A 144,179-nucleotide genomic window follows, 5' to 3' on the forward strand; every position below is an offset into this window, starting at 1 on the left:
TCACTGCCTCACTCTCCTTGTTCTGGGAGCTGTCGGGAAACCACTGACTCTTCAAAGTCCTGGATGGAAATCATCTCATTTTAGGAAGGCTTTCATATTTGTCTGCTCAGGCTTCTACAATGGAACATTAGACTGAGAAGCTTCAGTGTGTAGTTCAAAGTTCTGGAGGTTAGAAGTCTGAAACCTGGACACTGTTATGATACAGTTTTTAATAATAGTCTTTTCCATGGTTTTCATATGGCCATCTTGTGTCTCCCAGGGCAGAAAGAGAGGAGGGGGGAAGGTGGATGGGAAAGGGGTGGGGGGAAGAAGAGGAAGGAAGGAAGGAAGGAAGGAAGGAAGGAAGGAAGGAAGGAAGGAAGGAAGGAAGAAGGAAGGAAAGAAGGAAGGAGGAAGGAGGGAGGGATTATCTATAGTGGCACTACTTGCTATATTGAGGGCCCTACCCTGATGACTCTATTAGCCCCAGAGGCTCAATCTCCTGTACTGCCACCTTTTCAATATGATTTGAATCCATGAATCTTAGAAGATTGTGAACACATACATACATGCGCATACACACGAATATATATATGAAAGTATACACACATGTACATACATATGAAAGTATAGATTCATATATATAAAGTAAAAGTGACTTCAGGAATGAGGGGGAATAGTGGGAGGAGAGAAGGGTTAAATATGGTTAAAGCACATGATACGCTTGCATGAAAGTGACTCTATGAAATCTGTCATTATATATAACAAGATAAGCCAATAAAATTATATAGAAAGCTCCCTCCTGGAAAATTTCCTAACACTAGGCCAGAGTCAGGGTATGATGCAAGGGTAAAGAGAGGGCCAGAAGAGTTTCCTCTGTACACCATGAGTAGTTCATCTGTCTCCGTCTACTTTTTGTTGCTACAGCTGAATCCTACGACCTGGCCAACTTAGAAAACAGAGAGGTTTAGAAACTGGAAAGTCCCAGAGTTCCGGGCTGACACTGTTACAGGTAGTCCACCAGAGATGAGCACTCAGACACCACGTACAGCCAACTGAAAGTCTTTATGCTAGTTGGTTGGAACCACACCCAGGTATTCGGGGACCTAGCTGTGGCCCCGAGTTCAGTGCACAGGGTTTTTGAAGAAAAAGAAAACATGTCCTGGTAACTCACTTGACAGCTTGGGGGGGAAGGAGGGCTTCATAGAGTAAGAAGCTTACCAGAAGCCAAGATGAGAAGTTAGTTGTAGGGGATTCCACACAAGCAGGCAGTTTAACAGAAGCTAAGATAAATTAGCTAGGACATCCTGACCTCGGGTTCCTAGAATGGAGTTGAGTAATTTTCCATGGGATTCTCCATGAAAGAGATCAAATTCTAGTTATACCTGAAATTGCCTCAGTAAGAATACAAGTCAGAGGAACCTCTGCACTATCTTGCCCTGTCATAATGTCTACTCAGCATCTGGTAGGGACTTCATGGTACGTCCTAACAGAGCAGAGGGTCTTACAAGGCAAGCTAGGGCAAGGGAACCAGCTAAGGTCTCTACTTACAACGTTGGGAATACAGTCATGGGGAACTACATTCATGACATCATCTAATCCTAATTACATCCTCAAATGTCCTCCTCCAAATTTGACTGTGATTTGGGGATTACTTTTCCAAAATATACACTTTTGAAGGACACATTCAAGCAATAGGATTTTTTTTGTTTGTTTGTTTGTTTTTCGAGATGGGTTTTCCGTGTATTTTTGATGCCTGTCCTGGAATTCACTCTGTAGACCAGACTGACCTCAGATTCACAGAGATCCACACCTGCCTCTGCCTCCCAAGTACTGAAATTAAAGGCATGCGCCACCACCGCCCAGCCAGGACCATCTTTCTAATGATGTAAAGTCGATGGTCCAAATCTCTGCCTGTGATGAGATCAACACAAAGGTAAGGGAGGGGACAGATGGATCTTAAGACGAATTGCTAAGACCGCATCTTTACAAGCTTCTGGGCCTGTTTGTGAGTATATATCATGTTCACTGCCATCCCAGAGTTTAGGCAGCTGACAGACAATGTACAAGACTCAGACTCAGGTTCAATGTGAAATGAGATTTCACCTCAGCCTCCACCTGTAGTTGCTCTAGCCCAAGTCACCGGACCCAAAACAACCTCAGGTTCACGTGCTCAGCTTCTTTTCCACCAATTTCTGACCAGCCCAAGTAAGCAATTCCAGCCATAGGCTCCAGGAAGTGCTTTACTTAAAAGCTTGAAGATGTCAGTAATAACACGCTGATGAAATCCACAGATGAGCTGAAACTCAACGGTTCATAGTCAACTAACACTGAGACGGAGTCTCTAGAGAGCCCAGGAGACTAGAAGGATGGTGAAAAAAAATAGCCACATAAAATTCAGCCTGGAGGAAGGCCAGCAAACCTCATGTGTGTGTTGCCAAATCTTCCCCACAGTTAACAGAAGGCGGGAAAGCTGTGGACAGCAACAGGGCTTAGGGAGACAGTAGGGCGGGATGTGGTAAGGCTTTGGGTTCATAGCCCCAACCCAGTCATTTGGGGGGTGAGTCTATAGAGATGGCACATAGACTAGGAAACTGGCTCTGGTCTAAATGGGCCCAGAGAAATTTCACGGTATAGGGTGGGGGCAGCAAGAGCCAAGAAATGCAAAGTGGAGCAAATTTTCAGGCACACTGGAGAGAGAGGAAGAGTATTCTGGATGAGTCATGTTTGACAGTTTGGTATCAGGGATTCAAAAAAATCTATAGCACCTATCTGTCCCCCAGGGAGTTCCATAGCAGGCCCTAACCCCAGGAAAAATTAGTCAGCAAAAACTGACAATGCGTACTCAGAGATGGCTCAGAGATTAAGAGTGCTTATGGCATTTGCAGAGGGTCTGAGTTCAGTTCCCAGAACCAAACATGGACAGCCCACAACCTCTTAACTCTAGCTTCAAGGGGATCCAATGCCTCTAGCCAATGTGGACATCTGCACACACACACACACACACACACACACACACACACACACACACACCATTAAAAATTAAATTATTAAAATTTTAAATTATTAAAACTCTCTGGAATCCTATCCTGTTCTGAATCATTGGAGCAAATCAGCTTCCCTTGCCTCATCTGAAGATGGTATGTTAGATCTTCCCCAGAGGATGTCCTGAAGACAATACCTGGGCCACAAGAAGCATAGTTCTGTAGGCATGGTGATGCAAGTCTTTAATCCCAGCACACGGAAGGAAGAGAAACACAGATCTTTGCGAGTTTGAGGGCAGTCTGGTCTACAAAGTGAGTTTCAGGAAAGCTAGGGGTGTTACACAGAGAAACTTTGTCTCCAAAAAAGACAATAATCAAAACAAACAAACAAACAAACAAACAAAAAGCACAGTTCTTTTCTTTTCTTTTTCCGAGACAGGGTTTCTCTGTGTAACAGCTCTAACTGTCCTGGAACTAGCTCCTGTAGACCAGGCTAACCTTGAACTCATATAGATTCACGTGCCTCTGCCTCCCGAGTGCTAGGATTAAAGGCATGCGCCACCACCGCCTGGCAAAATGCACAGTTCTTACGTAGTAGCAGCAACCAAGGTTGGAGGAAGGGCATTGAGCCCACGGCTGGAGCCCTCATCTTGTGTCTAGCTTCCACATCCTTTCCCTGAGAGTCCACCTTCCATTTACACAGCAAGTTCTCTCCTCCACTAGAAAAGGCAGGACCCCCCCCAAACTCTGCTCTCAGCCAAGTCTCAACCTCAAAGAACTGCCACTTTCTGGTGGCTCAAGCTGAGTTATGTCATTGCTGCGGGAATACCTTCTGCTGCTTCAACCCAATAGTCGCTGAAGCACGAGCCCACAGTGCTGTGGGAGCGCCTTCTGCTCCGTCAGCCAATAGCCGCTGAAATACCACGTCACCATTACGTCATTCCTGAATAAATGGGAACTGCCACATCTCTAGCTAGAATGAACGTTCTTAATTCTGAGTTTTTCTTCAAAGTCGTGTAAAACAAGTCTTGGTGGATCAATTTTTACACCCTAGCTCAAAGTCTTGTCTGGTTAACTTAGGTGGCTACAGCCTGGCGAAGATGGTAACTGTGAATTCCATCTGGATGTGAACTACTATCCTTCAGTCTTGCTCTGGCCAAAGCTTAAACCCTGGTGAATCTGAACCCTACCTATAGCCTAAGTCTCCAACCTAATCGGTTTGCTTGGATGAGATGTGAAGGATGCCAGCTAAATTCATCTCGATAGCTTCCTGACATCCATGGGAGCCACACCGATTCATTGATATTTTCCCCTCTCCCTTTTGAGGTCTTGCTGAGTTTCAAGTCACACAGAATCATCTCCCCAGGGAAGGCAAGCTCTTGGAGTTTGTCCTCTGGGCATTTGCTGTCTCCATGTGGTGGTGAGTCGCTAGGATCCAATGGTAATCCATGTCAGTATGTTTCCTCTGCTTGCACTTGATCTTAGCCCCAAGGCAAGCAGTGATTATTTTCCTGGAAGGAGCAGATGCCAAGGTGTGGATGTGCATATCAGAGGTGGCCATGCTGAGCTGGGCTGCTATCAGGTGTTCTCTCTCTTAGGTCCAACGCGCTAAGGAGAGCAAGCCTTCTCCTTCCTTGGAGCACATGGGTTGGGGCAACCTCCATCCAGCACAAAGATGGTCCACTGGTAACCACTGCCCCAGAACTTGGCTCCAACACCAGAAGAAAGACTGGCCTCCATCTGGATAGTCTTCATGGTGAGCAGTTCCAGCCTGAGACCAGGAAATATCCTGTCAGCTTTCGCGGGCCAGTCCCACTTTCTCACATTTAGTCCCTGGTGTCTGGAATTTGGGTTCGGAACATGTGTTTCTCTATAAATAGAGAGCTTAGAAAGGAAACATTCAGACAGTTCTTGTCACCTCCATTATTCATGTGTCCTCCACAACACCAAGGCCTTTCCCAACCATCTGCGGCCAGCTCTGTTCTTGTTCACAGATTCCTTTTAAGTGGGCCCTTATGTGTCTAGCTCCTTCGCAGGGTCAGTCTTGTCCTGTATCTGTTGCCTAAGGAGCTGAGCTGCTCCATCAAACTTGAAGCTCTCATGAGCCAGAGACTGCTTGTGTCCGAACAGGACTTTTGCATCCAACGGACACTTCTTTCATTGATATAACACATTTTTCCTGAGCACATACGATCTACCAGACTTTGAGCTAGGACACTACAATAAAATTACTTTGTTACGAGGGACATGCCTGTGTACACCTCAAATCCTAGCACTGAAGAGACTCTGCCAGGAGAAGAACTGCAAATTCAAGGCCAGCCCTAGTGATATTGTGAGTAACAGATGTGGTTACATAGAAAGAATCTACTTTAAAAAAAAAAAGCAAAGGAAAGAAAGAGGGAAAGGAAGGGAGGAAAGGAGGAAGAGAAGAAGGAAATAAGGAAGGAAGGGAGAGAGGGAGGGAGGGAGGGAGGGAGAGAGGGAGGAAGGAAGGAAGGAAGGAAGGAAGGAAGGAAGGAAGGAAGGAAGAAAGGAAGGAAGGAAGGAAGGAAATGTTCCTGGCTCCACACCTCTTGATTCTGTCATTTTAGTGGAGGTCAAAGGGAAGTTACAGGAGATTCACCCATCAGGAATCGGTCATCTGCTTCCTTCAACACTTTAGACTAGGTTCTGTATTTGGCCAGGGTCCTGAATTGTATTGTCACCATCGTTCCAAAGGAAATGTTTCATCTAAGGATCCTACCTGAAGGCAGTTCCATTGTGCCTTGTCACCTACCAACCACCTTCCTACCGCAGGCAGGACAGGTTGGATGAGCACTCACAGAGGGCCATTCATCCTCCACACAACTACAGGGAACTCACTGAGTTTCCTTGAAAGGAAGGGAAAGGAGGGAGTTTCCAGAGCAGTCTCAGAGCAGAAGAGGCCGACCCGGAAAAGCGGTGACAACATCCTTCCTCTGGGGACTGCTAGCAGGCCTGTCACCTGTGCTGATCAACTGACCAGTGCTGAAATCCAAGCCCACACCCCCTTCCTGACTGCCTGCACACTCTATCTACTCCAAGGGGGGATTCCAGCAAGGCAGGTCACTAGTTGCTAGGGCCAGGTTATGGAGCCTAAGGAGGCGGGCCTGGGAACATCATCTGCCCCAGAGTTTATTTAGCATGGGAGAAATGTCTGACTTGAAGAAAAAATAGAGACCAAGGTAGCAAGGTAAAACACCAGGAAGCTATAGGGATGGGAAGGATGATGGGAAGGGCACAGAGACACACTGCTCAGACTTCCCTTCCACAGAGCTTCCCATTGGAAGCAGAGTTACTGACAGCCCCAGGCGCTACTCTTTGAATTTATGGTGGTTTTCACACCAAGCCTATGCTTCCTCTAGGCTGTCCTTGGCATATTCAGAAGTCTGGCAGGAATACTAGATCTAGCCTGTTCCTGCTCAACATGGGACTCCTCCAACAAACTTTGTTCTGGAATCTCCCATTAATCTGACCAAGATTTTCTCAGAACTTCACTGGGATTTTGAACATTTTCTACCCAAGTCACTTTTCCTTTAACCTTGTCCTTTCTCAAGCGAGTTCAGCGCCACAGTCTAAAGACTCTCTGTTCTAATTTGAACTGGAAATATTCCCTAAAAGCCTCATGTGGTAGAGGCTTGGTCCTCAGCTGGCCGATCCCATCAGTGAGAGGTGATAGGATCTCCAGAGTTCTGACCCAATCAATGGATTGATTCTCAATGGATTTGTAATTTAATGACATCATTGAGAAGCGACAGAAACTTTCAGAGGTGCAGCCTAGTTGGAGGAAGTAGTCACAGAGGGCATGGTCTTAGAGTCTACGTCTTGTTCCAGGTCTTTCTCTTCTTTGCACGCATCAAGAGATGAGCAAGTCTGCTCCACTGTGCTCACTCTGCCATGATACAGTGCCTCAACACAGGTCCATCGGAATAGGACCGAGCAAGCCTGGACTGAAACTTAGGAAATTGTGAGCCAATATTCATTTTCCTTTATTGTGGAACCCAGCCTATGGGATGGTATCACCTACAGTCATAGTGAATCTTCTCACTTCAGTCAAACTAGTCTGGAAACACCTTCACAGACACACCCCAATGTATGGCAAATCTAAATCCATTCAAATTGATAATTTGATTAAACAGCCCACCATTCGACTTTTTTCTCCATCTACTGTTTTCATCTAGGAACTCTGGAAGTCTTGTAATCATCCTCAAAATATACAACTGTCTGTTCATTTCAATTAGAGATCAAAAAGGAATTCCAGTGTGCCTCATTCCACAGCACAAGAGCTGTGTGCTGAAGAACTTGAATATAAATTGAACTGGAGAAAAGTCAACCCTGTTCCATGTGTCCCAAGAGGGCTCACAATTAAAGAGAACTCTTCAGAACCCCTGAAAGCCAGCATGCCATGTATCTGAACTAAAAGCAATGTTGACCATAAAACAACTGACTGCAGATATATAGTAGAGAAGTCAAGCACACAACAGTTGTAGTGAATTCCTGGCCTGAGAGGAACTCCCTACCAATTGGAAAGAGGCAGGACTCACTTGGAGAATAATAAGCCATAGAGGATTTGAGTGGTGATATCCTAGGTAACCCATTGAGAAAACAGGAGAGAGTTTAAAGGAGAGAGAACACTGAGAATGGATACCTAGGCCTGGTCTCTGGGCCTTCTTATCCCTGCTACATGATGTTACCTTCTTCCTGTCTTTCCCTGACTGTCTTAGTTGTGCCAGGGGCCTCCTACTCTGCTCCTTAGGCCCGGGCACATGCTTGGCTGCCTGAGGAAGACCTGGCATGGGTCCCAAAGCCAGAGGTGGGATACCAAAGCTGTTTGGAATGTGGCCAGCCCTCAGGGCCAGCTGCAAGGCACAAGGCCAAGTTGACAATACCAACCACTGGAGACAGGGTGGCAACTTCTGCTCTAGCTTCCAAAACGCCGGTTGAGGTTTTCTTCTACTTGGTATTTGGAAACTATTTCTATTGTGCTCCTGTTTTGTCCTGTTTTGTCCTTTTCTTTTTAATAGTGTCAGTGGTTGTGCCTGTAGGTGCCACAGGGAGGGGCAAGACAAACAAGCTCAGCAAGGCAGTAAGTCAGCCAAGCGTGTCCTGGCTTCGCCTGCCAGCTTCTCCACTAGCCTTGTCCTCTGCCGTTCTTGGGCCTTATGCCTTCTGGGGCTTGTTCTCCAAAGACAAAGACCAGCAAGGCTCCTGTTCGATCCCATTTTCTCCGTCGTCACAAATCGTCTATGCACTCTGCCGTTCCGGGGCTGCCCTTTTCTCTCTGCACCCTTTCTCTGGAGGCCCATCAAACCTCAAAGCCTCTTTTTAAGAGTACAAACCCCACATTAGTTTCTTAGCCCCCAGCTCTCCTCTGAGCTCCACACCTACATATCAGACAGCCTTAACCATTGGGATGGCTCATGGATATATCAAAGGCTACATGTCCTCAAGGGACCCCATCGTTTTCAATTTACCTGGGCGCCAAATAGCATACGTCTTCAAGAACAGGCCAATATCTTCTACTCCATTCTTCTCTATCTTAGTGAATGGCACCACCACTCTCTTAGCTGTTTAAACTAGAAAAACGCAGGCCCTGTGAACTCTGCCCTCTGTGTCACACACCACACACATCCAACCTGTCAACAAGTCTTGCCACTACCCCCTCAGACAGACCTCAAGTATGTCCACGTCTCTCTAGTACTACACTGCTACTTTAATGACAGTTAACATCAGATCACTCAAAGATATTTAAACAATTTCCTAATTTGTCTTTATACCTCTTTTATTCCCTCTTATCCATCTAGGAAACTATTAGTTTCCCCTTAAAATCAAATGTGATTGTGCCTTTCACCTCTACTGTAACTTCATGCAATCATACTGGAGTAAATTATGTTAGAACTTCCTTCTGTCATTAGAAAACCAAGCGCACGCGCGCGCGCGCGCACACACACACACACACACACACACAACATTTGCTTTCAGATGTTGTAAAGCAGCTAGAACAGAACTGTTTCCCTGATGAGAGAAGGGGAATGAACGAGGTATGGTCTATGGGGATCTTTGGCTTCTTCCTGGGAAAAGGCCATAGAGTCTTCCTGAGTTAATGAGAAAGATGAGAGACTGAAGTGGTTGGAAATTGGAAGGGCGTGTTTTGAAAAGGAGAGAGCAATACCGAAAAGGAGCTCTAGGTATCTGCATAGGGATCCTTTTGATTACATAGCGGAGTACTAAACTGTGCATGCAACTCAGTGAAACCAGGAGGAGCACTACCAAGAAGCTACAACCCCAAATTCCCAGAACATTCTTAGCCATCAAAAACAGTACGCCACCACTTTAAGAGGTTCAGGATGATGTGTGATTACCATAATTGCCTTCCAGAACAAGGCTCAACCCCTTAAAAAAAACCCCAAACTGCAAGCAACAGTGAAACATTTGCAATATAGTATCCAATAATCACCAAACAAAACATAGCCAGGTAAAAATATCAGTCAATAGAAACAGAACCAGAAGCTCGGTGTTCAAGGCCAACCTGGTACAGAGTGCGTTCCAGGACAGCCAGAGTTATACAGAGAAACCCTGTTTTGAAAAAAAGAAACCCAATCCCCAAACCAACCAACCAACCAAACAAACAAACAAACAAACAAAAATATCTGTAGAGCTAGAGAGATGGCTTAGTGGTTAAGAGTGTTTGCTGCTCTTACAGAGGACATAAGTTCAGTTCCCAGCACCACAGTTAGGGGGCTCACAGTCACCCATAACTCCAACATCTAGAACAGGGATTTTCAACTTTCCTAATGCAGTCACCCTTTAATAAGTTCCTCATGGTGTGATGATCCCAACCATAAAATTATTTAAAAATAAGAGAGACAGAACCAGAATGAGCAAGATGGAAGAATTTAAAAGCAAGGACTTCTAAGAGTTATTGTACGGATGCTCAAGTATGTAAAGAAAAACATGCTAGTGAGGAAAGTCGTTTGAAATATAAAATGACCAAATAAATATTTGTGTCAAGGTCTTACTATGTAGCCCAGCCTAACCTCAAATTTATGGTGTTTTCTACCAGATACTCCTGCGATCATATCCAGAGAATTTTTGAAGATGAAATATATAAGAAAAACTCCACTAGAAAGGCATAACAATGGATCAGATATTAAAGAAAAATAATTGGCTAGAGGAAATAAGAATATAAATTGAAGTATGGGGCTGGAGAGATGGATCAGCAGTTAAAGCACATACTCCTCTTCCAGAGGCACCTTGTTCTGTTCCCAACACTCAGTTCAGATGGCTCACAACCACCTGTAACACCAGCTCGAGAGGATGTCATGCCCCTTTCTGGACTCTGTGGGCAATACACACAGACACACAGACACACACACACACACACACACACACACACACACACACACACCTTATACACAGAGGGATGTGTGCACATACATATAAATAAAAATAAATCTTTTTTAAAAAGATAATGAAGTGAAACAAAGTACAGTGTTTCTTAAAGGCTGGTGAACATGCCCTAAAACTGACTGTAGCAAGGATTGCACAGACCTCTGAATATGCTTAAAGCCATGAAATGATCCACTTTCAATGGGCAAACTTGTGGCATATGAATTGTATACCAGTAACGTTATTGTTTCAGAAATATTAACAGGGACAGTGATATATGCATCCATGTCATAGTTTAACGTGTAATTAGAGTTTCGTGAGGAGCTATAGACAAAAATTCCAATAAGCAATCATTGAAATTTTGGAAAACTTGATGAGAATTATAAACTACAGATCTAAGAGGCTCAGCAAACACCAACAAAGTATACAAATAAAGAAACTAAAACTAAGGCATCACATCGGTATATTCCTGAAAATCACAGAAAAAGGTGATCAAAATGGCCCTAGAAAAAAAAGGCATTATATACAGGACAACTAAGCTCAAGATCCCCCAAAATATTCTCGAGCAGGATGTAGCAAACCAGAAGGCAATGGAGTGACATTTTAAAGTACTTAACTATCTATGCTACTACAGATATTAATGGAAATTCTTTAGGCTTCAGGAAAATGATGTCAGAGAGAAATATACTTACAATAAGCAGTGTCAGAGTAAGTACACGGGCAAATATTTTCTATGGAGGATAGTTGGTCTATTGAAAGTTTACGCTTTTTGCTTACTGTTTGTTTTTCAAGACAGGGTTTCTCTGTGTTGCCCTAACTGTCCTGGAACTCACTCTGTAGAGCAGGCTGGCCTCAAGCTCACAGAGATCCCTCTGCCTCCCAAGTGCTGGGATGAAAGGAGTGTGATATCACCACCTGGCTGAAATTTCACTTTATTCCATAAAAATATGAGTAATTACAATGTGTCAAGTAAAAAAAAAATATTGTTGTTGTCTTTAACCAGACATGTGGTACACACCTACAGTCACAGTACTTGTTGAAAGGTAAGAGAAAGAGGATCAGGAGTTCAAGGCCATTCTTGATTGCATTGATAGTTCAAAGACAGCCTAGGTTACATGGGACTCTGTCTCAAAAAAAAATCCAAGTATAAGCCAGGCATGGTGGCACACACTTTTATTCCCAGCACTCAGGAGATAGAGGCAAGCAGATCTCTGAGTTTGAGGCCAGTCTGGTCTACAGAACCAGTTCCAGAACAGCCAGTGCTACATAGTGAAACTCTGTATCAACAAACAAAACAATTTTTTTTGTTATGGTACAGTTATGGAGACATGGTACAGTGACTAAGAGCACCAGCTGCTCTTCCAGAGGACCCATGTTCAATTCCCAGCACCCACAAGGCAGCTCACAACTGTCTATAACTCCAGTTACAGGGGATCTGACACCTTCACATAGATATACATGCAGGCAAAACATCAATGAACACAAAATAAAAACAATAAAATATTTTTAAAAAATAAAAAATTGAAGTATAAGACTTGTGATAGATGGCTTAGCAGGTAAATGTACTTGCTACATAAACCTGATGGTTGTGATGTGTACCTAATAACAGGCTTCAAAACACATGAAGTCAGCTTGGACAGAGTTGAAATGAGCAATAACAAACTTGCAATTAGAGTAGGGAAGTCTGACATTTCTCTCCCCGATAACTGATAAAACAGGCAGAGAGAATAGGTAAGAACATATAGAGGAGTTTAACAACATCATCAATCAACTTGACCTAATTGACTTGAATAGAACAGTACAGCCGACATCTGCAAAATACACACTCTTCCCAAGCACACATAGAACTGCCCCTAAAACAGACCATATGCTAAAATAGACCATAGATTTATTTACTTATTATGTATACAGTTCTGCCTGTATGTCTGCAGGCCAGAAGAATGAACCAGATCTCACGACAGATGGTTGTGAGCTACCATGTGGTTGAACTCAGGCCCTCTGGAAGAGCAGCCAGTGCTCTTAAATGCTGAGTCATCTCTCCAGTCCCCAAAACAAATCTTAATAAATTTAAAAGGTCCAAAATCATGCATAGTGTGCTTTCTAACTTTAACAGAATTAATTATTCAAGAAAAATAAGAACAAATGACCACAAGTAACCCTCTACAAAAGTGCCCATAATAACTTTATGAAGGTCCCAACCTAGAAACAGCCCAGGTGTCCCCCAACTGTTTAAATGTCTAGATGAATATATAAACAAAATGTGGTAGTATGCCAATACAATGTTATATCAGCATACATTACAATCTTTATCAGAATGCAGCATACAATATGGCATATATATATACAAAACATATTTGGCAATAACAAGGGACAAACACATGGAGAGTCTAAAAGACAGTATGCTAACTGAAAGAAACCAAATACAAAAGTTAAATACAGTTTGGGTCCCATTTATTGAAGATTCTAGACTAGGTAGCACTAGCCTGTAGTGAAAGAAAGTGGAATGATGGTATCCAGAAATAGGAAACAGGCCTCAGACTGGCTGCAAAGCTCTTTGAGCAAACTTTTTGCTATCATGATAATAGTGTGAACGTTATGGTTTTCCACACTAGGACAGTTCTAAGTAAATACATTAGTAAATACATAGTAAATACATTTTGTGTAGCTCCCTGTCCAGACACACAATTTATATCACCCAAAGTCAGCATGGCAACACTATTTTGGCCACCCAATTTCATGTAATTCTGTCAAAGAAATATTGTTCTAGTTGGTGAAACAACCCCTTGCCATACTGACATCCTGAAATCAAATGTTCTACTGAAAGTTCAGTAAATGGTCTGATGTGTGAGAATCCTTAGGTTTCTTGGGATATTTACTGGGCGCCAAGCACAGGGTGGAAGATGGTCTAGAACCTCAAAGAGTGACAGGGAGATATGTGCACGCAGGCTACAGTTATATGAAAGGAAGGAACCTCCACTGAGAAAATGTCTTTATAAAATCCAGCAAGCAGCACCTCTCCAGGGCCTCTGCATCAGCTCCTGCCTCCTGGCTCCTGACCTGCTTAAGTTCCTGCCACTATTGCTTTGAATGACAAGCTGTTATACGGAACTGTGAGTGAAGTAAACCCTTTCCTCCCTAAGTTGCTTTTGGCCATATGTTTCATCACAGCAACAGAAACACTGACTAAGATGCACCTCTTGGTGAACAGTAACAGCAAGAACACCGATGGGAGCAAGTGGCTGCGCGGTCAAAGACAAAGTCAAGGATAGCTGGGTGTGCTAGGCTCAGACTTTAATCAAACCCTCTACAGAACCATCAAGACTTCCAGGAACATCCACATTCATCCCTGTGGAGGTCATGTTTCCAACTGATATGAGCATCTCCTATTTAGGCCCCCACCATGTACCCACACTGTGAACCACTCTCCCAACGCATGAACCTTTAGGGATATACATGTAAGTCATATTCAAGCCATAATACATGGATATACACGTTTACCAAAATTCATTAAGGGCTGAGATGATAGCTCATGGGAGAACACTTGCCTAGCATGTAAGAGGCCTTCGGTTAAGAGGCAGCTTGAGCCTATAATTGTAGTAAGGGCTCGGGCAGGCCTGCTTTTCGCCTCACCCGGCTCCCACACAGCTAGCTTAGTCCCAGAAATAACAACACACAAATTATATTCATTTAAGCACTGCCTGGCCCATTATCTCTAGAGAGTTAGTTACTGACTAACTCTCATATCTTGATATTAACCCATTTCTAATAATCTGTAGCACCACGAGGTGGTGGCTTACCGGAAAAGATTCAGCATGTCTGACCTGGTGGCTGGCTCCATGGCATCTGGCTCATAGCCCTCTTCCCAGCATTTTGTTTTGTTTACTCCGCCTACCTAATTTTCTGTCCTATCAAGGGGCCAAGGCAGTCTCTTTATTGACCAATGAAAATAACACAATAGACAAATAACCCTCCTCCATCATATAATCCCAGCACTCAAGCTGATGCAGGAGGAATGCTCTGAGTTTGAGGCTAGCCTGAGCTGTACTGTGAGCTCCAAGCCAACCTGGGTTCTATGGGAAGAGAGCATTTCTAAAATAAAACAAAACATTGACCTGTACATATTTCAAATGGCCATATTTTGTTGAATATATAATTGCACCCCAATAAGGCAGCAAATAATTGCTAACAATAAAAACCCCTCTCTCAGATTCACAGAACCCAGTCTAAACTAAATCAACTTGTGTTTTTTCTGACATTCTGACAATTGAAAACCTAAATTTTCTGGTTTTCAATTGCCTAGAGAATCACTTCCAGGACCTTCAGCCTCAGTTCAAGGACACCATCCTTTGACCTGTGTTCGAGACACACTGAACTTAGGAGCAATCTCTAACAGTGCACAGATTCCTTTTGCAATACTGCCCCTCTGCATGTTAGGCTTCCCCTTCTTGGATCAGCACAGTCTCTGTGCAGAAAATTCTTAGCCATTCTTTACAATCCATCTGAAATGCCATGTTTTCTGTGTAGCCTTTCACAGCCATCAAACAGAACTGGAATAGAGGGATGCTTCCTCATAGTAAACTACAAATCTGGGGACACATGATGTGGGACTGGGGAGAGCGTCCAGTTGGGTAAGGACTTGCTTCACAAGCATGGGGATGTGGGTTTGATGCTCAGAACACATACAAAAATACCTGGTGGCACAGGCTTGCGATCCCAGAGCCAGGAAAGTAGAGCCAGAAGGATGCCTGGAACTCACTGACCAGACAATCTAGCCTAAGCATTGAGCTCCAGATCAGTGAGAGACCTGGCCTCAGAGGAGATAAACACTGTTTCTGAGGGTAACATCCAAGGCTGTCATCTAGCCTGAACCCATGTGCACATGTCCACACACGTACATATATGCCCACATGCACCCACATGTATTAAATGTAGACTGAGCCCAGTCTGGTGGTTTGTGCCTTTAATCCCGGGAATCAGAGTCAGGCAAATTTCTCTGAGTTCGAGGCCAGTCTGGTCTACAAATGGAATTCTAGGTCATTAAAGGGCCTACATAGTGAGATCACCTCTCTCTCTTTCTCTCTCTCTCTCTCTCTCTCTCTCTCTCTCTCTCTCTCCACACACACACACACAAACACACACACACACACACACACAAACACACACACACACGCACACACGCACACACACACAATGGACTGGTGGGGGGGGTCTCTCATATTGAATTGTAAACTCCTCCAGGGCAGATCTTAGGCTCTTAATACAAACTGTTAACTAATGTATAATGAATCAATAAATGAAACTATTCTCCCTTTGGGACATTTTAATGGGCGCTTGGGTCAGGAATGGTTTCACCACAAATAGTAACCCGTAAGCAAACCATCCGAAGGATGAGGCAGTTCACAGAGGAAGAATGTGTGCTTGATCCATTTTAACTCCATAGATTAGGCAGTAGGTGGATTTTAGCCAGCCTAGGACTTGCCTTGTGAGATGGCCAGAGTCAGAGCTCAGTTTGTGACTGGCATTACGTGTCATATGCAGGTAGCACTGTCACCATCACTGTTCTTTACTGGGCAGTCAGTGGCTTGGGTGAACAATCTGTCATCTCATTGACCCTCCACAATAACCCTAGGGACAAAGTACTTTGGGACTGAATCATAGAAAGCTGGCAATATTCAATCTGTTTGTTTTGTTTTCCTGATACGGGGGTCTCACACTTGCCTGAGACAGCCTGGAACTCATTATGATGTATCCCAGGCTGGCCTTAAACTTGCAGCAATTCTCCTACCTTGGCCTCTTTGAATTACAGGCGTCTGCCACCATTACTCTTCGTAACCTGTTCGGACCGACAAAATATCATTCTCATGGTTTAGCCTACTATTACCTCGTTTTAGAGCCAGGGAAAGTGAAGTTTTAGATGAGCCCATTGCCCACATTTGAACTTTCATCCACCTAACCCCAGAACTCTTTTGTTAGTTCTTCCGCATCTTCCACAGCTGAGAAATCCCTGCTAAAAGGCAGGCCACAGAAGCTAAAAGATAGGCCAGCTGGACCTCACTAGGGTTTCAAATGTTCATTTGCTGATGGATCTGGCTTGCCCTGCAAATGTTATTAGTCATTTAGAGATCATGTTTCCAATTCTTTTCAATCTCTTACTTCTCCAAAATCCACTTTCCTCAACACACACACACACACACACGATGGGGGAGGGGACAGCAGACTCGTACACCACACTTGCTTCTTTTTTTCTTTACTAGGCTCAGTGACTGGCGACATGTACCCTAGCCTCAGCGGTGTCCACAGCTGGCATCCACAAGAGGCACCATACTCTACCCTCACTCATGGCAAGGGTAAGTGCTTTTGACCTAGAAGATGAAAAGCAGCAGAAGCTGGAAGATGCTCAAATGTAAAGCTAAAGATGATTTCTGACATTAGAAAGAGCACAAGCAGCAATGAGGAAGTCTGGTCATCTGGGTGTTCAAGCCTTGACAGAACCAACCGCAAGTGGGGTGGACCATAATTCTACAATCCCTAGCCTGCTTACCAGGTCCTGTGAACTGCCTGCTGGGGCAATAAACCTAGCAGTGTTAGAGGCTGGAAAGAAAGACACAACGCGTGGCACAGTGACCCTCAAGAGAAACCCCCTAGAGCTACACATCAGAGTGTGGAAGCAATGAGAGAATTGCCTAGAAGAGGGGTGTCTGTGGAATGGAAACCAGGAAAACCTGATGGGCCTGAGGCGCCTTATTGAGGAGTAGAAAGAGGGTTGGAGTTCAGGCAGATGCCTCCTGAGATTCTCCCTTAAGATGAGTGCTGGAGGGAGGGGTCAGGATGGCTGGCAACAAAGCCCTGGGTCAAGGACACAAGAGGAACCGGAAGGGCTTCCTGCAAGAACCCAGGAAGCCTCTGGCCTTTCCTGGCATAACAAGAAAGAGAAGCCACAGGATCCTAATAAAGGACAGCTCAAAGGCTTGTCATTCTGTTTCCTCTCATGAAGGAACAGCCTCAGATGCTTCAAGACATTGAGCTTGTACTTAGGAGGTTGGCATTCCTGCCTCCAGGAGCCTTACCCTCTGTGGGCCCAGTGCCCCTCATCTGTACAAATAATGAGTCAAGACAGGTACAGCAGAGAAGGTGATCCACTAGAGTAGTCATGGTTTTTAAGATTTTTCTGTTTGGAAAATGTATTTTGGGGGGAACAGGGTCTCACTATACACCCCCTGACTGACCTGGGACTCCCCATGTAGACCAAGGTGACCTTGAACTCATAGAGATCCACCTGCATTTGCCTCCCAGCTATCTGGCTTTCTTATTTTATAAATGTGTGATTTTATTTTTATTCACATGTATGCATGTATATTTCCCAAGTGAGTTTGGGTGCCAGCAGAGGCCAGAATAGGCTGTTGGGTCCTCTGGAGCTGAGTTATAAGTGATTATGAGCAACCTGATGTGGGTGCTGGGAAATGAACTCAGATCCTCTGGAAAAGTAGTATGTGTTCTTAGCTATTGAGCCACCTTTCTGGTGTGCGTGTGTGCATGTGTGTGTGTGTGTGTGTGTGTGTGTGTGTGTGTGTGTGTGCGCATGTGTGTGTGTGTGCATGCGTGTGTGTGTGTGATATGACAATTCAACATGTAAGACAAATGAAAACTTACAGTTTAAATAATTAATGCTCCCCCTACTCACGTATTGAAGGTTCGTCCTCAGCGCGGCCATGCTCAGAGGTGAGCCTTGAGTGGTAATTGGAATGTCCACTCTCTTCATCAAGGGGTTACTATACTGATGAATTCAAAACTGAATGGAATAGTAGGAGGTAGGATCTAGTTGAGAGAAGTAAGTCTTTAGAGTTTGTCTTAGGAGGCTCTATTAGGTCCCTGGGTTCTGTTCATACTCTCTACCTCCTGGTTGCTATGAAGTGGTCAGCCTCCTTCACTGCCTGCTCCTGCAGCCGCCATATTCCGTCTTAGCTCAGGGCCAAAGCAACGGAGTCACCCACCAATGAGGTGCAACTGTGAAACTGTAGTGAATTCAAGGAGACCTTCCCTCTCTAAGTGGCATCCTCGGGGGTTTTGTCCCAACAATGGAAAGCTACCACAGAACTGCTATCATCCCCCTCCCTTCCCAGAGGGTCCCCAGCCCAGCAACCCACAGCCTGTGTTAAAGATCACCGAGAAAGCCAGGCATGAGGGTGCACACCTATAATCCCAAGGCTCAGAAACAGAGGCAGGAGAATCATTGCAAATTTGAGGCTGCTTAGTCTATGTAAGGAGTTCTGGGCCAGTCTCGGGTATGTGTTGCAGTAGTTCGCAAACTCAAGCATGTATCAGCATCATCCGGAGGGCTGTGCAGATGGAAGGCTGGACCTATCCTCTGTGATTCTGACAGTATACAAAGGAGGGGCACGAGGATGCGCATTTTTCCCCACAAGTTCTCAGGTGGAGTTGATGCTGCGGATTCAAAGGTTATGTTGTCACTGCAGCTCTTTCTATATTCATTGCCCAATCATTCTAAATCTACCCCACATAGATTTGGTATGATATTAAAAACATGGAAGAGTACCTGGTCAAAGCTGGTATGATGGAACTGTAAAAGCTTTACATGTAAGTCTCTTGCCATGTATAAAGTTACTGGTCCAGAGACTGGTGGAGGCAGAAATGTTTCCTATAATGACTTTACAGTCTGCCCTAGCCTCACCACCCCCCAGGAAACAACACCCCCGCTAATTCCACCATCAGAGGTTATTTCATGTTAAGCAGTATCTTTTCCAGACATTCTCATTTGCCAGATTAACCCCTTGGAAAGAGGGCAGTTGTCCAGTCCCTGACCCCACAGTGGTTCTCAGACATTTTTCCAGTTTGTAGGGAACAAGGCCTTGATCCTCTGTGAGTCCTTCTAGGGCACCTTACCTGTATCCCTTGTCCCAGGAACCTTCATGGCTCCTAGCACAGTGCCTAGAGTAACCATTGACTACAAGTCTGTAGGATAAAAGAAACACAGGAGGCCGAATTTGACCAAGCCCATGTAGGTCATTAGCCACCACCATCACAGGTAAGACTGCTTACTTGGGAAGTTTGGGAGGGCATGGGGGAAGCAGGGCTCCAGCCTCATTCACCTGGGTCTGCAGCCCAGTAGGTCTTGCAAGCCGGCTCCATATCCTCCTTTTCAGCCCCACCACTTTCTTAAGCGAATTGGCACTGACTCTAGTGACAGACTTGATCATTTCTCTTTGCTTTGTGATTGTGTTAAGTGACTGCCAAAGTCCTGTTCCTGAATAGTCAGCACATTCCTCGGACCGCAAGCAGGACTCCATCTGCTCCCTGAGCGCTTCCTTTCCTTTATTGTGCTATTTTAGCTCCCATTTCCCATTTGGACCGGAGCATCTTCCAGGCGGCCCGTCGGAAAGGGGAGAGGGTGGAGAGGATTGCTGCTGCCTTCCTTCATTTCTCAGTCATCTCCTGGGTTTCTCTGGGGGAATAATATCAACAAATATGAATGACGCTACCTGCCAGACACTGCTTTTAACTCTCTATGGATGTCCGTGAAGTTAATTCTCACAAAACGCCTGTAAGAAAGGTGTGTATATGATTCCCATTTCCAGTGGTGAAACTGAGGCAGAGAGCGATGAAAGGAGATGCCCAAAGACACACGATGTGTGATAGAGTTGAGAGTTATAACCAGGCACACCTAGTTATTCTTACCCACTGGCTATGCCATCTTAAAGGCCTTGAATTATTGAGGCTGTAGAACCCAGTGGCATCCAAGGCCATAGCCCTTTACCTTGTTACTGTCTGCTGAACCAAAGGCTACTTACATCAAAAGCATAATTCTTTGCAGAACAAAAAGTCTTCTCCAAGTGCTAGGGATGTAGCTCAGCTGGCAGAGTATTTACTAAGATGCACGAAGCCCTGGGTTTGATTCCAGTTCCTGCAGAAACGGAGTGTAATGGTGGATCTGCGCTAAGGGAGGTGGTAGAAGAGCCCAGGTTCAAGTGCTCCAAACCAGCCACAGACACAGCTGTTGTACTCTGCATTTGATGTCAAGACAGTGGGGAGCCTTCTCTAGGTATCTCTGGACATTGCCCAATTCCAGTCCTATATTGACTCAATCCCATAATAACCCCTGAAGTAGCTACGACTAAAGGAGCTGAGGTGTAATGCGACAAATAACTTGTCCAAGATAACACAGCCAGGAAACAGCAGACCTGGGATTAGGATCCAGGTTCCTGGCTTAGACCATGTGAGACTCAGTATAAGCTTATTAAAGGCATGTGCCACCTCTATCTCCAGTATATACCCTTAACCATTACACTGTACTACCCCTTAGCATCCAGACCGTTTCAGGGTACTTAAGTAGTCCTGCTACCACTACCCCCTCCACTACGTCTCCTTGACTTTCTACTGCTCCAGACAAGCTTGGTCTTCACAATAACCGTAACTCTTCAAGGCACTGAAGTGTTAAGTCACAGCTCAGCAGCTCACGAGTGGGGTGCGCTCTCCATTTCTCACTGTTCACTTTTCTGATTTCCAAAGGGAAGATAATAATTGTAATGAGCTCATAGAGTCCTTGGGAGTATTTAGGTCAAGTAGGGTGGGTTTCCCCATCCCCACCACCACCTCCTGCTGCATCTTCTCCAGCCCAGCCCAGCCCCAGCATCCTGCAGGGGGAAATGGTGTTTCACGCCCTTTCACTTATCAGTCTCACCCTTCGTGGCTGTCTCTTCCTGTCCCAGATGAGAAGCAGCCCCCAGTTACATGTTCCCTGGGCTTTTCAAAACTTGGTAATTGCAATTCCTCCCAAGAGATCAGAGAAATCATTTCCCTCATTTGAAGAAGGAATTCTATTGTCAGTTCACAACTCGTGTATGGCCAAAGGTGGCCCAGCCCATCACCTTTCTGCTCTGCCCTCAGTAGCAGTGGAGGAAATAGACAACTTGTCTTGAACATATCCCAGGGGCACCCCATGGCTAGAGTCTCTGAGATAAAAATCCGTAGCCAAAAAGGGCACGAAATTCAAATTCATTCTTTGCCTTACCAATGGCTGAACAAATGAGCCTTTTCCTCATCCAGTCTCTCCTACTTGTTGCAGAGAACTTGGGTTTTAAACTCAGCGGGGTAAACTATAGAGCTACCTGTAAGCAGGCAATCAAGACTAGAAAAGGTCCCTCTGCTTAGTTTTTCATCTACAGGGCTGTACCCTAGCTTCTAACTGAGCCCTACCATTAACTCAAAATAGCTTTTGTCTGTCTCTGCCTCCTTTTTCTTGTTGAAAAAAGTTTTAATTTTGTTTTTTCTTCTTTTTTAATTTAATCTTATTTTTTAAAATAATTTTTCATTTATTTTACATACCAACCAGTTTTTCCTCCCTCCTCTCCTCCCATCCCCTCCTCTTTCCCATCTACCCCCCTCCCCATTCACTCCTCCTTCATCTCCATTCAGAAAGGAGCAGGCCTCCTGCAGGCTTCCACAAAGCATGGCACCTGAAGTTGAGGCAGAAAAAAAAGAGAAAAGCTTTAATTTTATTACCATACAGTCATTGTACAAAATAATGGGTTTCTTAGTGATATTTTCATGCAGGTGTGTTCTGTATTTTTATGATATGCACTCCCTTATCACTCTTTTCAAAAACATTTGAAGTGGTTTTTACAGTGAGGACGACAATATTAGACTATTTATTTTACTGTCTGTATGTGTATTCTACCTGCATGTACATCTGTGTATGCAGTGCCACTAGAAGCCAGAAGAGGCCACCAGATCCCCCAGGACTGGAGCTATAGACCCTTGTGAACCACCACATCAGTGCTGGGGGTGCAACCTGGGACCTCTAGAAGAGCAGTCAGTACTCTTATAACCTCTGCACCCTCACTCCAGCCCTAATAGACTCTTCAAGTTTTCATTTACTTAATTTTCATATGTGTTTGTATGTGAGTCTACGTGTGTGGGTTTGTACATGTAAGTGCAGGTGCTCTCAGAGGCCAGAAGAGTTGGATTCCCCTGAAGCTGAAGTAACAGGCAGTCGTGAGCTGCTTATCATAGGTGCTAAGAGTTCATCTCTAGTCCTCTGGCAAAAGCAATATGCACTCAACTACCGAGCCATCTTTCCAGCACTCTTAGTAGACACTTTTGAAAAAGTGTCCTTGAGCTGCCAGAGAGAGGGCTCAGCAGCTAAGAGGACTTGCTGCTCTTACAGAGGATCCAGGTTCAGTTCCCAGAACCCCTCTGGTGGCTCACAACCATCTGAAATTTCAGTTCCAGGGCCTAACACCATCTTCCAACCTATGTAGGCATTAACCACACACATGGCATACAGACATATGTACAGATAAAAGACCCATACATAAATAAATTAAAATATAAAAAAGAGAGTCTCTGAAAAATCAAATTAAAAATTTATTTTAGGTGGTGGTGGTGGTGGTGGTGTGTGTGTGTGTGAGTGTGTCTGTGTCTGTGTCTGTGTACACATGGGTGTTCTAATACATGCATCCTATGTGTACATGGAGATCAGAAGAGAAAGTTGGATCTCTCAGTGCTATAGCTATAGGTGTCTGAAGGACACATGGCTTGTTTCATGGATCCTCGGATGTAAACTCAGGCCCTCATGATAGTGCAGCAAGTGCTCTTAACCACTAAGCCATCTTTCCATTCTCTACATTCCAGTCACCCTGTCTTACGCCCCTTTTACTGGCCCTCTATCTCTTCCCAAATTGCAAATGATCTCTCTTCTTCTTTCATTGTGTGTGTGTACGTGTAAAATCTACATTCCACACATGAGAGAGAACATGTGATATTTGTCTTTTACATTCTGGGTTTTTTTTTTCACTTGGCATAATGTCGTCCAGTTCCATCTTTTCTCCTACAAATGACAGGATTTATTTTTTCTTTATGGTTGAACAAAGAAAAGACTTTAGCTATCCCACAGTCTTTCCCCATTCATCTGTTGATGGGGACCTAGGCTGGTCCATGTCTTGGCTGTTGTAAATAGTGCGAGTGTGAAAGTAAGTATTATCCCAGAATGCTCCTTAACCTAGCTCACAGAATGAACCCTGGCAACTGGCTGCCCTTCATTGCATTTAAAGACTCAGTACACTGTCACCAAATAAGGGGACCCAAACCAAGAGGCAAAGCAATTTAGTCAGCACCACACACAACCAATTCCTCCTCCTAGCCATGTATTGGATCTCAGCTTCAGTCCATAGTTTTAGCCACAAACAGCAAAGCCACAAAAATGTGATTACATCAGTGGGATGGGACACCTGCTGCCAAAGTGCCAACTCAGACAGGAGAGTACACTACTTCTGTGTCTCTGATGACAGCCCGCTAATCTGGTCTTTCTGGAGTACAGGGGCAATTCAAAGGAATTCTCACCTAGGAAGAGAGATTTGTCTGATGAAAGAAATCAATAAATTGTTATTGAATGTAGTCCAACTTCATTTATTCAAACTAATTGGACGTAGCCTTTCAAATTAGTGACCCATCAGTGTTGTAAGTTATTTATAAAGAACTGAAGCTTGGCCAGCAAAATAGCTCAGCAGGTAAAGGTGCTTGCTGCCAAGCCTGATGATCTGAGTTCAATGCCCAGGACCCACAAAGTGGAAGACTAGACCTGACTCCTGTAAATTGACCTCTGAGCTCAATCTGTGGGCAGCGACACATGCATATCACTCCTCGTAAATAAATGAGCATCATAGAAAAGGAAATGAAGCTTCCCTGCTTCAAGTCATTCACAGTAGCTCTAAGAAGGCTAACAAATTGTGGCCTATTGGAAGTCCTGAGAGACTTGCCATAATGAAATGAAAAGAATCTCCACCATCAATCACTTGAATGGAAATGGTCATGCCCAAGCAATGACATTTGTTTCCTGGAAGTTTGGAGGCTAGAGGCTCAGAGCTCATTTATTCAATCCATTTATTTGCTGCTAGCAGACAAAGTAAGGCCTGGCAGAGCCCAAGCCATTCCCAGTCGGTACCCATGGAGTTTCTTTTAATGAGGTTTTACTGTAAAAGGAAATGATTGGAGGGTGGCCTTAGAAGTAACAGGTGCAATCCAGCCAGTAATGGAATAAAAGATGGTTTGGGAATACTGTCACTTCCTTTCGTTTTTTTTTTTTTTTTTCCTGAGGAGATATGGGAGGAAAAACGCTACTAACACAAGTCATGTACCTCAGTGCTTTGTCAAAACCCGGAACAAACAAGAAGCAGAAAAAAATCTGAAGGTCGAGGAAAGGAAATAAACAAGAAACATAAGTAAAGCATGAATCATTCCTTACCACCTGACGGCTCCTGAAAAAATACAAATTAAAGCCATGGAAGGAAACAGAGTCCATGCCATGGTTTGGTATTTTGATAGAGAACCCAGTGTAGACTCTGTGCCCTTTTATTTAGAAAAAGGAACTGGCCTCTGGCTTCTGGTTTGTATTGCCTTTTCCTCAAGGCCTTACGCAGCATGAGGCTGACAAGGCTTACCCAGCCTGAGCATCCACTTCCCTGCTGAGCGCTGAGGGTGGTGACGGGTGAAGCATATTTTATTTGCTTAGGCTTAATAGCTCTTACCTTGTCCCCCTAAGATTTTTGAAGTGGTTTATACGGATTCAGAACCAGAGTAAATAGCAATACATCAAGAAAACCAGTTGTTAAAGAGCCTAAAGGCCATGAGGAGTTGTACCCAAATGGTCTAGGCTGCTGGAAAAAGGCAAAGTTGGTATAATGGTCTACCTCTGGGATAATAGACTACCTCTTGAGGGAACACAAGTTTCCCAGGCAGGCCTCTCTGGGATTTCGATCTTATGCCAAATACCCAACTTTCCCAAGAATCATGGGCCTACTACAAACAGATTTACTTCAGAGAGCATTATGGTGTTGTAGTGCATGATGTCTTGTTACACGCTGGGACACATTCTCTGGTAGAGAACACATGCCTCTGAAAACGGCAGCTATAAGGATAGATGTGACGAAAGACTCTCATTGTGCAATACAAAGCATTTGCCAAAGTTGGTCCTCACATCAGATCAGAGATCAAAGGAGAGAGGAATCCTGCTAGAGGTAGTACGGAGCTTCTCGGAGCCAGGCCAGATTTGGGGGAGGGCTGGAACTAAAAGTGAGAAAAAGGTTGGTATGGTGGCACATGCTGTCTTCTCAGAATGCAAGAAGACGGCAAGCTGGAGGCCAGCCCAGGCTATATAGCAAGACTCTGTCAGACAGACAGATGATTGACACTAGATAGATAGATAGATAGATAGATAGATAGATAGATAGATAGATAGATAGATAGATAGATGATAAATACACACACACACACACACACACACACACATATATATATATATATATATACACATATATACACATAGGCAGAATGTTCTGGCAGTATGATGACAGTAAGTAGACTTCCTGCGTACTGGAGCAGAGGGACGTGTAGAATCTAGGTACACAGCAGGCAGGGCAGAATCAGCTCGTATAGTTCCTTGAATTTGATCAGGTGGCGAAGGCATGTGGAGCCAATCTGACAGGAAGTGGGGAGTCATTGAAGAATTCTGAGCCGGTTGAGCAGGGGAAGGATGTGACATGCTGAAAGGGATGTTTTCAAAGGCAGACCCTGTCTGCTGCCTTCTGCTAAGTGCAGGCTAGAGTGGGGGATGGGAGAAGGAAGCGGGCAGGCCAGCTGCAGCTCTCCAAGTCAGAGGCAAATGATGAGGGCTCAAGCTAAGGCAGTGGTGATGGGGAAGATGGGCGATGCCCAGTTCTACCCGAGGGGTAGGAATTTAAGAGGCAAAATGTCCTCAGGGCATAGAGCACGCATGCCTGGTTCATTTCTGTACCTCTAGAACCTAGCATCATGTATGACACATGGCAGGCGCTCTGGAGTTTATGAATGACTGAATGGATCCCTCCAGGAAGACTGGCACTGAGTCCGAATACCTGCTTAATCAACAAGAAGCAACAGTATCGTGAAAAACAATTGAATAGAGGATTATCAATGACTGGGAATACGTTAACTTTCTTTCACTGTCCCTGGACCTACACTGGCAATGTGGCATAGGAAGGCAGCCCAGGAGAGGCAGGGCTGGCTGGGAAAGAAGCCCCCTAAAGTAGAACACATGTCCGCAGTAATTCCCCACAGGAAGCATACTAGCTGTAGTTCATACATGTAGGCATGTCACACAGCAGGTAAGTTATAGATGGGAGAAGAAAAATTATAGCATTTACCTCACAAAAGGATCAATTGAAAATCCACTTACAGTAGCAAACTGTCGATTTTACCCACTTAGAGAACGGAATTTGAGTCCCTAAACTTGAGTCCCCTTCAAGACAATGGAGAAGAATAGGGGAAAACATTCTTGAGATTCTAGAATCCTAACCCTTGGCCTAAACCTCAGCTTTGTTTTGTTGTTTCTGATTTTTTAAACATTCATTTATACACAAGTATGTAAGTGTGCGCTAGAGCATGCCAGTGGGCACCAGAGGACAGCTTGTCCTTTAAACCGTGAGGCTTCTGGAGATGAAACTCAGGTCGTCGGGTTTACACAGCAAGCAGCTTTAGCCCCTGAGTCATTTCAGGGGTCCACTTTCATCTGTAACAAATGGACAAGATAAGTACAGCCAGGCAGTGGTGGCACACTTCTAATTCCAGTGCTCAGGAGGCAGAGGCAGGCAGATCTCTGAGTTTGAGGCCAGCTTGGTCTACAGAGCAAGTTTCAGGACTACAAGGCTACACAGAGAAACCCTGTCTCAAAAAATCATATACATACATATGTGTGTGTGTGAATTGTTTTAAAATAAATTTCTTTGTGATTTATTATTAGTAACTATTTGATTTTGATTTGTAAAATATTTTTAAGTCAGGGTCTTAGTATGCTGAACGCTCTACGTAGATCAGCCTGGCCTTGAACTCGCAGAGATCTACCTGATTCCTGGGATTAAAGGTATGTGCTACTATGCCCAAGCCTCTTTTTATATATCTATATAGTCAGTCAGAGTATATCATATAGTTTTCTCAGGTAGAAAAGGCTCATGGCTAGAAAACGAGGACCAGAATTGGGTGGTTAAGAGTTCAGGGCCAAGAATCAGACTGTCCAGGATTGACATCTGGATGCAACACCAATTAACTATGTGACCTTGGCAAATGACTTAGCGTTGGGTTTTGACCTCTTCATCTGTTAAGTGGACAGCATCTAGTTGTGCCTCACTTGATTACTGTGAGGGTATGTGTTTAGTGACATCTGTTTCTCAATTCAAGTTACTGTTTACACTTAATTCTAGATATATGCCCTTAAGCAAGCCATTCCCTCTCCTTCAGCTCTGGCTTCTTCCTGAGCCTTCTGTAAGCCATATTTTATAAACATAGTGCCCACCTGTACTGTAGAGTCAACATCTGCCTCACATAAAAATATGTCTACCATTTGAGAATCCCCTTTGGTAACTCTACCCTTAGAAGGTCCATTCAGACTTCCAGAAAATGAAAATACAAACATACATGGGAATGGGATTGATAGGATTGATGCAATTTTAATTACTATAGTTTGTGAATAGCCCAGTTCACTCAGCTTTCACCGTTAGATTCCAGTCCTCTCCTCTATCCATAAAATGCTCTGCTTTCTTACTCACCATCATCCCCGACCCTGAAGGAAAGTGACCCCGAGGGCACTGCTATGCCTGGACAGTGCTGGCCAAACTCCAGTTTGGGATTTGGACTCCCCAGTCTCTTCCTTTAGTTTCTCATCCCATGCCCTACTCCAACCCAGAGACCTGCCATCACATCAACCTCTGCTGCCCTCTGCTGTGTGACGCCAGCTTCTGGGGAGCAACGGCCAGCTTCCCCGGCCCTTGCTGCTCTCAGGACTCTCAGGCATTGTCCAAGTCTTCTGTAACAGGCACGTGGTCCCCTAATGTCACACATTTGCCTAATGTCACTGAGAATTTGCTGTGTGCCTAGCGCCCCACTAAATGCTGCATATATGTTATCTTAATGCTGGCACCCACTTGGCAAGTAGGTAAAACTATTGCCCCCATCTTACACGTTGAAGAAAATTAAATGTCACACCCAAATCCACAATAAAAGGCACAGATAAGACATAAATGCAAATCTGTCTAGTTCCAAAGCTCTACATTCTTAACCACTAACCGTGACATGGAGGGCAGTTTGGAGGGGAAGAAAGTAAAGACAGACATGCTTGTTAGGGTCTGTGGCCACAGTTAAGAAAACACAGGGAACATGGTCTTTACATGTATCTAGGAGATGGCCTTTGGTAAGACTTAGCTTTGAATGTGGGGATGGAGGAGAAGAAGGGACCTGAAATGTCCCTCGAGAGTATGGCTCGGGCATCTGAGTAAACAGCGGCATGTTGGTAAGTGTGGGGACTTACCAACATTTTGGCTCTGCTGACTATGAGCCAGCTAATTTGTTTCCTGATTCAAACACTCACGAAGTCTGGGTTGGGAGTGGAGTGGAGAGAGATTATCCAGAAGTGGTGCACGAGCCACCAGGAAAGAAGAGCCCTGAGGCTGCAACACTATCAGCAAAGGAGAAAACAGTGCAGAGGGCGGACAGACAAGAAACAACCAGGAATATAGTCCGTCTGTTTCGTTTTGCTTTGAGATAAGGTGCTGCACTGCAGCCCAGGAAGGCTTGAATTCACGTTCCTCCTACCCCTGCCTCCAGAGTGCCAGGATTATGAACTTCTGCCACCATGCCTGTCAAGAACTGGTCGTGGGCACAAGGAGAAAACTAGGAGTAACTGTCAAGGGTGCCAAAGGAGGGGAGAGTTTTGAGGAGGAAAAAGTTCTATTGGGTCAACTGCCACAGAGAAGACAATACTCAACAAGTGGCCCTTTAAGCTAGGCAGAAGCAGCGTATGCTACCAGCACTCTGGAGGCAGAAGCAGGGGGATCTCTGTGAGTCTGAGGCCGGCCTGGTCTACAAAGTGAGTTCCAGGACAATCAGGACTATTACACAGAGAAACCCTGTCTCGAATGAAGCATAAACTAAAACCAAAAAAAAAAAAGTGGTCCTTTAGTTATTGCAGAAAGGCTATTGCTAAGCAAGGGAAACTAATGACTTCAAGCAACAGAGGCCATTGCAATTTCTTGATATTTCTCAGTGTCTGTGGCTTGGAGGTCATCTAACTTGGGGTCTCTCATACGGTCCAGAAAGTGGCCAGAGCCAGAGCGCGGGGTGGGGGAGGATAGCTAATGCAGCCGGTGCTAGCTACGCATCTCTGCCTCTCCTGTGGTCTCACCACTTCTCCACGCCACCTTTCTCCTAGGCAGCTCAGAAGTCCCAGGTAGTTGGAGTACTTGCAGAGTCTCTTGAGGATTCATACATGTGTGTTCAGAACTCAATGCTGCATCCCTCAAAATTCACGTGTAGAAATTTTTAGCCTTCAATGGGGTGGGATTAGAGAAGGAGCCTTTAGGAAGTCATTAGTTAGACGACATCATGAAGATACTCTCATGAGAATCAGGCTAGTGTTAGTTACTTCCCCCAGGGCTGTGACAACATATCTAACAAAAGAAACTTGAGAAAAAGTTTGTCCCACTCCTCAGTGTGAGGGTACAGTCCAATGGCAGGGAAGGCCTGGTAGCAGGACCGCGGAGCAGTTGATCACATTATGTCTGCAGCTGGGAAGCAGACAGACTGAAGGCTGATGCTTGGCTTGCTTCCGTCTCTGTATTCAGTCCCAGACTGAATGGACTGGGGCTGCCCACGTTTAGACTGTGTTTTCCCACAACAATTAACCCAATCTAAAAGCCCCTCACAGGGGTGGGGAAGATGGAGCCTCGCTTCACCATCTGCTAGTTTTCAAAGTAATCACAGAAAAATCTGCCACATTTCAAGCAGCAAGTCTCATTACAAATTAAAGAGCACCATGGGAAGCCACTGGTGACTACAAGAGTATCTTTAGTGCGGTGGCTGGGACTAAAATTCTAACGACCGAGGGTGGGGGTGAGGATGGGAAACTTTACAAAGAAAAGCAAAAAAAAAAAAAAATAGCCCCAAAATAGACTTATTCCGAGATTTTTTTAAACTGTTATATAAACATATCTCCTGAGATTAATCCAAACATCTAAAGCTATCTTGAGTCCAATAATAATAGGGGTTTTCATAGGAGCTGATGAACTGATTATGTAGAGAATAAAATATGCAGCATGACAAAGAAGCATTTGAAAAACAGAGGAAGGCTTGTACTACCAGCTATCAAAACACAACATCAACTACAGCCAACAAACCTGTGGGATGCTAGCAAGGACACAGAGCAATGGAACAAGCCGGAGCTTAGAGTAGTCCCACGAGTATGTTCAGTTATAATACATGCTGAGTAAGGCATTGTAAATCACAGAGCAAAAGACATACTAGTCAATAAATGGTTTGGGGACAATTGTCAGAACTGAGGAAAAACCCAAAATATTGTTGGATTTGTACTTCTTATCAAATCTAAAGATAAAGTCCACATGGATTAATGAGCTAAGCACACATACACACACAAATCTAAAACTCTATAAGAAAGTTTAGGCTAACATTTTTGAAGTAAATTACAGACCATAAAAATTTATAAATGAGCCAGGCGGTGGTGGCACATGCCTTTAATACAAGTACTCAGAAGGCAGAGGCAAGCAGGATCACTGTGAGTTCAAGGCCGGCCTGGTCTACTGAGCTAGTTCCAGGACAGGCTCCAAAGCTATACAGAAAAACCTTGTCTCGAAAAACTAAAAGGAAAAAAAGAAATTTTAAATGAGTATTTTTAGATGCCCAAGGCACACATGCACACACATATACACACAAAAATGATAAAAATTTAAAATAGTGATAAGATCCAGCACTGACAACTTTGTGGAAACAGCTATTTGCATACGCTATTGGTAGAAAGTGAACTGTCCCAGCTTTTCTTGGAGGACAGTTTGGCAGAATCCATTAAAATGAAAATGTACATTTTCTATTTCTAGATATGGATCCTAGATAAATCTTTTGTATGCCCACAGATTCTCACTGCACCTGTTTATAACAGTGCGAAGTCACGAGCAATCCAAATGGTCATTAGTCATGAAGTGCAAGCAGACTAGAGCTTGAAGGATGGGGGTAAGCGTCGGGAATCGCTAACGAAGGCAACAGGAAATGAAGCTGACCCAGGATTAAGTAAAAAGGTTGCCAAGCAGCATCAAGAGGCCCGCCAACATTGGGCACTGTGAGGCTGAAGTGACCTCAATCTCAGAGCTAAAATGTATTCTCCCATGGAGAAGACAGATGGCTCAAATGCCCTGGGATTCACACACTCATTCAATTAATATTTATTATTCCACTGCCTACTAAGTGGCAGCAGTATTCCAGGCCTTGGGATATAGTATTGGACAAAACCAAACAAAAAATACATAATATAATGCCAAGTAAATGCTCTGAAGAGTAATTAAAATAGAGGGAAAATGACGACAAAATTACTGCTGAAGCATGGAGACCAGAGAAGACCTCCATACAGAGGTGACATATTAGCAGAACTCAGTATGAAGTGAAGGAGGCGTTTCTGGAAAAAGAGTATTCCTGGATAGGAAATAGCTCATTTGGTAAAATGCCTGACATACAAATATGAGAACCTGAGCCCAGATCGATCGCCAGCACCCATGTAATAACTAAGTTCAGTGGCATACGTATATAGCCTTAGCCAAGGATGGAGGCAGGCAGATCCCTGCAGCTCCTAGGCCAACCAAATTGATGAGCCTAAGGTTCAGTGAGAGACCCTGTCTCAAAAATTAAACCGCGGTATGAGCAGGATGGCTCCGAGGATTAAAGCACTTGGTACACAAACCTGATGGCCTGAGTTTTAGCCCCAGAACTCACACGGTGGAAGGGGAAAACCAATTTCTAAAAGTTATCTTCTGACGCCTACCTGATGACCATGGAACACACATGACTATACTCTCTCTCATACACAATGCAAATATAATAATAATAATAATAATAATAATAATAATAATAAAGTGATGAGTGATCAAAGGGGACACCTGATATCTATGTCTATCCTATGTCTCTATATGTGCACACAGGTGCACTTGCATGTGCATGCACATGTGCATATGCTCTCACAAACACAAACACACATATACGCAAAAGAACATTGAATTTGTAGGAATGGCATGTGCAAAGGTCTTGGGGTAGGAGTATTGTTAGGATGAATGGACAAAGGAACAGAAGAGTTATATGTGGTGGGGTTACATGGTGTCTTAGGGTTTCTATTGCTGTGAAGAGACACCATGACCACAGCAACTCTTATAAAGGAAAAACATTTAATTGGGGGTGCCTTACATTTTCAGAGATTTAGTCCATTATCATCATGGTGGAAAACATGACGGCATGCAGGCAGACATGGTGCTGGAGGAGGAGCTGAGAGTTCTACATTTTGATCTGCAGGCAACAAGAAGCAACCATGTGTCACACTGAGCATAGCTTGAGCAAAGGAGACCTCAAAGCCCGCCCCCACAGAGACACACTTCCTCCCACAAGGCCACACCTACTCCAACAAAGTCAAACCTCCTAATAATGCCACTCCCTCTGGGGGCCTTTCTTTTTTGTTTTTTCAAACTACCACACATGGGTTGGACTGAGGGAAAAACTAGTTTGGACCAAATAAGAAGGAAATTGAGACGAGAGGATGCTGACGGGTGGACAGAAACATCATAAGTAAACCAGAGGAAGATGTGGCATGGTGGAGCGTCAGTTGTGGGAAGAATAAGGGCTAAAGGTCTGTTACCAAGGATAGGAAGATGTGCTCGGAGAACAAGAGGCTAGAGTTCAGAAAGTCAGAGGGCAATAATTCTGGGCAATGCCAAAGCCCCATATGCTCCTATGGGTTAGGGGCTAAGGATGTGTGAAGAAGGAAGGGCCGAGAATCGAAGAACCATGGGCTGGAAGAAGTCCAAAGGGATATTGACAGGTATCGCCCAGGTGGACATGCTTTAGTAAGAGGCACCCCTAAACTTGTTGCCATGCTTTTCCTCATGACTGGGGGGATATCAGGAGTCAGACAACAGGACCTGTGGTGAAGACAGGTAGTGCCATAACAGGCAGGACCAACCTAGCTTCCTGAGCAAAGCAGCACTTGAAGAGAGACTAGGAGGACTTGACAGGGCCAAACCAAAAGGAAAAGAACCTGAGAACAGGACAAAGGTAGCATGGCTGGGGCGGAGATGGTGGAAAAATGGCACAAGATGGCTGAGAAGTAAAAATAGCTGGCTACCAAAGAGAACAGATGGTCAGTAAAGTTCCAAAAGGCCACCAAATGGAGGTTTGAGGGAAACCGACTAGAATCTGGCCAAGTCCCAGTGGTGCTCTAGCCGAGTATCCTTATGCAATGTAAGGTCCTTGAAGCGGCAGCACAGGTTTGTGATGCCTGGCTAAGTGCAGAACTCGGCCGGGGCTCGAGATCTGACTCTTTCTGTACACACAGAATGGAGCCGAACTCACTGGTGGGGAGAGATCTAGTTCTAAGCCCATAACCACCAATAGTGCAAGGGGAGAAGACAAGAGGAGAAAGAGTAGAGACGTGAGGAGAGAAGAGGGAGGAAGAGGAACAGGAAGAGAAGAGGAGAAAGAGAAGGAGGAAGAAGATAAAAAGAAAAGGAAACAGCATGGAACAGCCATGAGCAGTTAGGAGGTGCCAGAGAGGAGCTGCTCCCCAAACCTACCAGCCACAACAAAGAAACAGCCACCATGCCCCCTGGCAGAAATGATTATCTCTGCTGCCCTACTGTCTGGGTAAGGAGATAATACTCCTTACTAGATAACTCTGAAGATCACAGTCCATGAAGTGAACTCTGCCCGTCCCTCCAACCATCCCCTCCCTGTGCTCACCAGCACCGACACACACATTAAGCACAGCATGCATTTGCTGACCTTGCTTTCCCCACACAGTACTGAGGGCAAAACCACGGAGCCTTCTCTCTCTCTCTCTCTCTCTCTCTCTCTCTCTCTCTCTCTCTCTCTCTCACACACACACACACACACACACACACACACACATACACACACACACACACACACACATTTTTTAACCATTTTGACACAGAAGTCTCACATGTGGCCTGAGCCTCCCAATTCCTGTGCCTTGACCTCCCAAAACACCTAAAATTAAAGACTTGAATCACCAAGTTCAGTGCAAGGTAGCTTTTCGTTGCTGTGGGGCAGGTATGAAGAAAGGAGCATCCCGGAAACCCTCAAAGGCTAGAAATCCCACCCCATTCACTACATTCTTTTTGAGAGAGGGGTGGGGAGGCTGGCCCATGTATTGTTGGGGTTTATTGTTAACAAATTCCTGTTAGTCATACTCTGCTAGGCTCTGTCCTGAATGTTTTGAGGAAGACAAAATTCTGTAACAGCAAGCTCCTGCCCTCAGAGGTAGGTGATGTGGAAAGGGAAAACTAAAGAAGAAAAGGGTTAAGGAAGTTTCGAGGTTTTTTTGTTTGGTTTGGTTGGTTTTTGTTTTTTCAAGGCAGGGTTTCTCTGTGTAACAGTCTTGCCTGTACTGCAACTCGCTTTGTAGACCAGGCTGACCCCGAACTCACAGAGATCCACCTGCCTCTGCCTCCTGAGTGCTGGAATTAAAGGCGTGTGCCACCACTGCCCAGTAAGTTTTGTGGTTTTTTTAATGCTCAAACAAAATGTGATTTTGTTTGTTTGTTTGTTTGTTTGTTTGAGTTTTTATTGTTTGTTTGCTCTGATACAGAAAGGGCAGATCCAGGTCAGAATTTGGGATGGTAAGGAAGAAAGCAAAGGATGGCATGGCGAAGAGAGACCCTGTAAAGCAACTTCTCCAGGTTCAGGACATGGCCTTTAGTGAGGTCTGAAGTCCAAAGATACAACAGCAGAAGCGAGCTGTCTGTGCAGGACACAGAGGGACTGTATGTGTGACTCATGGGTTTCCAAGAACTCTGGTACAAAGGACCCTTGGCCATTCACCCTGCCCACCCTGAATTATTGCTTTCCACTTCAGAACTGTAGCCAATAGTCAAGGTCAAGTCCCCAAAATACTGAAAGCAAAGACAGTGGTTTCTTGATAAAGAGATAAGGGAGGCTGAGGGTACAGGCAGGTGAGGTCATTGTCACCACCAAGGCCAAGGCAAGGTCCCAGGGGATGGAAGCGGAAGGCTAAGTACTGAGTAGAGACATCCCAGGACAGAGTTCAGAAGATGAGGGCGGGTTGCCTGGCTTGGATTGCTTTTAAAACCTAGATCCCCTCTGAGTCCTGCTGTTGTAACACTAACTGCCATTTCAGCAATCCTGCTGTCGAGAAAAGAAAGGACAAGGTGTAGCTGAGCCCTGCTTTGCTGGTGGTCATGCATGTCCACGGACAAACATGTTCTGGCAGGCAGGCTGCAGCAACTTCCTAAGAACTCCCTTGCTCGCCCTCTCGGCTCCTCAGCAAACCAGACGACTTTCATGTTTTGGTGACAGCATGCCACAGGTGAAGAAACTGAGGGTTCGGAGGGGCGAAGTTACTGCCTGAGACCTTGCAGACGGCCAGTTACAGTAACTGACCCTGAAGGCTAGCTCTGAATGAGCCCAGGTTTACCTTATGAGGTTGCTGGCGCAACATGAGCAGGCGAGTGCCCTTGAGCAGAAATTTCCTCCGTCCTCCTGTTTCTGGAAACTACTTCATCAGTCTTGGAAAGAGTGGGAAAGAGAGGGTGGGGCAGAGGTAGAGGGGAACACAGAGCTTTGGCAATCACAGAAAGACATGGAGTTCTACCAGCTCTTGTTCCTGAGGTTGTAGACTTCTGCCCTTTGCTTTTTTTTTTTCTCCTGAAGATAGAGGTCACAGAACCTCCTCACTTATTTTGATTCTGCCTTGTCAGGGAGTCCCAGGAAGCTCCCCCTTTCCCTCTACAAAAGGGTTTACTTCATCGTTGTTTTTATTGTTCAATAATTTCATACATGCATATAATGTGTTTTGACAAAGTTCATCCTCATTGTCTCCCTCCAATTCCTCCACTGTCTCACTGGATCAGGCTATTTCTTTTAGACCACCAACCAGCTCCCAGGGAATCATGACATGGAGACTTATTAGTTTGGAATGTGTGGATTTGTTCAGGCTCGTTTCTGGCTAGCTCTTTGAACTGAAATTAACCTATTTCTCTTTTTCTATCTTTTGCCCTAGGGCTCTTTACTTTTCTTTCCTTCTGAATATCTTACTTTCACTGTTTCTTGTGTCTGGCTGGCCGATGGCAAATGACTTTTGACCCTGGGTATCTCCCTTGTTCTCTCCTCCTTCTTTTCTCTCAATCTTAGATTTCTCCTCCTACTTATTCTCTCTGCCCACCAATCCTGCCTATCCCTCTCCTGCCTAGCTGTTGGCTGTTCAGCTTTCTAATGGACCAATCAGATGCCTTAGGCAAGCAAGGTAAAGCAGCAACACGTCTTCACACAATTAAACACACAACCTTACATCATGAAACAAATGCAGTATGAACAGAAGTAACACACCATTACACAGCTTAATATTCGGCAGCAGAAACAAATGCAACACATCTTTGCCCAGTAAAAATAATATTCCACAACATCCCACCCAACTTCTTGTACTTTTTAAAAAAAAAACCCTACTGAGTCCAGTTAGCATTGCCTATATGTGCATGAGTGCGGGACCATCTACTGAAGCATGGATAGCCTTTCAGGGGCTACATATCTGAAAAAAAATACTCTCCCTCCCATAACAGCAACCAATTACCAACAGCTCCTCAGATAAGGGTGGGACTTTATGATCCCCTCCCTCCTGCATGCTAGGAACACTCCATCATTCTTTGTGTTGTTGTTGTTGTTTGCTTTTTTGCTTTTTGAGACAGGGTTTCTATGTGTAACAGCTCGGGTTGTCCTAGAACTTGCTCTGTAGACCAGACCTTGAACTCACAGCGATCTGCATTTCTCTCCCTTCTGAGTGTGGGATCAAAGGCATGCACTACCACTGCCCAGTTACACTTCATTCTTAAATGGACCGTTGAAAGCCACTTTAAATTTATTGTGGTTACAAACAGGAGATAGATACATTAAAAAAAATAAAGTCAAAGCTGGCCATGAAGGCTGATGCCTGTAATCCTAGTAGTCAGGAGGCTGAGGCAGAAGGATTGTAAATTCCAGGCTAGACTAGGCTAGGCTTTTGATACAAAACCCTGTATCAAAACCAGTCATGAATTGTCACTTGGAAAAATTTCTTTCCAGGCTCTCAGAGTCCCAAAGTTTCTAGAAAGCCTTTCTTCCAAGTTGTCTTAGAATTGATGTGGTATGAAGCTTTGGATGAATCAAACTATGAGGAAGAGAGGGAGGGAAGGAGGTAGGGAGGAAGAAAGAGGGGGAGAGAGAGAGAGAGAGAGAGAGAGAGAGAGAGAGAGTGAGGGAGAGAGAGAGAGAAGCACCAGAGCCAGTCAGAACATGTGCACATGATCTATGCTTCTGGTGTGGCATGAAACTCACTAATGAAACTGACGGTGGCTTAATGAGTCACATTCCAGGGTGACCAGATCTCTTTTCTAGAAGCTCTGTCAATGGAATTTCTTCTCAGAGCCCACAAACACCTCCTAGGTCTTCTTCCCTCTTCAATGGCAGTCCGTGGTCCCTTCAAATCTTTGGGCCTCCTAAGGTATTCCTCCCAGATATCAAGGTCCCTAAGGAGCTTAGAGTTTGCAAAGCCCAGAATATGCAACCGAACGGGACTGTGGGATCTCAAGGGAAGGTTTCCTGGTATCATTTAGGATGGACTAGTGAGGAAAATATTGCCAGTTGTAAGAAAGTATCCCTTCAGCTAGCTACAATCAACCTCCCTACAGTGGGACAGCAGAGCTTGTGGGGACAGAAAGAGAAAGAACACCCACTGGCTTTTTCTGACAGAGGAGGGATCTGAGGAGGAGCAGAAGTAGGAACAAAAATACATCCCCAAAACCCAAAGCAAAAGCAGGGCTGTCCCCAGCGCCCGATGTGAGGGAGCTAATGGGAAACAGCTTCTTGGAGGGTGGAGAGCAGAATTCAGGAACTTCTGGGATAGGGCCACTGAAGAGGGGGCTGGAGGAAGCTGGTTTATTGAGACCAGCTGTAGCTCCTCAATCTCAGAGATCTTTGGACTCTGCCCTGGGGCAGGCTCACACCCTACTCCAAGCCACAAGAAACCAGCACAGGTTGCCTGGGCAGCCTGAGGCACCTCTGCCGTCTGTGGCTTTCCAGACTCCTCTGAAACAAAAGATTAGAGAAGAATCTTCATCCAGCAGCAGGACACAGCCCTCAACCTTGTCTGTTCCTGCCCAGGAAAGGCCAGGAGGAAGAGGCCACAAAACAAGCCAGCCCTCTCCCCAGTCCCTTGATCTACTCACCGTCAGCATCTGGAGACCCAATGGCCCAAGCCCACTGGCACTGCTACCCCTGGCTTGTTCTCCTCTGTGGTATGTGCACCCCAGCCTCCCCCCGGCAGGCAGCTCTGATCTTTCTCCCCTCAGGAAACTTTGGAGTGAAGGCTAGGACTCCGGTTACCTCTTTTCTCTTTGTCACCCTGTTTTGAAGAAAAGGTCCCCTGCAGAGCCTTCATGATTTGGATCAAGTCTTGCTGGTACCTTTCCACCCCATGACACAATTATTGTGGCACTCATTGGGTTGATGACTTTTTTTTTTTTTATAAAAAGATGACTGCAGTAAGGGCCGTGCAGAAGGGAGACAGGTGGGGCACACACAGCACAGACTGCTAGAGATTTAGAACCCGTGAGCCCTGGAGGACTTGTTGCCCAGAAAGTCACTAAGAGGAATCCTTGAAGGTCCAAGGATGGAGAATTCTTGCTAAACCAACTTAACAGGATTCTTGCTGAAGGCAGGGGTAATCAAGTATCAATGATGGGGTGTGTATGAGAGAGGTATCTGATCTACTTTTGAAGGTGATCAGATATAGAAGGGCGGAGGTTCTCTGTACACTGATTTAGCAGAATTCTTTCTAAGACAGCAAAAGCCTGGTAGGACAGGGCAGGTACAAAGGGTCAGTGTTGAGGTCTTGTCGAGAAAAGAGACCAACGGGAGACTGTTACATCACATCTATGGGGCCCTGTTTGTTTCCAATCAGGTACCCAGTTCAGCTCCCCACGGCTATCCCTGGTCCTGGGGAAATCTATGTGTTCTCTGTCAGGAGTACCTGCTCATTCGTTCAGCATCCTCAGGTGAATGAGGATCTCCTTGGTACCATCCCTGTGCCAGAGAACAGAGGGAGGCGGGGAGATCTTGGTGTTCAGAGGAACGTGGATTGGTTAGGTCTCTCTTCCTATGTCTGCACCTTTAGCAATGCCATTTTGCTAGAGAGCTGCTTCTGCAGAACTGAGGGTTTGTTTTCTTAGATTAATTTCTTAGATTTCCTTTGTGTCTATGAGGCCAAGGCATTCAAGCAGGGCATTCCTGAAGCCACTCCCTGTACTCAGTCCTCCTCGACCTTCAGGGAAATAGGTTCCCTAAGTGCCGAGAGGTGGAAAGAGGGAAACAAGTGTAAGAGGTCCCTGGACTTTCGGGTCAGGAAGGATCTCTAACCCAGGCCTCCTTCACACAGCCCCAGAGCTAAGGGGATACAGCTCAGTGCCTGGCCTACAGTAGGCACTTAAAACCTTTTGTTAAGTGAATATTGGGGTGCTTTCTTAGGATCATACCAAATTTGCTACAGACCCAAACTGGAAACTACATTTTTATATACTGTGACCCTTTTGTGGCATGCCCGCTCCACACCTACACACTTTCCAGGACCATTTCCTATGCTGACCTAGTGAAAAAATAGGAAGGAACCCCCCTATCTTTGGTGGTGCTGAGAACTAAAAGTGAGGGTATTTTAGTTCTTTGAAGTATGCAAATGCTTTACCACTGAGCCAAACTGCCATTGCCACCCTCTGCCCCCTCTTTAGATGGCCTGGGTTCAAAACTCCACCTAAGCACTGATTCACTGTGGAAAAACCTGGACAAATTATGAAACCTACCTGGACCTTGACTTCTTCTATTATAGAAGAGGTATAATCATACATTTCTCAAAGGGTTGTCACAACTATCAAAGGAGATACACTTGTAACCAATTGACAATAAAACTTCATTCTGGGAAATAGAGCATTAGGCAATTTTTTGTTACATGACAACATGGAATGTACTTTAAAAACTCACATGGCACCTGGGGGTGGTGGTGCATACCTTTAATCCCAGCACTTGGGAGGCAGAGACAGGCAGATTTCTGTGAGTTCAAGGCCAGCCTAGTCTACAAAGAGAGTTCCAGGATAGCCAGGACTGTTTCACAGAGAAACCCTGTCCTGAAAAAAACAAACATTGCTGAGCTCATTTTTATTTTGTTTTGTATTAACTTTTGAGATGTGTTCTCATGTAGCTCTGGCTGCCTCCATACTTGCGACACAGCCAAAGGTAGTCTTGAAGTCCTGCCTCTACCTCCCCAGCATTGGTAATACGGGTATACAATGCTATGCTCAGCTGGAAATTACTGAATTCCATATCTGGCACACGGTAGGAGTTCTTGAAACGCTGCTTCACCTTTCCCCGCCAGGTGATGATGTTGGACTAGGATGGATTGCTGCCTTATGTTTAATGGAAGCCTAGAATAGTAAGCAGCGCCCAGGACTGTAAGAAAGGGTGTAAGTGACCCTTGTGTTCAAATAAATTATACGCATACACACATGGAAGCAGAGGTGATTATTTATCAAGGCTCTCTATGGCATTTCAAAGAAAATTTGATTTTACATTTTATTCAATTGCCCCACTTTACTAGACCCTGAAAAGACAATTAAATTAGAAGAGGAAAAAAGATGGAATGAATACAAACCCATTGAAGAGTGGCAATCACTTGTCAATGAGCATGACCCAGGGGTGCCATTCAGTTCAGCCTGATTTGCCATGAAATGCGATTATTTTTAGTCTCAAGTAGAGACTGGCCAGCATGGTGCATTTCAAAGGATACAGGTTGTGCAGGCTGAGGGAAGATGTCCCTGCTCTCTGTGAGAGCTCTCTGGTGCCAAAATAACCCTAGGTTTGTCTCCTGTTTCCTAGCATGTGCCTGGAGTTACCCACAAGCTGGATCCCTTGGAAGAGAAGATGTGAGAAACTGTTCAAGCAACCCTCCGGTGAGGCCTTGGCCATACCCCCACAGACCCCTCCCACCCATCATTTTCTCCATCCCCCCCCCCTCAGTGGCCAGTTGCTGGCCTCTCCTACAGGCTTTCTTCTGAGTTTTGCACTCTGGGGCCCCTGTTTCTTACTAAAGTCCACCAGCAGCAGCTCAGGTATCTAACATACCCAATGCGGGTATTTCATTCCTCAGACCCACTGATTTCCACAGCTTTTCGGCTTCTGCCTTGGCCTGGGGCTGGGGAGCTTCCATGAGGAGGGAGAGAAAGAGGGTGGATGGTGCGAGAGACCTCTAGCTGACTTCTAACTGAGGCTAGGCAGAGGCAAGGAAGGAAATGGAAAGAATAAAAATAGAAATTCTAGAGCAGTGGTTCTCAACCTGAGGGTCACGACCATGGAAAAACATATTTCCGTTGGTCTTAGGGACTGAGATACCACTTGGTAGCAAAATTGCAGGTACGAAGTAGCAACGAAAACGTACGGTTGGAGGTTCCTGAGACCATCGGAAATATGTTTTCCAAAGGTCACGATCCACAGGTTGAGAACCGCCGCCGTTCTAGAGGGAACCTGGGAAGAAGGAAGCACAGAAGGAAAGAGGGAGGGAGCTGGGGAAGCAGAAGATCTAGTTACAAAGCGAAAGAGGGAGGCCAAGGCTGGCAAATGAAAGTCAAAGGGAAGAAAGTGGCCAACTTCGCAACTGGCCTCTAAAGCGATTGTTCCAACAAGAGAGGGTAAAGAACTCCAGGCAGGCGTGGGTTCCAAAGTGTGAGGAAGTGGGCAAGCTCCAGTAGTAGTCTGAGCCCCAGGGGAAACATAGAACATCTGCATGTAATAGCGACTTAGAGGGCCACAAGGGCCAGCAAGTGAATGAGCAAGCCACAACATTTTCATATTCAAACAAATTTGGATCTTCTGTCGAGGAGAAGGCAAAGAAAACAAACAAGAAAAAACGTGGTTTTCATTTGAACGACAAAAGGCCCTCTAAAGAAATATCGGGCTTGAAGAGGATCTTTCTGGAACATGGTGCAAACGCAGGGGTACTATTTGGGGTCAACGGATAACTACTGGAAAAGTAGGGATGCTGGATGAAAAACAGAACACTTGATTTCATTTAAATTTCAGGAGACAATATTTTGATATTAAAGTGTGCTCCAAATGGTGCGTGGAACATACTTATATAAGTATGACCCCTTACTTAACTGAAGGTCAAACCTAACCAGATAGGTGGCTTGTACTTTTTTTCATTAAATCTGGCAACTGGGCTCTCAAGGTATTTCCAAAGGGATTGCCCATAGCCTGTCCTGGAACCAGGGATGAAACCCCTATAGATTTCATCCCCACAACCAGTGAACATTCAGGCCCCTTAATTGTCACGAAGGGTCTTTCTTCAAGCTCTGCAATACCTCCATCTCTACTTAACTTAGGCTTCTTAATTTAGACTAACAAACACTAACAGCTGCCACCCCATCCCCTCTCTGGTTTTGTTTTTGTTTTGAGAAAGGGTTTCACTAGTAGTCTTGGCTGTCCTGGTACTCACTCTGTAAAATAGGCTGGCCTTGAACTCACAGAGATCCACCTGCCTCTGCCTCAGCCACTACACCTGGCTGACCCGTCCTTCTTTTGTTTGTTTGTTTGTTTAGTTTAGCTTTTTCTTGTTGTTGCTTTTGTTTTTCAAGACAGGGTTTCTCTGTGTAGCCCTGGCTGTATTGGAACTCACTCTGTAGACCAGGCTGGCCTCAAACTCAAAGAGATGCAGATGCCTCTGCCTCCCAAGAGCTGGGATTAAAGGTGTGCACCACCACTATTTGGTAACTCCAAGATTTAATATAGCCTAAATACCCCTAAACAGACCCTCAGGAGAAGCTGAGGACTGCCTTAGAGACAAAGTTCTAGGTGTTATTTATTTTAAACAATGCCTATGCTTCAATGTCTTCCTGTTATTGATCAGTTCCTGCCAGTTACTGCAGTCAACACAACAATGAGGCTCGCGGCCCTCCGCCAGCAGATGCAGGCCTGGAATCTCTCTGCCTACATCATCACAGACACAGATGCACACATGGTGAGAACCACCTCTGTTCCCTTTCACCCTCTCCTTCTCCCAGACTTGGACTTGTTGGTCTCTAAGCACAAGCCACAACCAAGAGGCTAGCAAGAGTTGGAAACTGAAGATGGAGAAAGCATTTCCCAGTGAGTAGACTGAGACTGGAAAGCTCACACACACTAGTTTAAGGTCAACTGAAAGAACATACCTCTCTCCATTGGAGGAAAGACAGGGCCTCTAGAAATGACATTATAAAAACAACTTTGGGGCTAGGGAGATGGTGCGCATGCACACACATACACAAAGTGTTGAAAATTAAAACAACTTCAGAAGAGATTTTGACCACTTCCCAGATGACAGCTCCAGAAAGAATGGGCCTGGAAGAATTCTAAGCTTCCTCCTGGTCCAGGCTGTCTTAGACCCTGCTGGGTAGAGCAGCGAAATGGCTCAGAGTCCTAGACTATCAAGCATGGAGAGTAGACTAAGGGGCGAGAACAGACAGAAGCCAAGGTGCCAGTCTGTACATGACCTACTTTCCCCAAATAGCAGGGCAGCCTACCCAGCCTACCCTTTCCCACCAGTAGCCCTGCCTCTAACTGATCTAGCTCCTCACCAGCCCAGCTGGAAGAAAAGGTATGTTCAAGGTCAATGTGTTTGCTTCAATTAATTTCTGACCTGCTGGGGGATGCTTAAGAAGTTTGACTAAGTATCCAAGCTTCTTTCAACAAAAATAACAACGATGTATCTTCAAGGATGAGAAGCAACAAAGCCATCTGCCGGTATCCATAGTCCAAAGGAATGAACGATGTTTCAACTCCCTTATATAAAATGACATAGTGTTTGCATATAATATAGTCATAGCCTTCAGTGTGCTTTAAATCATCTTTAGAAGGCTTATAATACCTAATACAATTAGAATGCTATATAAATGCTACCATACAGTTCCCCTTAGGGAATAATGGCAATAAAAGCATACACTAAATACTGTACCATTTTTCCAATATTTTTCACCAAGGCCAAGATTAACAGAGGCTGCAGATGCAGAATTCGTGGATATGGATGTCTAACTGGCCAATGGTGTATAAAGCCAGATACAGAAGTTCTTTATGGAGTACCCAATGTAGTGTGATAGACTCGGGGAATACCAAAAGGCATGGCCCAAGACCATACTGAATTTGCATTATGGTCATGGCGGTACATTTTGTAGAACAATCTGGTGTGACCAAGTTCAGTGCCACGCTGTGGATTTGACACCCAAGAGACACACTTTTTGAAAGGTGAGGAGGCTAGTATGCTGAAGGAGTCACAAAAGCTTCCTAGAAGAAGTGACTGGTGTGGCAAGATAGGGAAAAACCCAATGCCATTGGGACCTTTCGCTGGGCACGAGGAAAGCTAATGATGCTGTTGTTGACTTCCTAGAGCGAGTATATTGGCAAACATGATGAGAGGCGAGCGTGGATTTCAGGCTTCTCGGGGACTGCAGGTAACAGCTGTTGCCCACTCTCGTCACTTCTGTTGTTAGACCTGACCTGATCATAGGAGACCTAGTATGGTCAGTTCCTCAGCAACCAGGACCACGGGCTGGTGTTCGTTCTCATTCTCCCTCCTGAACCCAGCACGTTTCCCAGGTCAAATATCTGATCCCCCCGTGGCCACACTTCTGCACAGGAGCTGGCCCTCCTGGCTTCCTTCCATCTTCTTCTGCCTCTGCCACAGTCAGGCCCACCGCCAGGCTCCTTGGACCTGGCTTCTGAAGCAATTGTTACTTCCACATCTCTTGACAAGAAACCTGCTCATCCTTTTACACAATAACTCATTTGGGATAAAGTTTTTACTTGAGAGGAGTTTTTTTTTTCAGACAACATCACTCTACAAGGCCAAATGAGACAGAAATATGGACGTTCTTAATGCTGTCTTGTCTCGGGTTCTGCAGGGTCCTCCTATCCTGATCCCTTAACTAAAGGCAGTTTTCTTTGTTGATCCTCACACAGTCTTTCCTGAGCCTCAAGGTGCTCTGCCTCCCCCATTATGAGCCCTTACTCTCTCTACCACAGCTGTACTCGCCTTCCCCCCTCCCCAGCCCTCAGTTAGGCACCTAGTCGGATGTCCTTATCAGCCCCCACCTTTCCGGAGAACACTATGTGCAGCCTTAGCTCCATTGGGCTGGCAGAAACCAACCCAATTCTTTTCCTTACTCAACGTTTTACAGGCCCTCTATAGGGGCCTACAACACAAACCAGAGCTGGTTTGCCCGCAGCGCTCTCTCGGTAGGTTTCCCCCAAGCATGCCTCTTGAACATCTCTTACCTCTGTTCCTCCCAGTGGAGGAGAGAAGCTCATTCTAAAGGTCCCTGTGACAGAGCCGGTACTACACTACACACCCAACAAAGTCATGTCCCTCACTTTCATCTTCGCCCTCACCACTAGACTTCTCCACTCTGCTGCAGGTACTGCTGTGGTGACCATGAGGAAGGCAGCTGTCTGGACCGACAGTCGCTACTGGACTCAGGCCGAGAGGCAGATGGACTGCAACTGGGAACTCCATAGGGAAGGTAGAAGGCCCACATTGATTTGTGCCCCGAGCCCTGGACCCTAGACTAGGTTTGGGGGAAATACAGGTGAGTGGTTGTCTGCAAGGCCTACTTGGCCCCTGTGGGAGGTGCAGGACAAGGGAATCTCTGATCTTTGAGCAAATATAAAGAATGCATGTGGCAGAACAGTCGCGGACAGAAGTCTGGCTATGTGGTCTGATACTGGTCTGGGAAGTGACTTTTGTGCTCCCTCCCATCTTGTAGGTGACATTCCTTCCTGGGTCCTTGCTGAAGTCCCTGCTGAAGGACGAGTGGGTTTTGACCCCTTCCTCATGTCTGTTGGTATGTTTTTTTTCAGTCTCTAGATTTGTGTGAGCTGCCAAGGAGGATGGCTCAGCCTCCTGGGAGGTACACAAACCTATTTGCTTAGAAAGAGGTACAATATGGTCACAGGGTATCTTGAAGTTGTGCCTGTAGAAATATTTTACAACAAAGAAATATTCATGCATCGTGTAATTAAAATATGCCAAAAGAATGAATACAAACTTTACCAAGAAAGCAATGAATGCTGAAAGTCAACCTAGAAGACTTGGAATAATTAAGATCCACTGGGTAAATAAACATGTCTGGATGTCCTTGACCCCAGAATCATCCATGGGTCCTGGGACTCTACCAATTATGATATTTGGGATCTCTTAGAAAACATTTTCTGGAAGGTAGCTTAGAAGGGTAAAAAGTGTAGAGAGGATCTTTGAGAAAAACAGGATCCCATAGAAAATAGTTCCCCAAGTTCTGGGGCCCCAGACAGCTGGACAGCCCGTACCATCAAAGATAGACTTCATGAATAGACACTGAAACATCCAAGCTAACTTCTTTGTTGGCCCATCCAAAGCCCCAAACATTACCTTTCCTCCAGATGGTGACATTCATTTCTAATAAAAATGGTATGTACCTCAAAGGGACTGTCCCCAGTCACTGACTCTTTAAAAAAAAAAACAACAGATTAGGGTTCTTGCCTAGCATCCACAAGGTCTTGGATTTGATCCCTAGTGCTGGAACTGGAAGTGGGGCCGAGAAGGGCAAGATTAGCAAGTTGACAGTGGACAGTATTGAGGTGGAGCAGGACCATTAGGTTTGGGAAGCAGGAAGAGACAGATGGAAGACGCGCTGAGAAGAAGAGCTATGCATTTCAGAGGACCCAGAGCCTAGGACAGGCTTTGGACAGCTCAAGCCATAGGAGCCAAGCAAAGGAGAGGCTGCAGGATTAACTCTGCTTCTATCAGTTTTCCTTGAGTTGTAAACGGACAAGGGGCTAGTGACACCTTCCTGTCTCTGCAGATTTCTGGGAGAATTTTGATCTGGAACTCCAAGGCTCCAAAAGATACCTGGTATCCATTACAACCAACCTTGTGGACCTGGCATGGGGGTCAGAGAGGCCCCCATTGCCAAGCCAACCTATTTATGCCCTGCCAGAAGAATTTACAGGTGATTCTATAAGCCTATTGTCCTCCCCTCCACCCCCGTACAAGGTCCCTCCCAGCATGGGTCCCCAGTGCTGCTGCCTGTGTTTTTCCCTGAAAATATCAGTAACCAAGGCAACAAAGTAATGGTTGACAAACTACCTGAGATACTTGGTTAAAATGTAGAATTTCTTTGTCTCTCTCCTCACAGAGTCCAAAGGTGCTCAGGCTATATTTAGAAAATACAGAAATGAGCAGTATTAGGGTTAGAAGGAAGAGGCGGCAGAAAGGGAGGAAAGGAAAGAGTTGAAGAAAGTTTGACAACAACAACAAAAAACCTTTCTTTTAAAATAAATTGTTTCAGGTTTTATTTTTTATTTGTTCGGTTTTTTTTTTTTGAGACATCAGTAGGTTTTTTTATGTGTATAGATGCCTGCGTGTTGTCTGTGTATCGCGTGCATACAGAGCTTGTGGGGTTCAGAAAAGGGTGTCAGATTCCCTGGGACTGGAGTTACACATGATTGTATGTTGCCGTGTGTTGCTGGAAATCGAATCCTCATCCTCTTGAGAGAACAATCAGTACTCACACTGTTGAGCCCTCTTCAGCCATCACCCCACTCTGCCCCCTCCCCCCCAAAAAAAAACTCCCTTAAGAAACAAGGCTCATGATTTTAGTTTATCTGGTAGTGGGAACTGATGGAGTCATTTGGCCCTTTGCTTCTGGTTCTACTCTAAGGAGAAATTTAGATTTAGGGCATGACTGACTTGGACAGAAGGAACAAATGAGTTCAATGTCAGCCTGCAGCACAGAAGAGGGTTTAGGTTTTGACTGGACCACAAAAGTAGGTTAATTGATCCAGAAAATTCTCACATCTGTAACTATGACCTCATTGGCACTATCTTAATCTGATATAAAAGATCAGTTTGCGTTACGATTTTTGTAAGCAATAACTAAATCCTGGCCAAGGCCAGGGGACTGATTATGAATCAGGATCTTGGTCACTAACTACTTTTTCCTCGTTGGAAATTCTGAATGGGCCAGTGGAGTTGCATTTCTCGTCACATTGGGCAATCTGAGAACCCCCTTTCCACATACAATCCCAGATATTACTTCTGATTTAGAGAGGAGTCAGGAAAGCAGGAGGGGAATTTCAAAATCATGGCTCTGACGAAACAAGCAGAAGCGCTGTCCAACTTCTTTCTGTGTAGCCGTGTACCGGCAGAACCATCTCTGCGCATGCCCTGGCTTAGTTCCAAATGAGCCTGACTAGCTATGAGCATTTGATCATAAAAACCACTCACCTTCCTCAGACATCAAAGACCACCATGGTGCCAGGGAAACGGGAGGATAAAGGGGCTTTGAAAAAAAGGCTCCCAGGGATTGGGACAGAAGTCACATGGATTTTGTCACTTGCCATAAGCTAGGAGATGCTAAGGCATCACTATTCTTCAAGGAAAAGTCACTTGGAGTCAGAGTTCAGCCCAGAAACCAAAGAACAGAGTTAAGTTTCAAGACCCCTAGACAAAAATTATTTTCCTCATTTCCACTACCAAATAAACAACGAAAATCATGGGCCTTTTCTCTTAAGAAAGTTTTTTTCGGGGGGGGGAGCAGAAATGGGGTGATGCCTGAAGAGGACTCAACAGCAAGAGTACTGGTTGCTTTTTCTAGAAGATGTGGAGATTCGAATTCCGGCACCCACAAGGCAACTCACAACCATGTGTAACTCCAGTCCCAGGGAATCTGACACCCTTTTCTGGACCCCACAGGCTCTGTATGCACGTGATACACAGACAACATGCAGACAAAGCATCCATACGCATACACAGTCGTGCTGACTATCATCTGGGTTACTCAAAGTCCCAGCTTTGACACCCAGAGTAGCGCTACTCTGTCCCCACAGGGCTGAGGGCTTTTTCCTCCGTGTGTAGGTTTTAAAGGTGGAGTGGGTAGGCAAAGGCAAAGAGTGGCACATGCAAAGCCAGCCACTCACACACCAGACCATTTATATGTGGTTTTGTTTTCTCAAAATGGATTGTATCTACACATCTTTCTTTTTGTGATTTATGAGTTGCTGGGTGGGGGGTGTTTGGTTTTATTTTGTTTTGGTTTTGAGACAGAGTCTCACTCTGCAGACTGACGCTAAGCTTACTCTGTTGCCTAAACTGGCCTCAAACTCACAGTGATGCTCCTGTCTCAGCCTCCCAAGTGCTAGGATTAGAGTCATGAGCCACAATACCAAGAAATGCTCATGAATTATCATCATAATTTGAAGTGAAAGGAGCCACATCTTGTATGATTCCATTCATATGAAACACCCAGCCTTGGCAACTCCATAGAGACAGAAAACAGATTAGAGTTCCTGGGGCTGGAAAGAGAGGAAATGGGGAGTGACTCCTTAATGGGTACAAGGTTTCCTTTGGGGATGCTGAGAATGTTTGAGAATTAGATACTGGCAACGGTTGCACAATACTCCAAATGGACTGAAAGCCAGCTGAATTGTGTACTTTATGGAGGCTAAAATGATAAATTTTATGTCTGTTTTATCAGACTAAAACAAACCTAAGAAGTATAAATACCCAAAGTTTTTGATTCTAGTTTAACCCATTTACAAAAAATTTTTAATAGCACTGTTATCATGTCTGTATCTGGGCCTAAGCAGGAGTCTTGATGCTTATGACATTCTGCCAATTTTTTCCCAATGCTGTCTAGAGAAAGACTTTATGTGCTTTGGAGAAGACAGACATAGGAGATGAAAAATGAACTCCTAGAACCCAGATAGATGCATACATTCTAGAAAGGACAGTACTGAACAAACTTTGAAGACCACTTAGAAGACTGAAGATGTTAATAGAAGAGTTTAGTATTTGTTCAGATTAGGACTGTGGGCCAGCCCCATCACACAGGCATGAGTTCAAATCTCAGCTCCACCCCTTCAGCAATGAAACTCTGGGCAAGCGCCTTTACCTCTCTGAAGCCTCACTTTTCTTATCTGGAAGATGATACCTGTAAGAATTCAAACGATGCCCAAGAAGACTTTCTGAACGTCGGAGTTGCCACAGGAAAGTCTTCTCTCCCTTTGCCTATCTAGAGCAGTTCTTCTGTTCCTTCTTTATGTTTATTAACAGGTCAAAAAAGCAGTGTGAGACTTAGCTAATGCCCTTCTTCAGCTTTATAAATGTCAATCCACTTGATCTGATTGTAGAAAACCAATTGAGGTAGATACTACTGTTACAATATACCCTCATCCAACAGATGTGCAAAATGAGGCACAGAGGTGTCAAGGAATTTGCCCAAGATCACACCCAGCTACTAAGTAGCAGGACAATTATTGGAGCCTCATCTGGGTCCAAGGTCCACGTCATTAATAATCCAACTGTTTGAAGATAGAATTCTACTGCTTTTGGAAACATAGCAAGCTGGAGTAGTTCAGTCATTGAGAACTGACCCAATGTTCAAGGCCATTGGTTCCATCTCCTCCACCATAAGTTAAAAAAAAAAAGGAAAACTACTACCCTTAGTGTATTTCCCAGGAGCCCTGGGCCAAAGATAAAGTGTGTCACTCATACTTTTTTGGGGGTTCCTTTGCTTCTAGGGAGCACTTGGCAGGAAAAAGTATCCACTGTCCGAAGCTACATGAAGAACCATACCATGGCTCCAACTGCTCTCCTTCTATCAGCACTCGATGAGACAGCCTGTGAGTGGGGATTTAGGAGTGCAAGTGGGTCCTGTAGTCTCAAGCATCCTCCTGGGCCTCGCAGCATACAGTTCTTTCTGAAACAGCAACATATTCACCATATGAGCTCCTCGGTCATGGACCATAGGAACTCAGAGGGGGAAGGGAGCAGCTTCTCAGGGCTGCAGAATAAGGAGGCCAAGGAGCTCCAAGCAAGTGGGGCAAGTCCATGGACCACCCGAGAAATGGACTGAGCAGAACAACACGATGATTCTGTCTCCTTAGGGGGAAGAAAGCCTGCAAAACCACCAGCAGCCCTGGCTGTCATCCGGGCCACTCAAAATCCCAGCTTTGACAGCCAGAGTAACCCTACTCTGTCCCCACGTGACTGAGGGCTTTCTGCTCAGTTCCTATGGTTGGGCTTCACACATTTGGAGGTTGTACTAATATTGCTTGCTGAATGTCACCTATCTACACTTTATGGGGGGAAGAAATCCATAGCTCTCTTCAGCATCTCAAAGATCTCTAAGAAGATTGAGAAGCAACCAGAGGCAAATGCCACAAGCATCTTGTGGCCAAAGCAAACAGTGGAACATAGTTGTCAGAAATGCCTGCCCCCATGAAGAATGGCCTCAAAAAGTCCCATCAATTCTTTGTTCCAGGGCTCTTCAACCTTCGTAGCAGTGACATCCCCTATAACCCCTTCTTCTACTCCTACACGCTGCTCACGGACTCGTCTATCAGGTAGCTTCTTCTCGACTTCCTGTTGTGAATTTCCTCCAACCTCCACTCTATCCGATACCTCTGGCCTCACAACCTTCAGGAGCTCATGAGCCTGGGTACCTGCCACAGAGCAGACTTCTTTGGGAGACCCCCCACTGGCTGTTCTTAACCCCTTGACTTTGCGCTCCCTCTGCTGACTTGCTGGGACCTTTGGAATCAAAGGGCTGATATATGCCTCTGGTTCCTTGTGTTGTCCTTGGTAGGGAGGCACTCAGGACCCTCCCCATCTTCCTTCTCCACCCAGGTTGTTTGTCAACAAGAGTCGCCTTAGCCTCGAGACCCTACAATACCTGAATACAAACTGCACATCCTCCATGTGTGTACAGCTGGAGGACTACAGTCAAGTTCGTGACAGTGTGAAAGCCTATGCCTCAGGCGATGTGATGATCTTGATTAGTATCGAATATACTAACTATGGGCTCTATGAAGTCATACCCAAGGTAGGTTTGCCAGTCACTGGCCTCCTTCTGTTCTAGGCATGGCAACTGTCAACTTAAAATGGGGTCCCTCAGCCATTGGGCCAGCTAGCCAGTCAGCAAATGTGCGCGGCATACCCTTGTAGGCCTCACTGACAGAAGGCTGAGGAAGAGGAGGGCGATGAGGAGGCAGGGGTGTCTGTCCGCAGAGCCTGTACAGCTGCAGAAGGTAGACAAAGGACAGCCTGATCTAGAAGAAGCTTTAGACTCAGCCAAACTTGATACTACCCGGAGCTTTTTTCCTAAGCGGCCATGCAGAGACCTTAGATAAGTGGCTCATTCAGCCCAGATCTCTGTTTCTTTAAAAATAGCCATGGAGTTGAGCACTTGTGGGAGTTGCTGTGTGCATTCAAGGAGATAGTACTTGTGTCGTCCAGGACTGACATAGTACGTGCTTGGGATCTGGTAACCACTCTGATACATACAATGCACTTCCGCTGCTAGAACAATCCTTGAACTGCAGCATGCCTGCTGGTACCAGGACAGTATTCATCAAGGAAACCTACATGTGAAAGATGAGGGAAGACCTACATAGCCACAAAGTAGCCCAAGGAGAGGGCAAGGCCATGAAAGACATTAGCTTGTCTCACAGGCTTGCCCCAGCTGGCTCCTCTCTGTCCCTTGGAAACACTGCTTATCCCAGGTGGTGCTTCTAGTCCATCTTTTGGCCCTTGCTTCCAACAGGAGAAAGTCGTGATAAACATGTACACCCCAGTAATGGGAATAAAGGCTGTGAAGAACAGCAAGGAGCAGGCTCTCCTGAAGGCCAGTCATGTAAGTATCCATGGCATGGGCCTTTTGGGAGGTCTGTCTGATGGGTTAACCTTCCAGAGAAAAGCCTCTCAGTGAAAGCAAGGAGCACCCAACAAATATCTATATATATATATATCTATATAGATGTGCTGATATTAAATGTGGTGACGCGCATTGCTTTGAACACTGCCTGTGCTAAATCAGTGCTAGCTGTAATGATTTCCTGCCTGGCAAGAGGATAGCTCACTTTTCAGAATGCTCTTAACGTTAGGATCAAAGCCCTCATTTTGAAAGATTTTTTCTTAAGGAAAAATTTTAACATACACTACAGTAGAGAAAATAGCCTAAGAGTCCCCATTACCCAGCTTCAACAACCATCAAATCCTGCCCAGCGCTGTTTCATCTGTAAACACCCCTCTCCCGTGCATCACCCTCCCCTCCCACCCCTTGCTGCTGGATTATTTTAAAACAAATCCCACATATCCTATCTTTGCGGCAGCCAGCGCTTCAGTAAGTATTTCTAAAGATAAGAACGCTTTTAAAAACATGAGCACACTCTGATTAGATATAAACATTAACGAGAATCCTTCCCTATCCAGTAGCCAGTGAAATTGTCCTGGTTTAAAGCCCTCAATCCCCAGGCAGCTATCTGATCTTCTTCCCTGAGTGAGGAGACAGCCACCGTGGCCCGCTTCAGTCACTGTTGTGTTTCCTGCTTCAGGTGCGGGATGCTGTGGTTGTGATCCAGTACTTGGTCTGGTTGGAGAAGAACGTGCCCAAAGGCACGGTGGATGAGTTTTCTGGGGCAGAATACATTGATGACTTGCGACGGTACAGGACTTATTATCTTTTGGTGCACGGGGGTAGGGAAGTGAGGAGTAATTAGTCCCCTTTGGAGGAAGAAAGATCCTGCTTGTATTTGGAAGTGAGATTGACAGGTTCATGGGTGGTCTGGGAGCTGTGCAGGGGGTGTTGGAAGACATTTCCCAGCCCTGCTGAAAGCGGGACAACCCAACAGCACCCCCTAGCGACTGCCTCAGACGCAGCTTGCTCGTCCTACGAAAGGCTGGCCTGGAGGGGGCAGGGCTGGAGCTCTTGGGAGCTTCGAGTAAGGAGAAGGCTTCCTGAGGTAGCTTGTGGTACCATCTAGGTTTGAGGCACAAGACATAGCACACGGATAGGATGTTTTTCACATACAGGGAACTACCTCTTTCGTAAGTAAAATGGAGGCAGAGGGCCAAGAATTGGTATCCATGATTTTTCTCTTCCCTGCACTTGAATGTTCTCTCTGTGTCGCAGGACAGAGCTTGGAGTCAGATGGAGTCAGGCTGTGATGAAGGGAGCTGGGTCTTCTTTTGCTGTATAAGCTATCCCAATCACAGCTTAGGCCCAGGATCATTCTCTGCTCATTCTTCACATTGCCCTGCCTAGGAAAGAAAACTTCTCCTCTGGACCCAGTTTTGAAACCATCTCTGCTAGTGGCCTGAATGCTGCCCTGGCCCATTACAGGTACTTGAGAACAAAGAATTTTCTAGAGTACTTGTGAGCAGGGGTCGTGATTGTGAGCACAGAGAGACTGGGGTGGGAAGGAGGTACTCTGACCTCTGGGTCAACACTTAGGGTTTGGGGGCTTCAGGACTGTGGGTGGTCAAGGAAGGAACTGCTTCGGTGTTCGGAATCTCCTTAAATTTAAAAGGCCGGAGTGTGACTTTTGTCCCTAAAAGGCTGGGACTTGGGAAGGGCCAGTGCTCTGAGGTCTTTAAGGTTTAAGGAAAGCATACATGCTGCTAGGAGCTTTTTTGCTTTCTTTCTTTTTGTGAGTTATTTCTGTTATCCCTTTGTCTGAGATAGTTTTATTGCTTTTTGTTTTGAGACAAGGTCTAACGTAGCCCAGGCTAGCCTCAAACTCTCTATGTAGTCAAGATTGGATCTTACCACCTGGTCTTCCTGCCTCTGTCTCTTTAAGTGCTGGATTGCAGGTGTACACCGCCACTACTAGCTGGAGGCGGGGTTTTGCTTTGTAGCTCAGGCTGGCCAGTAACTTATAATCCTCCTGGGTGACCTCTGTGATTGCAGCCATGATTAATACCACATAAGACCCCACAGAAAAAGGCCTGTCCACTTAACTTCCACCAACCATAGTGAGTCCAAAAGATTAAATTAGTCTGAATACTTGGTCCCATAGAAAGCAAACCATGGTAGGCCTGCCTGATTAAAGCATGGAGGGCCAAGGTGACCAGATGCATCAGGTGGGCCTGGGCATGACAGAAAAGGGGTCAGATACCCTCTAGAGAAAGACCTAGCGTGCCTGCGAATTCCCTTCCCTGCTGCTGTCTCCCAAGCTTTGCCCATGGAAGCCAGAGAGTGGCAGAGTAGGCATACCTCAGTCCTCTAAAACACTGCTCTCCAATCCTATCGTTGAAGTTCCCTCTCTTCCTGTGCCCTTGCTCCTTGGGGCCCTCTTGGATACATCAAGAAGTTAGAGAGAAAGAGAGCTCAGGCCCAGCACCTCTCTGCTTTGCTGAGGGCCTTCTGCAAGTCTCTTGCCTCTGTTGGGCTTGTTCTATTGTGAACAGAGATGGCGGAGCCACATAGCCTCTGAGACCCTTAGCTCTCGGTCCCTGGGGACCCAGGACTTGCTTGACCACTTGCTGGACAAATAAATGTGGTTGAGGACAGCAGCTGCATTCGGAGCCAAGTGCTTTCCCGGGGTCCTTTGGGAGACAGTTATTTCCCCAGAGCAGAGAGCCTGGAGGCTAACTCCCAAGTGGGGAAGGAGTTCTTCTGTTTCTCCTAATTCCCCATCCTTGCGTTCACCCTGTTTGTCCAGTGCAGCGTTCAGATTCTCCCCTCTCAGTGTTCATTCTCATCCCCAGCCCAACCAAAGAGGTGAACCACAAGCTGTCCTCAGATGAGATGTATCTGGTGGATTCTGGAGGGCAATACTGGTACGTACACTCCATTATACCTGGCTCTCAACTCAGACATCCTGGGCTTCCAGGGGCTGCCTAAAGCTGGCTTTTCTGCGCCATAGGTCTTCATTTGATTAAAAACATGGACCTGCATTGAATGAGACCTGAGCAACCTCCTCACATCCCCCCTGGGGGTGTCTGCACAGTAGAAAATACACAGAGATCAGAATAATGGGGGCACTCATGCAGCACCTGTGTGGGAATTAGCAAAAGACTCTACTTGCTTAAGTCCTTTTTGTTTCAAGTCGGCAAACCAGTTGCGCAAATCTGCCTGGCTGCACCGACATGAATATCCATTTTCTCACCCACTCATGCAAGTCCGAGACTCAGCCTGCATCAGGGTCATTGGCTCCATCCCATTCCCAGTGGCAACATGAGTGGCCATCTGAGGTTGGAGATGGAGGTCGATGACAGAAGTAAACCCTTTAGCTGTGATTCTCTTGTCCACCGTCAACCTATACAGTTCGATGTGGTGGTCATACTGAATAAGCTACGTTTCCCTTCAAAATGTGTGGCTAAGCACTCGATTGCATCGGGTTTCTACCTTGTGGGAAGAACGAATGCACTGAGGACGGAGGCTCTTGTTTATCACACAGCTCTTGGGGAGCCAGCTCGCCATGTGCTCAGCGTAGCAGCCCGTATTTATCTCTAGTTTGATGCTGTGTGAACTTGAGGTGGCCGCAAAGAGGAAGTAAATTTGTGGGGGCGTATTGGGTTGGCGCATGCTCGGAAGAGGGTAAGGTAGGGAAATAGTCACCTCACTTCCTCTTCTCTCCTGAGGAAGAAGCTCCCCCACGCCCCATGACCTATTCTCAAGAAACCCCAGAGCCCTGGGATGGGTATGCTTAGCGGCAGCCTGGGGAAAGCACTAGAACTAGTGATTGGAAGTTGGACCTGCTAGCTCTGGCTTCACTTCTATGGAATTCCGAGCCATGTTCATAGCAAAGAGCATCTTGGGAGGCATCAGCATTTTCCCCAGCCTGGCTTTACCAAATCTTGGAAAGGGAGATGGTCTCACAGCTTAATGACTAAAGTGAGGTCATCTTTACTAAGGAGACCGGCTCAGCTGTCCTCTGGAGAGTGGCAGAAGTGTCCTAGAGATGACAAATGGCAGTGATCGTGGGAGTGTTAGGATAATGTCTCTTCTCTGAACCTCAGTCTCCCCATCTGTAATTTATAAAAAAAAAAAAGAGAGAGAGAGCGCGCTAAAGAACATAGATCTTTTACCTTACGAACTCTGCTAAGTCTCTTTGGTGCATGGATGCTGAGGTATGATTCTGATGGTGGTGCCTATTCTCCCTCCCCACTCTCTTCCAGCCAGCCTTCTTGCTTTCCAACATGATCTTACTGTGCGACCCAGGCTGGCTTTCCATTGCAGCCTTCCTACCTCAACCTCCTGTATGCTGGGATTACTAGCATGTACCACCGATTCTGGTTCTCTATCTTCCTTTTGCTTCCCACCATGTCCTATTCCAGCCCGAGCCCTCAAACCCCAGTAGAAACTACACGGGAAGCACGTGACCCTTGCCCCTCCTCATGAGTGCTCAGTAGAATCGGATGTGTTAGTTCCCTTTCTCCACAGGGATGGGACCACAGATATCACCAGAACAGTACATTGGGGAACCCCTACTGCCTTCCAAAAGGTAAGTACTGGATCCCAATTTCTCTCTACAGTTTCCCCCAAGTGATCACTTCAAGAGCCTTTTCAAATTGAGGGAGTAAAACTGAGGCTCAGAGAGGTTATGTAATTTGTCCAAGGTCACACAACAAGTTCTAGAAAAGCTGGTGCAAAGTTGGGGCCACCACCAAGTTCTCAGGCCATACATATCTTCTTGTCATGTTAATTCATGAGTGTACAGATGTTGGCTGGCTGTGTGTTTAGCCTGCACTCTCCAAAAGGGCAGGAAAGCTATCTCTAATGGAGGAAAATGGCGGAGGACCCCTCGGAGGAGCTAGAGCAGGTCTGAAAACAGCTGTGGAACCTGGGACAGTGGCTGGGGCGGATGGGCCAGGGAGCTGCTTACCTGCAGCCAGCAGGCTGGGAACAGAGAGGAGGAAGGCCTGTTGCACATGCCGCCAGTAGCTCATCGTCTAGCGTGTTGAAGAGTCTGCTTCTTCAGAGCCCTAGATGGCAAGCCATTGTGGGAGTATGGGGAAAGGAAGTGACCACATGGCCACTAGTAGTGACCAGAACAGGTCACCATAGCCCATCTGTCTCCCCCAACAGGAAGCCTACCCTGTCACATGATCAGGCCCAACCCAACCTTTAGGCCTTAGGAAAACTAAGGAAAGTTGCTTAGACTTGGTGGTACATACTGGGGAGGTAGAGAGACAGGAAAAATTGACTGTTCAAAGCCAACCTTGGCTACATAGAATATTGAAAGTATCCTGTGAGGGATACAGGAGTAACCAGGCTAACTGCTTGAGCATTTGCCCATTGCCATATACTCATTGTCAGCCTCCTTCATCCTACAGCTTCAGGAACCGGGTACCATTAGCATACTATTAAATATGCGGAGACGAAGGTACAAAGAAGAGAGAGCCAGACACAATGGTGCATGCCCTTAATCCCAGCACTCCAGAGACAGATGCAGACAGATTTCTGAGTTCGAGGCCAGCCTGGTCAACAGAGCGAGTTCCAGGACAGCCAGAGCTGAACAGAGAAACCCTATCTCAAAGGAGAGAGAGAGAGAGAGAGAGAGAGAGAGAGAGAGAGAGAGAGAGAGAGAGAAAGAGAAGAGAGAGTCTATGAGTGGCCAAGCCATAATTCCAGACTTGATGAAACAGACCTGCCTGCCACCCACTCAGTCACTCCCTCTCTGAGCATGTCTTCAGCACATGGGAATGACTCCGTACATCAGCCTAAGAGAAACATATGGAGTTGGCCCCAGCTTTGGGAACACCTTCCTCCCTCACCTTCCTTTTGGTCATCTTCCAAAATCTGGGTGACTACACAAGAGAATGTCTCCTGTTCCTGGGCCTGGGCCTCCATTCTCACCTGCTCCCAGACCAAGCAGCTGGGAGCTCCCTGGCTCCTCCTCTCGTCCTCCACAGCACCTCTTCCTGCTCTCTCCTCACCAGGAGGCATATACACGTGTGCTGATGGGAAACATAGATCTGTCCAGAATCATCTTTCCTGCTAATACACCAGGTAGGTTTCAGAAACCAGACTGGACCCCAGACCCTCCAGGCAGGCCCTGAGTTTATGGGATTCAGATGGCTACCCTAGGAGGCTATGGAACACCCCATCCCTCCCACATAAATGAGAAAATCTAGCCAAGAGAGAGGACTTACCCAGGGTCCTTCATAGGATTAGTGGGAGCACTGGGCCTAGCACCCAGGCCTCCTGCCTCTTAATCCAGTGCTGTCACTCAGAGGCAGGGGAAGTCAGGGTGAGCTTCAGGAATCATATCCAGTTCTTGGAGGAAGTCGTAAGTGCTCAGGCCTAACTCATGAGGAGACATATCAGTAGACAGTCAGTCCAGGTGATGAGTTCAGTGTACAGAGTGCTAGAGATAGTGAGGGGTCAGGCTGGGCTGCTCTGGAGACACTGGCTTCATCCATCAGCCCTTCTCCATCCCACCTCAGTGTCCTCTCCAGAGCCCTTTTCCTCAGGTACCACCCTAGAAGTTGAGTAGGAAAGGCCACGGTGGACAGTCTAAGGTCCAACCAATAGTCCAGAAGCAACCTCTTTTCTCTTTCAGGGAGAATATTGGACGCTTTAGCTCGAAAAGCCTTGTGGGAAGTTGGTCTCAATTATGGTCATGGGACAGGTCATGGCATTGGCAACTTCCTTTGTGTGCATGAGTGTAAGTATCTTCTCAGCTATACTTGATTGGATCATTTCCTAGGAGATAGAGCCTTCCATAGCATGGAAATTACCAACCCAACAGAGATGCATGACCCACCCATGTCACCCTGGTGGGAATGATGCTCCAAAGGCTAAATGAAGAATATTGCCTATGGACATTCCAGAGAGAGAACCAAGGTCTGCTGACTAAATGGCATATACCCCAGGGAAATAAAAGGCCAAGCCTATCTGGAATATGCCAGTTCCAAATGTGACAAGTGCTTCCAGACGTACCCAGGAAGCCTCCCTCCAGTTACCTGTTCTCCCCAGCACCTGCTCACTTCCAAGCTGGTGACACATAGAGCTGAAACCATATTTCTATCTTCCTTCCCAGGGCCAGTGGGATTCCAGTCTAACAACATCAACATGAACAAGGGCATGTTCACTTCCATTGGTACGGTTCTCGAGTCCTCCCACCCCACTACCCCATCCCAGAGTGAAGCAATTTGGGGGAATGAAGTTCATATGCACCCATCTTTAGGGACCACGCGCTGAGCATAAGCTTAGCCCCAGCTCTATCGCTACTTTCTTTCCTAAATCTAGACCCAAATGGCTATCACATCTTTACTCCAAGCTTGCTCTGCCCCATACCCTTGGTTTAGACCATGTTATGCAACACAAAGCTGTCCCTGAACTCATCCTATAGCCAAAGCTGGCCTTAAGTTCCTGATCTCTTATTTCCACTTCTCCCAGTACTAGGATTACAAGCATGTGTCACCCCTTCTGGATTTTCATAATTCTCTTTTTGTCCTTGGGAAATGGCTTCCTGGTATACCCCCATACTATGGGGCTGTCCATCAAGTGCTGGAGTGGTAGGACAAGGTCCCACACAGTGGGATCTTTGGTCTTTCCTGTTAGATGACAAGGGAGGGAGGGTGAGACCAAGTTATACCTGAGATGATCTGAGGCCCAGCATCTAACACATTGTGGGACTGACAGAGCCAAAGCCACGGGCAACCAGGCCACCAGGCTCTGCAGTTACTTGAAAATTGGTGCAGGCAACCTGGGCGTGGGTCCCTCTCACCCATTGCTTAATGTCATTAGCATCTCTGTGTGTCTCTCTCAGAACCTGGATACTACCAGGATGGGGAGTTTGGAATCCGTCTTGAAGATGTGGCTCTTGTGGTAGAAGCAAAGACCAAGGTAAAGTGCCATGGGCCAGACACATATGGACAGCTTGTCTCTGGGAGTGATGGAGAGGAATGGGAATAAGGAAGGCCAAAGGAGAAGGGCATTTGATGTACAAGTATGAATCTATCTAAAGTCTTTCTTGGCTCCTTAAGAATTCTATAAATCTGCTTCTCAGGCTGCACATTGGAATCATCTGGGAATCTGTTTTTTTGTCTTTTTAGATATCAGTGCCAGGCCTCACTCCAGACCAAGCGAATCAGTATCCCTGTCCTAAATCACTGGCTCTCAGTGCACATAATAATCACCAGGGGAGCTTGTTAGAAATAAGGATTTGATATTATAGCAACTAACAAGATGAAATACCTGGATATAAACTTTAAAAGACTTACACAGAGAAACTCTGCTAAGGGACATAAAAAAGATTTAAGTAAATGGCGCTCTCTGGGAAGCAGTCTTGATATTATGAACATACCATTCTCCCTAAATTAATCTATAAATCCAAGACAACCTCGATTTCAGTGTTAAGTGGATAGTTTTGTGACTTCACAAGTAGAGTTTATTTGTGAAAATAAATATGCAAAATAGCTAGGTAGCTAGGGGAAAAACTGAAAGCTTGAGGAGCAATAAGGCAAACTAGCCCTGCCCAATCCTACCATAAACTAACCCGACAAAAACAAGTTGGGGCTGGAGATGAAACAGACAGCAGGAATAATGAAACAAAACAGCCAGCCCAGAAATAAACCTCTAATTCACATAAACATGGAGCGTTAGTTGATGCTTCACCACGGGAGGGAAGAGAGAAATCACTCCACAAATAGGCAAGGGAATAAGTGATTGATCATTGTGGAGAGTAAACAAAATAACATCATGGTTATAGCAAATAAAACCCCAGATGGACCAAAGAGGTTTTGTTATCACACAGCCATTGCATGAAATCGGAGGTATCATGTACTTTGATCAGCTCCCTCCTCCTGCTTGCTGCCAGATGAACTGAAGTCTTATGGTGAACAATAGAATCACTAAGGCCCAGAAGGAAACCTATGTGAATTCACTTATAATCCTGAGTGGAAAAGGATCTTTCTTTAAAAGACCCAGAAGTGATTGGGGGGAAAGGTTCATAGCTAAGTTAAATAGAAAATGTCTGTATGAAAATCATAGCATAACCAAAATCAAAAGTCCTGTTTCGAGTATAATATGTGCAACAAAGAAAAGATAAATATCCTTAATTTTACTGTGAACTCCTACAAGATCAAAACTGGGTGGCAAGGGCAACGGACACGAAGAGACACTTCAACAAAACAAACAACAATCTAATGCATGTGAAAAGATGCCCAACTGCATCTTTAAATGTGTATAAATCTAAGCAGCAATAGAATAGCATATCATTCCCCTGGGTATACTACTAAGTAAAAGAGGAGGAAGGAACAAAGAAGTATTGTATGGTAGGATCCAAATTGTGTGACTCCTTAAAACTTGCATTTAAGTTACATACAATCACCAGGTTAGTAGAAATTAGAGGCTTTGATAATACCCAGTGCTGGTGAGTATGTGGTACAATGAACACCCTCATTCTCTGTTGAGAGTATATGTTGGTGCAAACTTGGTGGAGGATAGTGTAACGATATCTGTCAAAATGCCCATCAATGTTTCTGTGCCTGTGTCTCAGCTGTCCCTCCACCAGATATGAAACATCTAGATATAGTCCCAAAAGTTCATCAAGATGTTTATATATATCTCCCAAACCCATGACTGGTTAAGTAAATCAGGATATATCCCCATACTTAAGACTTTTATACATCCATTTTTTAAAAAAATGAAGTAGATCTTAGGGCTGGAGAGATGACTTAGCAGTTAAGAGTATTTGCTGCTACAATAGAGTGCCCAGGCTCAGTTCCCAGCATCCATATGGACGTTCATAACCATCTGGGATTCTAGTTCCTTGGGCTCTTATATCCTCTTCTGGCATCTGTGGGCACTGTGATGTGACTCGGTTATAGTCCTGGGTTTGATCCTCAGTGCCAAATGAATTGGACCTTCTGGCTGGCACATTCCTACTATCCTACTAAGGAGTTAGAGGGAGAAGGATCAAAAGTTCAAGGTCAGATTCTGCTATGCTATGTAGTGAGTTTGAAGACAGCCTAGGCAAGAGGAGACCCTATCTAGAAAGATGGGAGGAGAGAGAAAGAGGTAGGTAGATAGATACCAAGTAACAGTAATAGATTGTTTAAACATTTAAACATAGGTTCCAAGGCCCTTAGAGATTCTACCTCCAGTGGGTGTTGGAAGTTGTCCTTGCAACCCAAATATTTAATGTGCTCCCTGTACACTGGTGATGCCCACAGTTTGAGAATCAGACAAGAGTCTAATCTAAATTTCAAGAACCAGGAAGGAAACAGTGAAGCAGGGTGCTGAGTAGTGGACAAGAGGACTAGCCAAGGGAAGGGACTCTGGAAGGCTCAAACCAAGCTGCAGTCTCCCAAGTTGGCAAGGATCAGTTTCCTGCACCCCTGGCTTCTGAGTGCAGTGTTCCCTTGCTGTCGTCAGCCGGTCTTTCAAGCATCCTGATTTCTGGCTTGCTCACCTTCTCTATGGACTTTCAGTACCCAGGGGCCTACCTGACTTTTGAAGTGGTGTCCTTTGTACCCTATGACCGAAACCTCATCGATGTCAGCCTGCTATCCCCGGAGCACGTAAGTGTCGTTAGTGCTGCTTGATCTTCAGGCAGCTGTCTAGGCCTTTCTTGCCTCTCTTCTCCCTACTCCAAGGACTTCTGCCCTTTGCCAGGAAGATCTACATTGTGGCACCTTAGATACACACTGGGGGCATATCTTCTCAGCCTGTCGGAGATCCCAAACCTTCTAGGACCTTCTAGTCAGATCAGCATGCCCCAACTCAGTAAACCCCTAGGGACCCTGGGACTGGGCTTTTGAGCTCTGCCACCAAAAGGCATAGAATGATATTCAGTTCCTTCACCACTCTGGGCCCCTGCCTCCTCTTTTGTAAAATGGGGATAACTACTCTCCTTCCTTTCTACTCCCGTGCCAGGCAAGAGCATCACTGTACTATTAAGTAATCGCCATGGAGCACAGTCTCTGGAAAGCTCCAGAAAAATAGCAAAGGCCTTAAAAGTGGTCGGGACCCTAGTCCATCTGGTACCATAGCAGGGGACCAGATGGTACCAAGGCCTCATCTCTTGGCAGCTTAGCTCAAACCCACTTCCCTTTGCAGCTCCAGTACCTGAATCGCTATTACCAGACCATTCGTGAGAAGGTTGGCCCAGAACTGCAGCGTCGCCAGCTGCTGGAGGAGCTTGCATGGCTGGAGGAGCACACAAAACCCCTATCAGCCATGGCCCCACGTACCACCTCCTTGGCCTCTTTGTGGGTAGCCTCCACTCTTGCCATCCTCAGCTGGAGTAACTAGAGGCCCTCGGTTCTCCTACCGACTGTTCACTTAAGTTTAGGATTCGTTTGCTCTTGCTTAGCTATCCTTCCTCTGTGCCACGCGTGCCCCAAGAGCCCCCAAGGCTCATCACCTTGAAGTCACTATCCTAAGCTTTCTCCAGAGCCAAACCCCTGGCAGCTTTACTTTCTCCCAGATGGGCAAGCCTCATCGTGGACTCCCCACCCCTGGGCCCCAGGATAGCCTGCTACAGTGAGTCCCTGTCTCCCAAAGCTAAGGACCCTACAAACTAATGCCCCTATTCACAGGGATCCCTGGCCCAGAGGGGCCCATCCTATCCCCACCTGCTAGAGAGGGCCAGAGCTGTTCCCACCCACACTGACTCTAGACTTTTTAGGAGTGCCTCTGGCCACCTTTCTTTCCCTCCAGCCTTAAAGTGGCCTCCTGGCTAGAGACTGTAGAATTAATATGGGGACTCACAGCTGCCCGCTATCCCTACAGAAGGAGGTGGCTGGGTGTTCTGGTTGCAGACTGCCGCTTTAGCACGAGAGAGAACAGATAAGCGGAAGTCATCCGTGGCCTGGACCTGGAGACCTCAGTCGGGAACGTGCATCACTCCTTGCCCCACATGTGAACCCACAGCTCCTAAACCACCAATGTGCTCCTTGACAAGTGACCGCATAGGGACGCAAGGGATAGGACTTTGACTGTGAAGTAAGCAAGCTGGACAAAGGTGCTCTGTGATGTGGGGATCAACCTGGGCAGCCACACTATCCCAGACACCTCTGGCACTCAGTGGGCATTTTAATCTTCTAAGGTGTCACCACCACGACCATGCTATTAAAGCCTCCCGTGTCTTTGAAGCACTCCTAACCCTGTGTGGGCAGACTTTGATTTCCCCATTTTATAAACAGGAGGCGTGGCCCGCCTGAAGAGACTCAGCACTTGGTTAGGAGATGGGGTTATGAGATGGCGGGGCCAGATGGGCTGGTGTTCCAGTTCCTTTAGCCATCAGCACCGTGCCTGGACTCTTAGCCAGCATCTCAGCCACTGCTTCATTTTCTGAAGCCACTGCCATCAGGGTCTTCTCTGGCCTGGCCCTGACTAGCCGTTAGCCACCTGGGCTCACATCCTGCTAGATGCTTAAAACAACTTTGCAAAGATGCCTGCCTCTGGTTTTGCATTGTGTTTGCTGTTGCTGTGTTGGAGGAGGCTGCTGGTACCTGTGGCTTTTGTGGTGGGAGAGGAAGAGAAGAGGCTAAGGTGGGGGCAGGGATGTGAGGCTCCCACAGTCTCAGTAGGGAAACACGTGGGCTTGAGAATGTGCTCGTGAGCATGCGTGCTAGTGTGTGTGTGTGTGTGCGTGCTTCTGCTCGTGTGCATGCGCTCTGTGCCCAGCCAGCTACCTCCAACCTGTATGAAGGTTGCTGCGACATGATGAAGGGGACAGAGATGGGTTCATCGCTCTTGAGAACTTGTTAAGTGCGGTCCATAAAAGTTGGAGCAACTCTTTTGTCTCAAGGGAACACACTGAAGATGAGAACCAAGGTTCGACGAAGGCAACAGGCTGAGAGTTTGCCAGGACTGGGCCAACCAGACCTAAGTCTCCAAGTGTGAAAATGATGTACAGAGGGCAGGGCGGTGTCTCAGTGCATAAAGCACTTGCTACACAAGTGTGAGGATCAGAGCTCCTAACCCTAGAAACTCCTATAAATCCTGGGTGGGTGTAGAGGCCTCCCTATAACTAGTCTCCCAAGGTGGAAACAGGGCCTCCCCAGAGCAAGCTGGCTAGCAAGACTAGCCATATTGACAAACTTGGTTTACCAAGAAACCCTACCTTGATGAATAAGATAGAAGAGCCATAGATGATTTCCAGTATAAACCTCCTGCCTTGACATGGGCATACAAACACAAGCAAAAACATATGTACACACACACATAAAAAAATTATGTGACCACCCAAATTTACTTCCAAAGGCCTCAGACATGTCCTGCCCTCGCTGAGAAGCCTGGCATGGGTGGGGCTGTTTGAGGTGTCACTTGGCCTCTGAGAGCGCCTTACTAAGAAGTAAGGTCACCATCACCATCGCCACCACGTTCTGTACCATTGTGCAGAAAGCTTTGTGCCAATTGTCTCGTTTTTTTATCTTCCCAAGCTATGAGAAGGTCTTGGTATCATTCTCATTTTCAATGTGAGGAAAGTGAGTGGGGCATTTAGAGCCGGAGAGAAAGCAACTTGCTCGAGGTGGTTTTTCTATCAAGCTGGGGAATAAAACAGAATTCAAACCAATCAGACGGCTCAAGGACCTGCTCTCTGAAAAGAACATGACTCCTCCCACTTTCCAAAGGAGAAAACAGGCTCCACTGGGCTCACACAGCTGAGAAGCAAATTCCATACCACCCAGTTTCTCAGGGCCTGCCTGCCCAGGCCTGTCCTGTATGTCCTGACGCTTGTGACCAAGCCCCCCCCTCCCCGCCCCTGCTAGTCATTCGGGCCAAAACCTAGATCTCCACCTGCTTTTGCCGTTTAGCATCCCTGCACCCCCATCTAAGTCCCACATCAGCCCAGCTCCTTCCTTCCTTGGGACTTGGAAGGCTGGCCCCAGCTGTTCCTGGTTAAGAGCCTCCCTGAGGGTCAGAGAGACACTGATATGTATCAGTTAAGACTGGGACCTGGAGGAGCTCCTGTGACATCATTAGGAATTGGAGAGAGCTTGCTCCCCCTTGGGCTCTAGTCCTGTTTTCACACCAGAGCGGGCAGCCTTCCCCGGTTCTTTTGGCCTTATTGCTGCTGTGGAGCTGGCCAGATGGAAAGGCCCCTCCCTGTCCCTAGGGGTTAGGTTTCTAGGATTCTAGCCTTAGGGTAGCAGCTGTGTGGCCCTGGGCAAGTCACGTCAGCTCTCTAGTCTTTGGTTATCAGTTCTGTAAACTACCCAAGCAGGCTTCCTGGAGCTGGAGAGGTTGTAGAGAACTGGCCCTGTAAGACCCGGATGTGGCATTATTCTGTAAATCAGGAAGCTACACAGACAAAAGAAAATAATGCTGTTATTCACCTAGCACAAACTACCTTCAGAGGTGGATGGGAAAACAATTTATTTTAGGCCCACATTACCTTCCTCCCTCCTTCCCGCCCACTCCCCTCTTTCTGAAAAAGTTGTTGGGGCTAGCTTCTAATTTGGCTTTTTCTAACTATGCTCCCTAGAGCCCGAGTTTCCTTAGAAACGCTGCAGGGCCTGTCACAAAAAGCTGAGCTCCAGCCGCAAGTAGACCTCCTGGGCTTTCCACACAGACTGTGCTTGAAGAAGTTGAAGGGTCAGCTTAGCAGTGGAGTGACCCGGGCGTTCCTTCAGGGGCTGGTGCTCAGAGTGGCCTCAAGCTGGGTTTAATGGTCTCTTCCCAGCCGTCTGTCTCACAGTTCTTTCCTTCCTTGCTTGCTTTTTTGTTTTTTGCTTATCTGTCCACTCGTTTTTGGTTTGGGTTTTGTTTTCTGAGATGGAGTCTCCTGTAATCCAGGACGGCTTCCAACTCACTACGTAGCAGAAGCAGGCCTTGCTTGTTTCTCTGTCTTAATCCTTTTGAAAAAGAGCCCTGCATTTCCAGTTTGCACCCAAACCTGCAAGTTCCATATTCAGAGCAAAGAGAGAAAAGGACATACCCAAGGTCATACAATCTGCCAGGAGCAAGTATTACACCCCAGACATTCTGCTTCGGCTCTGGGGTGACTCCTCTCCCTCTCTCTCACTTTCTTTCTTTCTTTCTTTTTTTCTTTCTTTCTTTCTTTCTTTCTTTCTCTTTTCTTTGTATAAAAGAAAGCATTTAACTGAGGGCTGGCTTACAGTTTCAAAGGCTTAGTCCATTGTTGTCATGGCAGGGAGCATGGCAGCAGGCAGGTGTGGTGCTGGAGACATAGCTGAGAGCTACATCCTGATCCACAAGCAGAGGGGAGAGGGGAGGAGAGAGACAGAGAGAGACGGAGACCGGAGACAGCCTGGGCCTGGCATGGGCATATGCGCTTTTATCCCCTCCCACTCTCAATGTGTGCTTCCATCACTCCCATATAGTCTGTAATGAACAAAATGAGACCCAGGGAGGCCTGCATGAGGCCGTGTAACTGTGATGAGAGTGGTAAGGTATTGGGTCATCTTTTGAGACTGAGGTTTCCTATGTACTTCAGGCTGGCCTCAGACTTGGCCCTTCTGCCCTTGTCTCCCAAATACTGGAACAAGCTCTGCTCTAAGCCACATTTTTGTTTGCTGTTGCTGAGGGTCTTACTATGTAATCAAGATGGCCTACAATTCACTAGGTACCTCAGGTTGACCTTAAATTCATGGCAATCCTCCTGCCTCAGCCTCCAATATTGATAGTACAGGCAACCACTACTTAGATGTCTCAGTCTTTTTTCGGACTAGAAAAGGATGTGAACAAAACAGCAGGTGCATGCACAAACATGCGCACGGTGAGTTGAAGTGGTTCATCTAAACATGATAACAAAGTTGGTTCTTACTCCTTTGCAAAGCCAACTGGTTCCAGCTGGTCGTGAGTTGGGACCTCAGAAGGGGCTGGGCTATTTGCTCTTTGCTAGTTAACCCACGTCAGCAGTGAATTTTACTAACTCACTGGGCACTTCCTCAAATCAATAGTTGGGTACTCTTGGTCTCAGAAAAATAGAAATATGAAGATTTAGTAGCCACCGTTTCCTCTTGTCCATTCCTGCAACGCCCCCCCGCCCCATTGTTCATCACAGCTAGGAGCGGGAGGTGCTCCCTAAACCCTCACCCAGCCAACCCTGGCTCTGAGGCTGGCCCATCTCTTAACTTCTGTGTTTCTCTGTGAAACAGGAACTTAGCAAGCAGCCTAGGTCTGGTAGGATGGATGGTTGAGAAAACCCCAGTGGGCTGTGGCAAGGCTCTGAAGCTGAAAAACTGGTTTCTCTCCTAGCCAGTCCCAAGCATCTTTAGACCTTTTTACTTGTCAACACTATGTAGGGTCTAGTTTGGGCAGAGGGACCTTGACTTGGCAAGGTAGAAAGATGTTAGCTATGGAGACACACTAGACATGGGTCAGTGGGAACATGGGGCAGAAGTTCAGAGGGGGCACAGGTGATGTCAGGAGGAGGCAATAGTTCCAAAATACTCATCACCAAGGTTGTCTTTACTTTGATACGTTTTTTAAAAAAAGTCTCCCAGAGGGAACTGATGTAGGGTCATCCCCCATGTTCCATGAGTACTCCCTCTGTGTAGGTGATCTGTAATAAGCTTAGTCTGTCTGTCTGTCTGTCTGTCTGTCTGTCTGTCTGTCTCTCTCTCTCTCTCTCTCACACACACACACACACACACACACACATACACACACACACACACACACGAGACCCACATTATCAGCTAGTCTTCACAAAGGCTCATCATAAATATTGTTGCTTGCCCAAGGTCCTGCAAAATCAGGACCTTTTGAACTCAGTTCAGCCTGCCTCCTTTTCTGGGAGGTGTTCTCCTTATCCCTAGAACCCTCGAGAAGTGTCCCTACGGCCTGTGTCACTGCTCACAGGTGTTTGCCCTAGTAACCTCGGCACTGAGTTCTAGGCAGAGCAAGCCAGCCACACCTAGTCCTCCACAGTCAGGCCCTCCAATGAGTCATGAGCATGTTTTGTTCTGAGTGCCAGAGCCCCGCCTCCTCTGCAGAGAGCAACTGCCTGCCAGCAGGTGGTTTTTGTTTTCAAACCAAGACCTTCTCCTGAGTTCAGAACTTCAGATATGATTGTCTTTCTGATAGAAGCTCCCCAGTGTTCCTGAGCCGAAAGCCCTGTGTGCCTCTTGCACATGCTTTGGGTTAGGCACAGATGCAGGGCTTCCTACCCCTTGCTTCTTGACCTCCTCTTCGCGCCCGCTTGCAGTTACTTTCCTGCGTTCTGTCTGCCTCAGATTATGGGCCGGGCTGCTAAAGTTGTAGGCTTCACCTGGAAATCCCCAGGTATTTTCAAGGGATTACATAATCCTTGCTTAGCTATTTCTAGAGACAAAACTACTATTTAACCAGAACTGAATGAGTACCAGCTGAGTAGCCAAAATTCCTTCAAATTAATCCAAATGTCACATTTTCCTATTTCTCATCATCCCTCGCCTCATAGATGACATAGGTAGATGCCTACATGGCAGTTGTTGGGAATCAACATGCCTCAAAGACCTCCCCCAACTCTCTAGGCAAAATATGACAGATGTGTACTCCTTGGCATGATGAGAGGGGCCCCCTACCCATTTCCACTTAACCGGCCCTAGTCCACCTGATGGGACTTCCAATGCCTTCTTCATCCTGTCCCCGCCCATACGGGCCTGCTTCAAGGTGGCCTTGTGGCATCTAGTTCTGTACCCAGCCCAGCGTTGTCCCAGCCCAGAGCAAAAGCATGCCAAAAGCATGTCAAAAGGCTCCACAATACTGTCCACTCTCCTTGACAAAATTCTGTATTAGAAGCACCTCGACCAAATGCTTAATTGTGTGGCCCCAAGCAAAGACATTCCCCGTGCTTAGAACTCAGCTTCCATCAACACTAGTTGTTCAGGCTTGAGAGGTAAGTCCCTTAACCCCTCTGTCCCTTGACTTCTTGGACTAGGGGGCTGACCATGGTGCCTGGGTTGGAGGAGTGTCATAAAGCCAACAGGTTTGCACCTGAAGTGTAGGGAGGGTTGAGGGTAGGACATGAGATAAGAATCTTTGGGTGAATGGAGGTATTCCTTCAGTATCCAAACTCTTGGTATCTCAAAGCAGGGATGCTCCCATTCAGGGGCAGAAGGAATGGAACGCCACACATCTGCATCTGGAGCCCACCTGCCTTATCTATCCCGCCTATGACCTATCTCCATCAAAAGAGAATCTCGGCTGGGTGTGCTGGTGGGGGCCTGTTCTGTGTGGACACAGTCAACAAGGGCCTGGGGTCTTTGGCACTCCTACATCTACCACCTGACAGTTCATACTCATCTTTCTATAAGTAGTATAACCCCAAAGAACACACACACACACACACACAATTGTGTGCTAATCAAGGCTCCCTTACCCAGTTATTTATACTTTCTTCGAGGCCACACCTCCACAATAATCTGTTCCTGCCTCCACTAGTTCCTTGCTTCTCTGGAGAGTTGTAGTGGGACTGAAGACTTTGTGACTATCTAATGACATAGTGGGCAAAGAACAAGCACAGGGCAAATGAGTGTCTGCCACTTCACCTAGGACGGCAGCTCAAACTCTCGGGTGCAAGAGACTTTGACATCTGTTTATCTTGTACCTCCGCCAAGTGCCTAGCACTAAGCTATGGCCCCAGCAAACTCCTGGGTCCCACGTGTCAGCCCATTTTCAAGTTTCAAGTGGCCTTGTTCATGGAACTATTTCTCCCCAGGTCACTACTTTAGCTGAGGACTCTGTGTACCTGGAATGGGACACATAAAAGGCAAATATGGTGCAGTGGCCTATTAAACAAGCATTTAGGACCCATTAGCTTCCTGGAGCTTGACCCACTGGGACTCTAGCCAGGGTCACCGGCCAAAAGAAAGGCCAGAGGAAGGGAAGTCTGCTTGAGGGAGACCCAGAACCCCCAGAACACAGACTGGGGACTGGGTCCTATGCAAATCTGAAAGAAGAGAAGGGGAGGTGCTGAGAACGCTTGCTCTGCCTGTCTGGGGTCTGTCACCTCTCTGTATTCTGTCCCGAATGACCTCACCTCCCACTTCACCCCCACCCCTTTCCCAGGCCTCAGCAGCCCATTGCCCACCCGCCCACCCAAGTTCGCTGGCAGCCTTTGAAGGTTCTGCGGTTAGTGTGTGAGCTCTGCTCGTTGCTGGGGCTGGGCAAACAGGAAGTGGGCACATCCTGAGCACCGGCCAGGGACGCTGCATAGGCCCGGAAGGTTCCGTGAGATGTTCCCACCTTCAAGGCTCCTGGTCTTGTAAACTTCAGGTGTCCCTGGACAAAGCAGCCTCAGTCCCTCCCTATTCTAGACCCTGGACAGAATGGCCTCCCATCTGGGATCACAATGAAGCCCCACAGACTGGATATGTCTGTCCCCTTCCTAGCTTTCAGGCACCAAAACACTCTGCAAAGCCCGAGCCAGTCAACATCAACACTTGGTGCCCCTAGGCAGCCAGGGAAAGACGTTCAGACTGAAAAAACATAAGCCAGTAAAAAAAGGAATGGAGACGCAAATCTTTTCTTGAGTCAGCTTAGCAGTTGGGCTGGACTAGAGCCAGAGGAAATACGGCCTTATCTGGAGAGAGATGGACTTTGTCCTTCTTAGCTCACAGATGAATGAGCTGAAGGCGGTAGGGTCCAGGGAGGAAGTCACGAGAACATCTTGGGAGCTGGTGCAGGCCTGCTGAGGATTTCACAAGTTCCACAGACTCGAAAGCCTTGCAAAGGTGTGTCCTTTGAGTCTTTACGAGGGCCCATGAGGTTAGGAGCTAGAAGTTGAAGGCAGGGCATGAATCAGGTAACAAAGACTCCTCCTCACTGAAGAGGAATATTCAGTTTCACATTACTTTGAGGGATTATCTCCATTTTTAATTTTTTATTTTATTTTTGGTTTTTTGAGACAGGGTTTCTCTGTAGCTTTGGAGCCTGTCCTGAAACTAGCTCTTGTAGACCAGGTTGGCCTCGAACTCATAAAGATTTGCCTGCCTCTTCCTCCGAAGTGCTGAAATTAAAGGCGTGCGCCACCACCGCCTGGCTTCGAGGGGTTATTTCTTACTTGTTTTCTCCTACCTTCTCTGAGGAATTATTTGATTGTAAGAAAAAAATATGTCTTTGAGTTACGCATATTTCTTACCCCAGCAATCCCAAACTTTCTGGACATTTAACTTAATAATAAACTTAGAGATGTGACAAAATTTGACCTTAAGAACTTTCAATAAGTCCTTGTGTGTTTTTTTAATCAACCAAGACAAGATAATTATTGTGGATTCACACAACCAAATGCGAAGCAGCCCTTTAAAAAAAAAAAAACATGCAATTCTGGATGGGGGATGGCTCTTTGAGGAAATTGCTTGTTGTACCTGCTGGGTGAAGTGACATGCATTTGTAACTCCAGCACTGGATGGAGAAGGCAGAGACCTGGGGACCCTGGAAGTTCACTAGCCAGCCAGTCTAGCTGAAAACCATGAGCTCCAAGTTCAATGAGAGACCCTTTCTCAAAACTTAAGGTAGAGAGCAATAGAAGAAGACATCCAGCATTGATTTCTAACCTCCACATGTGAACACACAGGTAAGCACGCATCTCGAGTGTGCACATGTGCACACGCATGCACACACATAATCACATAGTTCCAGAATATTTCAGCCAGTCACGGTGGTGCACCCAGGATTCTGAGGCATGAGGATCACAAGTCACAAGCCGGCCTGGGATACAAGGCAAGACCCTGTGCATGAGAAAAATATAAATATATTTCACATGAAAAGCAAATGCGAACGGTTTGTAAAATGTGGTTTTTTTTTCATTTAAACATAGCTTTTTGAGGTATAATTGAACTTCAGTAAACTGTAAACCTTTAAAACAAAGTTTGATAAGCTTTAACACACATTCATAAAACTATTACTACAATCAAAATAGCATACGAATTCATCACCTCCAGAAAGTTCTATGTGTCCTTAGTGATCTGTCCCTCCCAACTCTCCAAGTCTCCCCAAACCAATGATCTGCCTCCTATATAGTATGATTTTTGTAAGAAGTAAACTTACATTTAAACAGGTGCTAGATGCTGAAGACAGTAAAGGATATTTCTCTAAGCAGTGTGGAAGCCGATTACGGAGACTTTTGAAGTTTCTTTTTATTGTTTATCTGTATTTGCTAAAGTGTATATAATGCATACCAGTTGCTTTGTAGTAAGCAGGAGTCATGGAAAGTATTTAAACATCTCCTGCAACTGCTCAAGGGTAGCACACTTACCTGGCGTATGTAAGCCATGGGTTAGGTCCCTAAGCGCGGCACATCAGCATCGTCATTATCATCATCATTGTCTGCCGCACATAAGTCACAAGATGGCTGTGGTGCACAGACATCTGATAAACACCTTTTGAACAGGGCACCTGTTCCTGACATGGCATTGCCTGGAAAGCTGTTTCTCAGCTGTTCTTGCTATCCGAGTTTGGGTGACAGCTGAGGGGTGCTGAGTGTAGGCACGCCTCATCTAGAATGAGAGCCCGATGTGTGCTGATAATGGGAATGTGGGTTGTTGCTGGCATGATGGCTGGACGAGTTTTGGATGCAGGGCTATTGAAGGTTGTGGTACCAAGAGCATCATGAAGGCAATGTTTGCAAGGGTGACACCGATAAGAATGATAGAAACAGTGGAAATGTTGGAAGAGATGGCAGCTTTATTGATCATGACTAAGGGGTGCTCAGAGCAGTGAGGATGGCAGACGGGATGACAGTTGTAGAAGTCATGGTTGTAGAGGTAGTGATTATCTGGTAGTGGTAGCAGTAGTGATGGCCATAGAGATAGTGGTCATAGGGGTGACCATAATGGTAATTATGATAGCAGTAATAACTTGGAATTTACAAATTGACTGGGGGCATTTGCTCAACAGGCAGAGAGATTGTTCACCTTCTGATATCCAAAGTATGGTCAGTGAGTACAGAGCCTCAATCATCCAGAGAGTAAAAGAACTGCTGGTGAATGGCATGAGACAACAGGATTGGGGCTTTTCTCTGACTGTTCAACTCAAGATCTGTCTGCATCAGAATCTCTGGAGACTGAAGCTGGGACTTCCTTCCTCCCTAGAGGCCAGCAGGGGCCATGATTGCTGTAAGAGCAGGTCACGTGGCAAGGTTTCCTGTATGCTGCTGCTGCTGCTGCTGCTCCTGCTGCTGCTGGGTGTCCATGGCCCGCACCCACAAGCTGCCACTGTAGCAGTAAGAGTGGCAGCCGGAGGCTCAGTCTATGCCGTGCCACCCAACCGGTGCTGGCGAGGCTGAGCAAGAGACCTTTTCATCTCAGCACCTTGGAGAACAGAGCAGGGGCGTCATCCCAGTAGAGGACCATGTTGCGTCGCAAACCTTCCAACGCCAGCGACAAGGAGCCCACTCAGAAGAAAAAGGTGAGGAGCATTTTTGAGGGCTCACTCCTTCCTGCCCTCCTCCACGCTCTCCACCAATCCCCTCCTAAACTCTTGCTAGGGGAAAGTTGAACCGAGACTGTGTATTGAGCTTGTAGACGAGGACCATTCCCCTAGAAAGCAACGGGATGGGCTCAACGGTCACTAGAGCAGTGAAAGTACGGAAGATACTTTTTAAACTCCGGCATAGAGAGCTATGAACAGAACTTTTAGAAGTCTAAAGTTATAGACTACAACCCTACAATAATGAGGCTGATAGCTTAAGGGCTAGAACCACAGACTTCAGTTTGAGAATTACAAAATACAGTGCCCAAGTTGAGTCCCAAGAGTGTACTTGGTTCTGTCTCCCCTACCCTGGGTCTGTGTCACTTCTGTTCAAGTATGTTGTCCTCGTGGGAGCCTTCTCATTCAAAGGGCTCCACTGGCCTACCCAGCCAAGGTGGTCCAGGCTCCCTACTTTTTGACAGGAGCCATGCCCCTGCCCACCAGGCGCATACCGACTACAGCTCCCCAGGCCAGTAAGGATGAGGCAATGGGTGCTTTTCAGACTCTGGAGTAGGGCCCACCAAAACGCAGAGGGATTCGGGAGGGTTATACGGGTTCTTTATGGGCAGGGAGAACATCTGAAAAATGTGAACTGGAGCTGACGACATGGTGAGTAGGAGTGAGAGCTGAGAAGAAAAATGTTGTTAGGGGAGGGAGATTTCAAAGACCAGGAAGGAAGGCAGCAGCTGTCATGGATGGCTGAGATGTTCATCTTCCTGTGACAGCAGTTAGACTAAAGGATTCTCGAAGACTCTGTTATACCCAGGTTTCTCTGATTGTGTGTATAGAGTTAATTTGATGGTAGGATTCTCTCAGGCAACCATCCAGTCTGGCCTATATGTCCAATGAGAGCCCGGGAATGTTCCAAAACAGGCCTCGATCCAAGCACCCAGGCCGTAGTCAGGGGCCCCCAGGACTCTCACTGTTCCCTACCAGTTTCCCCTGGGATTCAACTCAGGTACACTATGGGGGAGCCCCCTCGTCAGTTCCCAGGCAGAGGGAGACAGCTGAGAAACAGGTTCAGAGCACTGGGGTGTGCATCCTGTCCCATCTCTGAGGATCTGGGTGGCTGCCACTTTCGACTGTACTCCTCGCCACCTCAGCTGCTTCGCAAAGGTTGCAGTGGTAGTAGGTGGAGGAGGGGGAGATTTGTGAATCTTCACACAGGGCCCTGTCAACCCCCCAACCCCCCCTCCCTGCCTAAACTAGGCCCCAAAGGCCTGCCATTGGCTGCCACTCCTCAGGGCCAAGCCACTTCCCCTTGCTCTCTAGCTCATGAGGGAAACAGAGACTGCTGTGTAGACACTGGTAGGCCCCAAACCACAGGAGAATCAAGCTGGACGAAAGAGTCTGAGAAAGGGCTCACACTATGACACTGGGACCCTATGCTACCTCAGGTAGAGGTGCCTGAAGGCACACAGAACAAGAAATCCCTTTCCTCTCTCTTGGCTCCAATTACCCAGATACTGTGTTTGGAAGATGGGCCTCTGGGAATTCCTCCAGGCCTCTTCTAGAAAAATCTTAGATTCACATCCTTTGGGGAAGAGTAGTCAGTGCAAATTGCACCTTACTCCTGTCAGAGCCTATACCAGCCTCCGGGAGCCAAGATGAGCTTGCCTCTCCATACCCAAACCCCATAATATAAAAGTGCCCTTAGCACAACCAAACTTCCAAAAGATGTGGCGTCTTCCCAAGGCCAAGAGACAGCCAGCTCCATCTTTGACTGTCAGATGACTAAAGTCAAGTCCTTTCTCTTTGGCAACGGAGGTGGAAGGGAATGAACAAAGACAAAGGCAGCTTCTCCCACCCGTCCCATCTCCTGCTGCCAATGAGAACGGACTGGGGGGAGGGGCAAGGAAGTGGAGTTGGAATCCTGCCTTCTGCCCTAGGACCCTGGACAGTTCATTGACTTCTGGAGGGCTTCAGGTTCTCCATCTCTGGAAGAAAAGGTGAAGTCTGATCTCTAGAGGTGGGGATCACTGGAATAATTGTTGTGGAAGCACTCTGTGGGGGATACCCAGATAAGTGGGGATTAAGAGATAAGCCCAGCCAACAGAGGAGGAGGGAGGCCTTGAGGACAGAAGGTTCAGAACAATGTGCCTGCTATGGTTCATAAAGGGTGGAGGATGCTCCATAATGGGAAGGGTTGGCCCTTAGCTGCCCTGTGGACACATGTGCAATCTTCAAGTTCGCACTACATTTCCTTTGCTAGTATCTCCCATCAAATGTCAGTGTCAGGGCCTAAGGAATAGAGAGGATTTTGTTCTGGACTTGTCTCCCCTAAAGACAGCACTTCTCCAATGAACCCCTATTTTCTAGTCTCCCTCCAGGGGAAATGGAAAGGGATCTAGGCTCATGTCCAAGTGCTGGGCTGTTGCCTACTTCCAGTCTCGTTCTCATATCTTCCCCGCTACCAGAACACTGTTCCCCATGTCACACTTCTAGAACGACACCCCAACAACACATGCTTTGTAGTCTCACACTACAGGTTGAGCAGCCTTATCGTGAAAATCTGAAATGCCCCAAACTCTGAAAGATTTTGAAGGTCAGCATGATGCCACAAGTAGAACATTCCATACCTGACCTAACAGGTCACAGTCACAACACAGGTACACTGTAAGTGTTATATAAAATTTCCTTCAACTATACATATAAGGAATATGTGAAATTCAAGTTTAGATGTCCCATTGCCAAAATACCTCATTCTATATATGAAAATGTTATATTTTTTTAATACTGGAGGGGCTAACAGTGTAGCTCAGTCACTAGAGTGCTTATCTAACACTTAGGAAGCTCTCGGTCGGTTGGATCGCCGGCACCACATAAACTGAATATGGTAGCCACTGATGTAATCAGTAGTCAATATTGATTTAAGAGGTAAAGGCATCATCCCCTACCCCTTGAATATTGGTCATCCTCTGCTACATAGCAGCTTAGAGGCCAGCCAGGGCTACACAAGGCACTATCTCAAAAAAAAAAAATCGGAAATGTGGAACCCTTTTGGTCCTAGGCATTTCAGATAAATGACACTCAACTGGTGTCTCTCCACTGTCCTCAGGGGCATGGCTAACAAGGACCTTCCATGGATTTTCTGCTTTGCTTCCCAGAACAGCTATGAACATAACCACCGTTACATCACCTCGGATGACTCCTAGCTTCTCACTCTCATTCAGCCATTTCCCAGGTCCAAGTGGAGGAACATTCCATCTCCTGCCTGAGCCCATTCCTCCACAACTGCCCGCACCTGCTCTCCTGGTGGCGCCAGACGAACAGCATCTGGAGTCGGTCCTGTGCTAGGTCCATTTCTAGGTGTGGGAATGACTGTCCTGGCTGTGGGGTGGCACAGACGCAATAACACACAGGGCCTTCCAGTGTCAAGTCCCAGGGCCTGGGTTTAGGAGTGCGCTGTTCTTGGGTCTCCACTATAAGTCATGGGACTCCGCTTGGAGAAATGATGCTCTGCATCTCCGTTTCATTCGCTGAGAGGTGGGGATGTAATATGGACTTGGTCATGCTGCAGTAGGCTGACGCATGGGAAGAACCCGGCAAGCTATTGGGCGTGTGGGTACTGGTTAACCTTTCCTTGATGGTTTCACATACACACAGAGGCTAGGGCCTAGATCACTGAAGTAGCTTAGCGGGCCATTTTGGGGAGATACAGGGAAGGTGAGCCATCTCGGGTAGTGTGAAGCTATGAGGGGTGATCAGAGGAGAATTTCTGTAGGGGTGCTGCATTGGAAATTGGAGTAGAAACCACTTTTATGGTGAGTTTCCATGAAGTGGATTTCCCCAGGTAGGCAGCACTCAGCTCAAGAAATACACCATTTCTGAAATTTCAGAAGTTTCTCTCACAACCCTACCTATCACCACATACCCTCTTCCCCAAAACCACTTTCCTGACTTCCAATAGCGTAAATGAGTCCCTCTATGATTTGAACTTGTTGGAGGAAGAATTATGTGCCATGCTTTTGGGGGAAGCCGACCAGCTTTCATCAACTGTGTGTTGGTGAAATTTATTCACATTTTTGGAATAGAGTATTGCTGAGACAGCCGCACTGCTGATTACTGTCCTCTTGCACGACTCGGACAGAATTAACCCATTCTGAAGTTGATGGGCATTTATCTTGTCTCTAGGTAAACCAAAATCTAAAGAGTTCTTTCTGGCACTTGCTAGAAGTAGAGAGTGTGTTAGTTAGGTGGGGAAATGTCCAGGTTAAGAGGATGCCGATGAGGCTGAGCGTGGTGGCGCACATCATTGATCCCAGCACTTGGGAGGCAGAGGTAGGTAGATCTCTGTGCATTCAAGGCCAACCTGATCTACACAGTGAGTTCCAGGACAGTCGGCACTGCTAGGTAGAGAAACCCTGACTCAAAACAAACAAACAAACAAAAAGTTTGCAGATGGGTCATACAAAAGGCTAAACATAAACCTGCAGCATTCTAGAAGAGACAGATGTGCCAGATGTTCCCAGTTGCTGGATGGGTACTCGATTCATCTTGACAACAGCTCAGTGCAGTAGAGGCTTTTGTCTTCATTGTACTAATGAGGAAACAACAGCACAGAGAAAATAGTAACTTACACAGCTGGTCAGTGGCAGAAAAGAAGAAACTGAGGTTTGAAAGGTTAAATAAGTCATCTGACGCCACGCGTACCAGAGTCATACCAGAGTTGAACTTAGCAACGCCCAATGCCCAAAGTATAGCTGTTTCCAAGACGCCCACATGCTCTCCTTAGACTTGAAAAAGAGGCCACCAGTACATGGTACTTCCTCCTTTCCTGCACAACTCCCAGCCAGGCTTCGTCCCAACGGGAGGACAGATAATTTTTAAAAAACAAAAATGAGCTCATGGATTTCAACTTATCTTTGGGCCATTCCAGGGTAAGCAAAAGTCAGCCAGGATATTTGCGGCTGCCCCTGAGGATGGAGGAAGGCCTGGTAAATGACCACTTTAGCTGACTCTTGCCGCTGACCACCTGAAGAACATGTGCCTATACTGTTTGTTTATCTGGACTAAGGACTGGCCAGATGGGTTCAAGCCCTAGAATTATCTCCATGGCCCTTTTGGGTTGTCCCTCCTGCTTTGGGCTTAAGCTAAGACAGAGGGGCCATCACAGGCGCCTGGGAGTCGAAGGCCTCTCCTCCCAGCTTCCCAGTCTGCTAATTAATAACAGGAAAGGGCCCAGAGAAAGAGGTGCCATTAGAGAAGGCCCACCAATGAGCTTACTCTTCCTTAACAAAGCCAACTTTCCCACCCCACCTCTGCTCTCTGGCTTGCTTTCCAGCCTCACCAGTCCCTGGGGCTTCAGGGGCGACTCTTGGCCTCCTCTGGAGATTAGGTTAAGCAGTTGTAGAGGGAAGGCCACAATAGGCCCCATCAGCCTATAAATAGCAACCTAGCCTGCTCTCCTTGGGCCCAAGCCAGCCTGGTGCCCACCCTCTCTCTGTTCCCTCTTTTCCATGCAATAAGAGGGGGAAGTTATCCAGGCAGCTGTATCCTACCATACAAGGAAAGGAAATAGATGGAAAGGAGAGGAGAGAGGGGAAAGCAAGAAAAGGAGGAAAGAAGGGGGGGTTGCTAAGGACGGAGGAGATGCATGGGAAGCATGGAAATCACCCCATGGTCAGATAACCCTCTCTGTGGATCTACTCACAGCCCCCTATTTCCAGGCCTCTAAGGTATCACAAAGCAAACTTACCTACGGGGGCTCCAGACACCCATCCGGCCCCGGATGAAGCCGGTTTCTGCTTGGTCTGACTGCTGACCTAGTTTCTGGTCAACTACCTCTAGGAATATGTGACCCCGAAACCCAGTTGCTGATTCAACTTTGGTCAAGACCCAGAAAACATAGCAGACAGCTGCAGCACAGTCGCTGGGAGCCAGGACAAATTGCGCTTGAGGGGCAAGGGCTATCGTCCCCTGCTCTGGGGGGGTTGTCACTGGACACACCCCCATTTGGTAGGAAGAAGGATGTGAAACCTTCGGCTTTAGTGGGGGTTTCGAGCGCTGGTTCCTCAAGCTCTTATCTCGGGTGTCTGAAGTCTGTCCCCGCTCTATCTGTCTGGCCATCTGTGAACCCTGGTTCCTGTGTGTGTCTTCTGATCTTGTCTGTTTATCATGACACAGGCTCAGCCTCAACTCTCTATGTCTACAGCTACCCCTGTTACCTGTCTGGTCCTGTTTTCAGGCCAATAGCTCTGCATGTACACATGGATAAGTTAAAGATCACTTCCTGAAGATGGTCTCAGCAACACAAACAATTGGCCCTGCCTGGAAGGCCAAACTCTGGCAAAGGTTGACACTGGCCAGCTTCTCACATCAGTGGCCAAGGTTTAAAGCTGAGATGAATCAAGAGAAAATGGTGGCTTTCTTGAACTGAATTAGTTCCCATCGTTTATGAGCCAAATCTATAGGTACTTTCTGTAAGCCTCTGCTGTGGTTTTTCTAGAAAGTGTCGTGCCAGGCATCTGGGGGGATTGTCTTTCTGTTCCTGGCACATGAGTTCATCAGGCTATAGGCTTGGATATGTTTGTGCCTGTCACCTGGCTCAGCGCACACCAGAGGATGGAGGCCAAAGAAATGCTTTTAGGAGGCACTTCCTCCCGGTTCATTTACAACATTTTCCTATATGCTGAAGTGTACACTGATGCTCTCATGCCAGAGTGCTGAACCAAACTTCGGGTGCTGGTGGGAATTAGGGCTTAGCGGGGTTCCACTGAGATATGGGGTGCCTGAGGCCAGAAGTCCTTTGTTCTGTGGCCAGGGATAGAATGAAGAACAATGCATCTTGTCCCTTCACCTCAGGGTTTATGTTGTCCTGTCCAGCCCTGCCGTGGGTGTACGCGCCCAGAAGGGAGACAAGATGTACCCTTGGGCGGTCATTTTAGCACCAATGATTACAGACAGCATTTCTGCTTCTTCCAGCTCTCACTTCAGCGCTCCAGCAGCTTCAAGGATTTTGCCAAATCCAAGCCCAGCTCCCCTGTTGTGAGCGAGAAGGAATTTAACCTGGATGATAATGTGAGTTTCCCAGATTCTTGGCGTATATTGAGTAGGGGAAGTGGGGGTGGCAGGGTGTAGGGGAAATAGGAGGAATTAGTGTCACTGGGCCAAAGCTTCCTTAACATAGAAGAGCCAGTTCTCCACGGCACCAAGTTTCTGGGCCCCAACATTCTACTTGCATTAATTACACATTAGAAAGCAAATTAATAACAAATTAATTCATCTGAGAACAGGACTGGGCCTGATGAGAAAGGGAATGGGGGATGGGCTCTCAATCCTACCACATCCACCCACTTCAGCATCCTGAAGACTTCTTTGTACACCAAGATCTGGATCCAAGCCAGTTTTACCATGGCCCCTGAACCTCTTCCTTTGTCATCCCAGATTCCAGAAGATGACTCCGGTGTTCTTACCCCAGAGGATTCTGGAAAGAGTGGCAAAAAGTTGGGAAAGAAGTGGAGGGCTGTCATTTCCCGAACCATGAACAGGAAGATGGGCAAGATGATGGTGAAGGCCCTGTCAGAGGAGATGGTGAGGCTTGGAATCCAAGGGCGGGGTGAGGGCTAAGGAGGCCATTCTGGCAGTGAAGCAAGCATGAACACGTGGATAAACACTACTTAGACGTACCGGTGCTGCTCAGTGCAAACAGGATGATCACAAGGAAGCGGTGGCAGGAGGTGGGGCACTAACACCAGTTACAGGCAGCAGGAGGCTGGGCTAGTTTGAGGAAAGATGAAAGTCTGGGCAACAGATCCTTTCTGTAAAGACAGGCATAGAGTGATGGCAGCTGAAAGGAAGATGAACTCTCCTGAGCCATATGTATTCAGTCCAAAGCTCTGATTGCAAGACGCCCCTGGGATTGACTAAAAAGGCCTGATTCTCGGAAAATAGAAAACCACCGCTGCTCCTCCATTTACCGTGTGGTAACATCCCGATAAGCCCTAAATTCAAACCGCCAGGAGTCAAGAATACATACCCCAACCTACTGCCCACTGCTAAGCTTAGCAGCACAGCACTATGTAGAGCGTCATCCGCTTCCCCTCACGGCTTTGTGGCTGATGGAGAGCTATGATGCTGTTGCTACCCAGCAACAGCAGAGAGGCTCACACTACATAGTGCCAGCCTGGGCAAAGATCCAAATTCAAGATTTAAAGGGTGCTTCCCACTGAATGGTGTCACTTTTGTAACCATCAGAAAGTCAAAAAGATTGTGGGACTGAAGAGATGGCACAGTGATTAAGATCCTGTACTGTTCTTTCAGAGAACAAAGGATGGGTTCCCAGCAACCAATGGTGGGTGACTTAAAACTACCTATAGTTCCAGCTCCAAAGTATCCAGTGCCCTCTCCTGGACTCCGAAGGCACTTGCACTGACATGCATATACCCCCATATCACCCCTACCCATACATATGCACATAATTTTAAAAATAAAATAGATCTGTACAAAAAGAAAGAAATAGATTGGTTGAACCTTCATTAACTCAGAGGCTGGAGAGAAAATGGAGGTTGCTACCTTCAGCCCCAGGAGGAAGGTGACACAGAGAGCTATGGTGACAGGCACAGCCCCCGCACTTAGGGCACTCAGAGGGCTGCTTATGCTTGTGGCTCTTACAGGAGGCATACTGAAGACTGGAGCCAGCTCAACTAGCTTGTGAGGGCAGTTGGTTAACTGTCATGGATTTCACAAGCCAGTTGTTAAATAGAAGTATTATTAGAAACCTACTTCTAGAGACTAACAGAAGTCAGTGGTCAAGTACTTGCCCAACATGTGCAAAGCCCTGGGTTTGATCACCAACTCTACCAAACACACACACACACACACACACACACACACACACACGAGAAAGAGAGAGAAAGAGAGAGAGAGAGAAAGAGAGAGAGAGAGAGAGAGAGAGAGAGAGAGAACTTTAAATCAAATATGTCCTGTTAAAAACAAAGGTTGTCCTAATTAGTTACTATTACTGAAATGAAACACTATGACCAAAGCAAGTTGGGAAGGAAAGGGTTTATTTGGCTTATACTTCCACACCACATTTCATCATTCAAGGAAGTCAGGACAGGAACTCAAGCAGGGCAGGAACCTGGAGGCAGGAGCTGATGCATAGGCCATAAAGGAGTGCTTCTTACTGGCTCACTCCTCATGGCTTGCTCAGTCTGCTTTTTTACAGAACCCAGGACCACCAGCCCAGGAATGGCACCTCCCACAATAAATTGGGCCATCCCCCATCTATCAATGATTAAGAAATTACCCTACAGTCCAATCTTATGGAGGCATTTTCCCAATTGTGGCCGCCTCTCTCAGATGATTTTAGATTGTGTCAAGTTGACGTAACACTAGCCAGGACAAAGGTGATGCCAAAAATTTACAAAATACATCATCTCCTAATTCCAGCACAACCTGTTATTCTGACCCATGTTGCTGATGTGTGTGTATAGGATCTCCATAATGGAAATAACCTAGATATCTCTTCTGACGGCTCATCCAGGGACACACAATGGAGCCCAGATGTTGACCATTGATAGGGAACATTCATAAAATAGGAATTGGCAAATCATCCAGTCCTCTACTTGAAGAGAAGCAGCTGCTAAACAACCCCATGCTCAGATGCACTGAGCGGAGATGGGAGGGAGCTCTGGAGCCAGGCAACTTGGTTGTCATTTCTCACAGGCCTTGGCAAAGTTATCTATCTTGAAACTCAGGCCAACCATAGCACTTAACTTCAAGTGCTACTGTGAGGATGGAATGAAGTGGCAGGCCAGTCTGGCACTCAAGAATGTGGGCAGTTGTTCTCAGACAAAATTGTCTGCCTGACTGGGTCACGGCAACAGCCCCAGGTCCAAGCTTAGTCATAGCAACAACTTCAAGCCCAAGTTTAGTCACTCCGGTCTCATCTTCACATCCACCAACACTAGTAACTGACAAATATGTCCACCCAGTGCCCTGGGGGCTTCTTCCTTTGATATAGGAGAACTGGGTCTGCCATCCTCATTTTTACAAAAAAAGGAGACTAAGATTCTGAATGTGGTCACTGAGCCTACAGGTAACAAAACTGATCTGAACCAAGCTCATGCCCAGTCTCCCTGCACGGGGGACTGGCCTGTATCACCACAGCAAGGCTTCTCAGAACTTCCAACACTCTTCCTATAGGGAGACACACTGGAGGAGGGTTCAGCCTCCCCAACATCTCCAGACTGCAGCCTGGACAGTCCGGGACCAGAGAAGATGGGCCTAGCCTTTTCTGAACAGGAGGAGCGCGAACTGCCAACACTCAGCCGCCAGACATCCACAGGTGAGTAGGGGAAGGGAGTGGCCAACTGCCAAATCTGGAGAAAAGGACCAGACTGGGGCAGTGCCAGGGCCTTTTCTGGGAAAGAGTTGAAAGAGAAATGACTATGTGCCTTCTACTTACTGGAACCTTCTCGATCCACTTCACAGTAAATCTTCATCACAACCTGGTAGGGCTGTACTGTTATCCCCACTTTGCTGATGTGGAAACTGAGGCTCAAGGAAGTGAAGTCATTTTCCAAGTGGCCCAGTTTTGAACTCAGATCTGCTTTGCAGGGGCTTCCACTTGCTGTCTTATGCCTGGAAAGGCCCACAAGTAGAGGAAGAACTTCATGATGCTCTTGAACCAATCTGTCCTTAGACATCCAAGGGAACCTATAGGCTACAGCCCCTTGAGTATTTGAAGCATCCCACCTTAAGTCCAGAGATAGACTTTCCAGTTCAGAAGAGTCAGCTTCTTGGACCTCAGATCTTTGTTTACTGAGCTTATGGCACCATTGAATACTTTTTCGAAGTTCAGGGGCTAGATCAGAGGTGTCTTGCCTGAACAAGTCCCTCAGGCTCAGTCCACTTTTGTCACCCTTTCTCTGGCTCCGCAGATGTCTCTCTCTGTCTCCCACTGAAATCCACTAAAAATGCCAGTCATTCTGCCCTTCTCAGGTACAAAGAGTATGCCTGCATTTTCATAAGACCTTGTTACGAAACGTTAAGTCTTATAAAATAAAGTTAAAGGATCTGCAAGTTATTTCTTCCTGTGTGGAAGGATCACTATAGTGGGAATGAGATCTGGAGTGTGGTAGACCAGGTGGCACCAAGTATAAGTGGCAGGGGGAGGGGTCACTTCGCCTACCTGGCCTCCCATTCCTCACCTGTTCAGTAAGGTGTTGACCCTGCTTTCTTTAGTCTCTATAAAGCCAACTCTCCAGTTATCACCTCTTTATTGTCTGAAGCCCTCGAGGTAAAAAGCTATGCTTCACCAGATTTGCTGAGGGGATGGATCTGAACCGCTTCTGCACTTCCTGCAAGAGTGCAGCTTCGGTCACTGGGTTGTTTCTTTGGGAGCTCTCTGTAGTGCCCCTACTAGGCCCTGCCCATCCCAGCTGCCTTGGGACAAAGATATGCTTCCTCTCTGTCCATCTTCTGCAGGCAGTGAACTCTGTAGCCCTGGCCCAGGCTCTGGAAGCTTCATGGAAGAGTCACCTGCTCTCCCATACATGGGGCCTTTCTGTGGGCGTGCTCGAGTCCACACTGACTTCACTCCCAGCCCTTATGACCACGACTCACTGAAACTGCAGGTAAATTTGGCATCTGGGTCCCTCCAGAGTCTGGCAGGCTTCAGCCATAAAGAAAGAAAACAAATTAGAGCCAAAGTATGAAAAGGATCAGCAGAGACCAAGTGCCCCTCTCCCCGCTCTCTTCTGCTCTTCTTCCCTCCAGAAAGGAGATGTGATTCAGATCATAGAAAAGCCGCCTGTGGGCACATGGCTGGGCCTTCTCAATGGCAAGCTGGGCTCTTTCAAATTCATCTATGTGGACGTGCTGCCCGAGGAGGCTGTGGGGCCTGTGCGCCCCAGCCGCCGACAGAGCAAAGGCAAGAGGCCCAAGCCCAAGACTCTGCATGAACTGCTGGAGCGCATTGGCCTGGAGGTTTGTTTTGGACTTGCATTAGTGGCTGGGAGTAAAGGAGGCAAGCTTGTCACTGGGATGGGGGCCAAGAGGGCAGCTGCCACGTGTAAGGGAAAGGTTTCAGGCAAGGGTGACTTATAAAGGAGACTACTGATGGCCTGTCTCTGCCCCCAGGAGCACACATCGACCCTGCTGCTCAATGGCTACCAGACACTGGAAGACTTCAAAGAGCTGCGGGAGACACACCTCAATGAGTTGAACATCGTGGACCCACAGCACCGGGCCAAGTTGCTCACAGCTGCAGAGCTGCTGCTGGACTATGACAGTGAGTGGCATTGCTAGGGGTTGGCATAGGTTCTCACTGGCATTCAAGACCCTGTACTCGGACCATGCTCTGCCCCAGAGCTCCCCTTTGCAGTAGGAAGGCACTTTTCCACACTTGAATTAGTGTTTCCAGGGGAATTTGTTGGGGGGGGGCTCATAGGGGTAATCAGGCCCATCCCCCTTTGGATCAGAGGGGATATTAAGGCCAGAGAAGACAAGGCATTTGCATGAAGCTGTCTAATAGTCCCAGAGTCCAGGTGCAGGTTGCATGGTTTCAGCTCAGTGCTGGAGATAACTGTTTGAGCTCTTGGGCCAGGGAACACTCCCACTTTCTATGCTGGAAGTAGGGAGAGAAGCAGAGGTGATGGAGGGGGTCAGAAGAGCTGACTGCCTACAGGAGACTGCCCAGAGGTCCCAGTCCATGAGGGGGCCCCAAGGGCTTCTAAAAACACCCTACTATCCCACCACCCCCCACCTCCACCCTCAACCATCTTAGGACCCAGTCCCTCTGTTCCATCTTCATTCCCAGCAGCTGGCAGTGAAGAGGCCGAAGAAGGTGCTGAGAGCAGCCAGGAGCCCGTGTTGCATACAGTGTCGGAACCCAAGGTGGACATCCCACGTGACTCTGGCTGCTTTGAGGGCTCAGAGAGTGGGCGTGATGAGGCAGAGCTGACCAGCACAGAGGAGCAGCTGCAGGGTCTCTCTCTGGCCGGGGCACCTTGAAGTGAAGATGGTAAAGGCCAAGGCTGAACCCTGGCTGCAGAGACTGCGGGGATGGGTGTGGCCTTCCATAATGGCTCAGGCAGGACCAAAGGACTGGTGCAGAATCTGGCCCTGCTTCACCAGGGAAGCTTATGGCTGAAGGCCCTGCCAGGGTGCTACAGGCTCAGATAGAGAGTATAAGGGACTGCCGAAAAGCATACCCCACTCCTGAACCCTCTCCCTCCACCAGTGACTGACAGTATGGCCCCTTCTGGCACCTCCCATTTTCCCACTATGGCCATGCAAGTGGGGCACCAAGGGACCTAACCATGCCACATGACCAAGGTCCCCCAAACCTTCTGCCACACTGCCACACTGCCACACTGCTTCTAAGAATACCAAACCACTGTTTCAAACCAATCTAATAGCTCTTGGGAAGCTGGCTATTTCAAAAGACCTCAGTTGGATATAGGTAAATCCAGAATTTCTTAAATGAGGCTACACATACTCATTCCCACTGTCCTTCTCAACATTTTAGAGGTCTGACCACTAAATCACCATGACACTTGAACTATATGCCTGCCCTTCTTTTGGCTTCAGCCTGGTCAAGATTCAAATGGGTCATTTTGAGGGCCCACCAGGCTGATAGTCTGCACCTTTAAATATGTGCTCTCCAGCTGCACACCATCCAGGACACCAGTGGACTTTTTGAGGAGGCTGGAGGGGCCCCAGGCTTTCCAATAAAATAGCTCCTCCTTCTCATCCACGTCATATCCTCCCAAGTGGCTCAAACTCAATGGCACCTTCTCCCAGCTTAAAACAATGCCCACATCACATATGTGTCCCCAATCTGCTCCTTGGCCCCTTCAAATAAGATTTCCCACAGGCTGACTGAAGATGGTTACACCCAGCTTCCAATGACACAACTTCCTCTTTGCAAGCCAGATGCAGGTATGGGCCCAGATATGGTCATTTCTGTGGATCTTTATAAGCAAAAGCCTTTTGCTTGACACTGGAGGCTCCACTATACCCAACATTGCTCTGCTAAAGGTTTTAGTACCATAGCTCCAAAGGGTGGTGGGGAGATCACTGCATCTATTAAAGGGCTACCCCCTTGACTTCAGTAGCAAGAGTAGCCCTTCCTGATACAGGATCATCCATGCCTATCACAGGTAGGATTACCTGCTTAATAAGTGGGCATGCTTCTGATCTACTACCAGAAACTTTCATAAAATCTAGTTTGGGTGAAGCAGTTGAATTACTGTAAATAGGGGATATCGGGGAAAGAAGTTGGTAGTAATAAATAGAAATAAAACTTAATTACAGTCTCCCATTTTCTTTCCTATGGAGAGAGAGTTGGGGGAGGGATAGAAAGGTCTTTAAAGCTGATCTCAGCAAAATAGCCATTCATTGTCCTTTCAGGTCCATCTTTCTCTTTCCTGGGGTTGCAAGAATCCTTAACTCTGCTAACCTAACCCTCCATCTAAAGCTCCAGCTGGTTCCATCCTTCCAAACATCCCCACTGAGAACAGGGCTCAGATGCCCATATCCACAGGCTTTTCTGGGGTCTGAGAGCTGGCCAAGGAAGAGCTACTTCCCTTGTCTTATAATCCCATCAACAAGAGCCTTTTAAAACTCTACACTGGGGAGCTTGAAAGGGTACAAAAGTAGGACAACTGGGATTCGCAGGGCTTTTCAGCTGAAGCCCTCCTCCCATACACACTAAAATGTCATGATCTCCTGGGAAGTGACATGGTGATAAGAGACCCTGGGCTTCCTTTGTGCAGCATTAGCTGTAGGGAGGGTCAATTAGAGTGAGATATGCTACTAGGGTAAGCATGGGGGGGGCTTCCAGGCTGTCCTAGGGACTCTGGGTATCAGAAAGCTATGAGCATTATCTCCACCCAAGAAATAAGTGCCCTGAGAACAGCTGATTAATTGCTACCATTACTGAGCATTTTGTGTATTGAGGTCGGTATCATCATTCTGATCATGATCATCATCCAGTTTATAGAAGAAGCAAGCTGAGAGGTCAGAGAGGGTAATTGGAAAGTCATGGAGCAAGATGTCTATATTACACCCAAGCCCATATTCTTTTTTAAATTATACTTATTTTATGTGTACTAGTGTTTTACCTGCATATATAAATGCACATAAATACGCACCATATATGTGCCTGGTGCCCAGGGAGGTCAGAAGAGGGTGTCAGATCCTACAGAACTAGAGTTACAGATGGTTGTGAATCATCAGGTTGGTGTTGAGGACTGAATCCAGGTTCTCTGCAAAAGCAACAAGTGCTTTTCAACTGCTGAGCCATCCCTCCACGCCCTGAGGCCATGTCCTTAAGCCTTATCTTACATTTTCCCTATCCCACAAACAATAGCTGTGGGCACTTCAGAAGAAATCTGACCCCGACACATAGCCTTTCCTCTTCCACGATTTGTCCTACATAGGGAGTCTCACATGTCTACAGGATATATTGATAAAAATGTTTACAAGGATATATTGAATATATAGAATATTCACAATTGTGTCTGTAAGAAATTAGAAACAACACAAATGGCCAATTACACTACAGTGTGTTCAGACAAAACTGTGCCACTACCAGTAGCACCATGTTTCAGCAGACTATTTAATAACCTGGGGAAATCTTTATGATTTTCTTTACTCTTAAGTTTTTAAATTATATAAGGTTCAGCTTTCTTGTAAAAGTTTGCTATGTCAGGAAGAAACACAATAGTATTACAAGTTTATCTAAGAAAAAGAAAACATGCAGAATAAAAATGGGGAAGATCAGCCCTAAAGGTGATGAGAAGTGTTCTTTGAAGAGCCTGGAGCCAGGACTGAGGCAGGGAGGGCTTCCCTATCCTCATCCTTGTTCTTTTTGAATTGTAAAATTATTTAATAACCTTATTTATATATATATGAAAAAGGAACATTATGCCAAGTTTTGGAAATATTAAAGTTACATTTCTTGACACAGTGATGCACAGCTCTTGGAAGACTAAGCAAGAGGATCTTAAGTTTGAGGTCATCCTAGACTATAGAGCAAGTTCCAGGCCAGCCTGGGCTATATAACAAGAACCTGTCTCAAAAAACCCAAAAGAGTGTGTGTGTGTGTGTGTGTGTGTGTGTGTGTGTGTGTGTGTGTGTGTGTGTAATATATATGTGTAATATATATACTTCGATTTAACCAAATTAATAGTATCTAAACTTCTGGCCTCCAATACAGGGCAAAGTTTCTGGAAAGATGGAGACTGAGTAACTAGTGCTCAAAATGCTTTAAAAGAAATCATTTGCCCCAGAGGCCCCTACCAAAGGAAATCCCTAAACTGGACTGTAATGTACCTCAGCAGTAGAACTCAGTTCACCTAGCATGCATAAGGACTTGGGCTCTATCCGCAACACCACAAAACAAAACCATAAATAATATACACCCTGGGTAACGGTTATATATTAGTGCTAAGCTAAAGGGAAATATTGGGAAAAGAACACATGAGAAAACGATGTTTTGAAATCCTCTTTTGGTCTGGGGAAGGGTCTGGAGAGTGAAGGATAGCTCAAAGACATGCTATTCACTTTGGCCAATAGGTCAATTACAGACCAAAAGGAGGTAGCCACACAATGGTCCTAAAGATCACAGGAGGAACAGGTGAGGGCATCGAGGGAATGCTGACAACAGGCCAGGGTATGAAGGACAAGAAAAACAGCACCAAGATCTTTCTCCAGGAAGGGTTGTCAAATCCTCTTGTCCAACTGCCTGAACTGTTGGGAGACAATGAATAGTAGTGACCTTACCCTGAGCTCAGCAAACTGAAGTCTATGCTCCAAAAGGCTAATATTCAAGGAAGAAATTCTACTCTCACCCCAGGCTGTTCTTGGAGGCCTAAGAGACTGTAACCGTGGGGACAGACTAGTTCAAGAGGGAAGATCTTTGCTCATGAACCAAGTTAGAGCCGGAGGACAGCAACTGGGATATCGTCTAGAAAAGGCGAGGCCTAACCTTTCGGAACTTGAGCCAACCTAACTAAATTCAAGTGTTAGATGCCTCTCACTAACTTTACTTTAAACAAGCCACATGACTTCCTTAACCCTCAATTTCCCCATTATATCAAGAAAGTGGGAAGACGGGGCCTGGTGTGGGCACATGCCTTTAATTCCAGCACTCAGGAGGCAAAGGCAGGTAGTCAGAGATCAGCCAGGTCTACATAGTGAGTTTCAGGACAATCGGAGCTACACAGTTGAGACCCCATCTCAAAAAAATAAATAAATAAATAAAAACAAAACCAAACTCGGAAGTGGAGATAACAGTATTGGCCTCATGATACTAGTGTATGTACTTACCAATGGATACTGCATCTGCACATCCCTATTTTGTACCACTCTGCCACCTCCATTTCATTCCCTTCTAGGTCCATCTTCCTCCCCTCCCCTAGTAAATACAGTGAGCACAATGACGTTGATGTTGCTATCACCACTCACTAGTTACATGACTTCAGGTAAGTTACATATACACTGTTTTCTTATAAAATGGGAATAGTGGCCTATCGATAAAAGTGGTCTAATAGTACATTTAGAGAACTAAACACGATTAGCACATGCTAAATTTTTGGCATGCAGTGTCAAAAAGTTACAGTTATTTGACCTTTTTATAATCTCCAGAGTACTGAGCTCAAGAATAGGCCAAGAGGCCATGTCAATATATGCTTGTCTATAGACAGACACTCTCACCTGCCATAGCCCAGAATCAAGCTGATCCTCAAATACCTAGGGGATGTTGGGTTTCAAGAGTCAATTGAGCGGCTAACTCTGATTACCGTGGGCGCTGATGATGGAGATAAGGTCCCTCTAAGGAGTCTAGGGCAGCTACAGCCGCGCTGAGCTCTGTCCAGTTTGTAAACATCAGCCCTCGGCACCAGACTCCTGTTTGATAAATGCTAGATAAAAGAGTTCAAGTCTGGTCAGTTATTGTCCAATTCAAGGTGACAGGCACATTTTCCTTCTTCCCACCAGAGGATCAGCTCCTGGCATTGGCACACACCAGCTAAACTGCCTCCCTTCTCACTCAGAGACCCCATAACTCATTAACACCAACTAAGACCACTGTAGGCAGGTTCTGAGCAGCTCCCTACAGACCTTTACCATTCTCTTTCCTGCCTGCCTCCAACCCCTATGGCAGTGGGGGCCAACATATGGCAGAGGCCCCAGTCCCTGCTGGTAACCCTCCAACTCACTCTCTGAACTTCTCACTTGGATTTTTCACAGGAGTGGAGGCTGTATTTGGACCACAGGACCCAAAGACATTGAAATACAAGACGGGCTGGGAGGGGGCATACCGATAGACCCATGGACCCCATAGTCCCAGCAGGGCCCAACACCTTCCTCCCTCCCGAGTCAGGAAATTCAGGATGAGGTATGAGGTTTCCAACCTGGGAAAAAAAGTGGTTCTCCCAGCTCTCTCTCACAATAGAACCCACAGTCACTTTTCACACAACAGTGGCCACATTACACTATTATTCAGCCAAGAACACAATCAAGTGGGAAGGAACTGCCTCCCCTCTAGACTCAGCCAAGACTACTCCTCCAGGAAGTACTTAAATAAATGGAATTCTATAGTACTTGATATGTAGGCTTCACCTTTTCCTATAACTTCACAGTGACCAATATAGCATTTGTATACCATTGCCTCTGGGACCTGCTAGGGATAGCGCCAGAAAGCCAGAATGAGCCCAAAGCAATGGCCTTCACAAAGGCACAGCTGACTTGATTGTGGGAACTCACAAGGCAATTTCCTGACTTTGAATGCTAAAGAAACCTCACCACCAGTTCAACCTAAGTGCAGGGGTCTGGAGAAAGATTGAAGAGATTTAACTTTTAAACAAAAACTCAATAACCACCCCCTTGTCAACCTGAAGCCTAAAAAGGAGAAAGCATCAATCCTATAAATCCAAATGACAAATAATCCTAAAAACCATTGCTGTGTGACAACATGTTTGAGAATGAGGCCAGTCATCCAGTTTCTCCTGTTCACCCTAGTACAGCGGTTCTCAACCTTCCCGACACTGCGACCCATTAATACAGTTCCTCATGTTGTGCTGACCCCCAACCATAACATTATTTTCATTGCCACTTCATAACTGCAATTTTGCTACTTTCATGAATAATAATGTAAATGTCGGATATGCAGGATATCTGATGTGTGATCCCTGTGAGTCATTTGACCCCAGAGGGATCGCGACCCACAGGTTAAGAACCACTGCCCTAGCACAAACCACACAATACTCAGAAATTATTTATCGAATGTGAAACAAATCCAAGGCTTTTTTCATTCAAATGCCATTTGTAGTAATACAAACTCCTCCTGTTTATATCCACTTAACATAAAGGAAGTAGGTTATACTACAAAACTCTCTGGATTTTGAAATTACTGCATCTTCCTTTTGGTCTTGGCTCTACTGGTAACTCTTTATGAGACCTTGCATAAGTCTTTATACTTAATTTGGAGAAAGATCATGAAAATGAGAGCAAAAGCAAGCAGCATGGCCCATGTCATCAAAAGGCTCCTTTCAGCTATGTTGTTCAACAGAGACCGCATTTTATGACAAACAATTTAATCATTTGTCTTGAACACAAAAATCTAACTCTTTCATCCAAGTTGGAATAGACAAATAACAACTGATAGACAAATATGTGGCCTGTAACTCACAGCAAAGACTAGGAAGATGGTCATCAAACAGTGGGGGCGAGATTAAAAGCACACAACTGCTTTTGTAGAGGACCTGAGTTCAGTTCCCAGCACTTATTTTGGGTGGCTCACAACTCTCTAACTCTAAATCCAAGAGATCTGACACCTTCTTCTGACCTCTGCAGGCATTGTACATATGTGGTATGTACTCACAAGCAAACATACACAGATAATAAAATATAAAAATAACTATAAAAAGAAGGCAAAGGAACATGGACTGTCAAGGAGGTAATTCTAGCCTGTATTCTGAAATTCTAAAACCATTTCTAAATCAAAGGTCCTTTCATTTCCAGACCCATGAGGGAGTGGGAGTCCTGAGCTCTCATTTATTGATTTATCAGAAAATGACCTGGTACCAAAAGGCCATGGACCATGGACAGATAATTCACAGAAGAAACTCTAATGTCCATAAATATAGAGTAGATAAAAAGTGCAGAAAATCTCTAATCTCACTAGTAACCAAGCAAGTATATGACACTGAGGTTTACACTATCAGATTATTGCATTGAATGTTTGAATGCCATGGGTTGAGCAAGCTTTCTGTGCTTAACCAGTGATGGCACCCTTTCCATGTAACTATTTGGCCAAGAGCTTGTAAAAGAGCATTCTCTGTGACTCAATAGTTCTGCTTCTAAAAATATATGGGCATATCTGTGATTACAGCCTTACACATTTCTAGAAACAGAACTTTTGAGTCACAGAGTGTTCTTTTACAACCCACAGCATTCAAATATTCGGTGCACTGTACTATGCAATATTGACACACAAAAGTCTGTACATGCTTAGTACAGATGCAGGTTGTTTTTGTTTTGAGATAGAGTCTCACTGTGTAGCCCTGGTTGGCCTAGAACTCATTCTGTAGACCAAGCTGCCCTCAAACTCACAGAGATTCACCTGCCTCTGCCTCCTGAATGCTGGACTTGAAGGCATGCACCCCCACACCAGGCACAGATGTTTTTAAGATTATCTTAAATCTAAGGTTAGTGTAATCTGTGAATATGGAACTCAAGAAAAAAGAGCCTACTGTACTAGCTATGCTATAAAGGGAAAAACTGAAAGAAAGTAACTTATAAGATAATGTTTTTTAATAGAAACACTTGGGAATGTTTATGCTGACATATAATAAAGTACAAGATACATCCCACTGTCTTTAGAATCACTGTTGAATGCAATTAAAAACATAGACTCACACAGGTAGTTTGTGTTGGCAACTTCAATACCCAAGAACAGCACTATAGACAAGGATAGCTCATAATAAGTCTCCAAATAAAGTATACTACTACCTTTCCACAATCTACATAGTTGCTGCATTCCTGGAAAGTCCGTGTATATTCACATTATAATATCATTTTATATTTATTCATGAAATTATAAGGTAATTATACCATTTTACACCTGTATTCATGTTCTATAGGACATGTGAATGTTCTTAAGATGTATGTGTATACTTCTTATTCCACTTTCATATTTACCTAAAACATGCAATTTACCAACACTTTTTCTTGTGCATTGGGTTTGTATCCTTTAAAATTAATGATATTCGGAGCGTGACCCTTTGAGTCTATTTTTAAAACCTATCGCCTGAGAACAGCAAGAGATTCCTAGAATGTATTCTCAAAAGTAACACAAATGTCTTTTGAATTACTGGGAATGTGATTCTTCTTTAGTAGCACCATAAGAAAAGAAATTGTCTTTAGGGGGAAAAAAGCTATTTACTGTGATCTCTTGGTGATTTTCTCTAGACTGGCCCCAGCCTCAGGAGTATAAAATGAACTGAGTTGGAATAAAGGACTAACAGGGCCAGGCTACAGAGGGTGAGAAGGAGGCTAAGTTGCTAGGTTACCACTTGAGCCAATCTAAGTGGTCCCAGAGGGGTACCAGATACAGGACAGGTCTCTCTCTCTCTCTCTCTCTCTCTCTCTCTCTCTCTCTCTCTCTCTCTCTCCTACTAAGTTGAAGTTCCTCTCAAAGGAAAAAGGAAGGTTTCAAAGGTGAGGGAGGGGCCCAATCACTCATACTAGGCACAAGTAAAGAAATGAGGCGGAAGCACAAAGAAACAGACAGCCCTATATTTCTAAAACCATTCAAGTCTCCTTCATTAATTGGCTTCCCCCCAAAAGAAAGATTTCTTTATTAAGAAGTACCAGAGAGTGAAAAACCCCAACACATACACATTTGTAGGCTCACACAAAAGTGCAGAGATTTACATATTAAATTGCATTTAAGTTAGAAAATAGATTTTAAAACAAAATATTTTCCCCAAAACAAGGTAAAGAGATTTGGTCAGTAGGAAAAGGGGCCTTAGGGGTAAGGTAAGGGCAGGATGGTTAGGATGGGAAGAAAGGAATTTAGCTGCTATAGAATTCCATCCCCACTCCTGGGGAAAAAAAATGTAAAAGGAGCAATAATGATCTCAGCAAGGGCCAACAGGGCCCCAGAGCCAAAGGGACATAAATTTCCCCTTCCCTCAGAGGTTTTGAACCAACGCCAACCATCCTGGCCTGGAGAAGTGGGGTGGGTGCGTAGGAAGTGTGAGGAATGGAGAGGAAGGGGAGCGTTGGAGAGAGTGTCAGCCATTGAAAACATCAAACAATATAAGGCCTCTTTCCCCAGAGAAAGATCAAGTCTTCAATCTCTCCTCTGATCAGAGCTCAGACTAGGGACAGTCCCAGCTGGTATATGATAAGAATGGGACAGATATTCAGGCCAAGGTCTTAAATGCAGAAGAGAGAGAGGGAGAGAGAGACAGAGAGAGAGAGAGGGGGGGGGGCAAGGAGAGTGAGGAAGCAGATTTAAACAAACAACAAAACAAGCAAACAAACAAAAACATTTTATACTAGAGATAAAAGATTTTCATTTTGATCCTTCCCACCAGAAGAGAAAGCTCTTCTGGCTGACCTAAGGGGCAGCAGAAGAGTAGCTGAGGTAAGTCGAGGGAGGAAAGAAATCCATTCTGGCCCAAGAGTGGACATAGGCTGAGTAGTGACTAAAAAAGGGAGTCCCCAGGAGGGACAGTTGATTGGAAAACACAATAACACAAAAACATGAAGCTTCCACACTCTCCATGATTGCCCTCCTTTTCAACTACCTGAACCCAAACTGTAAGAACAAAACTGAGAGCCACTGAAAAAGTGGGAAAGGAGAAGCAGAGAGGAGAGGAAGTTGAGTCAAGCTCTCTCCCAATGACTCTCTCTCCCCCAAGGATATTAAATCCTGCAGCAACCAAAACAAAAAGACACCGAGAAACCTGGGAGCAGCCAAATTTCACTAATTACAATTAACTGGAAAGAGTGAGATAGGAGTCTTGATTATAGACCATTGAAAAAAATGCATGCCATCACTTGTAAAAGATCACTAATGAAATACTTCCAACCGGAGGCCCTGGACAGCCTGCTTCAAAATCCAAGACTCACTTGCAGACAACAGTATCCACCTACTTAACACAATATCCCAATGAAGAACACGTTCTCTTAAGTGTCAACCCTTTACTCTCCCAGTCATGCTCACACTGTGTATTGCTTGGACGTCCTGTCTTCATAGTCCAGAATAAGATAAACTTCGGCCCAGAATTAAATAGATCAATGGAGAGGTTGAATTTGAGAGGTATCTATCTCTTCAACCCAAGGGTACCCTGGAAAATGGAAGTATGGGAAGTAACAAGCAACCCCTTCTACCCCCCCACCCACCCCCTGACCCAACACACAAACACCTTCACAACCCCGTGGTGGCTCTTGAAATGGAAGGGGAAGGAGGAGGCAGGCAGCTTGCATTAGACACAGTTTAATCGCCTTCAAATAGATTAAAAGTTGTGGTTCACACCCCTTACTGTCCCCATAAGTTGTCCAGACAAGACCCTGGCTTAGAAAGAGAAAAACACAGGTACTCTAGGAAATATAGCCACATATAATACATAGAACTTCTTCCCTGAAATAGCGCAGGTCCTGAGCAGAGCTGCCTGGGGGCCACAGTCCACCCCCAGGGTGAATTGGCTCGTGGACTCTGCCGGTGGAAGTGCTGGAAGAGTAGGGCTTGGATGAAGCCCCTGGTGTGGTTACCATTGCCAGAGGTGGGCTGAGGCCTTGGAGTGGAACACCCGGGAGGGTAGCAGTGCTGGGCTTTCCCTCACTCAGCCAAGGCTTAATGGAAGAACTGTTTAGCCTTTTTGTTTTGTTTTGTTTTCTATTTTTTTTGAGGGGATGAAGAGGGATAGGAGGGGAGAGGAGAGGAGAGGAGAGCCTCTCTGTGCCTTGGCTTCCCCATTTGTGCATTCAGGGCCTCTGTAGGCCTTACACAAGAAGTCTGAGGGGTAGTGTTTTAATGAGCACTCAGGCTTCCTCTGAGGAAAAGGAAGCACCAAAGTGCAGGCTTTTATTACTGCCATTCCTGCTCCCAAAGGAAGCAGGTGTCAAAAAAAGAAAATTAAAATGGGCTAATGAGAAAAGAGGGGAGATGAGACAGAGAGTGTGAGGGGCTATGCTGTTGGCATCACATCAATGCTTATTGAGAATAGCACAGGCATTGAAGTTTCTGGAGAACCTATGAGAAATGTAAATTGTTATCTCTACTATGACTACTTACATATATCATCTAATGGGGAAAGAGTGGAACTTGGATGTTAGAGAGTGGATGGGGGAGGGGGAGAGGAGAAGCTACACAAATAAATACAAGTGGAAGGTACCTGCCCTATTCCTAAAAGGATTGGCTGGCAATGCTGGCACTTTGTAGCCAGGAAAATCCTCCAACCTCACTCTCCAATCCTCATTAGGTCTGAAGGAGTCAAGAGCCCAGTTAGGATTCCCTGGTCAGAGGTCTCTGTGACTGCCTCTGGACTCAGGACATGCAGCAGCTGGAAAGGACCTGAGTCAGTCTTGAGCAGCTTTAGCCCAAGAATGAGACCAATGGCCCCCAGCAGGAGAGCTAGGATCTGGAGGGAAGAGAAGGGGAGTCCAAGGACACCTTGTGGCTGAGACCATGGAAAACAAGTGCCATGTCCCAAGAGACCCATTTGTCCAGTTGCCAAGAGGTAACTGGCATCTTCTGCCACGGTCTTAAGTCCATAAATTTTAAAAAAAGTTTGCAGCAAGAAAATGCCAGTGTGTAATTCGGTGACTAAAGACCAAAGGAAAATAGTAATAAGGGACAGCTTATTTGCTCTCTGTCTCAGGTTGATCTTCCCCCTGAATTCTCTCATAGCCCTAATGAAACACAAACAAAAGTCTCTTCCATAGACAGGCTACTTCTCAGCTTCAGTCGCCTCCTGTGGTGGCTCTGGGGGCTCTGGAGGTGGCATCTCTTCCGGAGTGGTGCTGTCCTCCGGCATCTCATTAGAGTTCATATGTTCTGTTGAGGCCTGAGAAGTAAAAGATATCAGATTCAACGCAAAGTTCTCTTAAAATCTAAATGCAGACAATCCAAAGGCATTGACTTCTTTCTTAGAAACCTTTGACTCCAATGACACTAAGATATGCAGCCATGGTTACCAAACTCAGACCAAGATCATTTCCTCAGCAGAATGTGCCTGCAGCTTATTTGAGGTCTGTCCTTAAACTGTTATGGACAGATGTTTCCACTATTATAAATGATGATACTAAGAAGTACCATGAATAATTACATGCAAGCATACCCACCACAACAGAATATTGTATTGTGCTTATCTAACAAGGTTTGACCTAATGATTTTCAATTCTGTTTCTGTCCTAACAGAGAATTTATTAGAATAGTGAGTTGAAATCTATGAAAGTGGTTTCAAATGATACATATGATCTAAAAAGTCTCCTAAGTGATTCTAATCCTGTCCTATATTCAGCTGAGAACCACTAACCTATATCATTATTATTTGGAATCAGCCTCATCAGAAAAATGATATTCAAGATGGTGACAGTAACATGCTTGCTGTCCTCTAAAAAGCAAATGAAAAATTTAGGGGAGAAGAGAATAATATTCCTACAAAAAGCATGCACATGAAATAAGATGATATTTTGAAACAAAGTTTAAATCTAAAAATCTATTAGAATGAAAACATATTTGGTTAGATTTCAGAATATGAGACTGGCATACAAAGATTAGTTATGTGTCTCTACATTCCAATGAGCAATGCAAAAATGAAATTAGGAAACCAACTTCATTTACATTAATGTCAAAAAGAAAATATTTATGTAACAAAAGATTCATTTAGAACTATAGCATCAAAGAAAACCAAAATGAACAAAAGGACAGCCCATGATTTTTGGTAAGGGTTCCCTTTCTACCTGGCAGAAAGCTACTGTCCCACTGTATCATGACATGTCAGCAGGCATGAAAGTCAAAGAGACAGATTGGCTCACTCTCTTTCTCTCTGTGTGTCTCTGTCTCTCAATCTCTCTCCTCTGTGTGTAGATGTGCATGTGAGTGTGCAAGCATTACAAGTACCCTACCACTGAGCTCCACCTCCAGCAAAAGATAGTCATTAACAATGGCTCAGAAAATTTGTGTCATGGTGGCAGTATTCCTCAAATTGATCTGTAGAGTCAATATAATCTCTATCAAAATTCCAGCTGGTTTCTTCACAGAAACTCATAAGCTTTAAAATAATCCTAAGGCCCACCTAAGATTTCAAGAAACCAAGAAAAGCCAAATCAATCATGAAAAAAGAATAAAAATTAAAGGAATAGTATTTCCCATTTTAAAAACTTCTCAGTGCTAAAGCAGCAGAGACAGTAGTATACTATAGGAATAAGAACAGACATATAGATCAACAGACTATAACTGAGAGTTCAGAAATGAACTCACACATTTCAGTCAATTGATTTTCAAAAAGAGTGTCAAAATAATGAGGGAAAGGGAACAATCTTTTCAACAAATGGTAGAAAGATAACTGAATATCCACAGACAAAAATAAATAAAACAATGCATACTCCCTACCTCTTCACATGTATAAAAATTAACTTAAAATGGATCAAAAATATAAATGTAAAGGTTCAAACTATAAAACTCTCAGAAGAAGCAGAGGAATAAATCTTCACAACCATGTATTAGGTAATGGTTTCTTAACGTGGCACCAAAATCATGATCAATAAAAGAAAAGAAAGAAATTGACATAAATTTAGAACATATGGGATGCAGAGATAGCTCACTGGGTTGATGTGTAAACATAAGGACCAGAGTTTAATGGGTCTCCTAACCCAGGGTAGGAGAAAGTCAAGAATGGTGGCAGACACTTCTGATCCCAGAGAATCTAAAAACAAACAAACAAAAATACAAGCCAAACAAATGAACAAGCCATCAAAAAGCAAATCTGGAAAGCACTTAAGGAACAGTAAAAAGTATCCTCTGTCCTGCTATCTGCCTACACACATGAAGCAGGATAGGAGTGGGTGGAGAGGGCTGAAGGGATTGGGGGAGAGAAAGAGAGGGAACAAACAAAAGATCTGAATAAACAGCTCCCTTGTGAAGATATACAAATTACTAATACCTATATGGAAAGATGTATGCATCATTAGTCATCAGGGAAATGCAAATGAAAGACAATGAGATAACACATCACATCTACAGAGGCTAAAATAGATCAGATAACCTATCAGATAATGCTAGAGGAAGTGAAAAATGGTGAAAGCACTTTAGAAAGCATCTCAGCAGCATTCCAAAAGATGTAAATGTTTTATTTATATAATTGTGTTACCACTTCTTTCAGCAATTTCACTCCTAGGAATACAGCCAAGAAAAATGAAAGCATATGTCCATGCAAAAACTTGCACAGAGACGTTCATAGTAGCATTGCTTATAATAACCAAAAGGTGGAAACAGGGCTAGGGAGATGACTCAGCAGGTAAGGGCACTTGCCAAGTAAGCCTGATGACTTAAGCTTGATCCCTGGAATTCACAGTGAGAAGAGAGAATTGATTCTAAAAGTTGTCGCCTGACCTCCACATGCACACTGTGGCATACACATGCCCACACTCACACACACACACACCGCATACACACACCACAGTAATGATAAATAGAATTTTAAAATAAAAAATGTATCAGCATTCAAAATGTTACACCTGGGCAGGGAGAGCTCATTGGTACAGTGTTTGCCTAGTATGTATGAGGCCCTGAGTTTCATCCCCAGATCTCATTGCTAAGGTACACAAGGTTTCTTTTCTTTCTTATTTATGTATCTGTTTGTTTGTTTTTCTAGACAGATTTTTGTTTGTAGCTTTGGAGCCTGTACTGAAACTCTCTCTGTAGACCATGCTGGCCTCGAGCTCACAGAGATCCACCTGCTTCTGCCTCCTGAGATTAAAGTGGTTAAAGGCGTGTGGCACCACCACCCAGTGTATATAAGGTTTCTTAAGGCAGAGGATAAGTAAATGTTTTTTTTTATTTGCAACAATCATACACATGTTAGTATACTACACTAGGAAACTGTACATTTTAAATAGACATTGCATGGTATGTGTATTGAATCTCAGTAAATCTCTTAAAATAAATTTCAAACTGGGAGGTGGTAGCAAGTGCCTTTAAACCCAGCACTGGGGAGGCAGAGGCAGGCGGATCTCTGTGAGTTCAAGGTCAGCCTGGTCTACAGGGCTAGTGCCAGGACAGGCTCCAAAGCAACGCAGAAAAACCCTGTCTCGAAAAGCCAAATATATAAATCAATAAATAAATACATACATATAGTTCAAATAACTTTTAAGAATTTCAACCCAGGAGAATGCTCACAGCATCCGCATATTATACCAATGTAACCACATCACTAACTCTTACATGGTCCTCTGGCCACACCTTTGCCTCTACAACATTGTATGTTTCCCTAATCAAGCTACTCTTTACCCACTGAGCAATGCTCTGCTTTCTTATCCCTCATCTCCACCAGACAATAACTTCTTTCAAGGAAGGACATCATTCAACTTGCTCACTGGTGTATCCCTTGAACCTATGAAAGTGCTGGCACAGAATAACTCATTAGTATGTGTCAAAGAAATGAATAAATCTTAATCTATGCCAAGGGCACAAAGATCTGAAGGCACTACCAGGCCAGAAGCAGAGACAGGGACTCTGGGGAGCTTAGGATACAAAATCACAGTTATATTTTGAAGCTGTAGAGGTAGCCTACATGGTCCCTCTCACCAACACAGCATAAGTCTGCAATACTTACTGGACTCTGTGGCAAGAGGCTACTGCTGGTCTCTTGAGTACTTGGAGGACGACTTCCATTTTCCTCCAGTGGCAAAATACCCCTTCGATCCAACACACTGACAGAGACAGGAGAATTAATCAAGGTCTTTGGCAGCCACTCTTCTACCAGCTCAGTCCCCACTGAATCTTGTTATGTACATTAGAAAGTACAAATAAGCCTTTGGCAATCTCTTCTGACCCTAGCACACATCTACCTTCTATTTACTCTTCCACAAACTAAAGGATGTCACATTAACCAGGGAACAAACAAATGAAATACCCAGCCCATGGTTTATGGACCATGTAGCTATAGTGCCATGTGACAATTCCCAGAAAGACCTATTTGAGATCAAGAAGCTCCATTCAGGAGAATGCAGCAGAGCAGGCAAGAGGATGGGTTTGAGTAGTTAATCTTAGTAGTCCAGAACACTTTTGTTACTTGAGTACCTGGGGGGCAGGGGGCCACAAAGCACTTCACAGCAGTTCTTCACAATGTTGCCATGGCTGTAGGGATTCTGCACACGATTCTTCCCTGTCCATGATCCTTTGATCTAGAGGATAAAAGCCAGGGCTTACATTAAAAAGTTATGCTGGAGAAATACATGCAGCATGGGATAATGGAAAAGTTCAAGAGGTGGATAATGGCAATCATTGCACAATAACATGAATACACTAAATGTCACTGAATTGTACATTTAGAAAAGCTGAAGATGTTGGGCATAATGGCACACACCCTGTAATCCAAGATTTAGGAGGCCAAAGATGGAAGAGTCTGGGTGCTAGGCCAACCTAGTCTACATAGTAATCTCAAAATCCCACAAAATAAATTAATAAAAAATTTAAAATGGTTAAGGTCAAATGGTTAATGCTTTAATATATATATATATATATATATATATATATATATATATATATATATATATAACCAAAATTAATGACAAAAATAGGGGCCAGGGAGATTGCTCAGTAGGTAAAGCCAATTTGCCATCAAGTTTAATGGTCTGAGTCATCAGGACTCACAAGGCAGGAGAGAACCAAGTTTCCCTCTGAAAAAACGCAAGTGCTGTCATGCATGCACACACACTAATGAATAATTAAAAAGAAGCAAATAGTTGAACATGAAAATTGTTTATAAGAGTAAGAAAAAGAAAAATGAACATATACTATTTTTATTCAAAAATACAGTGTATATAAAAACTTACAGAGACTGTAACGGCATACACAAAGCCTGCACAGGTCGAGACCAGGCAAAATTCTAGCTTGGAGAAGGGGAAATAGACACAAAGTCCTACCACTAACCAAGAAGTTATCTGCAATTGATACTTGCTGGGAGGGAAGTCAGTTTTCTCCAGTGAGTGTCACTGGATATAACAACCACTCTCCAGGGCAGGCCCCATGCCCTGGAGTAGTGCCAACACAAAACAGACTCTGTATTTTGTTTTTTGTACTCTTTGTTTTGGTTTACTTTCCTTTGGTATTTTTATCTTTTTTTTTTTAGTTTGCTTAGAATTTTGTTGTTTTGACTTTTTTCTTTTTTTAAAAAAGAAAGAAAAAGAACATGAAGCCAGATGGGTAAGAGGTGGGGAAGATCTGGGAGGAGTTGAGGAAGGAAAAAGAATATGATAAAAATACATTGTATGAAAATTTTTAAATAAAATTAAATTTAAAATACAGTGTATGTGTAAACAAATAAGATCAAATCTAGACAAGTTTAGAAGAGTATAAATCATACCATTAACAAAAGTGAAATCTAGAAGGTAAAGTTATGGGGATGTATTTATTTGTTCAAGTATATTTTTCTCATATCCATAATAAATGTGAATTGGTAATTCATTAAAAGTAAATATTTATTTGGTGTAATCATCCTTCTGTATTCTAAATTTAGAATAGCACCAAAAAGCCTTCATTATTATTTGCTTGTTTTTAAGACAAGATCTAGCTACGTCACTCTATAGCCCAGAGTAGCCTTCAACTTGAGATCTTCTTGTTTGAGTATCTCTAGAAACCATTGTGATTATAGGAGCATTCCATCACATTAGGACTTCAACTAGCCTTTAAGAACCTACAAATAGTTAAAAGACGTTGTGCCTATCCAACTTTTCAACCTCTTCCTAATGTTCTACAGGCATTCAGCTCCAAACAAAGCTGTTTGCCTTCTCTTCTATACCTTTATTTAACAATCTCCCAAGCCAGGTTTCTTTTCCACTTGTCTCAACCTTCCAGGCCTTGGAGACATGGTTTCCTAGGTGACTAGAGAATGGGCACGGAGAGAATATATAGCAAGATAAGAAAGCTGACTCACGTCTTCATTGGTTGTCTGGTTGAGAGCCACGAGGAAAGTGTGAAATCCAGTCAGTCCCACAACAGACCAGAGTGTGAAGAAGCAAATGAGAACTTCCAGAACAGTGAGTTTAGGTTAAGGAATAATGAAGAGCTCAAACTAGGGAACCTGATGCTTCAGTTCACATTTGTGATACTAGTTATACCATCTTTACATCTTGGAACAAGTATCACAAAAGTCAAATTACCTGTATATAACTATACATGAATTCTAAACTTCACTGGATATGTCCTTTATGAAAGTTAATGCATTTCTGCTTATTCACTATGAATAAATCTCTATCATCTCTAGCGTGTAGCATTTGACTGTCATCGGTTCTTCGAAGAGGACATTTAGGAAGGTGCCAAAGCTAAACAATGTTGGCCACCACTGCTAATAAAAATCCCACCCAAGATAAACTTTATAAATGAAAAATCAATGGAATAGAAACAAGATGTGGTTTATCCAAATCTCTTCTAAATCTCTTTTTCAGAACTGTAGCCACTGCACAAAATAAGCCTTCTCTGGAACAGTAGGGCAGGGCTCCCAACAAATAGCACAAAAGTGTATTGAGACAGACGGTAGTCCTTAAGGCTGCACCTGGAAGGACTCTTGAAGGAGAGGAGGCAGCCAAGAAAGAGGTGAGGGGCAAATTTCCCTTAAAGTCCTGACCATTTTCCATTCAAGTTGCTAACACTAGGACTACACTTGTTAATTTTAGGCTTTGGCATTCACTAATGTCTGGAAAACTAGATAGCGGGAGAACTGCAGGAAGAAAACATGCTGGCAAGCAGTTTAAGATGCTTCACAGGGATAAACTGCCAGGGGAGGATATGTTCCAGGAGTTTCTTTCAATGTCTCCAGGAAGCCAATTTTCAAGGATTCTGTGAAATTGGGAAGAGGAGCAGAAATAAAAATTAGTAACTTCAGTCAAAACTATAAAAAGCCCCTTAGTATCTACTCACTTCCTCATATTCCTGTCCTGTACTACACTCTGGCAAAAGAGAAGGTCCCATCGAGGCAAGGATAAAGAGTTTCCCTTTCACCTGCACACATGTGGCTTGAGTTCTCATTTCCAACACATTCCAATGCAGCGCTAAGCACTGGTACAGAGCTGGGAGAAACCAAGCATTAGGTTCCTTTTCCTTTTCCCAGTTCCCAAATATGGACATGCAGTGTCATAGTAACAGATGAAAGAAACCAGAAGTACTCTAGAGAAACCTTCTCACAGATGCCAGCTTAGAGCTCATCTCTTTTTAAGACCTCTTGCTTAGCTCCATTCTCTACTTTGTATGTGTGTGTACATGCACATGAGGGTGTGTTTTCCATCTCTGAAGTATATACCATGAGCCACAAACAGGTAAAAGATATACCCACCACAAAGGTATATCTTGCAAAGCAGAATGAGAGGATGTGTAGAGGCAAATACATGCCCAACCTTTTGTATCACTTCAGAACCTCTCAGTATTCTGGGTGTGGCTCAGGAATTAGGGCCCCATTCTCACCAGCAGACAGCCAGGGAAAAGGCCAGAATACTCAGTAAATATCTATCTACCAATGTAAGTTCAGATTGGTTATTGCTCAAGAACAGACAATAGTACTTCTGTTTGCTCCTGGGGTGTCTTCCTAGCAGCAAAGAACCACCACAAATCCATCTTCCCCCTAAGTTACCCCTCAAGCCTTTCCCCACCTGACTCTCACTCCAGTGACAGATGCTGCCCTGTATACTCACTGAGGGCCACGTAGACGATGTTAAAGGCGAAGACATAAATTGTAAGGAGGGAGAGAGAAAGAATGAAGAGGTAGAAGTAGCGGTAGTTCCTCTTTCCAACACAATTTCCCACCCAGGGGCAGTGATGGTCGAAGCGCTCTGTGGAAGAAAGAGAGTTCAATGACAGACTCAAAAACAGAAGCCACTCCACCAGCCACATGGTACCCAACACAAAGAACTCAAGAAGCTGGGCATGGTGGAGAACACCTTTAATCCCAATACTTGGGAGGTTGGGACAGGTAGATCTCTAGGAGTTTGAGGCCAACCCAGTTTACGTAGTGTGTTCTAGGCCAGCCAGAGCTACCTGTCTCAAAAAAGAGCTACATACACACCTGTCTCAAAAGCAGGGGAAGGGAAGATAACTACAGTTGACATTCTTCACTTTATCAAAATGTTTTCACCACTAGCTCGTTTGATTTTATGGTGGCTTATCGTTGTTGTCAACTTGACAATATTGGTAATCAACTAAAACTCTAAAACTCAAGCTGCTGGACAAATCTGTGAGGAATTTTCTTTCTTTCTTTATTTTGGTTTTGTTTGGTTGGTTTTGGTTTTTGTTGTTGTTGTTGTTTCTTGAGACAAGAGTTTCTCTGTAGCTTTGGATTCTGTCCTGGCACTCACTGTGTAGACCAGGCTGGCCTCAAACTCACAAAAATCCACCTACTTCTGCCTCTCAAGAACTGGTATTAAAGGTGTGCACCACCACTGCCTGGCATGAATTTTCTTAATCATATTGTTTGAAGCAGGAAGAATCTCCCTAAATCTGGGCTATACCTTCTGATGGTAGTCTACATAAAAGGACATGGAAGAAGAAAGCTTTTGCTTTTTGCCTATTCACCCTCACTCTTGCTGGCAAGTTCATCTATCCTGTTGCAGAGGCATTCCTTCACTGATAGCAGTACATACTTCTTCAGATTCCAACATAGACCTAAGACTAGGAATCCTCTTTGACTCTAGCACCATATTGAAATTGCTGAGACACCCAGAGTCATGGACTTAACAACTACTTACTGGATTCTTGGCCTTTTCATTAGGAAGCTACTGTTGGACTAACAAGACCATAGCCTGTATGCCATTCATATATATATTTATTCTATCAGTTATGTCTCCTTAGAGAACCCTGACTAAACAGATCTTCACAACTACACTGGATATCAGTTCTTAAAAAAAATTCTCACTTTACAGTTCAAGAAACAAAGGCTTTGAATAGTCTAATGGTCGGGTTATTTTGTCAGTTAAGGGCAGAGGCATTGCTTTTTCCAGTAAAAACCTTAGCAGGTGGATTTACTAAATTCAGAAAATAAATTTGAGAAATAAACATCATGAGTCTTTTTACCTGTATTCATTAAAAATATAAATCTACAATACACTATTCTTAAAACTGGAATATGGAATAGGTTGGGCGGTGGTGGTGCATGCCTTTAATCCCAGCACTCGGGAGGCAGAGGCAAGCAGATCTCTGTTTGAAACCAGCCTGGTCTACAAGAGCTAGCTCCAGGACAAGCTCCAAAGCTACAGAAAAACCCTGTCTCAAAAAAACCCAATAAAAACACAAAACAAACTGCATGGACTAGCTCAATGAAACAGAAAGAACACAGAAATGGACTGTAGACCATGCAGAAATTTACCATCAAATAAGCACACCATTATAAAAGAAAGTATGATTCCATGAACAATTGTGAGACAATAAGCTAACTGGTAGAAAATAAAGTTACTTTTTTTTCTTCACACTATTTGACAAAATAAATTCCAGATGGATTAATCGTTATAGGCAAAAACAAATTTAGATAACAAAATAATTACAAAGACTAGATATTGGACTTTCCAAGCACATAAGTAATGCAACAAAATGTAGAGAACAAAAAAAAACAAATTTTACTAGGGAGGGAGAGGCAGGAGGATCTCCATGAGTTTAAGGCCAGTCTGATCTATAGAGTAAGCTCCAGGACAGTGAGGACTAAACAAGAAACACTGTGTCATAAAACCAAAAGAAGTCTCTTACTTAAAAAAAATGACTTTCCATACACTAAAAATACTAGTGAGACAGCTCTGTGGCAAAAGGCACTTGCCTTGCAAGCCTGACAACCTGAGTTGGCTCCCCAGAGCTCACATAAAGTAGGAGTGAATCAATTCACAATGTTGTCCTCTGACCTCCACACATTCCACGGCACACAAGCCCCACCCACATCAAACACACACGTAAAAAAACATTCTCTCTCTCTTTCTCTCTCTCTCTCATAAAAGGAAAAACTAGAGAGAACAAACATATATGCCTAATTTTGTGAGAAATCTTTCTAAATCAATAAAAAAATACTTCCTCAAGAAAAGTACCAAAGACTACTAGAAATTTACTAAGAGAGAAGTTCTCCTTTTTCTGTTTGAGTTTTTTGTTTGTTTGTTTGAAGACAGGGTTTCTCTGTGTAGCCCTGGCTGTCCTGGAACTCACTTTGTAGACTCAATCTGCTTGTCTCTACCTTCAGAGTGCTGGGACTAAAGGCGTGTGCCACCACCAACCCAGCTTTGTTTTTGCTTTGTAAGACATTATCTCACTATGTAGTTATAGAATGGGGTCTTAATTCAATAGGAATTATGTCCCCCTCTGAAGAGGATGTGACACTAGAAATGTGCGAATGTACAAAGAAAAGGTGTGAGGACACAGCAAGGAAGAAGCCATCTGCAAGCCATAGAAAGAGGCCTTCCCAGAAACTAACCCTTCTGTCACCTTGATCTTGGACTTCCCTGTCTCTAGAACCATGAAATATATACATTCTGTTGATTAAACAATTAAGTCGATAGGATTTTGTAGTCATAACTCAGGCAAAGATCCAGTTACACAGTCAGAATGAGAGACCCTGTCTCAAGAAAATAATTTGGGAAGGGAGCATCAAGATGGTTCAGAGGACAGAAGCATTTGCTGAGTAAACAAGTCAACCTCAGCTGAATCCATGGGGCTGACTTAAAGGTAGAAGGAGAGAACCACATTAAAATGTACTCTGTGGCACATAAGCACAAATAAACATTACACAACACAAATACACACAAATTAAATTAAATTTAAATTTAATCTGAAGTGGGGAGAGCAATTAAGAAAGATATCCAATGTTGACCTTTAACCTCCAACCACACATGTACACAGCCACAACATACACACACACACACAGACATACACACACAAATGAACATGTCTACACACATACACACTCACAAAAAGTAAAATGAGCCTCTTATATGTGGAGAAACCAGAGAATTAGTGTAGAGATTCCTCAGAAAACCAAAAATAAAAGTACCATAATAGTCAGCTATACCACTGGGTATATACCCAAAAGAATTTAATACGTCCTCCACAGAGATACTTGCACATCAGTGCTTACTGCTGCAGTACTCACAATAGTTAAGATAATGGATCCAATCTAGAAGCCCATTAACAGATGAATAGATATGCTAGACATATAACAGTCGAATTCTATTCATCTGTAAAGAATGAAATTAAGTTGTTGTCAGGAAAATGGATGGAACTAGAGATGATTATGCTAAATAAAATAAGCCAGAGTCAGGTGCTATGTGTTTTCTCTCACATGAGAACAAGATCCATGAGTGTGTGTGTGTGTGTGTGTGTGTGTGTGAGAGAGAGAGAGAGAGAGAGAGAGAGAGAGAGAGAGAGAGAGGGAGAGAGAGAGAGTTGAACAGAAATTACTGAGGCAAATATGAGCAAAGCGGAACGATACATGTAGGTGAAAATGGCATAATGAAACCTATTATTTTGTACAATAACTAAAAATTAAACAAAGATGGGAGATATAACCTGTAATAAAGTGCTTGCCTAGCACGTGTGAGGACCTGGTTCAACCCCCAGTACCACAAAACCCAGAAACTAAAAATCTTTTATATTATATCATGTCTTGTTTTACAAACAAAGGAATTAGAAGGAAATACAGCAAAAATAGAGTGTAAATGTAAAATTGAGTTTTATTTATATTTTTATGTCATCCAAATTTTTTAACACAGCATAGTATTTTAATTGACTTTTTAACAAAGAGGTTGATGGCTGGAGAGATGACTCAGTGGGTAAGAGCACCTTCTGCTCTTCCAAAGAACCTGAGTTAAATTCCCAGCACCTAAAATAACATCTCATTACTATCTGTAACTCCAGTTCTAGGGGCTCCAACACCTTCTTCTGGTCTGAGAATACCAGGCACACAAGTGGTGCACAGAAATACACACAGGCAAAAGTTAAGATAAGTTAGTATAAAATAAAAGTTAAGATAAAATAAAAATGAAATGGGGGTTGAGGGAAAGTTCTGTTGTAGTGTTTTCTGTGCAAGCATCAGGACCTGAGTTAGGCAACTCCCAGACTCACATAAAAAATATAAGACATGGTGGCACATACTTCTAATCCCATCACTAGAGAGGCAGAGACAAGGATATCCCTGGGGCTCACTGGGCAACTAGGATAACCTAATTTGGTAAGTCATAGATCCCGTAGAGAGACCCTGTCTCTAAAACAGGGAGGAATGACACCCAAAGCTGTATTCTGGCTTACATATGCATGGGCAACCACACACACATGAACACACACACAAACACCTCTAAAGGGGGGTTAGTTTTTGAAGAACAGTGAGCTATGTATTAATCAAAAATAAGAATGCAAGAGTAGTACATCTCCTTGCTAAAGGGTTACAATATGTTTTTTCAAAAAGAAGAACTGTATAAAGAAAACTGTCATGCTCAAGCGGTTAGCATCATGCCTAGAATTATAGATATAGTCTCATTTTAAGCAAACTTGCCATATAAAAACGTTGAGAAAATGCAAATTTATAAAGATCTATGCTTTACCATATTTTTAGCGCTGCTTTCAACTTGGTTATAGAAGCTGTCCCACCCACCCCCACAGTGGCAGGAGTCAATGCAGACACTCAGAACTTATCAAAATGCTGAGAATAAGTGACTGCTGAGCTCAGTCATAATGAGACATCTATATTGAGCCTATTAATGCTCAGAGAACTTCATGGAAGAAGGAGAAGGAGTACAAGAGGCGGGGGATTTGGAATGCTGTTTTCTGAATGAGCATGACAGGATCCATTCTACTCATGAACAGCTTCTAAGGTTACCTGTACAAAATCAAGCCAGCTAATTCCACACAGATGAAGGAGGGGCTCATGAGGCTCCACCTTTAGCTGAGAAGCCATCAGCAACTGATGACTGCTGGGAATGGAGAGTTGTTTTTTTCTTTAGGGGTGTGGTTGCCAGATAATAAATGACCCCATATCCATGTACATGCAGGCAGCACTGATTGGACTCAGTGGGTTATAAAGAATAAAATAGGGGCTGGAGCGATGGCTCAGTGGCTAAGAACACTGACTAACTGCTCTTTCTGAGGACCTGGGTTCAATTCCCAGCACCCACATGGCAGCTCGCAACTGCCTGTAACTCCAATTCACACCAATGCACATCAAATAAAGTGTTAAATGAAGAGGGCATGAAGTTGGGAGCGGCATATGTTGGGGGTTCTGGAGAAGGTCAAGAACATTGTATGCATTATGAAATTGTCGAGAAAAAGTAAAATACAATTTTAAGAAACATCCAGTTTTAATATTTATCTCTGATTAGTAGGGGTGGACATATTTTTACATCAATTAGATAATTAAATTTTCTGTTTTATGACCTGTCCATGTTTCTCACAGAGCATCAGTGCTTTTCAAAAACCAATTTATAAGCTGGTGGTATACAATTTATAAAGGTATAAGCATATGCCTTTAATTTCAACACCTGGGAGAAACAGATGTGCAGATCCCTGTGCGTTCTAGGGCAGCCTGATCTACATAGAAAGTTTCAGGTCAGCCAGAGCTACACAGAGAAACCCTGTCTCAAAAAGTTAATCGTACAATTTTTCTATTTTTTTTTAATGTGCATATAGGTTTGGCTACAAACATTCTGCATGCCTAGTACCCACAGAAGCCAGAAAAGGGTGTCAAATCCCCTGGAACTGAAGTTACACATGCCATCATGTAGGTGCTGGGAATTGAACTCAGATCCTCTGGAAAAGCAGCCATGGCTATTAACCACTGAGCCATCTCCAATCCCATGTATGAGTTCTTTTTTTTTTTTTTTTCTGAAACAGGGCTTCTCTATATAGCCCTGGTTGTCCTGGAACTCTCTTTGTAGACCAGGTTTGGCTCGAACTCACAGATATCCACCTACCTCTGCCTTCTGAGTGCTAGGATTAAAAGCATGTGCCATTATACCTGGCTGTATGAGTTCTTTATATTTAAGAATATTAATAAAGAGAGGGATGGACTGGAGAGATTAAGAGATTAAGGGATGGGCTGGATGGCCTCAGAGGTTAAGAGCACTGGTTGCTCTTCCAGAGGTGTTGAGTTCCATTCCCAGCAACCATATGATGGCTCACAACCATCTATTGAGATCTGGTGCCCTCTTCAAGCAAGCAAGGATATATGCAAGCAGAATACTATATACACAATAAATAAATAAATCTTTTAAAAAATAGAGGGAATTCTCCATGAAACCTTCATATCACACTTTAAATATTGTTTGTATTCCATTTAAAATTAGTTTTGATTTACAGAATCTAACCCACATTTCAACTTGGACCATATTAAGGAATATATATCTCCCCAAACTTTGCCTAAATACCTGGCTTGTAGGAAGAAAGCAAGGTTCTCAGACATGGTACAGCGCATACAGAATGTTCAAATTTCATCAGTGATAACAGCAGCGTGACCTATATACCTATCAATGAACACCTTTATTATCTGTGTATGATCTTCCGCAGAGTTCAGCACAAAGTAGGAAGTATGTATAAGACTCATATACATAGACCTTGCATTCTGCACATCTATACACATATAGTAAGAGCAAAGACATAAGAAAAAAAGATGAAGACTTGAACATCAGACCTTATCAAGCATCATCTCATGCCAATTACACAAACTTACACAAAGGAACTTCACTGTCACCATCTATAAAATGGGGGTGATATTGATTTCTAGGGGTTGCCATGAACACTAAATGAGAGAAAGGGCAAACACTCAACCCAGGGGCAAGCACTCAGCCCAGTGCTTAATACATAGTGGGACCGCAAAGATCACTTTTGCCATAGGCCTTCCTCAAAACTGCCCTCTAGTGTACAACGACATTCTCCCCCTTTGTAAAGTGGGCCACACCTGACAAGGAATGAATAGAAAAATTAAAATTTCCCAAACAGGTATTGTTTCCCATTGATCAGAGAGATTTTTTTAGACCAGATCTCCATAAGTATGCTGAGTTGCTGTTGTGTAGGAGCTTCTTTCCTATCTAAATCTACCTTGTTTCTCATCTGAATCTGCCTTCTCAATCCCATTGAATTTTCCCAAGAACTATTGGCCACTCACTGTGAGACCCCCTTGTTCAACTGAACCTATCCTTCATCCCTTTGGTTTTACTCACCCACACAGTTGTCACAGATGCTACAATGGGAGGCCCGAGGAGGCCGGAAGATCTTGCATGTATAACAGTATTTCAGTTTCACAATCTGGTTGTTTATCTGGAAATTTTTAATACGAGGAGGTGGTCGCTGGCCCTGTGGCACCGCACCATTGGTGGCTTCTGTAAGTCAGTAAAAAGAAATTTAATTCACTGCTCTCCTTTGTTTGAGTCCAAAGTCTCAGTACCTCTCCAAAAGTTATAGAGGCCATGAAAGGCAAATGATCCTCTTTCCCACACAAGTGCTACTAGACTAGAATTTCAACATCACACAGCATCCCCCACATGTCTACTAAATGTCATACAATTTTTACATGTGATGTACACGTAAGAAGGTATTTTTTCAAGGGTATTGTGTTTGTGGGGCAAGTTGATTACAAATAAAAAACATAAAGAAAGAAAAATGGCAAGAAGATGAAACAAAGTATCTAACTTGACTAAAAATTAGAGAAATGAAATAAAATATAGTCTAGCATGTTGGACACATGCCTTTAATCCCAGCACTCAGGAGGCAGAGGCAAGTAGATCATCATGAGTCCAAAGTCAACCTGGTCTTTATAACAAGTTCCAGGCTAACCAGGGCTACACAGTGAGACCCTATGTCAAAAATAAAAAAACTACCAAAACACAAAAGTACTTTTTCTGCCTATTATAATTAACAAGTATTAAAAGATGATAAATGCTCAGTGTACCCCCAAAAAGGTCAAATTTATTTCTTACCAGTGAACAACATACTAGCAGCTACCATAACTTTAAATGCATGTGCTTTGTAACCTCATAATTCTACTAGCAAAATTCAAAGAGAACTACAAAGCATGGTTATGCAAGAGTATTTTAATAATGTCCTTTTTAATAGTAAAAACTGCCAGCAAGGCAGCACATGTCTGCTATCAAAGCACTTAGGAGGTATAAGCAGTAGGATCAGGAATTTGAGGAAAGACTTGGCTACACAGCACATTAGAGACCAGCCTGGGCTACATGAAATCTTGTCTCTAAAAACAATGTCTAGATGCAAAGAACATGTTCAAAGTACATTATATACTACTATGAAAGTGTCCTTGCAAAACCTAGTGCCATATAGAATTCATATATGCCAATTAAAATATTTCGAGGGCCTGGAGAGAGACAGCTCCTCAGTTAAGAACATTTGCTGTTCTTGCAGAGGGCTCAGGTTTAGGTCCCAGCACCAAAATGGAAGATCAAACCTGCTTGAAACTCCAGTTCCAGGGATCTGATGAGGATCCTCTTCTCTATGGGCACTGCATGTACATGGTGCGCTTACATACATACAGGCAAAACATCCATACACATAAAATAAAAATAAATATATCTTTAAAAAATTCTTTCAAAAACAAACAGGAGTAGGGGCTAGTAAGACAGCTCAACAGGCTAAGGCATTTGTGGCCAGGCCTAAGGAGTTTGGTTCCCTGCGAAGGACAGAACTCACTCCTGAAAGTTGTCTTCTGACCTACACACCTGCACGCACCAGGATGCATGCAGTTCCCACCCCCAAGATAAACAAATAAATGGAATAAAAATATGTTAAAATAAATTGTTTTTAAAAGGGGGTAAACTGGGGCTGGAGAGATGGCTTAGTGGTTAAGAGCAGAGTGATTGCTCTTCCAGAGAAATTGGGTTCATTTCCCAGCACCCATATGGCAGCTCACAATTGTCTGTAACTCTAAGATTTGACGCCCTCACACAGACATACATGCAGGCAAAACACAACTGCAAATAAAAATAAATAAATTTTTAAAAATGGGGTAAACCAAAAGTTATTTCCTTGTATTAAAACAATGAAGATTTTAAATATGAATTAAATATTGTATTTAATATGAATTAAATATATATTAAAATGATAAAGTTTTTTAAAATATAAATTGAAAATTAATTCATATTAAAGAGGAAAAGGAAACAAAAATACACTGAAAATATTTCTATGGTAGGTTGTTTTAAATGTCTGCTATTTCCCTTAACTAAACTCTTAAGGCACCCTTAACTATTAGGACAAAGGGTATGAATCCTTAACTCCACTTTGCTTATTACCAAACTTCCTGTCAGGCAGACTGTATGAATTTGCATTCCTATCCATCCCCAGCATGTGAGAGTGCTGGGCTCGCCGCACCTTTGCCACAAAGTATAATTCTAAAAACAGAGTATTTTCAATCCACTTTGATTCTAAAAATATCTGCCATATGGAACATTTTCCCTTTTGTAGTGGGGTAGGTGCTGTGAAATTAAACAATAACAGTGTGCTACACGTCCTAAGAAGATGAGACTAGCTATTCGGAAGATGATGACGTAAGTGCCAGCATGCCGCTTTAATATTTATTTACATATGCTTTACAGTAGGGTGTGTGGGCCACAGAGTTCATGGCAGAATGCAGGGGAGACATTGCGGTAGAACATGGGGTACTTAAGAGCAAGATAAAGGGGGAATTACGAGTATTGTCTTTTCTCTAGCTGGATTAATTTTGCATAGCTACTTCCTCATTCCTATGTGGATTCTGCCTACCAAACCTTGCCTCTACTTTATGCTTACTATTTTCACCCTCACCTCACCCCATGTAGTTTTAGCTCAGACATGTGCAAACCATTTTCTCTTTAGCTCAACTAAAACTGGCCGAGTTTTTCCAAAAATAAATATACTATAAAAGTAGGGGGAAACAGTTCAAATAAACAAACACAAAAGCATGGCAGCCTTCAGAGCAACATCAAAGCACTAAAGGCTAGCCACAGACTGGAACTCTACTAACACGGATATTCAGCATTCTAAGTTCTGGGTCACAGAGCAGGGTATACAACTCAGCAGTAGAGCATGTGCATAGCATGCCCAGGGTACAGGGTTCGATCCCCAGAACCCAGGGGCAAGGAAGCGACAAAACAAGTCCTGGTTCCTTTATCTGTTGTTTCTGTGTGGACTCAAGCTACTGTCAAAACAAAATTGAGAAACAACCACTGCTACTGAGCTGGTGAGCTTGCTCCTAGTACTTGCATCATTGACTTTTCACAGTGGGAACTCCCAGGATATCCCCTTTCTAGCCCTGGGATGTTCTGTTTCAATTCACGAAGCCATCGTGGCTCCTGGTGGTGTTACATTTCAGTTTCAGAGTTGCAGACTGTAAATTTTGAGCCTAAAATTGCTTTCTTTACTCCTCTGAGTAGTTCCTGGTACCATGGCTGTCCCTTCTCATTTTGTATGACTCCTTGAAGCAGAAATTCTTGGTCTTGGACCCATGAGTGAACTTCAGAAAACCTATGAAATTATATCCTAAGTTGTATGTATATGCAAAGAAGAACATTTTATGGAAAGATAGTTTACAGCTTCCCTCAACAAGCAGATGTCTGATAGGATGGCCTCCTCCAAAAATGGAAAAGACACTCTCTTGGCAACAAACAATTCAGTCAACAAACCCTTTCTTCAACACAACCCAACATGCGGAAAAAGAAAGCATGTAGCTTTACAGGCTTACTGTAACTGTCTTACTGAATTTATAGGTGATCATTTAGGATATCATACAGGAAAAGCTGGGATAGTAGTCTGAATCTGTGACTACTATGATGATCCCACTCCCCTACCCACTGTATAACAACTTGCCAACTGGTTACAAGACTCACCTATTTCCATTTCTATGAAAGCTGCTTCATCTGGTAGTGCTCGAGGAATCACTCCAGGGTCACTGAAACTGGTCCTCAATAATGTGGCCATAGAGAAAAGAAAGAGCATGGCAGCAAACACAGGAATGGCAGGAGAAAGCTGAACAGCCAGGTAGCGACACCTGAAGAAAGGAATCAATTTAGCATTTAATTATATATATATATATATATATATATATATATATATATATATATATATATATATATCCATCCAGTTATTGCAACTGTATCAATCTGGTTTCCACAACAAGAACATCAGATCTCCAGGGCAAAGACTATGTCATTTACTTCCTCTGGATATTCCAAACACTTAAGATGTGATCCTAAACACAATGTAACCTCAATACATACTTAATAGATTGGGGTCACCTATGGCATATAAAAACAATCTCAAAGGAACTCCCTTATGCCTAAGACAACCCATGCCTCTTATAACTCATGCCTCTTATCAGGCCACTAGGAACATTTTGTCTGCCTCAAGAAAGGCTGATGCTTGCTAGGGACAGAGAAGTAAGAGCCTGGACTTGTAAACACCATAGGGTACTTTTGTTCTGGGAATATACAGACCTTTTCTTATCCCCTTATCTGGCATTAGGACTGAGCTTGATGAGGAGGAGAAAAAATAGGATCAATCAGGAAGCAGGCTCACAGTGGCACACAGAGGGTATCTCAGCATGTTTTAAGACCAGTGAAAAGCTTCCAGGCTGCTGATTGACTCTGTAACATCCATTCCTTTTGTCTCCTCAAATAGCTCAGCTAGTGGGTGATGAATGATCATCAGCAATGGAATAAGAAAACTCCCTAGCGCCACTTTCCAATACAATGTCCATTTCTGTCTTCCACATAATGCACCTTTTCCTCTCCATATCCCAAATGAACTCATCTTTCAGGTCCTAGAAACATCACTGTCATCAATGCAACTACAACCTACCATATACCAGGCACTGTGCTAACTACTTTTAAGATACCTTATTTCATCCAATCCTCACACCAAAGCTACAAGGTACCCTTTATATTTATTGATAGATGAAGAATTTGGGACTTAAAGAAGTCTTGTCTCCTCCTAAAGGCCTATGTGAAGCAGCATTCTCCCTTCCCTCCCGCCAGCAGCTTCACTGTGAAAGCTCTGCATTATTTCCTAGCTCATTATCAGTATGCTGATTTTACATCCCTCAACTTGACTTCTTCTTAAGAGCAAGAAACTGGTCTCATAGGACCTTGGGTTCAAATTCTGGTTCTACCAACACCCAACTGGGTGATAGCTAACATCAGTTTCCTCATTTGTAAAATGGGGATAGTAGTAGTATTTCATGGGGTCACTGTGTAGACCCAATGCACTATTATAAAAAGTTCAAGAAGTGTACTTAATGTATATAGACCCTGAATAAATAACCTCTATTAGCATTAGCATCTGACTGTATATTTGATAGATCTTCATTCAAGTAAAGGAACAAAGAAGCTATCAATAAATACTTGTTGATCTGACCTGACTATCAAACCGAATGAATGAGAGTATGTGATGAGCATTATCACTGACCTATTTTTAGCCATCTCCTCCCGAGGCACATTTCTCCTTGAAAACAGAGATCCTCACTGGAAGCAGACTATAAGTGGATGAGCAAGGAGCAGAGGGAGAGCAGAGAAAGTACACTGAGGAAAAAGCTTACTTCATCAGCATGGAGAGTAAGCAAGCCACAGTCTATTCAGGGCAAATGTTTCAACTCCAGGCTGTATGTTTGCTCTAGTTGCAGAACAACTCCCATGGGATGCTCCCCTGCCTCCCCTCCACAATATAAGTACACAGGGTGGGGGTGTGAACTCACTGTTAAATTAGGCTAAGTAGTATTTATAATGAAAGTGAGCATATGTATTGAACCTGCAAAATGATTTCAGTGGCTTTTTGTTCTTTTTAAAACATAATTTGTGGTCTTAGCTTTCCTTTTAACAATTTATTTCCTTCTTTGAAAAGTCAAAAGGGCATTGGGGGAACATGTCAAGAACTGAAGGGCCTGGCAAATGGGTTCAGGGCAACAAAGGGCCATGAATATTACTAGTTTGTAGACTAATTTCTTTTTCATTCCTCCCTTTGCAGGAACACATAATCAAAAAGTAAATTCAAAAACAAAAGTCACCCCCACTTGTCAGAGACCCAAATGAATCATGAAGCCATGTTTCATGAGCAAGCCAGCACAACCACTACACTAACAGAAAACAACTATCTTCCTAGTCGTTGATCATCTATAAGATTGCTCTTCAAAACAAAAAAGCAATATCTCCAGGACTCACTGCCCTAAGTATAGTCTCCAGTCAACACGGAAGAGGGAAATCGCATGGGGACCCACCCATAAACAAAGAGCTGCAGGCAACTGAAGAATGCTAAGAGCAGGAGAAATAGCTCCCACCCCAGGGAAGAGCCCTCTAATTGGTTCTCACACTAAACGGACAGAGCAAGGGGTGTGTGTGTGTGTGTGTGTGTGTGTGTGTAACAAATAAATAGAAAGAGGCCATAATTTCTAGAGAGAGCAAAAGGGTGGTTCATGGGAGGGGTTGGAAGGAAGAAAAGGAAAGGGAATGATGTAATTAAGTTTTTTAAAGCTTTAAAGCAGCAGAGCTATGATTATCTACCAAAAATGAGGTTGTTTATTTTTTAAGATTCATTTATTTGTATTTCATTTGTATGTATGTTTTGTATGCATGTAGGTATACACGCTATGTGCATGCTTGGTGTGCCCTTGGAGGTCAAAAGAGGGTGTTGGATCCCTGGAACCAGAGTTATAGATGGTTGTGAGCCACCATATAGGTTCTGGGAACCATCCCAAGTCTTCTTCAAGAGCAGCAAGTAATTTTAATCACTGAGCCACCTCACCAACCCCATTTCCTTTTATTTAAGAGAAAAGACAGGGAGCTAGTAAAACAACCACCAAATAAAAAATCAAATCAATGCTGGCCCCTGCAAAGAAGGACCAAAGCTTAACTAAGTCCAATTCCAACACCTGCAGTAGACTAGACAAAAGACAACTTCGATTTGAATTCTACTACTCCATCAAGGATAAAGGTCTCTGTAGTCTCCATACAGACTATCTTCTGCACCTGCTAAAACAATCCATTCTGTATGTCAACAAGCACACAACAAGCTCATTGTATTATTCTCTTCCAGAGATGAGGCTACTGGAAGCCAGTTGTCCCTAGTAAGTGGGCGTGGAAAGGGAGATGGGGGACCGAAGGCCTTTCTACTCCAAGTAAGAGGACATGTCAAAACTAAGACTATTGCGAACTACAACCTATGTTGTTTCACTTCTAAATAAACGTGTTTAAGTAAAAACAGCATCCTAAGTAGGGAATGGTGGCATATGCCTGTAGACCCAGTTACCCAAGAGGCAGAACCAGGAGGACTGCCTGAGTTCATGATTTCAAGACCACCTTGGCAATACAGAGAATCACATGTGTTTTGTTTTTTTTTTTCTAAAAAAAAACAAACAAAAAAACTCCCTCAATGTGGAGAGGTTGGTCAGAGGTCACATAATTTCAGAAAGGAAGAATAGATTCAAGAGACCCACCACACATAATAGTGACTATAGTTAATAACAATAATAAAAATGGTTGAAAATAAATTTTAACTGTTCTCTGCACAAAAAATAAGTCTATGAAATATGTTAAGGAGATTCATTTTAACCATTCTACAACAAACACATGCATCAAAATATGTTGTTCACTATAAATAGAGTTTGTACTTGCCACTTTACAAACATTTTAACCTTATTTTAGTTCCATGGCTGCAGTAAGCTGGAACTCTCTTTGACATGAATAAGCTCCATGAAAATTTAGTAGTAATTCCCCAAAGTCAAGGTAACCTCAAATATCACTAATTTGTCTTAGAGAAATACTTGATGTGTCATCTATAAACACAAGCTAATTGTTTATTAAACTCCCTTCTACTTTCCATCTCTATCATTTATTGGAATAAAGATATCCACACTCTCATGGAAACAGAAGTCCCTTTTGTCTTCTAAGTACCAGGAGGCCTTCCTCCTTCCAGCAGTTAGAAGTTTCCATTCTTACTTTATAAATAAGCCATGTGCCCACTAAGCATTCATTTCTGATACCTGAAAGGGCATTATCATTTTCAAATATCCTCTCCCAACTCCTTGACTGACCTCTGGTTTCCATAACTGGGCTAGAATACTGGATTCCCATATGTTCCCATGAGCCACATGCTGGTACTGACCAGCAGTATCCAGCAGTGCCAGGCTAGGCTAGTGCATCATGTTCCATGCCCCACCCCCAGCATGCTAGTTCATCGGAGGAATGATAGTAATGGCACAGACTTCAATTCACTTGAAAAAAAATCTCAAAATAGATTCATGAGTGGAGCTGGTAAGAGACCAAACAGATTCTATGTTAGGGCTCTGCCTCAAAGACTGCAATCTTGGATTATTCTATATAACATTCTGCCTCTAAGTCCCTAATAGCTTTCTTCCTACATTTTTAATGCTTTGTTTGTTCTTTTATCAGTACAATCAATAAGCCAACAAGTATTTATTGGTCTAACAACTGAAGAACAAGAAAAATGGGAGCTAATTTTGCTGGGGAAAACATAACTAACATATGAAACAGCTAAAGCATAAGATGAGACCAATAATCAAATGTTAGAATGGTGATTCAGACTCTCTGGACTGTAAGTGGTCAGGAAAGAGCTCTCTTGGGGAGCTGGTGGCTGTTGAAACTGTTCCAATAGCAGCTGTTAAAGAAGAGCTGTGCTTTTAACAGCAAGAAAGGCCTAAGGATCTGAGCCCAGTGATGCCCTTTGATCCAACATGATAGAAATAACACTTCATTTTACTTCCTCCAAGATATGGGTAGATAGTTGTCTCCTTATTTACTACTTACTGGCATATATTGAATGTTTCTGTTTCCACAAAATTCATGTTGAAATCGCAGCCCCTGATTCAATAGTATCTGCAGAGTCCTTGGTAAATGATCATGTCACCTAAGTGTCCATCTTCATGAATGAGATTAATGACTCATATTAACAAGACCCCCTTTGCCTTTCTATGATATGAGAAAACAACAAGAAGACAGCCACGTCTAAGCTATGAAATAGGTCTTCACCAGACCCCAATTCTGCCAGTACTTTCACCTAAAGCCCTCTAGCCTCTAGAATTGGAAGACAGATTTCCATCATTGAGAAAGCATAGTCTATAGTAGTTTGTAATGGCAGCCTAAACAGACTAGCAAGAACTACCTCTAGAGCAAAATAATCATGCAGAATAAGCACCCAGAACACATTTCCAAGGTTATCAAAGCTACACTCAGATTACTGAAAGGGAAGAAGTACTCTTCAACACTAAAAACTTAATTGAAAATTAACCTCCAGACATTTTGCTACATAAAGGTCAGAGGAAAATGCATAACTCTCCTTTGCTTCAGTAGAAATGAGAGCATTAATCAAATGGCATTTTCTATTCTATGATGGTAAAAATTCTTTATGAGGAGACACATAATCTGTACCTGTAGATACAAAATTTACTCAGAAATTACCAAATGTTAGTTGTAATGACAATTTTTAAACTTCAATCATAGTATACCCCTGCTTAAGAGCTTGGTACTGCTGCCAACTATGTATATATATTAAGTCCCAAAGTCCACAGACCAGTATTCCAAGGCCTTCCATTAACTAGCCTTATCTAATCATCATCTCAAGGCTCCTGCCTTCTCATTGCTCCATCTCAGAACCATCCCACTAATTACATTGAATTACCTAGCTTCCTGATTTGGCAAGAGACACAAGGTGCCTCCTTTGTTCATTCTTAAACAATACTAGCTCTGACATCTCTGAGGAAAAAGACTTCTGAGGTCTCTTCTCTCCTCCAGTGAGCATCTTAATTCATGTCAGATTGCCAGGAACATCTTAGTTCTTTGTGCTCACCTTTTCCAATATAGAGAATTGCAGACTTAATTCTAAAATGGCATGGTGGCTCAAGCCCCACTATCCTAGCACTCAGAAGACTGGGACAAGATGGATCACAGATGAAAGATCAGTGTGGACTACCTAGAAAGATTCAGGCCAGGCTGGGCTAAGTAGAGCCTTTCTAAAGCAAACAAACATACAAACAAATGACTTGCTCTCATTTTTGGCTCTGGTTTCATATAATTGGGAAGCTGAAGTAGGAGGCTCATGTGGGTTCAAAGTCATTTGAACATAAAGAAATTGCCATCTTAAGAAAAAAAAAGACTATAAGCCTCTGGTGGGTAGGAGTGCAGCTAAATAGAATACTTGTGAGGCCTTGGGTAGCATAGAAAAAACAATATTCATCTAGGTGAAATTTTAAAAAATATTTTCAAAACAGATTGACAGTAAGTAATGCCATTATCACAAAAGATGGTGAAGATAATAAAGCCATACAAAGGAATCCTAGATGACAGAACTATTGGGAATTATTAAAGGAAATAAAATTGTTTGGGAGACTCATCTTCAAGGAACATGCATTATCAGAGTTACAGCTAGGGATGTAGCTCGGTTGCTATCCTGCCTAATGTTCCATCCTCAGCACCACATAAAGCCAGACATGGTGGCACCTACCTGCAATCTTAGCACTCAAGAGAGAAAGGAGGATCAAGAGTTCAAAGTCATCCTCAGCTACATAGTACATTTGAAGCTAACCAAGGCTGCATGAGACCTCATCTCAAAAAAAGAAAAAGTTAAGTTTAGCTAAGAACTGTAGTAGACTGATATCAAAGAGGTCAATGGCCATTATAGTGTTCCAAAACTTCCATTTGGTTGCTCAAGTACCAAACAGCTCTAACCCACATAAAGCACAAGACTGACCTTCCCAGAGCAACACTCTGGGAAGGAACACTCGCAGAGGAACACTCTCTCGGTCAGAGGTCATGATAGTTACCTTTATCTCTCCTCAGTCTCGGTGAAGAATGCTCTTCAGGATAAACAGTAGATTTCTACCATGTCAAACTGTGACTTTGGTCTCTGTGATGCTATATTTCCTTAAACCTGGTTAACTGTTGCCAGATCTGCTTTTTCTACTGAGTCATGAGTACCCACAGAGTGTCTAGGTAAGGAGCACACTTTGCTCAGCCTTTCTCCCAGCAATTTTCATACTGGAATCCAGACCAAGGAGTGGAAACAGAGACAGTAATCCTTCATGAACTCACAAAACATTTTATATTTTAAGTGCTCACTTAGTGATAGGCCACTGTGCTCCTGCAAGGATGCTATGCCAAAATGTTGTCAGTTTTCTACAAAATACTCCTTGGTTTCCTAGGAGCATGAGCTTAGGAGATCCTAGCATTTGGCATCATACTTTAATAATTTGAATGTCTTCAGAATTGCATAGCCAAAAGAAAAGCAGTCAACAGATCTTGAATTAGCTTACTTCTGTGGGCCTGATTTCCTGAACCACAAAAAGGATTGGAGAGAGTCTCCAGAGCTCTTTATAACTCTACCATGCTATGATTCTGTGAGTCAAGACTGGAATTTTAAATGCTTCCAGAAATTCTCCTGGCAACATTTATTGACCACCTACTCCAGTGTAAATCACCACAGGGGTTACAGACACAGGCGATAACACCTGAGCCTGAAAGAGCTTGAAGCTCTACAGGATAAATGAATAGTGCAAGCATAATAGAAATAGAAAAACAGCCAGGCTGGGTGTGGCAGCACAGATTTCTAATTCCAATACTCAGGGGCTGGAAGCAGGAGGATCAGGAACTCAAGGTCATCCTTAGTCAAACGAGAAATGCAAGGCTATCCTGAGTTACATGAGATCCCATCACACACAGAAAATCAAAGAAAGAACCCAGAAATGTAAGACATGTTACATTATTGTACAATGAGCGAATGTACAGTTAAAGGAACTTGAAAGAGGAGGGAGGAAAATCTGGGTGTGCTAGGAGAACTAAGATTAGTTGCTAAGCAATAATATAAATCTCTTTTCTAGTTTATCCAATTCAGTGATTTCTAATATGCACACCCATGGTACCCATGGGGACCAGTATGACAAAAAAAAAAAGGTCTGACAGCACCTTTATTCAATTTCTTCCACATCCAGCACACAGAAAGCATCAGCATCAATCACAGCAGCAAGGCACTACTATGTAGGGGTCAAGAGTCATACAGTCCTTCTTGCCTCATAAAAAGTCTGGAGACTTTGACCCCACTTGAAATCCAGTCAGACAGTTAAAAGAGAATGCTTATAAAGTTCATTCCAGAAGACAGTGTGTCTGATCCTTTTCCCAGGTCTACACTTCATCAGGAAGTTGATTTAAACCACATATCACAAAAGCTTTCCAGTAGCTAGACAGCTCGCAGGTTATCAATGTCACTCTGCTATAATGTTCTGGTGGAAGCTGGACAGGATTTGTGCAAAAGGGCTTAAATATTGTTCCTTGTGCTGAAAGCTAAAACTGGCATCCACAAGCACATTTCCTAAATACCTTGCCCCCAGAATTAATCAGAAAATCCTTTGTCTTTATGCATTTTACAACTTTCACTCCACTTTTAAATGTATATATACTTACCACAAATGCAACTACCGATTGGTAATCTATACTCCCCTTATGCACCCTCACATCCTTTCAGACAGACACAGTTATGCAGAATTCCAACAGAGCTACCACTTCATACAGAATTTCCAATCTGTGACAGCAACCTTAAGGGATGGCCACCTAGCTTCTTCAGAAATACTTCTAACAATTTGATGCTAACTACTCTCAGGTTAATGGTCTTTTATGCTGCTTTTAGGTATCCGACATGTAACCTGTCCACTGAAAATTACAGATCTCTCCTTTGAACACTCAAGATTTGGAAAAGCAAAATCTCAAAGTGCAAGGCTGGCACTAGTACCAACAAGGCACATTTTTTTCATGAAGGGGAAACCCACATGACTGACCAGAATGCTCAAGTCATCTGGCTGGCCCACAGCTAGGCCAAACACAGTCATAAGTCTGCTCACACTTGTTCCTAAGTACCTGCTGCCAACAGGACCTGGTTGATAAAAAGCACATCCAGATATCTATCAAGATTTGAACAACCTTCCTGGGTGGCAAAAAATGTGAAAGTTAGAGAATAGGGAATCTAGACTCACAGATAATTTAAGAATCACAACAGGAAGCAATCTGTGAATTCAAATATGCTCTCCTATCACTTCTTGGTGTTTTGGTTAAAATCAAGTGTAATGTCTTTCCTTGGGTCTCATCACATTTTAATACTAACATTAGGGTAGGGCCCTAACTCTGGCTTCCAAACCCTACTACCCTCCACTATTTGCCTGAGAGTAAATTATAGACTAGTCTTCCAGAAAAAAAGACTCAATTCCTCGTTGTTATATTGCTGTACCTTGCACAGCCTACCATTAGATAGGTACAAGGTAGCCATCACTTTGATTATCGATGTGTCTGCATATGCCAAACAGAAACACACACACACACACACATACACACACACACACACACACACACACACACCAGGTTCTACCTTTCTTATTAAAAGTATTCATCACCTAAAAGCATTCATCACAGGAGTTCTCTTTTCTTCAGATTTACACTTCCCCATTCCACTAAGCTAACACATTTACTTCCTTCTCTCCTCCCTCCCCCAGCCTTTACTTTTGAAATATTTACTCTTTCAAACAGACAGCTGGAACTCGGGGCAGTTTTACAAAACTTCGCGTCTACAGAAAAACCCCAAGAAATAACTTTGAAATTGGAGTCGTCTTAGAAGAAAACTTATCAAGCTTCTGTTGAACAGTAATTTAGCTAATTAGAAGCTTCATCCCATGGGCAGTTTTCTTCAGAGGCCTTCAGGGGCCTAAGTGGAACAGATCCAAGGCACAGTCTCTTTAAGCCTTCCAGGTACAAAAATGGGCCCAAAAGCCACAGTTCTAAATCCCATGTTTCTCTGACCAAACCACAGGTTTCCTGGACCCAGAACTACCAAGTCACTCAGAGCCTGAAAATAAGTTTCATCTCTGTCGTGAAATATTCCAATCATAAGCATCTAAGTGCAGAGGGGAGGGGAACCAAAAGAAGAAGAGAGAGGGAGAATGACAGCAGGATTCAACGTTGTACTTCCATCAAGAAGAAAAGCAGGAACGAAGCAAGAAAAATGTAGAAAGAAGAGTGAGCTGAAGGAAAACAAACTGATTTGTGCTATGTATAACCCTCCTGACTGCACATGCTCACTGGTAACCCACATAAGCACATGGTGCATGTATACACACACACACACACACACACACACACACACAGATGCACACACTGAGTTGTAAAACTCAGAATGGAAAGCAGGTAACAAGCCTTCAGCAGCCTGCCTAACTTCATGGAAAACCTCCACCAAGTCAGTGGCAATAACAACAAAAGGACCTTTAACAAAGAGTTCATTTGATCTTATTTTACCAGCCCTGTTATAGAACATCATAACACTCTTCCCACTGCTGTTACTCAAGCCAGATGCAACCATCAAAAGTCTAGCAAAGTTGCCCCCCAGTCACTCTGAGATGCACAGTGAAAGCCCTTAGAGAAAGACAAAAGTGAGTCTCAATGATCTGGAGCTCATTTAATGACCTACTCAGTTTGGCCAAGGAGCCCCCTTGGCACCTTCCAGCCACACCCCAGCATGGGAACTCTTATTTCCAGGTCACCCATGAACACAAGCCATGGCAAGCTCATAGCAGGTGTGGCCTCGGTAGACACATGTATGCCTCTTGTTTCCTCAAGGTCCTCCTTAACACAGTAATCCCAAAACAATTAGCACTGCTCCCATCCCTAGTGGAGACTCATTCTCAGCATACCCAGTTGTCATACCACAGTGCATGAGACTCCCAACTGGCCACCTCCCTGGAGCAGTGACCTACACACACTATGAACAGCATCTCTGGTACTGGGTGTCACATCACAGAAAAAAATAATTCCAAGGCTAACATTAGGCCGACACAGAATGTTTATTTTTTTTATATTGAGTGATGGGGGGGGTGGGAGAAAGAACAACCACACTTCAAAAGCACCTATATGGCATTCCCACAGCTCCTTTGTGGTACAGCTGATGCTGGAACCAATCTTCAGGTTCCCAGTTCAGTTTTTCAATTTAACAGCTAAGTAAGAAGTAGGGCTTACAGAAATAGAATACAAAACAGCAGATTAAGTGGCTATTGTTGAGAGGTGTTATAACAATGAAGGCTACTCCCAGACCTGGGAGGTGTAGAGAAGAAGTAATTTGTTACTAAGTTACTGTCAAAGAAAGAAGGTAAATAATTAAGACAAACTCCCTTGTTTGTCAGGGGTTATCCCCACCAGTGCTATGAAGTTGACGTTAAAGTCCCTGGTCTTTTTAGAGAGTATGTATTCTATTATAATCACAAAGCAGTGAATTCAATAATAGACACAGCCTATAGACACTGTTCACGAAAAGAGTGAAATCATGCAAGAGCCACCACACATGCCCAGGAAAGACAATTTCATTCCTTGGACCCAGATTAACCATCATCAGACAACCGTAGTCAATGAAAACTCACTCGAAGGCAAAGAAGAGTGTACATGTCCCCAGGATGAGGAAGAGGGTCAAGTAGAAGATGCCCTTTTGCCGGGCCATCATGACGCGGCCATCACAGCAGAAGGTGTTCCTGCCCGGGAGTTTCTCCCATTTCCGTGTCACCTTCTTTCTTACCACCATCACAGACATGACTGGAGATCCTGGTCCAAAACGGGCTTTGTGACTACAGGAGAGCAGAAACAGAGGCTGAGCCCAGCTTTGAAATCACGGCGTCTACTATTGTTGCCACTGGGTCAAACATTATCAAGAGCCCTAAAATAAGAAAAGGGGGGAAGGTGAGACAAGAATAACAAAATGCAACTGAACCCTCATTACCAGAGACAGAAAGATGAGCACTGCCTGAAGGAGTGGAAATGGGGAGGTCTGAAGTTTTTATTTCTAATCTGTGTTTCTTCTCTAAAGAGGAAAACAAACAAATACAACAGTTCTCCAAAAGGGGAGAGGACTAGTACCATTTAAGTAATAAATCCCGTTTCCAAAGTAACGCTGCCGATTTGGTTAATCCTGAGTCTTGGAAGGAAGCAGGAATTCTGTAAATGTCCATCCTAATTACTATATTTTACGAAGAAGTAAACTGAGGACCAATGAGATGAAATAGCATATTCAGGATCATGTAGCAACAAAACTGAGACAAGAAAGCATGCGCACTGACTTCCAGTCCCTGGTACTTTCCACTACACCCCTATATTCTTTAGTCTTGGACACCTATAATATCAGTAGTAGGTTTTTGTTATTCTTGTTGCTGTCTGTCCCTAAGTAGCCCTTTCCATCCCTCTTCCAGTCCTTCACCTTCTTTCTTCCATTAGTCATTCAAAATATCCATTACAGGAGGGAACAAGTAACCCTGTGGCTGGGGTAAGATGTTCTGAGCATTCTGCACAGAACACACACATTGTATTTACCCGAACCAGATTTCCCCTAATCAAACCTTTTGCAACTTCCCGAGTCCGAAAATGAAACAGTCTTGCTGGTCTAGCCCCACGTTTGTGGGACTCTTAATAAACCACATCACCCTGTAGATAAAAGGCTTTCTTTACCAGGAGGGTAACTGGCGATGGGGTGAGGGGTGCCTGAGGGCGGTGGCAACGGCTAAGGTAAGTCCCTTGGGGGCTTTCTGGGACATTTCACCAATACCAGCTCAATTCAGCATCCTGGATTTCCAGGCCTAGCCTTTCCACTCACTGTCACCCCCTTCTCTTCCTCTCAGGTGTGGGGCTGTGTCCTCTATTTACTGGCACCACATGCCCCATGCTGGCAAGAATGAGGCGGAAGCCTGCAGCCTGATGAGCAAGAAACCACCAGCCAGAGATCATTCTGGAGCTAGAAGAGGGCAAAGGTCCAAAAGAGGACTAAAAGCTGAGCAGCGAGATGGAAAGGGGGAAGGCGCTGGGAAAGGGGAGGGGGCCCCCAGAGATGCAAAGATCACTTCCTTTGTGTAAAAACTAACCTGGAAAACAATCTCCTCCTCAGAAACTGACCCAGCAGGAGAACACAGACTAGGAAAAGGAGCCCAACCTGGGAGGAGGAAAATGAAAATCCGTCGGGAAGCAGCGACCAGCTTCAGCAGCCCGAGTGCCAGAAGCCAGGGCTGTGCAGCAGCGGGCTCGGCCTCTCCGGAGGCCCGCCCTGCCTCCTCCGCCACGCAGCCGACCACCGCCCCAGGCTGACTGGGACGCGCGCCACAGCCACACGCACACGCGTCCACAAGCTCGTACACACTCACACACGCCCCGCCACGTGTAGTCACCCCGGGCCAGGGGCTTGGCAGCTGGCGAGCTGAGCAGGGCGGTGCCAACGTCCCCGGGTGCCAGCGGAGCTGAAGTGGGATGGAGCCCTCCAGACAGCCGAGCCCCGGAGACCCCCCCCACCCCCACCCCACCCCTTCTTACCTGAATGAGAGAGACCGAACTCGGCCGGTAACTGAGGACAGAAAGTGCCCTGTCCCTGGGGATCGCGTCAGCCGCCAAAGGTGCTAGCGACTTCTCCCTGACAGGGAGGGTGCCTCCTCCTGACAGGGGGCCCCAATGGTCGGGGCCCTAAACCAGCTGTGGCAACCGCCCACCGCTGGCGGAATGGAACGCTCCGCACGTCACCAGGTCGCTCCAGTAGTTGCTCGTCTTCCATTGGATGAATGGTCACAGGGCCTCCAGCCCGCCCCTGCCGCGTCCTGCCATTGGCTACTTCGAACGCCACTCCGGAGCGGCTCCGCCCACTCCCCCACCCATCTTCTTGCTACAAGCCCACCTGCCAAGCCACAGCCAGCCTGTCTCTGGGGCCTGAGCGCCAGGATGTGGAGTGTTCCCTTCTATTAATATAGTTACGCAAAAGCGGAGGCGAAAGGTAGTGTGGACCGGGCAGGGGAGGAGCCAAAAGCAGGCTCCCCACAAACACACAGCGAGATGCTGAAGCAATACGAGCTCACAGATCCGAACGCTCACCCTGAATTAAGTCTGCCCTGGGCCTCTCCAGGACTGTTTGCCTTAAAATCGACCAAGAGCTGTTAATGGGCATCTCCGTGTTAAGTTCTCTGCTTCCCAAGCCCCACCGTTCAGGAGCCAGGGACTCCGATGCAATCTCGAAAGCTTTCAGAAGAAAACAGAAAGGAAAAAAAAAAGATGATAAAAGAAATAACCGTCTCTGAGAACGTCCTTCTGTGATATTGAAAATAAGTAATTGACGTTAAGGGAGCTGGGGAAACTCCACTGAGACAACATAAATACTTCCAGGTAGATAATGAGGTAAAGATTGCCAGAAGGTGACTAATTTCTATTAGAACCTGAGATCTTGTTGGGTGTGGTGAGGAAGAAAAAAGTCGGTTTCTCTAGGTATGAGGCCAGCCTGGTCTACATGGTGAGTTCCAGGCCAGACAGGGCTACATGGTAAGATCCTGTTTCAAAGGAACAAAACAAAGAACTGGAGATATTATGATAATTAAGGGAGGGGCATCCAAGGCACAATTTTCATACATCCAGCAGATTGGCTCTTTCCTTCTGATACCTCCTCTGCAGTTACTGCCTTGGCTCTCAGTTGTGGTGAGGAACATCATTTAGAGATGGGAAACTACAGGAGTGAGGAAAAGAGCTGAGAAACACAGCATTATATTATAGGGTGGTTGTTACAAGGCACCAGGCCTGTTTCCACCAGCACTCTTGCTTCTTGCCTTCCAAATAATACCAAGAATAATTTAAAGGGGTCTATTCTTGCCTGCTACACTATGTTACCAGCCCAGGTTTTCCAGAGCTTGACCAAAGTTTCCCTAGGATCACAGTAGTCAGAATTAGTACAGAGGTGACTACCATGCTCTCCTAAAGGCAGTTTTGTAATAGATTTAATGAAGGACTACAACTATGGTCAAGAATTTGTCTTCCTTTATAGTATTTTGGTCCCACATAATGTAAAATAAAAACCTTTATAATGATAATTATTCTCGACACGTTCATGACATCTTTCATTCAAAAATTTTAGAGGATTTCAAAATCATGACCCAACTGTATTACAAGAGAGATGTGTTATAATTAGTTTGTTATTGAAAGTATGTCTTTGTAAACCTCCCATTGTTCCTGAGCACTCAAGCTAACTGTAATCATCAGTGTATTCCTTATGAAATATATGATCAGCATTATTGCCTCCAATTCCTGGAGGGTACTGGTATTATTATACACTTGGCATGGAAGGAACAGGAACTTCTCTTGGCCCTGTCAACTCTCTGAATTCCCAAGTGTGTGCATGCGAGATGATCTTAGGAACTGCATGCTCAGCCTAGCTGTCATTCTTGTGAGTGTACAGCCTTCAGGATGAAGTGGCCAAAGCAAAACATGCTTTGGTCATCGCTCAGGTGCATGTGAGGCCTAGGAAGTTTTGGAATGAACATAATGTAGCAACACATTCCTGAGCTCTGCCCCTCCCTGATCTGGGTCACATTCCCTCTGGGATTAAATGGTTTTGTAAATCAGGCTTGCTTTATTACAAATTGTTTTTAGTCTTGCTCACTTAAAGAAAATTAAGGAAATTTTATATGACTAAATATTTCTTTCTACACAATTACTTTTTTTTGGGTTTTTCAAGACAGGGTTTCTCTGTGTCTAGTTTTGCAGCCTGTCCTGGAACTCGCTCTGTAGACCAGGCTGGCCTTGAACTCATAAAGCTCTGCTTTCCTTTGCTTCCCAAATGCTAGGATTAAAGGCCAGTGCCACCACTACCTAGCCTCTTAAAGTTTTAATAAAAAGTATAAACCAACACTGGGTTTTCCTTTCCTTTTCTCTTTCTTTTCTTCCCTTTGCTGTTTTTGACAAACTTCCCTACTTTATGCACCCAAATCAGCTCTGCCTCTTTTAAAAGGAAGTTGCAGTCATCCAGCAAGTATGAGAAGCACTATTAGAAACAAGGGGTAGACTTCCATCTTATAAGCAGCTCATGACTTAGTGGTATAGGTCTGTCATATGTATGGCATGTGTGTATGTGTATATGCATGTGTAGGTGTAAAGTAATATTAAAGGGATTCAGATTCTGAATGCCACCACTGAATTGAACAATGTCAATGTTGTTCCAGAGACCATCCAGAACCGTGGCCAAGATCATATGCATCAAATAAAACCCTAGGTCACATTTGAGCTCAGGATAACCCCTTTTCTTCCTATACTCAATCCAATACACACGTGCCTCTTCTCACCCCACTTGTCTAACTTACATTCTTCTCCCCACTCCCTGGCTATAAATAGATAATAGTAAATAAATCACGAATGCCCTGCCCACACATGACCAGCTAGTGTTCCTAAGCAAGATCTGTTTCTGTGGGGACAATATAGAAGAAGAATGGTATTCGGTAGAGAAAGATCATAAGCCTTATGACCAGGCAGGTCTAAGTTCAAATTCGGGACACTTAATATGTGGAGTAATCCTGGCAAGCAACTTATGTATTCCATACTTATTTTCTCATCTATAAAATAAAGCTACTACAGATAGCCCTCCATATCATCCAAATACAGATATTTAAAAAATAATGTTTCAGGAAAAAAAATGTACTCTACTGAACATATAGAAACTTCTTCTTGTCATTAGTCTCCCAAACATCATTTGTATAACATCTACTGTTTAGTCAATATCATAAATAATCTGGATCTAAAATACATGGGAGGAAAAAATAAAATAAAATACATGGGAGGCTTGCAAAGTCTATCTGCAAATACCATTCCATTCTACATGAAATATTTGAGCATACATGCACTTTCATATTCACAGGGTCCTAGAACCAATCCCCTTTGGATAATGAGGGACAAGTGTACCTACTTCATAGAATCTTAAAGGGTCTTAGAGATGATGTGTTCTTAAATGCTTGGCATATAGGAGAAACACAATCCATGTCAAATGTTATCATCAACCTGCCATCTCCCGCCTCTCTCCTTCAATCGTGCTGCAGACTAGGGATACAGAGTTAAGAACGAGGCTCGCCACCATGTTTTCATAGTCTCTACATTCACCACTGAATTATTCCTTATCTAACAGGCTGCTTGGTTGCCAGATCCCACATTTCACTTCAACCAGGTAAAGTTTGCCTAGTAATCTTAGTATAGTTAAACACCTGTTCTTCTCCATGAATCCTCAACACTGCTGTCACAGTCTCCGTTTCAACGGATAAAACAGAGATGGAAATTGCTTTCAGTAAGCACCCCCATGTTCACAGCACTACACTTGACTTGCTGACTCTTCTCTGAGAATAAGCAGCACCATTAAGATGTTCACACCTGGAACCGGGCGGTGGTGGCGCACGCCTTTAATCCCAGCACTTGGGAGGCAGAAGCAGGCAGATCTCCGTGAGTTTGAGGCCAACCTGATCTTCGGAGTGAGCCCCAGCACAGCCAGAGCTATTACACAGAGAAACCCTGTCTCAAAAAGCCAAAAAGATGTCCACGCATGAAAACCAAACATACAATAATCCAGTAAAAGACTGCCTGGGGTGTCAGAGAAAATGTTCATCCATAATGCAATTGAAAATCTATTTCAGGTTCTAGAAACTGAGCCTCATCCCATGGTTTTCTTCTTTGCTTTTGATGGTGGCTTTGTTGTTGTTGTGCTATTGTTGTTATTGTTGTTTTGACATGGGGACTTACTGTGTGGTGCAGGCTGTACTCAAACTTTAGATTCTCCTGCCTAAGCCCCTCATATGCCAAGATTATAGGACTACAACACCTTGGCCACCCTCCAAACCCAGTTCACCTCTGTCCTTGGCTTCTCCTGCTGATTTCCGATTTCTTTTCATCTCTGGGTTGTGGTTTTCTGACTTTCCCAGGAATAGTTTTAGGTGCCATGCTTGAACCTTCAACTCCCCCTAACACTATCTCATTAAATGGGAATAACAACAGCAAAATAGAGGTCTTTTATAGGGAGCTTCCCTGGGCCAGGAATCGTGCTAGGTGCTTGATACAGATAAGGTTCCCAGATTAGGGTCTAAACTTGTCCAAGTGAGACAACTGATACTGACTTGGCACAGCTCTAGTCTCTGACTCTGCCCAGCCCTCTCATTCCAGGAGCTGACCTCAAAACATTGAGTAGCCCACAAATATAAACCGGTTTATTAGTCATTCACTGGGTATGTATTGATCACCAACAGTTTGCCCAGCCTGTACTGAGCACTATGGGAAATGCCAAGAAAGTGTATGGCAAGGCCCTAGCCTCCAGGGAACTTAAAATATTCTAAGGGAGAAAAGCCTAGCATCTCAGTAGTCATTAAAGATAAATACTAAACAGTTCAGAGTCAAATTCTCAACTACTCACTATTGAGCCTCCAGTTAAAGAAAGCTTGACTCAAAAGAGTACTCTCTTAGAGATGGGGTATAGCTTGGGGATTAGAGCACTCGCATGGCATACATGTGATCCTAAGGTCCATGTACAGCACTAAAATCGAAAGTCTGTGGGCTGAAGAGACAGCTTAGCAGTTAAGAAGGACAACTGCTCTTGTAGATGACTCAAGTTCCGAAGCCATCACCCATGCCACATGGTTCATAACTGCCTGTAACTCTAGCTCAGGGGGATCCAATGCCCCTGACCTCCACTGGCACCTGCACTCATGAATGCACACACACGCACACACACACACACACACACACACACACCACACACTTAAAAATAATAAAAATGAACCATAAAAAGTCAAAACTGTACCGCCTCAAATGATGTTGGCAGAATAATAAACTGGGTTTAAAGTCAGTTAGACTATTTGTCAGGATCTCCTAATATTTATGTATTACCTAACCACTGATCCAACAATCCTATTTCTTTCTAGAAAAAAAAAACTAGTAAAAATGTTTAAAGAACAAAGCTCAAAGACAATCACTAGAACATTATATGTAACTTCAAAAATCAGTAAACAAAAAATCCACTAAATATTGTACACAACTACACAGCTGAGAGATTATCTGACTACTCAGTTGCCTGGGACAGGAGAATCACTGGTTCAAAGCTAACCTGGACAACAGGGGAAGATATCTCAAAAATAGTAGTAGGGATAGGGAGATAGCAGTTTGTCAAAGTGCTTGACTTAGAAGCATAAAGACCTAAGTTCAATTTCCAGAACCCACAGGAAAAAGTCAGACATGTAATCCCAATATTGAGGAGGTAGAGACAGTTAGATCCCTGAGGTTTGCTGACCAGCCTTCTAGGTGTCCCAGGTCAGGGAGATTAGTCTCAAAAAGCAAGGTGGATAGCCTCTGATGTCCACACATACAAGCATCCATGTGTATGTATACTTACACACAAGTCCAGCAACACAAACATGCACACATATACTGAAAAAAATAATATCAATTATCCTGATAGCTTAGCAGATAATGACATTTGCCCACCAAGCCTAACAACCTGAGACCTGAGTTTGATCCCTAAGACACATATATGGAAGGAGAGAAGCACACATTAACTAAATAAACGTAAAAAAATAATACAAAATTGCCAGGCGGTGGTGGTGCACACCTTTAATCCCAGCACTCTGGAGGCAGGGGTAGGATGATCTCTGTGAGTTCAAGGCCAACCTGGTCTACAAGAACTAATTCCAGGACAGCTAGGGCTGTGGTTACACAGATAAAACCTGTCTTGAAAAGCCAAAATAATAATAGTAATAATACAAAATTAAAATCGCAAAATTAAGTTACAACACACATACAAAAGAGTAGAACATCATTTTTTGTGTCTATGTGCATAGTTCAATAAAGAACTTTTATATTAAAGAGAGGCAAAATGGCTCAGCATTAAGTCACTTGCCTCTTAGGCCTGGCAACCTGGGTGCAGTCCCCAGAACCTACATGAAGGTAGGAGAACCAGTTCCACAAAGTCATCCTCTGAGCTCCACATGCAAACATTGGCACACGTGCCCCCTTCACACACAGCAATACTGTAAAATAAAACCAAAAGAGCTGTTGTGGGAAATTATAATAGGGTAAGCTCATCAGTGGAAATGAAGGTCAATACCCTAAGTTTATCTGGAAATGAGGACCATTTCTCTTGAATGGCCAGCGGTTTGCTAGAAATTCTCAAGTTAAGGAGGGTCTAGGAGGTCAGGTGAAGTGTGATGTCATATTACAGGCTCCAGCTGGAAAGAGAGAGTTTCATTTAAAAAAAAAAAAGACAATTGATATTAGGCTAGGTGTGGTGGCACAGGCCTTTAATCCCAGCACTTAGAAGCCAGAGGCAGGCAAGTCTCTGGATTTGGAGGCCAAACTGGTCTACATACTGAGCCCTATTCTCAAAAACAAAAAAAAAAGATATTCAGTGTTAAAGTTATTAAAGAATTTAAATTCTATAACAGAAAGAAAATTGTAATTTAAAATATTTGTATTTATTATTATTGTGTGTGTATGTTGGTGTGGAGAATTGTCCGTATTCTGTCAATCATGTTTTAAATAAATGCTGATTGGCCAGGCAGGAAGTATAGGTGGGAAAACCAGACAGGAAGTAGAAATGCTGCAATGAGAACAGGAGAATTCTAGGAAGGAGGAAGTTGATTCCTCCCACTCCTGCCCAGACCACCAAAGCAGCAAGATGTAAGCTGCCCCCATTGAAAAAGGTACTGAGCCATATGGCTAACATAGTTAAAAATAATGGGCTAGGGGGCTGGAGAGATGGCTCAGTGGTTAAGAGCATTGCCTGCTCTTCCAAAGGTCCTGAGTTCAATTCCCAGCCACCACATGGTGGCTCACAATCATCTGAAATGAGATCTGATGCCCTCTTCTGGCCTGCAGGCAGACACACAGACAAGAATATTGTATACATAATAAATAAATAAATATTTTAAAAAAATAATGGGCTAATATAAGTCATAAGAGCTAGCAAGAAGCCTGAGCTAATGGGCCAATCAGTTTATAACTTATAGAGATCTCTGAGTGATTTTCTTGGGGCTTGCCGGCTGTCAGGAACTGGGCAGGACAGAAAACCCCAACAAGCGGCCCCCTCATGGTACAGAATGGTGCCCACATGGATAACTGCATTCATAAAAAGTCTGAAAAAGCTTGGAAAAGACTACAGTAAAGCATTTCAGTTTCAGCCGTAGCAGGAAAAAAGCTGCGCTGTTTTAAAATGCCTGCTTTCTGGGCCGTCGGCAGGGAAAACTCTGACTCTTTCAAGCATGCAGTCCCGATGGATACACTGTTGCAGCGTGCTTCCTGGCAAGGACCTTAAAACGCCATAGAGTTGTGGCAAAAAACTTCTCCATATTCCTTAGCAAATTAAAGACTCATGTGGTCAAAAAAAGAGATATACAGTAAAGAGAGATTCAAAGAGTAAGAAAACCTCTAAATGGTTTACAGTGTGTTAAAAATATATACAGGCTAAAGGTTAACATTCTCAAAGTAAAGAGAGAGAGAGAGAGAGAGAGAGAGAGAGAGAGAGAGAGAGAGTAGCCGGTTGTGGTGCCACATGCCGGTAGGATTTGCCAGGGAGGCAGAGACAGACGAATCTCTGTGGGCTCAAGGACAGCCTGGTCTACAGAGTTATTCCAGGACAAAGATATAAAGAGAACCTGTCTCTAAAAGTAAAAGGAAAAATAAAAGAAATAGAGGTTAAAGTCACATAAAGATGGAAAATACACAGAGAATCTTGATACTGTATGTTATTATACTCTCTTTGAATTGTTTGAATGCTGAGGAAGGAGCAACAGCTGCTAAAAGATATTTGCTTATAAATGCTGCAGAATTAATCCAAGATCGGTATTTTAAAAATACCTTGACTTCAAAACTGAAGTCAAAAGGTATGTTACTTTGGAGAAGAGATTTTGCTTTTGTTTCCACAGAAAACGAGAGGCTGTGGATTTATTCAGAGTTAAGAAAAATCATCTTTCGCCAAGGGAAACCACCTAAGCAATCTCCTGTAGGAACAGATGGCCCAGGTGTCTGAGTTCTTTATCCAGAACAGGTTCAAGACTGCTACCTGAGATGATCAAGACTCACAGGACTTGATCATAACTCTAGATTTTCTTTAGGTCCCCATAAGATTATCAGCACCCCCAACCAGCTGGAAGTAGCCTGGAATACTACTCCCACATTCCCAAAAAAATGGACTACGGATATTTTCCTTTTTTTTTTTTTTTTAAAGAGGAGTAAGTGGTGCGGGAGAATTGCCTGTATTCTGTCAATCATGTTTTAAATAAATGCTGATTGGTCAAGCAGGAAGTATAGGTGGGAAAACAAGATAGGAAGTAGAAATGATGCAATGAGAACAGGAAAATTCTGGGAAGGAGGAAGCTGATTCCTCCTACTCCTGCCCAGAACGCCAAAGCAGCAGGATGTGTTCTGCCCCACTGAAAAATGTACTGAGCCACATGGCTAAAATAGATCAGAATAATGGGTTAATATAAGCTACAAAAGTTAATATGTAGCCTGACCTAATGGGCCAATCAGCTTTATAACTTATAGAAATCTCTGTGTGATTTTTTTTGGGACCTAAATGGCTGGCGGACTGGGTAGGACAAAACACCAAGCCAACCGCTCATGTTACAGTATGCGTGTGCACGCATGCAATGGGGAATATTTGTGTGCCACTGCATACATGTGGAGATCCATGTGGAGGTCAGAGGACAACTTTGCAGAGTTAGTTTCCTTTTTTTTTTTAATTTTCCATTCAAAAATTTACACTTCCTCCCCTCCTCCCACTTCCCCTCTCACACGCCTCCCTCCTCTCCCCCTCCCTCCTTAAGAGAGGGCAGGGAACCCTGCCCTGTGGGAAGTCCAAGGCCCTATCCCCTATATCCAGGCCTAGGAAGCTTTGCATCCAAATAGACTAGGGTCCCAAAAAGCCAGTTCATGCAGTAGAAACAAGTCCCAGTGCCTTTATCAATGGCTTCTGAGTCAGTCCCCATTGTCAGCCACAATCGGAGAGTCCGGTTTGATCACATGCTCTTTCGGTCCCGGTCCAACTGGATTTGGTGAGCTCCCATTAGAACAGGCACACTGCCTCAGTTGGTGGACCAATCTCTCGCGGTCCTGACTTCCTTTCTTGTCTTCTCCCTCCTTCTGCACTTCATCTGGACCTTGGGAGCTCAGTCCATTGCTCTGATGAGGGTCTCTGTCTCTATCTCCATCCTTTGCCAATAGAACAAAGGTTCTATGGTGATATTCGAGATAATCATCAGTGTGATAGTGGGGCAAGGACAGTTCAGGCACCCTCTCCTCTGTTGACCAAGGACCTAGCTAGGGATATCCCCGTGGACACCTGGGATCCCCTCTAGAGCCAGGTCTCTTGCCAACCCTAAATGGTTCCCTTAATGTAGATATCTTCTTCCCTGCTCCTATATCTGCCCTACCCACTCCCCCAAGCTCTCGCCAGTCTTTCCTTTCTCCCTTCCCTCTTCCCCTCTCCCCTTTCCCCAACCTCACCCTCACCCCTACACCACCCCCATGCTCCCAACTTTTGCCCAGCAAACTTGTTTGCTTCCAATTTCCAGATGGATCTATATATGTTTTTCTTTAGGTTCACCTTGTTATTTGGCTTCTCTAGGCTTCTGAACTATAGGCTTAAACTCCTTGGTTTATGGCTAGAGTCCACTAATGAGTGAGTACATACCATATTCATCTTTTGAGGTCTGGGTTATCTCACTCAGGAAAGTGTTTTCTATGTCCATCCATTTGCATGCAAAATTCAAGATGTCATTGTTTTTTACCGCTGAGTAGTACTCTAATGTGTTATCTTCCACACTTTCTTTATCCATTCTTCCATTGAGGGGCATCTAGGTTGTTTCCAGGTTCTCGCTATTGCAAATAATGCTGCTATGAACATAGTTGAACAAATGCTTTTGTAGTATAATTGGGCATGTCTTGAGTATATTTCCAAGAGTGGTATTGCTGGATCCTGAGGTAGGTTGATTCCCAATTTCCTGAGAAACCGCCACACTGTTTTCCAAAGTGATTGCACAAGTTTGCATTCCCACCAACAATGGATGAGTGTTTCCCCTTATTCCACATCCTCTCCAGCATAGGCTATCATTGGTGTATTTTATTTTAGGCATTCTCACAGGTGTAAGATGGTATCTCAAAGTTGTTTTGATTTGCATTTCCCTGATTGCTAAGGAAGTTGAACATGACCTTAAGTGTCTTTTGGCCATTTGAACTTCTTCTGTTGAGAATTCTCTGTTCAGTTCAGTACCCTATTTTTTAATTGGGTTAATTAGAATTTTAAAGTCTAGTTTCTTGAGTTCTTTATATATTTTGGAGATCAGACCTTTGTCTGATGCGGGGTTGGTGAAGATCTTCTCCCATTCGGTAGGATGCCTTTTTGTCTTAATGACAGTATCCTTTGCTTTACAGAAGCTTCTCAGTTTCAGGAGGTCCCATTTATTCACTGTTGCTATTATTGACTGTGCTACTGGGATTATATGTAGGAAGTGGTCTTCTGTGCTGATATCACACCTGCCAA

General features: G+C 44.6%; 3 protein-coding genes across 4 annotated transcripts; 2 read left to right on the forward strand and 1 right to left on the reverse strand.

Annotated features, from left to right (window-relative positions):
• The first annotated feature begins 38,431 nt into the window (after positions 1 to 38,431).
• On the forward strand, positions 38,432 to 65,413 carry Xpnpep2 (X-prolyl aminopeptidase 2). The gene is made up of 21 exons (XM_048439271.3): positions 38,432 to 38,761; positions 41,388 to 41,461; positions 43,414 to 43,524; positions 44,926 to 44,989; positions 45,953 to 46,057; positions 46,301 to 46,378; positions 47,375 to 47,521; positions 51,093 to 51,194; positions 51,836 to 51,917; positions 52,201 to 52,396; positions 53,117 to 53,206; positions 53,907 to 54,016; positions 54,617 to 54,694; positions 56,062 to 56,133; positions 57,740 to 57,800; positions 59,239 to 59,308; positions 59,862 to 59,966; positions 60,342 to 60,401; positions 61,074 to 61,150; positions 63,739 to 63,828; positions 64,367 to 65,413. Exons 1-21 carry the CDS (start codon positions 38,713 to 38,715, stop codon positions 64,559 to 64,561), a joined length of 2,016 nt encoding a protein of 671 aa, XP_048295228.3. The 5' UTR covers positions 38,432 to 38,712; the 3' UTR covers positions 64,562 to 65,413.
• Positions 65,414 to 75,350: 9,937 nt separating this feature from the next.
• Sash3 (SAM and SH3 domain containing 3) lies at positions 75,351 to 89,935 on the forward strand. 2 transcript variants are annotated; one of them, XM_048439269.3, is made up of 8 exons: positions 75,351 to 75,613; positions 82,601 to 82,696; positions 83,063 to 83,209; positions 85,826 to 85,967; positions 87,110 to 87,258; positions 87,401 to 87,610; positions 87,764 to 87,914; positions 88,443 to 89,935. In XM_048439269.3, the coding sequence occupies exons 1-8, from the start codon at positions 75,557 to 75,559 to the stop codon at positions 88,634 to 88,636; spliced, it is 1,146 nt and encodes a 381-aa protein (XP_048295226.1). In that variant the 5' UTR covers positions 75,351 to 75,556; the 3' UTR covers positions 88,637 to 89,935. The 2 variants fall into 2 exon arrangements, with proteins under 2 accessions (XP_048295226.1, XP_048295227.1); XM_048439270.3 differs by having other exon boundaries at positions 75,352 to 75,613; positions 88,446 to 89,935.
• Positions 89,936 to 99,124: 9,189 nt separating this feature from the next.
• Zdhhc9 (zDHHC palmitoyltransferase 9) lies at positions 99,125 to 131,492 on the reverse strand. Its single transcript, XM_087903017.1, has 9 exons — positions 131,251 to 131,492; positions 119,690 to 119,850; positions 116,036 to 116,194; positions 108,554 to 108,691; positions 107,657 to 107,705; positions 106,804 to 106,906; positions 104,949 to 105,052; positions 104,482 to 104,578; positions 99,125 to 100,710 (listed from the first exon to the last, which is right to left on the reverse strand). The coding sequence occupies exons 1-9, from the start codon at positions 131,415 to 131,417 to the stop codon at positions 100,594 to 100,596; spliced, it is 1,095 nt and encodes a 364-aa protein (XP_087759143.1). The 5' UTR covers positions 131,418 to 131,492; the 3' UTR covers positions 99,125 to 100,593.
• Positions 131,493 to 144,179: the final 12,687 nt, after the last annotated feature.

Source organism: Myodes glareolus, chromosome X, assembly GCF_982192425.1.
Source record: "Myodes glareolus chromosome X, mMyoGla1.1, whole genome shotgun sequence".
NCBI classification, from domain to species: domain Eukaryota; kingdom Metazoa; phylum Chordata; class Mammalia; order Rodentia; family Cricetidae; genus Myodes; species Myodes glareolus.

Bases quoted from the DNA above. Each gene is read 5' to 3' on its own strand.
- Xpnpep2 (XM_048439271.3), top strand. From the start codon at position 38,713: ATGGCCCAAGCCCACTGGCACTGCTACCCCTGGCTTGTTCTCCTCTGT. The intron at 41,462-43,413 runs GTGAGGCCTTGG...GTTATTGATCAG, and splicing joins ACTGTTCAAGCAACCCTCCG to TTCCTGCCAGTTACTGCAGT. The intron at 57,801-59,238 runs GTAAGTACTGGA...TCTCCTCACCAG, and splicing joins CCCCTACTGCCTTCCAAAAG to GAGGCATATACACGTGTGCT.
- Sash3 (XM_048439269.3), top strand. From the start codon at position 75,557: ATGTTGCGTCGCAAACCTTCCAACGCCAGCGACAAGGAGCCCACTCAG. The intron at 87,259-87,400 runs GTAAATTTGGCA...TCTTCCCTCCAG, and splicing joins ACGACTCACTGAAACTGCAG to AAAGGAGATGTGATTCAGAT. The intron at 87,915-88,442 runs GTGAGTGGCATT...CTTCATTCCCAG, and splicing joins GCTGCTGCTGGACTATGACA to CAGCTGGCAGTGAAGAGGCC.
- Zdhhc9 (XM_087903017.1), bottom strand. From the start codon at position 131,417: ATGTCTGTGATGGTGGTAAGAAAGAAGGTGACACGGAAATGGGAGAAA. The intron at 119,851-131,250 runs GTGAGTTTTCAT...TCCTTTCTTCAG, and splicing joins ACACTCTTCTTTGCCTTCGA to GTGTCGCTACCTGGCTGTTC. The intron at 105,053-106,803 runs GTGAGTCAGCTT...TTTATCCTCTAG, and splicing joins ACCAGACAACCAATGAAGAC to ATCAAAGGATCATGGACAGG.